The sequence below is a fragment of the Ixodes scapularis genome, unplaced genomic scaffold, assembly GCF_016920785.2.
Source record: "Ixodes scapularis isolate PalLabHiFi unplaced genomic scaffold, ASM1692078v2 PGA_scaffold0__279_contigs__length_252992795, whole genome shotgun sequence".
Taxonomy (NCBI): Eukaryota; Metazoa; Arthropoda; class Arachnida; order Ixodida; family Ixodidae; genus Ixodes; species Ixodes scapularis.
Genome location: NW_024609835.1, coordinates 25261709 through 25405887, shown reverse-complemented (window position 1 = coordinate 25405887; position 144179 = coordinate 25261709). Strand labels below are relative to the sequence as shown.

Genomic DNA, 144179 nt, shown 5'->3' with positions numbered 1-144179 from the left:
ATGTTCTTCACAGTGCATTGAGTCTTTTCAATACACTTTGCAGATTTGTATGAGACAGACACACACGTATCATGGTTTATTACTTTTTATTCAAAAAGGTCAAGAGGCGCGAAGTTGGCTCGTGATCTAAATTGATCCCATACATCGAAAGGCTTCCTCCAACCAATCGTCTCAATTGACACACATTGAATGCGCACCGACATAGATACATCGACTCACTTATATAGCAAGTGTCTTCGCACTGTGGGTGATGTTTCCGCAAGACATGAACGTCTGCCTCGTTAAGACATTGTTTCAGGTTGCGAGTCTGCTTTTTGTCTAAGTTTACGCCGATTTTCTCGGGATAGTACACTTTCATTCATACACGCATGGCCAAAACAGAGTCTGAACATCGATGAATTTCGATGTCTTCTGTCAAGCCTGTCTCGAGTTTCCAGTGGTCCCACGGATTCGGTTGAGACGTGGCAAGTCCGAAGGCAATAATGCAGATGACTGGAACGGAAAGCACGATGGCAGCTCTTTGAAGCCTGACGATCGGCTGACGACTAGCAATGGATCTATCCATTGGCCGTTGTTCGACTATCGTCCGATGATCGCTCATGTGTGGGTGATAAATTTGTTGATCGATGTTGAATTATCGATTATCGAAAACCAATATTTTTTTTATTTCAAATATCAGAAACAGATGTTTTTGATATCTTGTTTCTGATATTTGATTCAGATACCTGAATTGGATAGGATAGGATTGGCTAATTGGTCACACGCTCCTAAGTCAAACCTAGCAGCGCACGACCAGTTAGCCAATGTTATATCCGAATAGGATCGATGTCAGAAACTAGGTACCCGGAGATACCTGGATATCGCAACGTAGGGATATCCGAAACTTGCGTTCTCAATGGAAACACATGTTTTAGTATTGATTGGTTATTGGAGTGATCGTGTGCACTGGGGGCGGGGACCAGCTCTGATTGGTCACCGGCCAATGGCCTGTGGCCGGGGCCTTCCATGATTTCTTCTGGCAATACTTGCTGCTACAATAATTTCTAGATAGCCGCCCCTCCCCCCCCCTCCTCCTCCCAATCTTCCTCAATATTAAGTCCTTCACTGGCGCTGGCCATCGACGGAAAATTAACGCGGCGGACGCCGCCATCTTTAGCTCTCTTGGGCATAACCCCCATCAAATAACTCAATGATAGTTAGCGGCTCAGTGACAGTTAACGCCGCCGTGTAACTCCCGCCGATCACAATTGAGTGAACGGTCGTTGGCTTAATTACAGTTAAGAGCGCTAGTGCAACATGGGGTATTGGTTAGCAGCAATGGACATATGGTTCCTCCACTGTAGATAAAATATTTTTTTTCAGTCAGTACCACTACTAGCCCGGGGTGCAGCCTGCACATAAAATTGCGTATAGACTTCCAAAAGAAGCCAACTAAAATGGCCGACGAGGACAGCAACCTGCGTCGTGTTCCGGACAGGGCCCAGACAGGCCCCCCTCTAGTCCGAGGCAGCGCCGCCAGAGGTCGGATCGATGCCGGCGAGGCGCTGATCGGGCCGACGCGGTGTTGTGCGAGTCCGCGAGGAGGCCCCGGATGCCCTGGCACGTCGTCCGCGCTCACTTGGTGCTCCGCCGGGATACGCCGAACGCGAGGATACCACCATGCCGCCCCGCTCCGGAATACCCCTGCTCCTGCTCCGACTCGCCGGGATGGCCTCCTCGGCCTCGTCGCCAGGTGAGCGCCGAACCAAAAACAAAAACAACTCTCGCCCGAACCGCGCTGAATTAGAAATGAAAGTTTTCCCGGGCATTTACAGGTGTCCCATGTCTGTAACCGGGCTGCTCTACGCGATTTCGTGTGGTTGTCAAACTATAGGAGCACGAGTAGTGGTGTTGGCGTGATATTTTATTTCGCATTTTCCGCTTCACGAGCGGTAACTAGTAAGTGGACATTGTGAACCTGTCGGGGAACGTACGGTCTCACCTGGTCTGCTTCTTTGGGTTATTTAAATTTACGGTCCATTTCTTAGCCGGAACTGGAACAGAAGGCAAGTAACGCGTTGTGCTGAACATAAATGTAAATATTCAGGGCAAGCGACGCCGATGTCGTGTTTCTTTAACGGATATGGGCCACTTCCGTTCGCCAGGTAAGAGCGCGACCGCGTCCTGCTTTGGGAAGAAGAGACACTGTGCGTCGGTGTCTTCCGTATTGTAAAAGTTGAATGTTTTTTTTTTGTTTTTTTTTTATTGTGATTGACTGCATAAGGTACAATAATAAATTTAGGCTATAGCACGAAGGTTGTGTTAAGGATGGAGGATATAGCTCGGCAGAAAAAAGCGAAAGGAACGGGAAAGAATGCAACTAACACACACACTCACGCGCGCGCGCGCAAACACACATACATACGCACATACACGCACACGCACGCACGACACACAATCATACGTACACAGACAAAGACCCACATACGCACGCACGCACGCACGCACGCATACTCACAAACACACACACAAACACAGACACGCACACACATGAAATCTTTTTACACTGAATTTTTGTGCTCCTGTCTTTATGTGCTCGGGTTCTTTTTTTATGCCTTTCGATGTGACTCAATCTCATGCTACCTGCGGCGAGCTACCCTTACAGGGGCGCGTCCTATTGCGTTCAACTGTGTTATTCCGCGTTGAAGGTAATGGCCGTAATAAGTAAGGAAACTAATGGCATGCTTAGAAGTTGGTGTAGTCAACTAACTTTCTAAAATCTGACCTTTTGAATGTACATTTTTGTAAAATTTGTAGCCATAACGTAGATGGCTACAACTTTCCCTATGCACAAATTCACGTTGATTTAGTCTTCATATCAGAGCTGAGTGTTTTCGCAGGCCTATGCTTTGTTCTGGGTAGTGATCTAATACAAAACGGATTTGCCCCAGAATTTCTTTATTGTTGAAATCCGAACCGCCAATCAGCATTTAAATTACATATCGAGGTCATGGGATATTTCATAACGAGACCGTTACTTCATTAATTTGTATATTCAACTGTATTTTTTACTAGATGCATGCCGTAAACAAACAATTGTAAAGACGAGCTTGAAACGACTCTTTTAAAGTTCCTGCTCACAAACGAAAATAGAATCCAAGATAAAGTTTAGTTTGTCGAAGACTCGACTTTGAGGTTGAATGCCTGCCGACTTTTCGGATTTTTAAATACATGGACACAACTTTTAAGATACAACAGTAAATAGTAACAATAAAAAAGTTCCGGAAGCATTTGATTATGGACTTTTATGTAGTCAGTGTAACCGCAGCAGTAACACATATCAATTTATATTTTATTAGTTATACTCGGTTATGTTTTTCAGTTCGGTTGTGACTGACCGAGTTTTTTTAGATGTTGTACTCTGGCTTACTTATGATGGTAAAAAGAGTGCAGAGTTTTAAAAAACACACACACAAAAAAACCTTCCTTACAATTTTTGATTGAATAAGGACCAGAGCATAGATTTAAGGCAGTGCATTCCGCGGGGCTTAGCTGGCCGCGGTATAGTGATATATTAGTCTAGCAGTTCGAGTGCAAGTGGTTCGATGCTGTCAAATGGCGGGATCATCAGTCGGGACTACAAGGGAGAGGGGTGGACGAGCGTCGGAATGTTTTCAACAAAGCGCTCAAGTGGACCACCACACAAAGGCGTTTCGTTGAATCTTGGAGTATACTTTCGAATGCTGAAACAGAAGTCACCAACTTGTTCCTTTATTTTGATATCTACTCATCTTCTCACTTGTTGCTTTGAGGTTCGTTTTCTTGGCCTTCTTCGCTTCACGCCGCGATCTGGTTTGCTGCGGTGTGGTAATAATTGATGCTCGAGACCTGAAGGGTAATTGAAGGCCACATGGAATGACTAAAACAATTACACGGGGAGACACTGAGGAAGAGGAGGAAACGAGATTACGAGAGGACGTCAGAACGCTGGGCTCCAGTTCGAATGCTTAGTCGGTACACTTACAACTAGCAGCCTTTGTCTCCACTGCACTCGTCCAACACGTATGGACGAGTAAGGCCGCCATCCGGCGTTTGGCTCTCGTATTCGAACGCGTCTTACCTTCTACCCACTAAAGTTTACGAAGCTTACGGTCTAAGCTTACGGTCTACCCACTGAATCATTCGAACCAGGGGTCGGCGTTCCGACGTACCCGCACGTGCTCCTCTTCTCCTTTCCATCAGTGTCTCTAGGCATAGCCCACGAGAACTTAAGAAACGCCGGACATGGCTCGTTACGTTCGCAATCATTGTTTGTTCTTCGGCTTTCTCATTCTTTCTTGTCTCCGCTTATTGGCTCCGAAGCGGCAACAAGACGCCCCGCGTTTTTGTAAGCTCTCGGGCATCGTAATCATACTAGACACTACGCATAAACAGTCCTGGTTTTACCATTTTACATCTAATTTACGTAATCGTTTTTTGTTTAATTAATATATCGATTTATTGTGGCAGACCAGAACACTTCGTCCCACTTTCCTGTTTCAAATGCTCTGGTTCACTCGACAAAAAAAAAAAAAAAGAAAAATAATTACGTTCACGTCTTTGTTTTTGGTTTTTTGCCACTAGATACCCGATGAAGTGAAGAGTGCTGGATGTTTGAAGATACAAAGCCTCGTTTCGTTTTTATTATAATTTTTTTTTTTTTCATTTATCGCTTGTGTCACACATTAAGCGATTTTTAAGCTGTTGGCTGGGGAATGCGCAGAGCAAGTCGCCCGGCTTCGTGCGCAAGGGTTACGGTGACGTCAGGGCGACGTCAAGCTCCGATTGGCTTTGATTGGAAGGATTGTGGATATACCTCTACACTAGATGCCTTGAGACATACCCACTATTTTCTTTAGTCAGCCAATAAGAGCTCCGCTTTCTCACATCACCGCAAACCCTGTGCAAGACACCGACGAACTTAAGCTCCGCAAAACATAGAAACGAGGATTTTCAAAATTTCCAACGATTCTAGTGTGCCGACGTCTTACTCCTCTCGTGAAAGTAATTTCGATAGGAATACCTTATGGTGTTTTGTGTGTGTTTTGGCAATACAGTGGTTTCGACGGAGTAGGGCGGCTCCTCAATAAAAAGTTTATATTATTTGTTGGCTTTATGAGCGATGTACGCTCATTTACCTCTCACGGTGTCTTGGAACGGGTAGAAACGGCGACTATAGCTGCGAGATCGCAACTATATCTGCGCATACACAAACTAATTATCCCAGGGTCATGCCAAAATAATAACGTTATACGCAAAAAAAAAAAAATGTGCGCACATTTTTTTTAGACGAACATTTGTAGATTTTTGGCGCATTCCGCTCTCGTTAGACATTTCACTGGGCGTAAGGAGCTCAAAAACTGCAGAACTTCATATTTTTTTAGCTCCCCTTCTCAGTGGTTTGAAGAACAATAGCATCAGCAAAGTTAAAAAAAAATAATTGACTTTATGTGAGAAGGCAAAGATCACGCTTGCATTTGATGACGCAAAGTGATTTGACAATGTTATTGGTATTATGTTCCTTGTTGGACCTTTGTCTATCTTAGGTTTCGTCGGGAGATTACAGCCAGTATGTAAGCTTGGTGGTACACTCTAAAAAATGCCTTCGCGTCTACTTATCCGCCAAGCACCCAAAGAGCCAATCTCTGTGGTCTAGAAAGTCAGCTCAGCGAATGATGAGGCGGAACGTCTGTTTGCACCTAACAATGAAGTCTGCGCTGCGACATTACGCAATGCAAAGCGTCACGCTTGCATTGGGTAATGCCAGAGCGTTAAGACGTACGTCTGACGAGTTATGTTCCGCCTCATCATTCGCTGAGCTGATTAGATCTCAGAGATAGGCGCGCAGACATTTCTTAAAGTGTAATACGCGTTATCGGACAAGCCGTATATTTATTTCAGTAATGTCGCCTTTTCTGAGAAGCCTAGAAAAAAAAAAAAACCAAATGCGGACACGTAGAAATGAATCCAGGCTTCTCCTCACCACTTTGTTCCTTATGGTGGAAAAAAAAAAAAAAAAGAGAAAGCGAGAAAACAACCCGCTTTTTTCAAAATATGTACTGCCGCCTATCGGCACATCTGGGTTCGAGATTAAGTTACACCAAAACAGACCCGCCATCTCGTCGTTCACAAGCCTGCGAACACAACGGGTTCGCAAGATTTGCCGTACTCATTTGATCGCGGCATTTGGGTATACATTCGTAACATTTCCAGGATTTCTAGTAACATATCATCCGAATAAGCAAATATGGTTCGCGTTTAAGGCGGACCACCGAGTCGCCCGTCATGCCCCAAACCGTGCGAGCCCCTCCCAGGACCGCGGTATATACTTTCAAACAAACCCTCCGTTCCTCTGACACGAGTCGTGCCGCTCGCCTCACAAGAAGAACACTGTTACAATAGAAAGTGATAGCCGACACTCTGAAGACAAAACATATTTTATGTCATAAAATCAATGGCAAAAAGCATCGAAATGAAATAGTTAGGCTCACGAATCGTCGGCGTCATGATTGTTGTTGCTTTCAAGTTCGCTCTTTCCAAGCGATCAAAAGGGTTTTTCCCTTTTCATTTTTGTCATTATACTGGCCTGTATTACATCGCGTTAACTTTTGCGGAGGCTGATCACGGCTTAGCTTAAAACAAACTAAACGGTGCACGCAAAAAAAAAAAGAATAATTAAAAAAAATAATATATATATATATATATATATATATATATAGATATATATATATATTAACCATGTTGAATTAACCTGAGATTGGGGTAGAGAAAAAACATCAAAACGTAGGAGGGACACAAAATAGACAGGACGACGTCTCAAACTCAGCTAACTCGTTTATTTAGTCCACCTCCTTATATAGTCTCAACCTCAAGGTCATCTCCACCAACACCTTATATAGTCTCAACCTCAAGGTCATCTCTACCAACACCTTATATAGTCTCAACCTTGAGGTTGAGACTATATAAGGAGGTGGACTAAATAAACGAGTTAGCTGAGTTCGGGACGTCGTCCTGTCTATTTTCTGTCTATATATATATATACTTATATATATATATATATTGTTTACTAAAAGGACTAGGTAAACGAGGCTTGTGCACAATATACAAAATGGCGGGTCCGTTTTGGCAGCACGCAATCTCAAACCCAGGAGCGTCAAGGTCCTGGGTTTGAGATTGCGTTCCGGGAAAAGGTCTATTACTCATCGATATAGGAGTTTAACACCCTTTTATTAGTACGTTTTATTACGTATGTTGGGATTATGCTATGTTTTAAAGCTGAACTGAACCATTACCGTTTTTTTTTATTATGCTAAAAAAACACGTTCATTACATAAGTAAACTATCGGTGGGAAAAAAAGTAAATTATGATAATAGTGATATTTTAGATTGAAAATTCCTTGTCGACGCGTCGTATCTTTTTTTCTTCTTTCTACACATTTACACAGATCTATTACAGAGGAGAGACCGTGGGCGCGACGTATGGGACTGGATTTGGGCTGTACATTGTGCTGAATCTATTGTTTCCGTCTTCAATTCCTCCAGCCGCTGAAGCTAAGCCGCGCATTCTCGTGAGGTACACCCGACATTCGGTCCATAATAATTGGTCGCCATCGCCGAGTCGCGCTTCGGTTCGCGCCGTCTTAATTAAATCCGTTGGCTTAAAATTCGATCGCATGCCTGTTTATTTATTTATTTTTCATAGGCCGCGTTTGTTGTGCGAAGCTCCGAAATGTAATACACTGTGTTTAGCGAATCGCGGGTTGATTAATCTTTTCACGTCGTATAAAATCCAGAGCCACGGCTCAATAAGTCCCCTAAGTGCACTCTCACGTTCGCTCACGGGGTGGAGGAGTACGGTACATTCGGAAAATTATAAAATGTTGAGCGGAGGCAACCGTTTTGAGAAGCCGCCGTTCACAGATCATCTATGGCGTGGTGAAATTCCTTTGGTGTGAATATGAAGGGTGCGGCTGCAGGAGCCGGAACGACCGAAGTTTCTTTCAGGGCACCTCGTTCCCTATATATAACTAATACGGCTTCGTGCACTTATTTTTTATTTTTTTTTGGCGGTACGAAATGCTTATTTTACTTGGACCCACGCAACCTATCGAGGCATGACATCTGCAAATATATAAAACACTTTATGAGCTGCTTAGGAGGTTCTTACACTTCAAACTCCGAGTGTTTTTATGCCGGAAAACGTGTAAGATCGAGGCTGCGTGGCTACGCAAAATGTCTTAGAAGACTTACAGCCTGTAACACCGTTCCTCTCCCCCCCCCCCCCCCCCCCCTAGAAAACGAAATATCGCTTTAGTTGTGGTTTCCTTAAAGTTGATGCCTTCATTGTACATTAAAGTAGCTTTGAACTTCATCCTTTTAAAGTGTTTATGGCTCGAACGTGGCCTGTCTACCTCCCGAAGCCTAGAAAATCACAAATTTCTCATAGGCATACGCGTCTACCTATATACCTGTCTGTCTTCTCTCTTCATAAAAAAAAAAAAAAAAAAAAATAGTATTTACAAAGTTTTATTTTCTCTTTATTTTGCAACCGGGAGACCAAGACAACAAATCAAATCTTTTTCTTTCTCTCTACAAAATGAATAAACGGTAGGAATTTTGGTGTTCCATTTAAAGAAGCGAGATGCTTATGCGAAGAATTTGGGAATTTTAAGATTCCACGAAGTGGGTAGGTCATGTTCAAGTCTTAAACTGACCAAGTCAAGATCATCTCTAGTGTACCTATAACGCTAGAGTGAATATTGTATCATTTCTATATTTTCTAATATTCGCGTACATATTTCAGGCAACCTAATTTCAAAGTAACCGATCTCTCTCACTCGAACATAAAACCAGAATATTAAGCCAGAAGCACACCGGCTAAATACAGTTTGTTGCACTAATCTATTTAATTGTGCACGCATCGAACAATTGCATTTCGGGTTTTCCGTTTTTTTTATTAATGTTTGGTTAGATGGGTTCATGCTATTGTTAATGTACTCATGTCCGTCAAAGAGTATGTCTATTGGTTTCGGGTGGATTGTAAAAAACGTGCCGCCTCTGACAACTCAAGAAAGCCAGGGCGTGGCTCATTATGATCACGCTACTTTATTATTGATTATTCGTCTTTCTTATTTAGTAAAGCCGCGATCGGATCGGCTGCGGGATAAGCCAATAAGATAGCTATATGCCCGGGACCCACCACACCATGCGTCTCTTAAGTTGTCTGTGACTCTAGAATCAAGTTATTTCTCATGTGACACGGGTTGGGAGAAAGTGCATTTTTGATATAAAAATTAAACCACAAACTGCCTTTAAAAAAAGAAAACTCGGCTTAATAGACGCTTTCCGAAATTCAGACTGGTCACTTTGATAACTATCATCATCATCTGAAAAAATGGAATGCCTGCCGTACTAATTGCGGCATTCTGTTTACTGATGAAGGAGCAAGTTGAAGATAGTCCTAAGCTGAGGATTCGAGGCCTATACATTCGACACATTAGCATGTCGCGAAGCAGGAATTAAATGCAAGAGCTGCATAAGCGTTTATTTTCATAACTCGTGCCCAGTCAAACAGTTAGTAGCACAACATTGACTTCAAAGCCCCTTCATGTATTGAACTCTATCATGGCATCTATCTGCGTTGGCGCATCGTTTTGACTGGTTGCATCATTGTGACCATCGACACTGAAAGAGATGATCGAGAAAGAACTGTACAGTGAAGAACACATCCTAGTCTGCCGTTGACTTGCGAAAGTGACGGTGCCCGGTTGAACATACTGCAGGCTTCAGTGTGACTCTATATCCGCGCTGTTTCATCCAAGCGTGCAGGCTTCAGGTTCATTACCGCCATTATTGCGGCAAAAGATAAAACGGCATTTCAGCCAGCAGATGGCACTGAATTTCGGAAAAAATCTATAGCAGACTTCTTTTTTCTTCTCCTTGTCAAGGGTGAGGAACGCGGTACAGCTTATGAATACATTAATTACCATCCTTTATGAAAAAGCTGCATAAATAAACATTAGAGAGTTGTGCTTGTTCTATCGACCTGCAAACTTCAATAATAACAGCTGAGGCGAAACCGAGAGTTGAGAGTCATTGTTTTCTGGAAAACGACTCATTTATATCACTGAACCGGAAGCGTCTCTACCTCCTTTTTATGTGCAGGGAATATTATGATAATAGTCTCAGCATTTATTCTAGAAACGAAATGTTAAACGAGGCATTCCTGCGTAGCCGAGTTACCCGTAGACGGACGCCATTGAATTACTTCTTTTGCTCCCGGAAACGGCACGACAGTCTTCAAAACGATTTCGCAGTACTCATCCTCCACACTGGGTTCGCGAGCGCTGTTCGTTCGAAAAAATAAATACTATAGAGAGTGAAATTAACTGACGGTGCAACGAAACGTTTCGCGAATATGTCTGTAATTGGGCTGTTTGTCACACAAACATTTTCCTGGCAGGTTTCCGGAAGAAAATTCAAGAAAGGGAATATCACGCACTATTTCTGTCTGGAAAACAAACATAAACACATTTCCGTCCCACTAACGGATTGTTTAAATCCGTAGCCGTAATAAACTACCGCAAACTCTACTTTCCAAACTTCCAGACGTGCTTCATGTACCGGCGTCTCCATAGGGTGTGTGAGTTATGTTGAATAACTAGTTGTTTATATCTATTTTTGTGTCTTAAAACCAGAGTTGTGCGTAGTTGAACTACTCTACTCAAGTTACTGTAGTTTAACTACCTTTCTGAGTAGTTTAGCAACTTTCAATTACATTTTCATTTCGGTAATTAGTAGTTTACTTTAATTACTTGTTCTGAGTAACTTCCACTCAAATTACAAATTACTTTCCAATTGTAGTGGTTGTTTTGCCTATCAACAAACATTCCTGCACAAAAGAGATAAGATGTTGGAAGATCAGCTTCTATTTGCAAAGAGGGATACGGCGTCGGAAGGGGGGTGGGGGAGAAAATGGTTTGGAGAGTCCGAAACTCCCCAAAAATTTTCGCAAGCCCCCCCCCCCCCCCCCCCCCCCCCCTTGCAAAAACGCAGCTACGAGGCGCGGGGAGCGAAGAGACACGACGCAAGAGTGGCCGAGTAACTGCGGAATTAGCGCCGAAGACCGGCGTTTTTTTGTGTCCCGAAGCTCAAGAAGACTTGACCCATTTGAAGAAAGGGCTGGTCCTCGCTTCTCCCCAACGTAGAAACTCTCGACCACTACAAGAGGTGCACACACTGCATCTTCACTCAAAGGAGGCAACAAAATGAAGCACCTGCTGTGAAGCTCATCTGGGGCTTCCGTAGTTTGTGTTGCACTCGAAGAATCGCGTGCTAAAGGGCAACGCAAAGGTGACCTTTTTGCGTTGGCGTTCCTTCCAAAACCCAGAATATGCAGATTTCCGAAGATTCGAAGAGTGTCCGAGAAACCTTAGTAATAATTCTCCTAACATTCTTATATAAAAAATAATAAACAGCAGTGTTAGGAAGTACTCTAAGTACATGGTACTTAAGGTGCTACCGTTTAGAAAACGTGTACTTTACTTGAAGTACATTCTCTGAGCATGTACTTGTACCTTCCGAAGAAAGTTAAAATCCCGAATTCAATGTACATTTTTCGAATTTGAAAAAAAAAAAAATGGCGTATCGTCTAAACATATGTTTCGGCATTGTGATTTGCTGAGCTGCCTCAGTAAGTTGCGGTGATTGGCTCTTGAGTGTTGTCCGGGAAAGTAGACTCACGGACGTTTTTGTTTTTTTAGAGTGTAGTGTAAGAATGCAATGAAAACAGCATTTATGACATTAGTACATTGAATGAGCTGAAAAAGAAAACCTCAAGTACGTAAACGTTGATTTTTGTTAGTGCCTAATCGCGGTGTGTATGCATGTTGGGTGGAAGAAATTGAATCAGAAAAAATTGACGCCCTGCCCACACTCTAAAAAAAAGCCCGTGCATCCGCTTTCCCGCACAACACTCAGAGAGCCAATCAGCGCAACTTGCGGAGGCAGCTCAGCGAATGACGATGCTGAAACATATGTTTAGACCAAAAAACTCAGCCTGAGTTGTGACATTAAGCAATGCAAGCGTGACGTTTTTGCATTGCTTAATGTCACAACTCAGACCGCGTTTTCTGGTCTAAACATATGTTTCGGCATCGTCATTCGCTGAGCTGCCTCCGTAAGTTGCGCTGATTGGCTCTGTGAGTGTTGTGCGTGAACGTGGACGCACATACTTTTTTTTTTAGAGTGCAGATCTTCGTTCGTATTGTCCGTGTTTTTGGCGTATTATCCGCTGGTGAGCAACCAACTACCCAATTTGCTCAGACGACTTCTCGTAGCACTTTTGCCGTGCAGTATACTCCAGTCTTACGGCGAAAATTTTGACTTATTTGTCTTTTTGCTTTGGAGTAACCTGCGCCATTTCAAGGCTACCAAATTTTCCATAGCACCTTATATCTTCTTTTTCTACACCTACGCTTAAATTTTTTGTCCTTGATTGGAAATTGTGCTTTCCCCATTTGTCTTCGGCGTCGATATGTCGGCATCGATGGCGTCGATGTGTCGGCATCGATGGCGTCGATGTGTCGGCATAGAGTTATTATAATGTACAGTAGAGGTCCGACAGGAGCTATTGTCTATCCGACTTCCGGGACACTAGTTGAAGCAGACAGCAATCGGTCTACTTTTGCCGTGCTCCTGTGCATTCCCGTGGGAAAACGTGCGTGCGTTTTTTCTCTTCGCCGGCAGATAACATGAATAACTCTTTCTCTTATTTCAGTCGTACCGAATAGAATTTACCTTTAGTATCGTTGTAAAAGTGCAACTGATTTAGTTGCAGTGTTTTTTATCACCAGTGAACGATGTTAAACTACGCTATATTTCAGGCCCAACCCTCTGTTTCATAGCAGATATATAAAAACGAGCGATGATTCTAGGCGAAATAACAGTCGAAAGGAACGTAGCGTGTTCAAATTATGCATGCAACATTCCGGTGGCGCTCATATACTGCCTGTTTGTACGTCCTGTTAGTACATAAAAATGACCCAGTCGTGCATTTTTGCAAGCGATTAAAAGCACCCAAAACGTAAAGAATGAAGTGTCTAGGCTATGAAAGACATGGCGTTTTATTATTTCCTATGCCGAGCAGCCTTTATCGGGCGCAAAATCTCTCGCTTCACACTGTTCTCAAAGATTTCGAGAACGGGTGATGTTTTGAACGCAGGACAATCGCCTTCGCACATATTGATAAGCAGAAAGAATAAAGCGGTACTTAGTTATTGCAAATCGAACTATATTACGTGATCATCAATTCATTTTCATCGTCCGCATGCGCGATGAATTACTGATTCAGTGCTACTGCGCAGTTCTTGTCGTCTCTTTTGGTTTCCCCAGATATCGTTAGTTCGTTTGGCACATAAGACCCCCCTGCTGGAAAGCGCCAACGCCGTGTTCGCGCAAAGAGTGACCTACAGTGCTCATAAATACACGTACGATGCCGTTTTAGCACCGTTTTTAATGCCACCCATTTAAAATAAATACGCCGTAACTGACCGATTATTTTGTCTGCGTGACCGAGAAATGTTAACACCTACCTAGTACGTACGAGTCATTATTGATATTTTCTCTTATAATCGAGCGCGGGGAACAAATGCACTCGCTTTTCCCCCTCTAGCGTACATTAGAATAACTCTATGTGCGCCCGTACCTCTCTGATACGATGTGCAAATCCGTCTGCTCTTTGCGCAACTCTCTTGTTTGTTTACCCCCTAGAAGCGCCTACATGCGTTTGTTCTTCCCCCGGCATCAACAAGGGGCGGCGGACCCTTGGCAGCCTCGTCATCGCACGTTCATGCGCGTTTTTTTATGTTGCCGTTTAATTGACGTGCTCCCCTCGCGTTCCAATTCGCCGAAGACACAGTTTGGAACACTTGCTCGCCGTATATCGTGACACCGACAGCTTCATGAACAAAGGCCGTGACCATAGCCTCCTTTATACTCACAAAGCTCGGCAGTTCGACGACGGAGCCATAGAGGTCACAGTCGCAGATTTGAAGCACGAGGATCTGGTAGCACAGAGCATCAAAGAGCCATCTCTCGGGAAACCTGGACCTCAGCGCACCGCTTTTGCAGCAGCGAGGACCCGAAAAACACTTGATCGCTCGGGAGAAGTGTGTTTCGGCATCTCGCCGGAGCGGGGCGCCAGTCACGTGGCTCTCCTCTCATCCGTTGTCTGCCGCTCCACCTTTTCCATTTTGGCGGCCGCTTCTCGTTGCGATCTGCTAGGCTTTGTCAGTATATTGAAGGCTATAATGTGACCTATTGTGTTAACACTTCTTGATTTGGGATTTCTTCTTCGGCGTTCTTATCGTGCCGCAATCTGATTGTCTGCGAAGCGATAATTAGGTGCTCGGTAGTCGCGGCGCTCTGCGTTTCTCAAGCTTTCAGCAACACTATTCTTACTGCCTCTTTGTATTGCTATTAGAGAGTTTTATGATAGGGGACTCCGAACGGTTCGGTCCCTAGAACATGCGCAGACCTTCAGGGAATCCGAATTGCGACGCCCTAAAGTTTTAGTTTCAGACAGTTTTAGAATAGGGAAACCCAAAGTATTGTTTCCCCCCCCCCCCCCCCCGCCCCCCGCCCTTTTCTTTTCTACAAATCTTTGTTGTTATTACATGCGGTTTTAGCGGTCAACGAACCAAAGCCGAGCAAGCACGCGCTCAGGACGACCCGTGAGGGCATCTGAATGGCGGACTCTTCCCGACTCTGAACACTATAATCAGGTGGAATCGATAAAACCATAATACGCCCTTCTCTCAATCGCGCGGCGCGAAAACGAGGTCCGTGAGGTTAAACGTTATAATGGAGCCCCTTTTCGTTGCTTTACATCGCCATTCAATCTTCATTTTCGTCGTTCTCCAGTTCGGCTGAGGGTGTGAGCGATCAATAGGGCTTCGAAGTGCTTCTGAACTCCATTTTTATTGCTATCCAGGTTGTTTATGAAAATCACCCCCTAAGAATTTCAAATGGCAGCCGACTTTTCGCTAAGAGACAGCTCGTTGAGGGTGTTCTGAAGAATCAATATTTCTTAGCCAAAGATCGGTTTTGCTGGTGATGCTTCTAGAGCGTTTTATTTTCGTTAATCTCACAAGTTCTGCTCAGTTTCATGATACTCTGTCTTGCAAGTGGATATCATTCGTAGAAAGCAAGGAATCTCATTAGTTTTCGGTCCCGTTTCCTTGCCCGGTGCCGTTTCTAACCCGAGGGAAATTATGTTTTGAAACGTTCATAAACATTAAAATGTTCATATACAGTATATTTAAATGTTAATAACTGTTTTCCGATGACATTAAAGGTGCCCTGAGGGAATTTTTGAGATCGCCTAAATATGGCGAAAACTCACTCTGCTGGATCTATAAGCACCCTAGAAATTCCTAAATCATGACGATACCCGGCCGATTTCCCTCTTAAAAAAGCAATCAAAGATCGCAATCAAAGATCGCAAGCCAAGGATCCATCGCGCCGGCGACCGGTGGAACCGCGGAGTGACATCTCACATACGTGCAGCGTGTTGCCCATTAGGCCCGGGCAACGATTTAACTTAGCGAGCGCGCGATCCAACGCTTGAGAGCTGACGACCTATCACATCTTTCCAAAAGCAACAACAACTATAGTTTGTTGTTGTTGAGACGATTATTGGGGCAGTATTATGTCCCCGCTCCAAGAAAAATTTATATTTTTCGACTACTCTTGCTTCTATCATGTTGAAAAGCTTACACATTTTGTAATAACACCGTTTGCAATCTCAACGAAATGTCGCGTTTTTCATTGGTCACATGCCGTCCTGGCTGCTGGCAAAATGCTCTTTCCATCGCCGGAAATATTTTCGATTTTTGATTGCTTTTTAAATAGGGAAATCGGCCGCGCATCGTTATGATTTATGAATTTTCTAAGATTTTTAGAACCCGCATAGTCATATTTAGGAAATATCGTCATATTTAGGAAATTTCAGAAACCTCCTTAGGACACGTTTAAGATGTGATTGTAGACTGAGTGTGCGTAATGTATTTCTTGCAGTTTTCTCCCTTTGTACTTCTTTTTGGTACAAGTATGATGCACGTACCGCGTCACCGGCTGGTGTGTTTAGCGTACTAGACCGCCCATACATCAAAAGGAGTCCCGAAGTAGCAACAATTGACGTCACAGAAGCCGGAGTGTCCTGCTGTCAGATGTCGCGATCCTGGCTGTGGGTTGCAGAAATGCTGGTGAAAACGCGCGAGCAAACGCGAGTGTCTCTGTCGTTGCGGCGTCCCAACTTGTGGCTGCCGAAGCTTTCGTGTACTGCCACACTGGAGAGCAGCCTGCAGCAGAACAGGTGGCTGCCATTTCCACCACCTCTGCCGGAACACCGCCAGGGTCGCGACCGGCGAGAGGATGACACTTGTATGACGTCATCAGGCGGAAATCGACAAACCACTTCTTTGGGCGAAGTAAACACACCATTTGGAGACGCGTTCTAGGCACCGCAGTACAAGTGACCAGATGCTACGGCAATCTTAACTCTTTCCTACAGCGTCAAGTTTTTGTTTTGTTTTTGTTTTTATTAATTTTTTCTGTTTCGAAAGATAAAGAGATCTCGGATAAACACGCAGCCGAGCTTCCACGAGCTTGCCTGTACGTTTACTGTTTTGTCGTTCTCAGGAAAATGAACATTTATATGGACAAATTGTTGTGTTTGTTATCGTGTTAAATAGGCGAGTACTTAAAAGGTGGAATAGCGGGATAAATTATCAAATTTCTGACATTCAAGCTCTTCAGAACTGCGCTGTCCGTTTTTTTTTAAAACATTTATACTCAATGTATTCCCAGAGTACCGGAGCAGCTGATGTAAAAGAGAGCCTATCATTTCTTCAATATTGTACATCTCCTTTGAAGACTTTGTATAATACGTCTCAGTTTGAGGGTATTTTGAGAAAATACTTCCCCGCCGTAGTTAGATTGCCCATTTTTTCGTAATACCAACCCGCAAAAGTCAGCCTTGTTCCTTTTACGTACACCGCACGTTCAAAGTCCCCCTTTCTGGTCACATCCGTAAACTGGAGCAGCATGCTAAAAGACATCAGCGTACAGAACAGTTTTAATGCACGCTCAACGCAAAACTGAAACTCAAAACTTTCTCAGCAATAGATGATTCAGCCTAATCAAACTATATTCCAAATTACACATAAGTTTTTTTTGTTTTTTTTTCAGATGCGAATGCTTCGTGCTGCAAACTAGAAATGTATTTTCCAGCCCTTTCGTCATAATGATACATTCTTTTGACTGAATACAAAAATTCTTACAATGTACCTTCATATATACATAAGTTGCATAAAAATTATACAAAATTCGGTGGCGAATGATACAACAAAAAAGAGCCCTACATATCCCAGGAAGGAAGAATTTGAATGCTTCAGTTTGTTAAAGGAGGTGTGCAACAATTGTAACGTTCAAAGAATTGGCATCTTCTACTTTTGACATTGTTTATCTTGTCATAAAGGACAGAAAGCAAACCTTGTTCCTTCGAAATGTTGCGATTCCGCCGCGTAATCGTGAGGCAAAAATTATAAAATTCCCCGACCTACAGCCGCGAGCGGCGGCCATGAGAACCACTCGGCATGACGTCAATGCGGGTCTTGTAGAAAGATAGCAAGTTGTGCGCATACCTGCTCGATAAAAGTAACTTTTCTATAAATCTTGTCGTTCCAACATAAATATAAATGCGTAAAAAACCTGGTATCATCGACAAAACTTTTATTATACGGAGGTTCAGTGGCGCCAACTATACTTGGTTCACAAGACCGTGTGCCCTATCTGCTACCGCGAACAGCCGCCAGAAGCCGGAGGGGGATGGCTGGACCCGGGAGAGACTTTCTCCTTTCATGATATTGTTCGCGCTGCACCAGCACGGGGTCACGCGGTCGCGAGAGGATGAGTTCTCGCTGCTCATGGCCGAGGCACACGACGGACTGATCCGCGGACGGATTGATCACGTGACGACATGTCCGCGGTTCGTCCGTCTCCCAAGCGCATTCACACAAGGGACACGTCGAGCAGACGCCAGCGAGGACGGACCGAACCTGTTCGCCACCCCACAGTGCCGCGAAGCTCCAACATCGCACCGTGGCACCGTTGTCCTAGAGAGAAATCGACGTTTGCTACCTCGATAATGAATCGTACGCCGTTGTTACGTACAGATCGAGACAAAACACCGTGATAGGCTTCGCGCCAAGCGCCACAAGCTTTACTGACCCAAAGCATGAGAGTGACACAGGCATGGTCCTGCTCGCGAAGGGTTTCGCGTAGGAGCGACGAAGTTCTGGGCTCGCGGAGGGGCGTTCGAAGATGCCTTCACGCACTCCGCGCTCGTGCACAACACTCAAGTACACCACAGCCACTAGAGAGGTCTTGCTCGGTGAAATCTTGATTGGACGTGCAAGAATCATCGCGGCGTGCTAGACGAGTTTTGGAGGGAGCTTCTTGACGCGGACCCGGAGGAGTACCGGAACCTGCGTCGCGTCAGCCGGACAAAGTTTCTGGAGTTTCTCTCACACGTTGAGCCAAGAAACACGCCGCAAAATAAACTAGCGAACGCACAAAACACAACGATGCGCCAATTTTGTTTTTATCGCACAGAAAAAAGAAAAAAAAGAAAACAATGTACCGTTGCCAGACTAAACGCTTTTCAGGTCAGTCTCCCGCCAAAAATCCGGGAGTGAAAAAGGCGCTTGACTTTATCAGTCCGCGCGTCCGCGGACGAGGCGCGGATCGATCGGTGACGTACCGGTCACGTGGTACACGGTCCGCGGACGAAAATCGCGATTCGGTCCGCCGTGTGAACCGGCTATCACTGATGGCGTCAATGAGGATCGCGCGGGGTTCCGGCTTCACCGGAACCCCGCGCGACCCTCATTGACGGCACAGAGCACGTGACTCGGCAGATGGTGAAGGAGTTAAGCGGTGCGAAAAACCTCTATTTTTGTCCTTTTTTTAAAATAAAAACAAGGACACGCAGGCAAAAGCGTTTTTTTTTTGTTTTTTTACTTCAGAAAATTCGAGACACCAGCTCCCAAATTATTTAAGAAAGCACTGAAATTGCTGCAAGCTCCTTTAAAGGGTAAAAAACAATTTGACACCCTGTGGCAGTTAGGTATTGGTTGTAATGGAGCCAGAAGCATATTCATTGCATGACTAAAATAAATAAATAACGATTGATAGTTTTTTATACCCATCTCCTCCATCCTGGAATGCTTGGCTCAGCTCGGACCAGGCGGACCTCCAATGGGCCCTGGCGAAGCAAGCGCTCCTTTTCACATGACCGCAGTTTTTGGCTTTTAAAAAATTGTTCTCCTCCTCCTCCTCAGGACTGTGAACAGCCATACTAAAAATACCGGGAGGTGAGGGCACAGAAAAGAAGACAATCATAACAACGTTTCTCGCTTTTTATTTTTTCTTGGTGTTTGGTGTTTATCGGTATGATCGTTCATTAGCTTGCTTGCGCGTCTATTTTTATTTTAGTCGAAATGCCTGATGTGGCAGAAAAAAGGAAAATATAAAAAAAGGGGCGTATGAAACAGAAGCAATTGATTAAGAACGATCAAGCCGATCAATGCCTCGTAGCTCCCATGCCTCCTTATTTTTACATCAGTTAAGCCTTACTTTCTTACACTAACAGAAAAGAGTGCTTTCTTTTTCTGGGCACACACGCTAGGGACATTAAAAAAAAAATCTATCTCACCTTGGAGAAAACAAAAATATGTGTATCACCCGTTTTGGTTTTTGGTTTTTGTTTTTGCTTTCGCGGGTATGCCGCTGACATAAAACATTCAACACAGACTTCGCAACGCGAAACCGAGAGGAAGGAATTTGTATTTTCTCCGCAGCCTTCATATATAACATCATATTGGATGTCGTAAGGGGATTTCTGGTTGATGCTTGTTCAAATTCCATAGCGGGTGGAGAATGGTATTACGTTTTCTTTTTGATCTTTTTTCTTTTTACGCACTGAAGAAAATACTTGCGCTGACATGTCCGGACATGTGTCCAACGAGGTCTCGCACGTCGATAGGATCATGTTATACAATCAACCGACTGTCGCGCGAGGAATGACACAATATTCCTAGAATTTCTCGAACGTTGACGCAGTCTAAGAAATAAAGTTCAGACGTACCTGTCATTGACTCCAAAATAAAGTAACACGTCGGTAATAAGATGCGGAGTGTTATAAAAGCTGTATACTTGCAAGGTAAGACACACTGTTCGTGAAATATAGGGGCACGTATAGCGATACTGTGAAAGTCCAGAATTATTATTTTTTGTCAGACAAAAGCCAAAATATGGCTTTTGTCTGACATTTCAGGGCCCTGAAAGCCCAAATACACCAAGTTATAACAACTTTATACTCTTTGGGCAGATTCTGCGCATTTTCCCCTAAATTGCCAAACAAGTGCCAGAGTTTGGCTTCCCTAACTATACTTCGTTTCAGCTTCGGTCCGAGCGCGGCCGATGTTATGAGCCGAAGGGCCAATCAAACAGCGAAAGAGGCACAACGTCATGGCGTGCTCTCTGCAGTTGATAGGACCAGCCGGTATTCGCCGTCACTCTCTGCGCGCTCCTCCGCCGGCTAGTCCTATCAAGTGCAGAGAGCACGCCATGACGCTGTGCTTTTTGCGCTGTTTGATTGGCCCTTCGGCTCATAACATCGGCCGCGCTCGGACCGAAGCTGAAACGAAGTATAGTTGGTCGATTTTCGTCGGGCATTTTTGGGCATCTGTTCCTGAGCAAATGCCATAATTGTGGTTTACTTCTGACTGTTTTGTTGTCATCTTTTCATTTGTAGCTCATTCATTTCGGTAATTACCGTATTCATTCGAGTAATAGCCGCACTATTTATAAACAAGGCCTTTGCGCCTACTTTCCCACAGAACACATATACAGCCAATCAGTGCGTTGCGCATAAATAACATAGCGAATAGCCAGATCGAGAACACGATTCTCCACACAAATGCAACCCTCAAAGATGGCGTCTGGGCACGAAGACGTTATCTCTGTCCTGTAAGCAGCTGGAATCACGCAGTCGAACGCGGTGATTGGCAATCTGTGTGCTCTCTGGAAAAGCAAACCCTCAGACTTTCGTCATAAACAGTGTGGCAATTACTCGAGTAAATACTGTATGCAGTAAACCAGGGAAATACCAAACTTGCCATTACTGCGGCAAATTGGAGCCAAAGAAAAGTATTTTGTTCCAAACTAATGCATTGAAGATAAGCTTATTGGGCATACGATACGCCCTTATGATTGCGGAACTTGGGCCAAGCTCGGCGTTTTTTTTTTTTGTTTTTTTTGCAGTGAGGTGCTTATTGGCCTTGCATCGAGAGTCTCAAAGCCGAAAATTCCAAGGAACACAGCATGGTACTGATGTCTCGCTAAGAGAAGGAGCCGAATAGCTTCCCGAATTTTTGTCAAACAACTCTTTTGTTAGTTTCCCTTTGTTCATTCTTCGTTTAATTTTATGACAGCAATGTTTTTCGTCTTGTTCATGGTAGCATTACTTTCGGCTATAATTCCGTTTATTTCACGCGTTGTAACGGCCCTTAAACTGAACCGAAATTTCGAGTTCACTAAACAAGGCCGGGCGGATAGGCAGGAAGCTGCAAAACCAAAAAATAACACTCATACGGCGATGTATCGAACGGATCGCCGTATTTTTTGGAAAAGAAGTGCGCGATTGAACCCGGCCGACGAAGCCGACGACACAAGCACGTCACGATTCCCATTCTCTCTCCTCCTCGCTATGTCCCGTCAAGCAAGGGAACCGAGGCGAGGAGGAGAGAAGCGAGGCTGCTTCTCCTCATTCTCAAATTCTCCCGGAGGACAGTTACGTCAAAGAACTCGCTCGATCGCGCCCTTCTTTTCCGAAAGTACGGCCATCCGTTTGAGATATCGATGTACCAGTGATGTTTTGGAGTTCGTAGCGTCCCGTTCAACACTTCTGCAGCCTTACTTTGCGAAATCCAAATTTCGGTTGAGTATCCCTTTAAAGGGGTACTCCGCATTTTCTTTATAGTCCATGATTTGCGTAAAACCTTGCTACAAAAAAAAACAAACATCATTTAATTAGTAATCTAAATATTGGGCCGAAAGACATTCCTTAGGCGAATTCATTGAATTTGCAATTTTAGTCATCACCGTGTTTTTTTAAGGCGAAAGTCTCTAGTGGCAACAATAAACAAGTGACGTTAGCGTAAGTCGGGTGTTCACTCTTTGAGACGTAGACTTTGTTCCCAACTTATTCCAAGCATATTAATGGTCTTAAATGAATATTTTGGAAGCTCGCTCCAGCACCTGCGTGGTAGCATGAAGCCCATGTTCGGCATAGCCCATTGTTAGACTGCCCTATCGACCTGGAGGCCCGCCTTCCACTGACGCCACGGCACTGAAAAGCGCGGGAATATTTGAATATTGATTATAGCATCATTTCCACTTGCCTATTTCAGAATAACAGTTTCGAATTTCGCGATAATACAGTCAAACCCGTTTATAACAAACAGCAGGAAACGCTACCCTCAGTTCGATATAGCAAGTAGTTCGATATAGCAAAAAACATTTACAACAAACTTCCACGATGAGTTCGTTGTGAGGCGAGATCTTCTCTTTCTTTCTCATATCTTCACTTCCACCTTTAACCCCGCGCTAAAAAGTGGTTGTTTTTTTTGTTTCTTTTTTTCACCTGTGCAGATTGTATTTTTTTAGCTTTCTCCCCTTCTGGATCGTTTCTCTTAGCTCAATTTTGTTCGCAACTTGAGCTTTTGGAATTTTCTTTCTTTCCTACTTGTTTTTTTTTTTTTTTTTTTTGGGGGGGGGGGGGGGGCGGGGGTTGGAAGAACAGGCTGGAAGACGAATTTTTCTGGAACCCTTCCAGGGAGAAAATGTTTGATAGAGCCAATATTTTGTTCGTTATAAAACATACTTTTTACATGGATTTTTATTTAAATTTTCCGTGAGTTCGATATCGACAATAATTCGCTGTACGTGGGTTCGTTCTAAACGGTTTAACTGTATATAGCATACCTGAATGGTATGCTATGTTTCCGGTGATTTGGAAAATATGGTTGGCTGGAGTAGCTAAAAAAAATCGCAGGAGTACACCTTTATTGCCTTCCAGAAGCGGCTGTCTACTCCGGAACAACCGAAATACGCCGATCTCACTAGGCGTTCGGCTTCTACGTGACGCTACCATAACTTTAGTTCACAGCAGGCAGACGGCCGCGCTTGCGAGGGCACGTGCCGTTTCGTGCTCACACGCAGAGCTCCAGTGATGTTGCCGAGCGTGCAGAAAGACCCTCGATGCATTGCGGCTGCGGTGGTGTGATCAAACTGGATGGTGAGATTCATTTGCACAAGCAATATTGCGTCCCGCATATGTTTCTGTTAAAACTTCGAACGCCGCAACCTCGTGGTGGAATGGCGGCGCTAAAAAGATCTTTTTTCTCCTTCTCGTTAGTGTGGGTTTCGCTTTTCACAGGATCTTTGCCTTCCTTACTGGCGAAAAGTGAGGAGTGTTTCTCTTAATTATTACATAAGCGACTTTTTTGTGCCTTCCACGCAATGCTTATTCTTCTCTTCTTTTTTTTTTTTTTCATAAAAGGAATATATGAGTTACCTACTTTTGGATCTATATCGCTAGGACAGGATTTTTACTGTTGATATTCTAGTATATACGATTTTTTCTCTTCACGCTCTAACAAAAAAATTAAAAATTAACAAAAGAGCGGTGTTTACTCCGAAACTTCGAGCTGAAACAAGTGACCACGTGATGTGATGTCGGTGGTACGCTGTGAATATGTTCAGTATAGCCGTGTTCTGGGCTCGAAAATAACCGGAATACGTTACAGGCTCAAAATAATATTAATATTTGGTAATTCCCGTCACCGCAGCTGTTTCGCACGAGTCCCAACCCGAATGTCCGCCAAAGCAATCATAGTAGCCGAACCCAGGTCGAGCACTCACGCGGCACTTGCGTCTACTCCATGATATCATGCTTCGATGGTCGCCACCCTGGTGGGATTCCTGCGAACACGTCGACATCGTGATCCCCAAGGCTGCGTCAGCAACCTCTGCAATGTATAGAGTCTGAAGAAAAATGTCCGCGTCCATATTCTTCACATTGCATCGTGATTAGGAAGCTTCTGGGTCAGTGACATTGAGTGACTGTATTGACACACTTGAGCTACTGTTCTTGTGTGCAAGTGCTGAACACTGAAAATGGGCATCGTTTCATGGCCTCAAATGGGAGGTTCGCCAGGCGTTTGTTGCGATGCTATAGGTTCATAAACTGGGTGAATGTCCCTGGGTACCTTGATCTAAAACTATCGTAAGCCCTTGGTATAAGAGCATTCTTTTTTTCTTTTTCATGCGCTGTTTTTCACATGAGCTCGGAGGTCCTTCATTGAATACTGCACCACGATGCAGTTGCAGCACCGATCCGTTCAACTAACGACGTCAGGCGATGGTTAACGTACTTACTCTAGCGGTAATTTAGAGTTAGGAACGAAAGAGAAAAACTTTTTTCGGCTCGTAGCTTTTTTTTTTTTTTACTATGATAATTAAAATACGACCACCGATTGGTGCTCAAAGTTCATCGCACGGCTGTAAAACTCCAGGAACTTCCCATAGTGTAGGCGATTTGAACAAAGGAAAAAACAACATCCTCAGTATTCGCAGCTGTAGTGGTGGAAGCGGGGCCCTCTTAGTGAACTACCATGCAGTGTATTATTATTTTTTCTCTACCCAATTTATCTAGTCGTGCTCTGGCGAATAAACGGGGCTCAGGTGCAGGTTAACGCGAACCCTTTAACGATTTCTTGAAGACATATCTATTTGAGATTCCTGGAAAGAGAAGCCCGCTCCTACACACAGCGGTACCAAAAGTATTCCAGAAAAAAACAAAAAAAACACAGACGACGAGTTATATTGGAATAAAGGCCGGGTGCCGAATTGCTAGGAAAACTTGCGAAGTTTGCGACCAAAAAAAAAAAGAAGAAAAGAACGGCCCGAAAACGGGCACAAAAGGATGATATGAGGCGCAATAACTAAAATAAAATAAACTAATATGGGGGACAACAGCTTCTGCACTATGCTGTTGGCGAGCGTCATCCAAACTTCAATAACATCACAATCACTGGGATGGGTATGGACAAAACACTCGGAAATTGTTGGAACCCTGCGCATTCCACAAAAGTGGGTTAGCTGCGTCTGCCAAACATGCGGTGTCATGACGTGATTGCATTTTGTCTTTGTATTTTTTACAAACGTTTAGTTGTGAGATTAGCGCTTGTCCTCTCAGCCAGTTTTTGATTGTTCTTGTTGATTTACACGTTGTCCATTTTTATTTCAAATATATGAAAGCGAGAAAAAAAATGAAAGCGAGAGACAGAGAGGGAGATAGAGAGAAGGAGAAATCAAGTGACTAAGCTTCTTGCTCTTTAAAAAATACCTGACCGCCGTCTTTAGAGCATACGGTGGGCCAATCATGGTAATGTATGAACCACTTCCAGCGAATGACGAGGCTTAAAAAGATGACGTCACACAAAAACGCTATCTCAGCAGAAGCATTGGACAGGCGAAATGTCGCATGTGTCGTCCTTGAACAATTTGGGATTTATAGTTGAACATTTGGACATCCAAATAGACCGGATCCGCTTTGTCCATCGTAGTCTGCGGCGCGCAAAGCTCTCTTTGAAACTCCAGCCACACGGCAATGTTTCTATGGTCGTAGACATCTCTAAAAACTTCGGGTATGGCTCATTATGTTTATGCTTCAAGCTCCGTGATTCGTTCTTCGGCCTTCTTGCTGGTTAATGTCTCAATCTTATTTGCTAAGGTGCGATAATAAGTACCACGTCCAGCGCTTCTGTAACTGTGGCCGACTGTAACTCGTTCACTCTGAAATTTTTCTCAAAATATGCCGTACCACGATGTACTTCCAGCCAATGGGAAGAGCGCTAACTTTTTTCAGCGGTATTGTCGTGGAAGTAAAAAAGGAAGGTACACCATTCCCTCCCTGACACCGCCTGACCATTGAGTCGTAGTACCACTGGCCCCTCTCACTGTCTACTCTCACCAAGAAAAGGCCAGTAACTGATATTCCAAGTGCATCGCTAGACGGTGTGCACGCCTGAGCTTCCGAGAGTTTAGGCTTCCTGTTTAGGACAGTTATTTCATTTTTGACTGGGTACACTATTTGACGTAAACCACACTGGTTCAAAAGGGGGGAAATTGTCCAGTAATTCCAATCAGCTGTACACTGCGCTTACATGTCGGCTTATCTTAGTAAGACTCCAAGCAATAGGCCACAAACTGAGTACAGGTTCTTAAGAATAACCATGCATATGGACAGCACGCGGACAGAGCCTAACATTTGCTCAAGCTTTTAGGAAAAAACCCTTCAAACTAAGCATTTTGTTTGTTGAATATCTTTTGACAAAACAAAATCAGACACCCTCTGAATGTAGGGGCGCAGGCGAGTTGGTTTAGATTGAACATGACATAAACCCTGAGACCGCAGGCCAAAGAACGACACGAACACGACACGAGACGAACATGACACGACACGAACACGACACGACACGATCACGACACGAATCGAGACCCCTTAATGTTCGTGTCGTTTTTTTGCCTGCAGTCTCGCGGCTTATGTCGTGTTCAAGCACCCTGTTTGTATCTCGGCTTTTATCACGTAGACCGTTTTCTGGGCGCGAAGTAGGCGTGAAAGCTCTTATTACACGATTTCCTTTTTCCTCCAGTGAACTAGCTCCATTTGAAGCCCAAGTCGCGGTGTGTTCGGGTGTTCACGTGAGGCTTCTTAAAAAACCGAATGCAAATAAGACAAATAGTACATATATCTACGTGATCTGCGCTTATGCGAATACGAAATATTCCTACGCGTCGTTCCGTACTTTATATGCAAACGCAGGAAGAGGAGGAGAGACAAGAAAGGCTAAAGCGGTGAGGAAAGAAATAAACAAGACATTGGAAAGAAAGAAGAGAGAGAGAGAGAAAAGAAGTTTTATTTATGAATTTGCCGGATCGCATAGATGCAGAAGCCAAACTCACCGACGGCCATGTCGCCCGAGAGTCTGTTGTGTTGGCAGCATTTTCCACGGGCTGGTCCCGAGGGAGGGTCGACATCGTACACGTGTTCCATAGAATTTGCGACTTTATGATGCGTCGTGATGATGGCGGAAGCTTCGCGAAAAACGAAGTTTGCGTTAAAATAGAAAATTCTATAAAAAAAAAGTAGTGGCAGCTTTTTTTTTTTTTTTTTCTTGAAGATGAGAAACATAAAAGGTTATGCCGTCGTGTCTAGTTCCTTTTTTTACAGAAACTCGTTACGCCTTGTTTTCTTTTTTTTCTTTCTAGTGTAAGTGAAGCGTGATAAAAAAAAATTGTCTCGAGTATTTTTATTATCATGGATTAATTCCCTGATGTTTTGTCGAGGCAGTTAATTTTAAAGAAGGTTTCGGCTTGGCGGCGGGTGTCATGAAACAAATGAAAGTGTTTTGAGAACGGAGTTTTCCTTATTCATGGAATCGGTGTGAAGTCTCGAGAATGTATTATGACGTCAAATAGAAAGAAACGTTACACTTTAAACGTCATTGTAACAGTGCCACAATACGCGAGAAGAAATAACACACCTATATTAATTTAAAGAAGACAGTGGCTTGGAAAAAAATCGCCTCCTGAACGCTGAGGTAAATATGGGCAGTAACTTTGAGGCCTCTAGGATGTTCCTAATCATTGACAATATGACGTTATTTCAAATCAGAGTTAATATATGATGAAGTGGTATACTTATTTGAACCTCAAATGTACAATGATATAACCCCAATTGGTTAATCTCAAAACGTTGATATTTACATAAACCTGTTAGTGTTCATAAACATTAGCCACCTCTTACTCGCACAACTTACAACTGCCTAAAATTCCAATCTATCGAATCTTCCATTCTTGAGCTGGGCAGCAGGGGCACGCCCCAGGACTCGGTGTTGTCCCCCCTCCTCTTTAACGTGGCCAAGTGCGCGCTCCCCGGGCAGTTAGAACGCATCGAGGGGCTACAATTCAGCTTCTACGCAGATGACATTACCTTATGGGTCAACCAGGGTAGTGACTCGGAAATTGAACAAAGGGTCCAGGCGGCGACCGACACAATCGTGAAGTACGCGGCCGAGCGAGGATTGGCTTGTTCGCCACAAAAATCGGAACTATTCGTCTACAACCCTAAGCATCTCCGGTGTATGGCACCGTCGGATATTCTAATTCAGGTAGCGGGAGCAGAGGTCCCAAAAGTAGAACAGATACGAATTCTCGGCCTAGTTCTCCAGTCTCACGGCCACAACGGAGAGACTCTAAAGCGATTGGAGAGCCACGTGATGCAGACACTGAGCCTCATCAGGCGGGTTGCGAGCAAAGGGCGAGGATTAAAAGAAAAGAATTTAGTGAGGCTGGTACAAGCTTTCATATTCAGCAGAGTTAGCTACTCTACGCCTTATCTCGACTTAAAGTCGGCAGAAAAGATGAAAATTGACGGATTAATACGTAGATGCGTCAAGCGCGCGCTGGGCCTGCCCACGTGCACATCCACGGAGCGACTTTTGGCGCTCGGGATGCACAACACGTGGGTGGAACTGGCGGAAGCGGTGCGCACATTTCAGATTGAGAGATTGTGCGCCACAAAAACGGGCAGGACTATCCTGGCTAAAGTAGGAATCAATCCTCACAGGGGCCCAATCCTGAAGGCAGAAATTAAGGAGGGAATCAGAAACTGGCTAACCATCCCCCCTTTACCTAAGAATATGCATCCCGAGCATAATAAGATCAGAAGAGAGAAGAGAGCAGAGGCCATTAGTCTCCGGTATAGGGAGCTGCCCTCGGAGCAGGTAGCGTACGTGGACGCCGCTTGTGGCCACGACGGACGAGCGGTAGCCGCGGTAGTCGATGGCCGCGGAAATGCCGTTACGGCAGTCTCCTTAAGGACGCGCTCCGCTGCAGTGGCGGAGGAAGTTGCGGTAGCATTGGCTTGCGTCGGCACGAAAGCAAATTTCATCATAAGCGACAGTAAAACTGCCATCCAAAATTTTAGTGCAGGCAGAATCTCGCCTGCGGCGGCGAAGATTCTGGATCAGCGACAAATTGCGAGGCGACAAATCTGGACACCGGCACATGCCTTCGTCCCCGGCAACGAGGCGGCTCACGAGCTAGCTCGAGGTTTATACCGCCGGGCTGGTGAGGACCCCCTCTGGCAAGGGAGCGGTGAACGCATGGTAAAATATGGGGAAATTACTCAACATTACAGATTGGAACGTAGGCTGGTACCCCCACCAGACCCGTCATTAAATAATACGCAGGCAGTCGCGTGGCGACGACTCTAAACATACACGTACCCACACCCAATCCTGGTGAACCATATGTTCCCGGATATAAGATCAGACGAGTGTAAGCACTGCGGGTTGAGAGGGTCCCTCGACCATATATTCTGGGAATGCTCAAATTCTCCTGGGAGGGCGCTAAATATCGCTTCTAAAGAATCCTGGGAGACCCTGCTGCGCAGTTCGGACCCTGAGCTCCAGCTCCGCCTCGTCCGACTGGCTGAAGAGGCCGCCGGGACACAAGACCTCCTGGCCAGCATCTAAAGCGGTGCCTCCTGCCTCCCCGGTCTGGTGCCGAGGGTGGAGGGAGAATGCCAATTCTGTCGGACAATAAATGTTCTTTCCTCCTCCTGGCTTCCCTCCAGGAGGCCTCGAGAGCTTAATTTGGTCCTCACTTTTCAGAAGCGTGAACGTTAGGAAAACGTTAAACTTGGAGAAGTAAGTCGACGGTTTGTTCGCTAATGGGGTATCGAAATCCCTTTATTTTACTAGCGTCAGGCTCTAAAGTTTTTCAGATCTCTCCTCGCGCATGCGCATAAGCAACCAATCTGAGCAAGAGGTTCTCGTATTAAAATCCGAACCCTCTCCATGGTTTGAGTCCTTACGTCTTGGCTCTTTTGGAATCGCAGGAATCGCCGCCTTGCGGCGTTTCTACTTAAATACTTCGTACGGCGAGCAATGAATTCCGCGAAGGACAGACAAGGACAAGACTGCGAAGAAAGAACTGATATTCCCGTCTTCGTGGGATTTCGTCCTTATCTGTTTTCTTAGCGCTATTTATTGTTCATAATGCTGATCCAACTAGCACACTTTCACATTTTATTATTTCATATAACTAAAATATTTCTGAAAAAAAAATAAAAAAAACGTGATGGTATAAGAGGGTATACGAGTAAGATATATCCAGAGATAACGCGTTGGGAATAAAGGCGAAAAAAAAAGTTCCCTCTCAAGATTCAGACGGAAGTCCAAAGGGCGGAAGCGGCGCCAAGCGATCAAGGGGGCGTCGCGGAAAAACTGCATCTGACACCTCGTCAGCGTCTTAAGCGACCCTTAGCGACACCTTACGCCAGAGCTAACAGCGAAGCTCGCCTATCTTTTTTTTTTCGGGAACGTCGATCATTAGCGCTTGAATCACCTTTGCGCGCACTCAACACAAATGTGGCTCTCCCGCTCTTACGCACACGCCTGTACAAAAAATAAATATGTTCGGCCATAGAAATAAAGCTCCAGGAAAGTTCAGGCCGCCAGAGGAATCAAAAGGGGGGAAAATATGTAAAGAACATTTTATAATGTAAGGAACGCACGCTCGATAAAGCATCCCGTCAAGAGCAAAATAAATAGCCGTCGTCGACATATTACACGTTAACATAATGACAAAAATGTTGAACGATTATGCGTGCCTGAGATAACACTGCCGCTCTGACGTAAGAACCCTCACGCCATACTCCATAGATGATGAAAAGACATTTAGGGTATGATAATAAAAAAAAGGAGAAACAAATATGTATATTGCTTTCACGTTCATGCGGTTACTATTAATGTGACACCCTTAGTAGCTGTAATAAAGCTTTGCTCGTACCTTCTCTTTATCGCATCCTTAGGTCTAACACCATCTGTGCCATGCGTTCCACATCTGGGAATTGAATTTGGTTTCAATCAAGTACTATGTAAATCCGGCCTGATTATTCCAATGATTAGTTACCCCCTAAATCGAACAAAAAAATCCAACATCTTTTTTTTTTTATAAGCGGAACCGCAGAGCCGTTTCGGAATCACATTAACCGCACCCGGTAAATTGCCACGGCGATCGCATCGTTCCATAAAAAAAAAAAAAATTAAAAAAAAAATTAAACAGGAAGTATCCGACAGAGAATAAAAAAAGAAAAGCATAACGGGATGAGAATTCATTTTGGTATGGACTAGCTTCCAAATTGAAAAGGGATAAAAAAAAAAAAGAACACCATTTTTGCAGTTTGGATATATACTATAAGTCGCCGTTACGAACCTACTTCCGACATTGACAGACGCGGTCGCGTTTTCTTGATGTTTGTTAGTATGGAATCGAGCAGCGAGATGATGGACCCAATATTCGCCTCTAATAAACGGCCCCGCCTAGATGAGACGCGAAAGAAGTATCAGCGAAAACGCAGTAACGCAAAATACAAAAAACAAAAGAATACCGTAAGTTCCAGGTGTTAGGCGCACACGCTGGAATGAGATGCGCGAAGTTGATCGGCCGTGGCAAACGCGCCTCTCAGCGAGCGCTGTTGGACCTTCGCCTCTTCGCTGTATGTGCGTGCGTGTGTGTGTGCGTGCGTGTGTGCGTGCGCTTGTGTGTGCGTGTGTGTGTGTGCGTGCGTGTGCGTGTGTGTGTGTGCGTGTGTGCGTGCGGGGGTTGTGATTGGGCGTCCGATGCTCAGGAACCGCTGGCGTCGCCGGCAACACCTTGTCCGCCCATAAGGAGTTCCGGGGTATTACGACGAACGCCCGGATAATGATCTTGCACCGCTGAGTGGTTTTGGCGATGACGAGCTATACTAGGTGAAGGATTTCAATCTGTTTTTTTTTTTTCCAGGCTCCGCCGGCGTACCTTTCCGGTCACGCCGTCGGCCGGTGTAGTGTGCGCCGTGTTCGGGGAAAGTGCTCGTCGCAGCTCAGCTCGACGGATGAAATGAAGCGCGAGGGAAGAGAGCACCCCTCCCCCATCTCCAACCACCACGCTTCTTGTTTCCCATGTCTCCGCGGCAATCGCCGGAAGTGGCAGAATTGGGCGCGTGCACTTGGGGGAGCTGCGTTTTATTCCTTCGTGTATTTTTATGCGGTAGCGGTGTCTCGTATGTACTTGACTCTTGGAAGTGATCAAAGGAAATGGTGGGGCAGAGGAAGGGAAGGGGGAGAGACGTTAGACGATAAGAGTATTGGATTCATGATGGGAATAACTGTTGGTTAAGGAGAGCGAAAGGGCGTCCACGGTCTGTTCGAGCGTCAGGTGTTTAAGAGAGCTTCGCTCAGCGGTTTCTGAAAATAACCTGAATCGTGAAAATCTCGAATGAACCCCCGGTCCCTTTAGGACCTTCGTTCCCAATGGAGATTCGGAGTTAATACTGCTTCGCGGTGCGTATGTACACTTGGCGGTTGTTAAGAGTGTACGAGTTTGATGCATAGTAATACATGTTATATTAAAGAACGACAAAGAAACGTAAGAAAAACAAATCAACTTCAGCTTTTGTGCATAGAGTTTTTTTTTTTTTTTTTAAGAAGCCTCATTTATTGTATTCAACCAAAATGAATACCCAGCTAGCCTGGTGTCCCATTTGATTGAACGCGGTGCCTAAATTCGAATTCAGGCATTTGACGCGATTATAGTTTATCCAATTCCTCCATCTTCCCATGGTTCATCATCAAAAAGCCCCCATGGTGACGTGCACTGTGACCTCATACACCAACCTCCTGTCATTACGAAAGGGTTCGTCCTCTCCTAATTCTCCCTGCTTCTCAGTTCGTCCCGTCCCACGCAATAAAGTCCCTGCATACGAAGAGGTTGATTGCACGTATACCACAGCATTACATCATGCCGTTACAATTATAAAAGAAGAAAAAATATGTTTGTGCTGTTCGCTAGTTTTTTGAGCAATCAGTTTAGAAAGATCTCATTATACGAAAAAAAAAAAAGAAGAATGAAACAGCGCAATACTATCTTGTTGTTATGCTATCGCTTGCATGGTGTTACACACGACCAAGAAAAGATAAAACTTCGCAAATAAAATATGCTTACTCGTTCATGCCAGCACGTGCTGGCTGGCATGTTTTATCATAAATTTAATTATTGGACAAGGTTGAAATGATGTAGTCAGGTTATTAACTCCACTTATTTTGGGTTTTACGAGAAAAATGACAACTGGAAGTTGTTGGTTCAGACAAGATTTAGCTATATTTTTTGAACGGTTTAATCTACGAAGCATAACCCGGATGGTGCGATATATATCGATTTATGCATCAAGGCCTATTCGTAGTATCTGATGTACAAAACGTTTAAACGAAAACTTCTTTTTAAAGAACTCAGGGGTTCCCAGTCCACTTAGATTTTAATGGAATGGACTATCCCTTATAACAGCAATTTCTTGTTGGAAATGTAGCTGGCGTTTTTTTGTTTTTGCTCATTTTTTTTATTACTGCCTATTATTATGCGGTCCTTCTGTGACAGTTATGGAGTGGTCGGAAGGTAACGTAGTAAGGTTTCTCAGTCTGAAATTGATGCTGGTAGCTACTTCTCCTTGCTTAAAATTGTGCCTTAGGCCAATGAGGTTGGAATTTTATGGGTCAATGCAAGCACAGGGTGTTTGCATTGACTCATCTTTGGCGCTTATTTTTGCTGGAAATTTATCTGAGAATTCTTAATCAGTGGTGGATGCAAATTTGAAGCTGATGTCGCACATATGCGAGATAGTATAGACTATCGCACATCTGTGAGTAGAAAAGTTGACTTCTTTTTAATCTCGTATTTAAAGGGCTTTGTGTCTACAGACTCGTTGCCACTGTCAAACTATGAGCTCCTTTACTTTGTTTCAATGTTAAGTAGGTCATTACATGTAACCCTTCTTTTCTGGATGGCAAGGTCTAATTACGAGAATGTTTGTGTCTGGGGCTACAAGAAAGGTGTGCCTAAGCCGGTATAGAGCTACTAAAGCTGCCATCTAAAAACCGCGAAGAAGGGTGTAATAAGCTTTATCATCAGAAATGCTCTAAACGAATCGTACGGTCATAATTTGAATAAGCCGTATTTTTCAAATTTTACAACTAGCTGGATCAGGTTAACCAGCTGAAAATGTTGGGAGACGAAAATAATCCCTGGACAAGGGGATTATTTTCGTCTCCCGTTATTTTCGTTCTTGTCCAGCTCCCTTGCACCTTTCCATTTAATTGCTCGATAATTATGTTGGGAGCTTTGTAAGAAACCTCTTGTTTAGCTTAGGGAAGAATTGCGAAAAAGGAGCAGACATGTGGGTCTCGTCTTTTATACATGCAATCTCGCAATATTTAAGTTTTGGCGGCGCGTTACACTCCAAAAAACAGGGAGTCGTCTTGAAGCCTTTTTTCCCCATATGATGCATCCCAAAATTTCCATTCGACGTACAGCGCACTGGCATCGAACAGACGGCCCCACCTTTTACGAGGGGCTTGATAACCTTGCAGCATAACTCATAAACAGCTAAAGTACGTATCAAAACTACAAAGGAAGAAAAACACTAAGGTTTTGCAGCATGGCGAAGAAAACACCGATTACTCCTTTGTCGCCAGTAACATGCACATTAGAAAATTTAGGTAGTTACACCACTCCGGTATCAAGCCACTCGTGAAATGTTACCGTCTGCTCGACGTCAGAGCGCTGACGTTTTGGGGCGTCCTATATGGGACAAGAGGTGTACAAATATATGCTCTTTTTTTCTGAGAGTGTACGATGTAACAGTATTTCAAATTGAGTTTCGGATTAGTAGGCCTGACGCCTGAATTCGGATGTTGGGAGCGTTGTACAAGGAAGCACAAAAATCCTGCCGTATAAATATCGGGAATGTCTTGTATATAATATTTTCTTGGCAGGCGTTTTTTTTTTTTTGTACATCGGGCAGACTTTTGAGTGCGTAAAAAATAAACCCTTAGAACATACAAATGCAGTTTTATCGCAGCAATTCAAAGATTGTCTAGCTTTTAGCGGGATGTTATAGCTGCTATCACAAAGGGAACCGCGTTATGATTTTAAGCAGATAACTTGATTCGTTTAAGTGTATTGTAAAAGGGGTGATCAGTAGCCCTTCTGCTGAAAATCGTGCTTGTGCCCCTTCGGCATTATTGGAGAAACAAAGCGCGAACGTTTCTATTCCGAAGCAGCTGTATTGATCGCTTTTATTAACGTTTTTTTGTTTCTCGCACATGTAGGTAGGTAAAAATAAACGTTTTTTATGGCCAACACTAAACTTGGTTAAAGTGCAGTTCAGATTAGCTGTTGGTCCCTGGAATCTTCTAAACTCTTCTTTTTTTCCTCTTCGAATATTTCCACAGAAGTTCACTCTGACAGACGGCTTGATGTTTAGAGGGGCGATGCAATATCTTTTTACTTTCAGTAGATACTGCTTAGAATTATTCCTTGACATTTATAACCTATGAAACACGCGTTAACGTTTTTCTCGTCCCACAAAAAAAAAAATCACAAAAACAAAAAAACAAAAGAACAAATTGAGAATGATGTAGCAGCGTTTACGCCCTCAACTCGCAGCCAGAAAAAGGGGTCACGTGGTCTCGAGCCGATTATGTGCCACCAATCGCTAGACTTAAAGGGATGCGATCGTAGCACATTGAATCGAGATTTGACTATTTGATTGGTTGTTAATGGGTAGAAGAGGAAGAGGCAGAACGACAGAATGCGTGTGATCGGTCCCTGTTCGATTCGCTATGATCGCACCCATGTAAACCCAGCCCCAGCAAATACAGCCAATGTTTATCATAGCCACGCGCTGGGATTGGGAAAGCACAGGGCACGGTTATTCCTGTCATTGCAGTGATTGGGCATGAGACGCTAACCATAATGCATGTTGAAGCGTTGATTGTCACGAGCCCAGATTGAATGCTAGCTTGTGTCCACTGTAGGAGATGCATTTAAATATCGTCACCACGGGCATCGCAAAGCTTGATAACGCAATCCTGGGGACCGTATTGTTCACCACGCCAACAATGCAACCCCCCCCCCCCCCCCCCCCCCCCCCACTTCTTCATCAACTTTTGCAAACGGACAAAACGACGGCTTTTTTCCTTGAATTTACGCGGCGACCAAGACGCTTCTTGGCCAGTGGCGTTCCGTGAGAGTATACTTGGTTTCCACACGTGCCAATTAGCTTGAGTGAAGTGAAAAGCACTCTTACCTCATATTGTTTGACGGCCCCTTTAAGCAGCCTGGAGAATTTCTACCGTGTCTTGTTTTAGACTGTTTAAAGTTTACAACGACAGGTCTGTACTCATATGCGTTGAAAGAACCTAGGCAATGAGTGCATTTTACATGTGACTACACGAGTTTAATTTCAAGAAGATTATAGCCCAACCTTTGGTTTTAAGGCTTAGATATTTTCGTTCGCCCCCTGGACAAGACGAAAGAATATCAGATTTTTTTCTCCGGAATCGACCATTCTGGTTGTCTTGTCCGGTGGATTTGCGCCGCAAGACAGAGTAGACGAGTGCGCACGCGGTTGTCAGAACGCCGAGTTCTGGTTTGAATGATCAATGAGTAGATTTAATGCTAGCTGCTTCTCTCTCCAGTGTACTCGTCGACGGCATTTGAATGCGAGAGCCAAACGTTTGACAACTACGTACCGCGTTCTCACGCATTCGACGAGTGCAGTTTAGACAAAGGCAGCGGGCTTTAGGTGTACCCACTAATCATTCCAAACAGAGCTCGGCGTTCTAACCAGAGCCGTGTATAGAGAGAGTTTGGTCTATGGAAGGAGCAAGATGCACTGGGTCGCACGCCAGACGCAGACACAGGGCTTGGCATGCTCTCTTGGCCAATCAGAAGCCGAAAAGAATTCCCTACAGGTGGAAAAGAGAAACAGTTTTAATTTAATAAGAGTGTAAAGGTTCACAGTAGTAACTCTTCGTGGCAGAAAATATGATGCACGTGATGTTTCGATTATGATTATGCAAAAAGATAAGAAACGAACGTGCCGCTTGAACTCTGTTTTGCTCGGAGAGACTGTGACCGCTCGAACGGTAGATTTCCGGCCTTCGGCGCCTGCCGTACGGATTATGTCAATCGGTCCCCTAGTCGCGCTGTTCCACCATGATTTTGGAGGACCGGGATTGAAACCTCACGTGACCCATAATTTCCGTTACCGAAAGTTACTCCGACGCACCTATTAAGTTCTTTTCGCGCGACCACCGCCAGGGTATTATTTCTGGCTTTTGGTTGGTCACATTCGAATTTTTGAAGACGCCCTGGAACACGGCCAGCCCGATTTCGGCCAATGGCGCCTCCTCACTTGCCTACTATACTTCGCAATGAACGGCCCAAATCCCTCTCTATATACGGCTCTGGTTCCGACGTCCCCGCACTCTCTTGTCTCTTCCTCTTTCTCTTAGCTTCTCGGCGTTACTGATAGAATGAGAAGACCAGGACGCGTGTGTCGAGCGCCCTTCATCCTGCACGCACTCCATGCCTTCCGCCGTGCTTTGGCTGCCTGTACACACTCGGAGTGCGCGAGACCCCGAAACGTTCTCGAAGGTAGGAAGCTTGCGTCAGAGGCAGGAGATCTAAAGCTCCTTACTACCGTTCTCACCTAGTAAGTGACATTAGCTGTTCCAAATTCTTAGCAAGTACCGTCTATGTGACTTGTCTTTTCTAAAATTTGCTTTTAAAGATTTTTAGTCGAGCAATATTTTTGTTTTGTTGAGCGATTCAAGTGCACGGGACAGCGAGGAAAGCTCGACCTCGATCGACCTTTCTTTTTGCTCAATCACTGTTAACTTCGAAGCGCATCTTGTACATTTAATAGTCCGTTCACTTGTTCCAAGCAAACAAGCCGGAATTCATCTCTACCAACATCTTCTAGATACAAAAAAAAACTAAACACTAAACAAGGCGACCGTAGACCAATGATTGGGCACGACCACGGCATCAGCGTTCGGCTACTGGAATCTTGCCCAATCATTGGGAATACGGCGGCCTTCTTAGTGCCGCAGGACAATTGAGCACTTAGGCTTTCTTAGCCAGGAAGTGTCGCTTGTACATACTAAGGTAGCAAATTGGGCTAGCTTGTAGACGTTATGCATAATGAAAATAGCTAAAACGACGAAGACGATGTGAAGTAACAAACACGGCAGCTTTGCTTTTTTTTTGCGTTTATTTCTTCACTTCGTCGTTCGGGCTGCTTTTATAATGTATCACCTCTACATCGCCATACTCCGTCTCACTCGCGGAAGGAAAGCAAATCTGAAAGCCATGTGTTCGTTCCTATGCTTTTGCCTTTCCTGCACACAACGCTTGAGGCAGAGTATACTTACTGTTGTTTTAACGCGGTTGACTGCATCAGGCTCCTTCTACGTTATTTTCGGCAAAACTTGCTGTTGCTTTAGTGCGGCTGACTGCATCTGCAGTTAGCCGCACTAAAGCAACAGTAAGTTTTGCCGAAAATAACGTAGAAGGAGCCTACACACTGTTTGTATTCAAAGAGCGAATGATGTACAGGAATAAACGTGTTTTTGTTTACTGTAGTGCGCAACATTTTCTAATCTAAAACACATTACTGGAAAGTCTGACGAAAGCGGCTTGCATTTGTCTTGTCGGCACCAATTACTCAAGCTGCTTTCTTTTTGCAGAATAAACGCAATGTAACTTTATAAATGTCTATTAATATTTGCGTAATGAACATTTTAATTACTCCCTTTTAGGAGCGAAGTCAAACTCACACTTGGCCGCTAACAAAAGAAAAAAAAACGACATCCCTTATTTTTGTTGTATAGTGCTAGTTTTCTCCTCCAGGAGACATTACTGTGCGTCTCGTGCTTCAAAAGACAATAAATGCCCGGCAAATAAGCACTGAAATAGCACTTATTCACCAGAGCACGTACTCTCAGAGCTTTGTTTTCGACCGCATGTCACTTGTCTTAGACTCCGCAGACTCAGGAAAAAAAGAAAAAAAAGAAATGCTACTCAGAAAAAACACAATAAATTCGAAAACGTGCACTTTAGCAACGCCGGCAGCGGCAACTTTGTGCGAAACAGAGAAGCGAAATATCGACCGGACAAATATGCAGAAAACTTATCTGCATAATGACTCTTGTCACACCGTTCTTTTCCTAAAGAAAAGACGCAAAATTTAATGTGTGTGTTTTGTTTCATTTCTTTTTACGAAGAATATTTTGCTCTCGAGTGTCGTTATTGCGCTTCTTCCACGGGGAAATAATAATTATAACTGCGTGTATTCGCTGAATATATGTTCTGCCTGTTAAAGCTACTTTTACGAAGGCGTACGCTCGGTCGCACGTCGTTATTTACGTTCACGTTGACAGCAACTAAGGCTGCAGGGAATACATTGAATCTCTTCCAAGAACAACAAAATACTGGTTGCTTTTTATGAGGTGCAGCCACATTAAAAACTAACAACATTATGCGTTCTTCGGAAGAAAATCGCCCTTCCGCTTAACTTTTCGTTCTTTTCGTTCAGTCAAGCGGCTTTCATAAAACAGAAATATCAACATACTTAACTTACACGCATAAAACAATACAGGAGTTAAATAACGGGCATACCTGCAACTCTTTTAAATGATATTCGTTTTAAAGCTTCAAATGCTTTTTCATGTTACTGCGCAATCCCAACAACTTGTCCGTCCGTCCGGCCGGCCGGCCGTCCACGCATTTCCCGAGCGGGGAAATTGATATCACGAAACCTATACACAGTTCAGTTATATACAGTATATACAGTTCAGAGATATAGTTCATTACAGTATTACTGGATACATACCTACAAGAAAAAAGTTAACAAAAAAAACACCATCCATGAATCAAACGCGATATCATCCATGCTAAGCGAAAGATTTAAAAGGAAACGAAAGACTGAAAACAAAAGCATGCCCACGAGGTAGACATGCCCTTGCTGAATTGGTAAAAGTACTACGAAAATGAAACAAAAGGAGCAAAAGAAAAGTATTACAACGTGACTCTTCATGAATTGTTAAAGAACTCTCCAAATAAATTCTGGAATCATGTCAATCCTAAGAAAACGAACTCTCCTAGTCCAAACCCCGAAGAGAGCCAAAGGAAGGCAGATGAGTATAATAGTTACTTTCAGTCCGTTCTTACAGAAGATAATGGTACTATTCTCCAATCTCGAACCTACCGCTATTGCTCTGGAGCCTATATTGATAACTGAACCAGAACTTTTCAACCTCTTACTCAACCTAGATACAAATAAGGCAGCGGTCCTGATACTATTCCAAACGCCTTCTTAAAACGATACGCTGAATGGAAGAGCAAATACTTAACCTTTATCTTTAATAAGTCTCTTGGGACGTGTCAGCTACCCATTGAATGGAAAAAAAATGTAAATTCATACCTATTCACAAATCAGGCGACATCACCAACCCTTCGAACTTTAGATCGATTTCTCTCACGTGTACTTGTTCTAAAGCACATCACAACATTTCTTGATGCACACCAAATTCGTTCTCCTGAACAACATGGATTTAGAAGTGGTCCTTCAACAGTCACCCAACTGCTTGAAACTTTGCATGACGTGAGCCTTAGCAGTAACAACAGAACGCAAGTAGACATACTACTGCTCGATTTCTCAAAAGCATTTGATAGAGTTTCACACCCCAAGCTAATCATGAAGCTAAAACATGCTATTGGTGAAGGACCTATAGTCAGTAAGATTGAAAACTACTTATCAAATCGCTCCAAGTTTGTGCAATATAGACAAGAGGCTTCAGAAACTGTCAGAGTCACTTCCAGCGTTCCGCAAGGTTCCGTCCTTCCGCCAGTCCTCTTCCTACTTTATATAAATGATATTACAACTAACATTGATGCTAAAATGAGATCATTTGCAGATGGTTCTTTCATATACCGGGAAATCAACTCATCGGATAATCACCTTGTACCAAATAGTTCTCTTCAATTGATCAATAAATGGTGCGCTGATTGGCAGGTGTATCTCAACGTGAGCAAAACTGTTTGCACGTCTGTAACAAGAAAGAAATCTATTTCTGAATTTCACTACGGCTTTGATAATATCGTGATCTCACGGATAACTCAGTGTAAATATTTAGGCTTACTTAATACTTCAAATTTAAGATGGGACCTACACGTAAATCATGTAACGTCAGAAGCATTAAAAAACGTATGTACATAAAAAGAACACTCAAGCTAGCCGCTACACCCACTTAATTCTTAGCATACACTAGTTTTGTTATATCAACGCTGGAATATGCAAACATCGTTTGGTTTTCTTACACGAAAAACAATGTAGCTAAGCTTGAAAATATGCAGCGCTAAACAGTAAGATTTATTTTTAACAAATACAAGCGCACCGACTCACCAACTTTTCAAAAGGTCTGGTCTCCTTACACTAGCTAACAGAGCTAAGCGACTTAGGCTTAAGTTCTCGTACTCTGTTACACGATGCTTTCAATATTGACAAATCCAAGTACGTCTCTTTTTCAAATACTAGACAGACCAGGCACAAACATAATAAAACCTTGACCAAATACTGCTTTAAAAATGACTGCTTCCGCTACTCTTTTTTCCTTTAGCTACTAGGGAATGGGATCAACTAGATCCTTTCATTACTAAAAGCACCTCAATCACATTATTTCTATCTTGATTAGATGTTTTATTGCACAGTGATGTGTAATTAGGAATGACTTGATTTGCATATTTTTTATTCTTATTTTCACATGTGATTGAACAGTGGTTGTTTAATTTGGCTTTAAAAAATGTATGTTAACCATTGTGCATTATTCTTAAAGGTATTTCTACTTTTCTTTATGTCCCAGTGTTTATTGTACAAATTACTTGCATTTTAATGCTGTAGATGGTGATGAAATGTAAACGCGTGTGTATTTACTTTTGTCTGCTCCTTCCTGCGAAAATTCCCAAGGGATTGGCAGCATTTTCAAATAAAATAAAATAAATACAAATAAATAAATTCAGTTTCTCTGCTAAATTTAGAGGAAAAATTGATGTCACATAACCTGACGTCACGGGACACGCATACCAATTCAGTTTCCCAGCAAAATTTAGCGGAAAAATTGACGTCACGGGACCAATACACAAATTTAGTTTCCCCGCTAAATTTGGCTGGAAAATAACGTCACAGAACGTCACGGGACGTCACCTGATGTCACCTGCCGCCACGTAACTTATACATCTTGGGGAAATTGACGGCACGTTACATATATGTCAACTATATTTCCCCGCTAAATTTAGCGGAAAATTGACGTCACATTATCTTTACACCGATTCAGTAAACCGCTAAACGTAGCGGGAAATTTACGTTTCGTTACCTAGACACCTATTCAGTATCTCCGATAAATTTAGTAGGGGAAATTGACGTCACGTGGCCTATATAGCCATAAAGTTTTCCCGATAAATTTAGCAGGAAAATATACGTCACCTGTCACACTAGTTCCCTCACCATCGCCCTATATTACTGTTCATGCATTATGTGAGTTTGCAGGTAAAAGTCGCTGCCAATTATGTTTTACTTAGTTTCTGTGCTATGTTTCAGTATTCATTTTCTTTGTGATGTTTTACTGCCCAAAGGGAATGTGAAATGGCAATAAAGAGAGTTAATGCTTCTTTCAGGTGTCGCCTTGCATGGAGAATCTAAATATCACCATCATTTGCCCTCAAATTAACTAAAAAAAACGAAAAAAACAACAACAAAATATATGCGGTTGTTTGTCGCCACCAAACGTCATTGGTTGATGGAGCAGTGACGGCATAAATGAACCAGGCGCGATTCTCATTACATCTTTTGCAGAACGCCTCCTTTTAGCGTAAGCTCGTCGGATTCGCCAAGTTTCTTGCCTCTTCTATAGAAAGATGCTCGGAACAAACACTCTGCTGGACTAGCAATCATTTACTCAAGATAAACCTCTTTTTCTTCTACACACGTTAGTTCCGAGATATGAAACTAATGGGTGTGGACGAAGAAGGGGCTTATCTTCAGCAAATGCACCCTGGTTCAAAAAACAGTGCAACAAGACAAGGACAAAGTCAAGACGATGACAGACGACGGCGCTAGTCCAACAGTGCGTGTCCCTGTTTCCCCTCTCTCTCTCTTCACGTATGTTCCTACGTTCAGCTAGCATCTTCAGAAGCCTAAAAGGTGCTAGTCCCAACTAGATCAGCTACAAGCAGTCGCAGCAAGTATCGACGACGCACGACTTGGGCTCTGCGAGCCGAGGAGCACGCGCGAGGGTCCTTTCGTGATGTGATGTTTCACATCCTCCTTTTACTCCCCTCTCTGCTGCCGTGAAGGGGAGTGGTTTCAAGGCAACTTCAAAGGCGTCTTCTTAGGTAATAGGGCATAAAATAGCCGGCTTTTTGTGATACTCGTGATGCTTGAAGTCAGATTGAACATAATCAAGTGTTCTTAATCAAATTTCAAACCGCGTTAGCTTCCATTTAGGGCTCTCAGAATTTCAGTAGATTGGTCAAGTATAATATATATTGATGCTGCGAACATAGACTAGAAATGTCTGAGCCCGAATCTAGCATAATTTTATAGTATACAATGTTAAGGGCTGGGAGACGGACAGGCTGCAGACCGTGCTTGGACTATAACTGAAGAGCCCTGCATATCTGATGTCGACTTGCAGAGGCAGATAAAAATGAATCAGATTTCGCGGATTACGGATCGGATGCGAATGCCCGCGGGTCCGGGTCTACAATTTTGTTGAGGCGGGTCACAAACGTGTGCGACCGGAGAGCGCAGAGTGAATAGGTGAGGGATACGAAAACTTGCGCCAGCACGAGTTTCCGTACCTCACTCTTGTAGCGCAGTTCGCGCATGCCATCCCAGCATCAAATGTACCGGCGGAAAGTGACTTCTCATTTAGGGTCATCATTTAAGAGAAACGAACAAGTTTGAATCCGCCCATGCTGACGATATTAAGGCGAAAGCCTTATTTGTCACATCGTTCAGTCCTTGAGGGAAAACACGTTGGCGACACGAAAGGTACCAAAACCCACAGTTCGCCCCTGGACCACGAGATGGCGTTACTTGTGCCCGAATCGGTGGAGGCGGAGAAGCGGCGCCGACCCAGCGGTAGAGGAGGACACTCTCACTCTGGCAGCGGTGAAGAGCGGGCGTGCGACGTGCCATGAGATTAACAGCACCAAAGGTGCGTTAATCTCACGGCGCGCTGTCTTTGTCAGTCTTCAATGCATCGCGCTTGGGTTTTTGCCTTCAAATTGTTTTAAAGATTACACAAAAGACCCTGTGAATTTTTTTGTCTCTTCTGGGCAGCGACTTTAACAAATAAAACGTTGCGTGTGTGTTTTCTTTTTTTTTTTTTCTCGACAGTTTAAAGGTTTTCTCCAAGTATGGGGTGCAGTTGAGGGTTCGTGTTTAGGACTGAAACCGAAGGAGGTTTTGCCATTATTGAGTATTGTAACATTTTCTCAGTGGTGACTCGCGTCTTTCCACATGAATACGAATACTTTTCTGAGATGAGTATAATAGCCTTCCTTCTCCCACGTTTTTTATTGTTCGGCCTAAATAAAAGGATGTAATGTTATCTGCTGATTTTTATGCTTAGAAAATATGCGTCTGCTTCAAACAGAGCTTACAAAGCAAAACGGAAACAAATTTAAATTTCTTTCCTTTTGAGCGCATCTTCTGGGCAGAGTGTCACTGGCTCCGAAGACGTTGTCAAAACAGTGATCATCTTTCCAAGGATGAGAAATGTCTGTAGAAGTGTGATCGCTTATAATACAAACACGATTATAACAGAATACAATAAAATTACTTTGACCGTATTCATACACAAAGAGTTATCGGTACAAAATTAAACATACGGCTTATAAGATACCCTATTTTTAAACTTTTTTTTAACATTTATATTTGATTTAATGATGTAAAAGGAAGGCGCTGATCGCATTTTGAATTCGGTTCTGATTTTAGCGGTTCGGATGCGGACACGAAGTCCGCTGAAGCGTATCGAGTGCAGACACAAAGTCTGCGGATGCAAATCGCATGCCGATGATCAAACTGCACACTCTAAAAAAAGTCTGTGCGCCTACTTCCACGCACAACCCTCGGAGAGCCAATCAGCGCAACTTACGGAGGCAGCTCAGCGAATGATGATGCCGAAACATATGTTTAGACTAAAGAGTGCAGTCTGAGTTGTGACATTAAGCAACGCAAAACGTCACGCTTGCATTGCTTAATGTCACAACTCAGTCTGCGTTTTTTGGTCTAAGCATATGTTTCGGCATCGTCATACGCTGAGCTGCCTCCGTAAGTTGCGCTGTTTGGTTCTCCGAGGGTTGTGCGTGAAAGTAGACGCACAGACTTTTTTTAGAGTGTGTTATCCGCACAGGGCTCTAGCCCTATAAGTAGGAAGATGTTTAATGAGACATGATTAGATGATGGTGGCGTTGGTCAGTCCGGTTGTGTCTCCGCCGCGCGAGTCCGCGGGTCCCTCTTATATGTCCGCGGTGACGTGACGATATTGCGTCACCAGCGGGATCCTGGCGTGATTGGTGGTGGCTGCTGGCTTCGATAGCTTCGATGAAGATGAGGTCCAACAACCTCTGTCATTGGGCCGGAGGTTTATGTCGTCGCAGTTGCAGCTCCTCTCGATGTTTAAAGACGAGAAAGACGAAGACCCACTGACGTCGGCAACTTCGGCAGGTGTTCCAAAGCCTTGGGTCCAGGTCTTCGAGGCGGTCTCAGTCGAGCGATGGTGTTGCGGACCGTCCCTGTAAGATCGCCGCGATTCGAGCATGGCCTCGTCGGGGTAGAAACATAACAGCGGCTGATATGAAACTTACGAATGCGCAGAACAGATTATAGTTACTTAGTTCACAAATAACCGTAGTGAGAAAGTCAATTCCGTTGAACTTTCGAACATTGCGGAAATGCGAGGAACGCAAACAACGGAGAAACCGCACTGATTTTTGGTGTTGCCGTACGTTTCGAGATTTTGCCATGTTGAACTCAGCTCAGCTATATTTTCCTAAAACCACCGACGCGTTTTAGATTCAAACAACAAATGAAATGAAATGAAGAAAACGATGAATCTCTATTTCATCTCATGATTACATTACTTAGGCAGCATTGAACAAAAACCAAATTTACAAAAAAAAAAAAAAACTAAATAAAAATAACGATGACGGGTCAAGATAGTCTTCGCGGGGAGTAGCTGAACAATGGGCACTGAAAGAACTGGACTCTTACCCGAATATAATTACACTAACATCGGTTAAGAGGCACTCCAGCGTTCTCTAATACCAGACCTAAACGGCCTCCGTTACAAGTAATCAAAATATTTGTAATCGATTACCTTTTAGAGTAATTTTGTAACCCAATGATTGCATTTTTGGGGAAGTGATCGCAAGGGTGATCTCAGTACTTTTACAAGTATTATAACTACTTGTAACCGTTCCTATTATCCCCTCCCCTTTCCAATAACGTCCCTTGCCTGTACAAGTTTCGTACGAAGGGATCCTCGAAACAAGTCTTCGACAGGAGGAGGGTTTACCTGAATTGGTGGATCAAAAAGACAAGAAGCTCATAAATCTGTGACTTTGATCCAGTAATGGACAACACGAAAGAGTCGTTTCAAAACGGCGGAAAAGAATATGTCGCTTTGATTATTTAAAGTAATCGGAAAAGTAACGTTTCTTTTTTTTTAACTAAAGTCGAATTACTCTTGGTTTTCGAGTAATCAAGTACTATAATTGAATACGTTTGAATCAAGCGGAATTGTAATTGTAATCTATTATTTTTTTCGAGTAAAGTGTAGAACGCTGACTAATAAACAAAACTTCACCAAAATTGACAAAATTTTTTAACTCAAATCGTTCAAATCCTGAAAATTCGCTTAGAAGGGTCAAGTGATATCCGTCATTGTCTTCGGGGTTCCAGAAAAAAAAAAGAGAGTAAAATACGCAAGGTTCGTTTTTGCATACTAGATTACGCCGGCAATGTTTCTGATTGCTCGCTGAATATATTCCAGTGCGATCAAACAGACCCACGTAAGCGGAACTAAAAACAAATAAAAATAAAATGAATACTTTGCAATCACTAAAAATGTATAATTTCTAGAAGGTCTTCAAACACGATCGATGGTGGCTCTTCGAAGGAATGTAGAAATGTAATATCTTAGTGCGAGGTATCGTTGTATTTGTATTTTAGCTCAGGGAATAGAAAAGTAGGCTATGATATATTGCAGACGATGCATATATTTTTTTTTTTTATCTGCTGCCGGAAATTTGGTACGGATGTAAATGTCACTGTTTTGATGCAGACGTTTTTGATAGGCTTAACGTATGGTCTAGAAATAAAAATAAAAGTGTGGTATAATTCTTTGACCTGCATTAACATGAATGTGTGTGGGTCTATCTTTTTCTGGCATTTTTCTTTACATGTTTTATTAAGTTGGCAAATCAAAAGTTTGCAACATGTTTATTTTAATTGATGTTAGTTTGTTTTGCCTTTGCGCTTAGGCCTATCTTGAATCGTACGTTTCGATGACTATTTGAGCTTGTACGACGTTATATAGGGCGTCAGAAATAACCTGGCTCGATCTAAAATGGGCCGTAAAGATTGGCCCCTGAATGTAGCAATTTAAACCTTTCGTCTAAGCTGTATTTCACAGGTCGGTTTAACTTGTAAAATTACAAAGCGTCGCTAACTATCTGTAAAACATAGGGCCAAAAACTGCGAGGGTCAACGGCGGGCGTAGAAGCCGACGTCGGAGTAGAGAGGCGGGGAGCGTTTGGTTCACGTATTGATAGATGGCACTACCTCCTTATCGACACCAGAGCCGTTTATACTGAGAGAGTTTGACCTTCTTAAGGAGATTTTGTCAATCTGGCAACCACAGCAGCGTAAAATGACAAACGGGGGGCGACTACTACCTTCCGCCATTTTGGGGCTCTGACTCATAGGAACTCTATGTGATTTATCAGGAATGAACAAGACAAAGAAGTAACGCCATTTTCGTTTTATCACGAAATCCGCTGCCTCTAGCGGGCAACAACCCCCGTTTATTGGCTAAACACTCCCATTATAAACGGCCCTGATTGAGACTGCTCGCGACGACCGCGGTCTATTAAAATGAGCATATTATTTTTGTGATGTACCTTTGGTTTAAAGATAAACGCAAAAAAGTAAAACATGGAATAAAAAAAGCGCGGTTCCCTAAACACGGCGTTATTGCTGCCGACGGATCTCTTCTGCGCGCCGTCGGCTTTCTTTCGCTGGCCGGCTACACCTTCCGACGCTGCTCCCAGCGCCATCTAGGACGTAGTCCTTTTGGGCGACGTCCTAAAATGGCGTTGAGAACAATGTCGGAAGCCCCTATAAGGCGTCGAGAGCAGCGTCGGAAACAGCGTCGGGAGCAGCGTCTAGGACGACACCTGGGACGACGTCCTAGATGACGTCCTAAAGGACGACGTATTAGGACGTCGTCCTTGTCGTTAGCCTTAAGGTCGTCCTTGAGTTCTCCCTAGAGGTCGTCCTAGAGGTTGTCTTAGACGTCGCTCTCTAAAACGTCACCCTCGACGTCGTCTTTGAGGTTGTCCTAGAGGTCGTGCTTAAGATAACCCTAGAGGTCCTTGTAGAAGTTGTCCTCAATTTCGACATAGATGTCGTCCTTGTCGGTGGTCCTAGAGATCGTCCTTAAGATTGCAATAAAGGTCGTCCTAAACGTCCCTTTTAGTGTCGCCCTCTAGGATGCCCTTTTAGACGTCGTCCTTGAGGTTGTCCTAGACGAATGCTACCGCAATTCATAGACAACGAACAATAGCGGTTTCTGCAGCCATTTTTAAATATACAATATGCTAGATATTTGTACGTACACTGGGTGACACTGGTTGTCTCAATAGATATGGTATAACACAAAATAAACTTTTCATTAAAAAAAAAGATGTATGAGAGTAATTTTCATCGTACGATACTTTTTGTTTTTACTTACAAGCGATCTTGAAATATGCTTTAATTTCGGGTTCAACCCCACGAAATCGTACGATAACATTTTTGAACCGCTCGAATGTCAAAATGAATCTCGTTACCTGAATATTGACGTTAATTTGATTTCGAAGAAAACTTGTTTTATAAAGTAGGCGCACTATGTTTAAAAAAATACAATAAAAAACAACAACAACAACAGCAACATCAAGAAGTTTCGGAAGTTCACTGATTCAAAAAAAGTTTTATTATTTGTTTGTGCTGAGTGTGTGTAGAATTTTGCCAGTGCGTTTAAGCGTACACTGCTCGACACAGAAACAGCGTTGACTCATGTTTGCCTTCACCGCGGCTAGGTTGATGCTCAGGATGAACACATTCGACCACACTAGTAGCTCTGAGGACGGATTTACATTTGTGAAACGAAAAAATTCGCCGATCGCTGGTTTGTGCTAAACGTGTTTTGTCATGTGCTTCGTTATGAATTTTTTTTTAAGCTTTATTAAATTTTTAATAATAGTGAAGTCCCTTCCAAGTTTCCGAATATGAACGTATTACGCTTAAGCGGACCATTTTAACTTGCCTTATTTCTTAAGTAACTTTAATTATTATCCTGATACGCCCCGCGTACGCGTAGTTGATTTACTCAAGACATAAAATTCGTTCAATACAGACTCACAATGAGAATGAATAATTTAATAAAAAAGAAAACCATCGAACGCGTAAATGTATTTGCTGGTATGGGTAATCCTTCAGCGCGACATGTCTAATGTGCAGAGAGCGAGGCGAATAAAAACGTAATTATCTTGTAGTTGTTGTTCTTCTTTTTTTTTTCTTTTTCTTTTAGAAAAATCACTCTTCAAATAGTACGTGAAAGATGCAAGAACCAATACTTATCACAACAGAGTGAGTGATCACTTATGCAAAACACAATCTGGGGTCCCGCAGAACCCGACTTTAAGTGGCCTATTTGTACGAAAGGGGAATTTCCATCTACTCTGGTCTGCTGCCTACACTCCGTTCCACCACAGCTTGACATGCAACGAAAGCTATGCATTCCTCGTTAACCAATCAGACTCTCGGAGCGAGACACTTGATAACGTATACCCGGATTGCACTCCACCTGCACAACGTTCGCTTATGCAAGGTATTGGTATAACTCTGTTGGGCTTGGGGGGGGGGGGGGGGGGGGGGAGTGCGGCTTTTGCACGAGCTATTTGCCAAATTATGATGAAATAAACTATAGAAACACGCTCTCTGAAGCTCTTGCAAGCGTACAACCCCGTTTTGCATTCGAGTCACAAATGATTGGTCTTTTAATCTACGCCCCAGACTTATTGCGAAAGGGGTGATTAGAGCACGACACCGATTGTCTTCTCATTTGTTGAACTGGATCAAAAAAGAACAATGACTGGTTCGTCGAGTAGATTGCAGCGTGATCTTTTGAGAGGAAAGAAACGTGGTTGGGTTTTATGAAAAATCATTCAGACAGTCAGACTATGATCTAAAAAAATGATCAGTTTATGACACTGACAGCTTGAGAAACACATGGCGAGGCAAGTATCAGACAGATTGTTGTCATTCGATTGCAGCATAAGGTGATTAGAGCGCCGAGGCATGAAACAAAATAGTGTGAACATTATAAGCAAGACCTTCTGTTTCCGAAGCTACAGGGGTAACTATAGTCGAATCACTTCTCAGTGTCTGAAATGATGTTCAACTTCCAAAAACCAACATTTCGTGTGTGGCGTTCTTTTTTTTCTGCTTCTATAATTTTTTTTACATATCTGTAAATACACTTATTTGCAGCCACACGTTTGGTCCCCTTTTCAGTCTTGTGGCGGCTAGAAGTTTTTGAATTCTTTCTGCCGGAAAATAATCTATACGAATGATCCCATTTCAAACTTTCTCGGCGACATGTTTTTTGACTGCCCATATCAGGCAAAACCAGCCACGGCTCATCCGTCTTATAAATGAAGATAGACGTTTTATGTAACCTCTTACGCTCTGTCCTACCAGTGCTATTCTTAAAAAAAGAAAGAAACTAAGTTTTATAAAAAGACGAAGAGTAACTGCGATTTCGAGATTCTCGCGTTTCGAACGAAGGTCGTTTCTTTTTTCCTTCTCGTGTTTAATGCAGCAACGCGAGGAAGGCGCGTAGTCTTGTGTATTTACAAAATTCGCACTATGTGGAGTTTTATTTTCAGCTTGGCGAGGGATTTGGTTTTCGCCATTATTTTTTATGCGACATCAAAGAAATGTTTTTTTGTTGTAGGTTGTGCTTATTTTTTTCCCCTCTGCTGTATGTAAGCCTGCGTCGTATAAAGTTTACGCGAAAAGTTTCAAGAAATACGCACGCGGCAACGTTCATATCTTTTCTAATATGGAACGCCCAAGTGCGAACGTCAAACCCAGTATTTAACCGGGTTGGCCTACCGGTTTATGCTACAACATAAATAGTCCAAATGGCATAATATTGCATGTTCGCATCTGTTATGTTGTTTGAGATTGCAGATAGCAAGATCACAGGAGACAACTGGATACGTTAGGGAAACACTCACTGTAGAATAAACGAGAAAAATAGAGCGGCGGATCAGAATTATTTGTAGCGCTCCGTATGACTCTCATACTGTCGACTTGTTTACGTGCTTTTGCAATTATTATTGCAAATAATTTATATATTTACAGGTTAATCGTTAATTTAAAAAAAGAAAAAAGGAATTGTCACTTTCTAGCTGAACTTTCAACACTGACCGTAAACTTTCAGGCGTATGCGACTTGTCACATTGAGTGTTGGAATACGATCCCTCACAGAAAAAATTATAGTAAACAAACGCTCAAACACATCCTAGGGCATTCACTCAACAGCCTCACAAGTACTGATTTGTACCTTATCTAAATAACTTTTAAATTTGTTCTGTCAATGCTAAAAATGTGACCATGAATGTCTGTTGAGCCACTGTATTCTATTTCTTAATTTACTTTCCCTGTTTTAATAATTTCCTCGTTGTTCTTCCTGCCGTCTGCTTTGCCATTGTAGGGGTTCGGGGACCCGTCAAGATGTTCCTTATCAGCTTTTTTGCTCCGGTCTGCCCTCCATCATTGATGAGGAATAAAAACAAATATGTTATACTATATCATAGAACGTGCGACTATCTACCCGTGTCAGTTGAATACACGATGATTGGTCTCCAGTTCTTAATATTCGTATCGGAGGAGCTCATGGGCTGGAAGATCAGAATTCCGGTTGAAAAGTGTTGGTAGCAGGCTGGGGTGTGGATGACGGCAACTTGAGAGAGGTGTCACGGATGTCAAACGTCGGGTAGTCGATCAGCTTGAGAGCGATAAACCGTCGGAGCCTGGTAGAGGTGTAGCTTTTGTTGCTGGTCGCCTCCCGCGCAGTGGAGTCTACCTTGGACAAGCCTGCGCCAAGATCTCTTGGAAGGTAGCAATGCTGAGCCTCTCAAGGCCCTGGCACCCCGAGAGAGGTCACAACTCTAGCTCCGGCTCTCGTCACTGCCTGTACAAAATGCATTGATTTGCCTCCCCCGCTCATTAGCACTTATCCCATTAAACTTTTCTTTTTTAATTTTTTCTATTTTTTTTTTTTTGGGGGGGGGGGGGGGTGACTATGACAGTGTTCTTGCAATTGGTACAGCCATAGCCTGCTCTATACTCACAAAGCCTGGCAGTTCAATGACGGGCCCATAGAGTGCCCGGTCGCAGATTTGCAGCGCGAGGATCTGGTAGCAAAGAGCATTTCTCGGGAAGTCTGGTATTCAGCGCACAGCTTTGGCAGCGGCGGGTACCCGAAACATCGTTTTCGAACCTGACGAGGAAAGAAGTGGCAGCCCTAGGAACGCGAGAAGCACGAGCGGACATTCCATCGCTCGGGGCAAGTGTGTTTCGGCTTCTCGCCGCAGCGGGGCGCCCGTTACATGGCTCTTGTCTCCCGCTCTACCTTTTCACTTTTGGCGGCTGCGTCTCGTGGCGATCTGCCAGGCTTTGTCAGTATAGAGGAGGCTAGGATACAGCTGACACGTGAAGTAAGACTGCCGTGTGTACTTAAATAATACCTAATGTGATAGCTTGTGATGATGCAGTTGCAGTTATAATGAGTTTAGATATACAGAACCTTTTATTTATATTACAGTTCATTAAATAAGAACAATGAAACGAACAATTAGTCTTTTCGCAAAACATGGAAAAAGATTGGTGTGCATATATTTAGGAATATTTTTTTTTTTAATGGCTGACACGATAATTAGTCAAGTCGTTCAAAATGAAGTCGTCTGATTCAGTTCAAGTCTAAACGTCGTTATTTACGTAACAACCCTTTGAGTGTGCACGTGCGTGCCTGCGTATGTGGGTGGGAGCTAGAAAGCTTTGCTGAGTGACTTACTGGTTAAATGAGCGATGAGTTATTTAATAAATTTATGATTCGTGAAATATGTGTTGATATGTATCTTGAGAACAAGCGTTCGTAAAAAAAAAGAATTAGAAAATTTATTTTAAAGCTTTTGTAATTTTTTAATGCACATTTACAAACTCATGGGACTGTGTTGCCCCACTAAACCCCGAGCAGCAATTATTACTTTTTTATAGTCAGCATAAAAATGAGAGCAGTCCACTCCTCTGTACACTTGCGGCCTCGCAATCATAATTTCGAAAATACCCGCCCCCCCCCCCCCCCCCCCCCTCTTTTCTCCCATCTCTGTACTTGAGAATACATAACCATTGATGCACAATACAAATCAACCTTCGGATTACCTGCTTCTTTTTTTAAACGAAGATAAATGACTCGTGTTTTGACTGGTGCAGAATATGTGTTTTTCGACTGGCGCAGACTGTTTCGATTGGTGCTTAGTGTATTACTTTCAGCTCGGCTTTTTGAAGTAATTCACCATATTTGATTGTAAAGTAGGGTACCGCCTCATAGAATACCTCCCATTCAATGAGGATTGAAACAGGGTGGAGATAAGTTGCTTCGTTGCAGTGCGGGGTAGTGACAGCATAGACATTCAAAGGGATGTAACCTGGGCTCTTCATCAACTACTTAGAATAAGCATTGCCTGCACCGGTGTCCTTTTTTCAGGGGATACATTCCTTGAACCTCGTGGAGTTATACATTTCATAATATACTGGCGATAAGAGAGCAACCAAATTGTAACCTATAATAGCTGAGGAAAGCATCTACTGATTTAGTGTTTTTCCAGCGTCGAATGCAAAAGGCGGTGGAAAAGTCAGCGGGGCCATCATTATTAGAAAGTTTTCGCAGATCGTTTACGCCGTCCCGCAACGCTGTCCACAGCCCGCTACGATACCTAGAACTCTACAGTGAAGGTCATCATGACGTCGTCACACATGCGCAGTAGTGGCTTCTTCGTTGCGGAGGGGTTAGGGGGGGGGGGGTGTATGTCCCCCCCCCTAACCCCTATTGTCTCGTTACTCCTTTATAAGGCTTTTTTTTGGGGGGGGGTGTATGTGCATGTGACCACTCAGTACAGTATATGTGATGACCGCATGATGTTGTCGTTGTCTGTATACCTGTTTATCATGGCAAAAAATATCTGAAATTTACAAAGCACGCTGATCGTCAACGGACTTTACGAACGGTGCTGGCTTCAGTTTGTCCCAGTTTCTTCTTTTTTGTTCGAACTACGACGATCTGATTTACCAGGTATAAAACATTTTAATGTGTTAGGCACTTCTCATGGTATATGTAAACCAAGCGGGACATTCATATCTTTAGTACGCTAAAAGTAGAGCTATACTTTGTCTCACGTTAGTATGGACTATTGTTAGCCGCGCGTGCTAAAAGCGTGAGATAGTTGCTTCCAATGAAGCCTCGGAGGCTGCACGAGCGCTCGTGCCGCGAGTGCTCCAGTCAAGGCAGTCAAGGCTAGCTGCTCGCGCTAGCACAGCATTCGCGGTTAGTCCATGCTAAGGTGAGACGAAGTATATTCAAGAAAAATTCGTGTATTTTCCAGAAACGCTGCAAAAATGCCACGAAGTTTTCTTGAGAAGATGAATACAAACAATGCTTTCACGAAAGGAAGAAAAGTGAGCTGCGCTGCAGTGTGCCAAGAGGTAACCAAGGAGCCGATTTTTTTTTTTTTATTGACATATTTGCAACTTGATTTTGACGACTGCTGCTCTACACTCTCACCACGATGCTCTAGCGTCAATCCCCCATTATTAACACTTTCAGTGGCAAAAAAGTGCACGCCATTTTTCTCACTGAAGCTGTGCCATTATAAAGGTGCGATACCCTTCGCGCCCCTCATTGGCTAAGCTAAGAAAAAGAGCAGAAATGATTGACGAACACACGTCTTAATGTGTACCACTAAGAATTGTACTTCTCGTATCCCATTCATCTTCGAATATCCGAGAGCAACATGAGTCCTTATAATAGGCCTCACCTTAACAATGGCCTTGCAAAACAGAAAGTAAGAAAGAGCGCAGCATACAACACCAACCCGCAAATCAATCAACAACGTGTGTTGCAGAAAAATGCAAAAAACAACGATGAACGCAGGAACGCCTTAGGCGACGAATAGCGGAATTGAAGAATCTTTTTTCCGAAGGGCGGTACGGCGTCCTCCTGCTTGCAGTCGGACTGGGGTGCTCTAACAAGAAGGAAACATCGAAAAGCCGGCATCGATAGTTGACGCCAAATGCACACATCTCCTGGTCGGTGGCAACACGCAAACACAGACTCCCAAAAGAGGCAACAAATAGACGCGGGAATGGCGCGAAGGCGCGTCTCGTGTTTCTGCGGTGGCCGCTGAATAGAACAGGGCGTCACTCTTTGTCCGCGATCGTCGGGCAGCTTTGGGTCCACGGGCCATTACCCCTGAGGACTGACGGCGGGTGGGGAGGTCTTTACAGACGGAGGGCCTACCCTCCTCTTCGCCAATCCTCTGACAAATGGAGCTCGGATTGCGTCGTCTTACCAGACGTCCATCCATCGCACGCGGCCAGCGTGCTCACGCCCGCGAGGCTCGGAAAAAAGAACGACCCACGACCGGTAATGATCTTCAAAGTCATGGCTCCCAATTAGACGCGGCAACGGGAGGGAACGGCTCAATAAATTTTTCCCGGGCGGAGAGGAAAAGGAGAGCACAAGTGGGATAGGGTTGTCAAAACACGTGCGGTTAGGGAATGGAGGCCCCTTAGGAGGCGGGCGCCATAGCTTCTCTTGCTTCAGCAATAAGTTTTTTTTTTTTTTGTTCCAGCGCGAAGAAAAAAAAGAAACAGGAGTCAACGTTTTGTCGAATAATCTTGTTATGTGCCCGATTCAACCATTAGGTCGTTTGAAGTTATTCGTCTGTTTTCCTTTTCCCGCCTTTTTGATTTTCTCTTCCTCGTGCTCATTCCATTAGCCTTCTCCTCTGGTCATTATATCCTTCTTCTCTGGTTATATTATCCTTCTCCTTATTCATACATATTTTATTTATAATTTCACTCGTCGCTTCTCTTGCGCCTGGAGTTAAGGGTTGATTCCCATGCCATAGCTGAGAGCGTTGCGTGGAGCACTCGCAGGTTACCCTGATCTGCACCACGATGCACTCGTAACAGCAAATACTAGCCTTTATTTAGTCAGCTGAACCAGCGATAGGACCGATCTGCTTTATGCTACAATTGAAACGCACTCTCCCAGTCAAAACGGGAGTCAGCTTTTTGTGCCACTGAGACTGAATGCTTATTGGGGCGCGATGACGCATGAATCCTCTTGATCTCTTCTTCGTCAAGGCAGTCGACCATTTTTCTTGAAGCAAGTTCCATGTATAGTTACTGAGAAGTTTTACAACTGCAGGAAGGAGCATCAGTTGTCCCGCCTCAGGCCCGAGCTTCCCAGCTTCAACATGGCTTCAGCGTCCCGTGCACCTCGAGCGCGCGGGCGCAGCCGAAGCACGGCGGAAGGCATTGAGCGCGTGCTAGACGCCGAGCGTCCTAAGGACGCGCTCTGGCCGTTCTCATTCTGTCAGGGACTATAGCAGCTTTTGTATCGCGAGACGAGCACGGCCGTCTGTGATCCGGCGTTGCAACGGGCCTTCTTGTCGCAGACGCGAGACAAAGGGAACTCTGAGAGCCACCGAGGTGGTAAAGATGGGAGCAGAACGCGGCAGATCTTGAGTGCTGACATCGACGGACCCGAGAGAAAAAAAAAAAAGAAGAAAAACCGCACACGCGAAAGGTTAGGTGCGTTTGTTTGGCTGCGAGAAGTTGAAGTTCTTCGAGTGTTAGTTAATTTTTACACAGGGTATTCGCACCACTTCCGGCCGCCATGTCAGGGGGCCAGGAATACTTCCGGTTTTCGAACGTTTACCTTGTGTTTTAATGGGTGCGCGGCGACTCTAGTTCTCTAGCTAGAATCGGCATGAGAGCTACTCGCTATAAATGCCCCAGTGTCGTGGTTTTATGCTGCCGATGTGCAACGGCAAGAAAGAAAAAAATGTCAGAAATGTAGTTTCTCGAGACGAGGGACGCCGCCGACGTCGACGAGCTGCGGATGGACGTTGAGCTCCTGTGATCGCTGGACGGCGGGGACGGTGCTCGCCTATACTTTGATGTGCTACCAACATATGGCGCAACTTGGGATACGGGATAATGCGGCGAAGCAGCAACTTCACCGACGGTCTCCGTACAACGAACCGGGCCATAACGGCTCGTAGAAATGCAAGGTGACACGGAGCTCTGGGAAAGAAACCTTTAATACCAAAAGCAAGCAAGTCAAAGCAATACAAACCTGCACATGACAGAAACTCACGTTGCATGAGAAGAAACATAATAAAAATTACGCCGAAATCGCTACAGGCGCTACGCTTATTCTCGACGAAATACGTTAGCCTTTAGTGCAGGTGTTACGACTCGGCGAGGGATGGTACTTCCAACTTGGCAACGGTCCGTATATCCTTGCGTTTGTAGAGCCAGTCCGTTCTCCCGTGTCTCGGCGGTTTCGGATGCAGCCACCACAGCTTCTCTCGATCGCCGTCTACGCTCCGCAAACTGTTGTCTTTGAAGAGCCAATCTATCCTCCCGGGTGCCAGCGGTTTCGATCAAAAGGTGTCTTCGTTGCGCCTCGGTTTTACGTTGTCGTGTACGTGCCAGTGCCAGTGCGTTCTCTCGTCCTAAGAACTTTTCAGAGGTCTCAACAGGTCTCGTCTCTCTTGGTCGTGCTCGGTTGCAAGCTTTGCAAGAGTGTGAACGGGTCTTAACTTTTTGTGGCTTGCGCAGCTGCTCATGTCGTCCGAGGCACCCGAAGGGGTCTTCTATATTCATCAATGCGGTCCTCAAGCCGCTCCCGTTTTTGGTTCCGCGCCCTTCGCGTTGTATCTACTCATTCAAGAAGCATCTTTTGAACAGGAAGAAGTTGGTCGTCTTCCACATCTGAAGCGCTGCTGTCATAATCGCATATCGCCGTTTCAACTCAGCCTCCATTTACCTACACACGCCAGCGCGCACCGAGCCCTGATGTTGAAAGTGCGACCGCTCTATGCGTCTGATAACACTGACATCCCTCTCGGCTCCCTGCCGTTCGTGTGGATGCATGAGTCGGGGAGAGAGTCCAACTATAGTTCCGCCGATCCCTGAGGTCACGCTCATCCTTCCTTGAAAAAACGTCCCCGGTGTGAACACCTTCTAAAGTACTTGAATAAGCGTTTCACCAGATCACCTTCATAGATGGAGCCCCCATGCAAAATCAACCACAAAAACAAGAAAACAAGAAATCTGACAAATATTAATGCATCGCCTTATTTCCACAGCAAGCTCATCATAAATAATCCGAGGCATTTAATTCCTGCAACCTCATCATAAATAAAACGATGCATTGAATTTGTTTTGTTTTTTTTAATTATAAGAAAACTTGTGCTCAGGTTTACCCTCCGGCTTTTCATAATGCGGTGTTTTCGTTAAAAAAGGGCCACTTAAAAAAGAAGGACGTTAAACCTTCTGGGTATTCTTTAAAAAAAAAAAAATAAGGTATAGTTTTCATCGTGATCATCTAAGTGAACATGATTGAACGGAGTCAGTCTGCTTATTCGAGAGCAGTGCGAATTCCCGCAAGCTTCGTCTGGAACGCGCTGTCAGGCGATACAGACGCAGTTTTCTTTTTGTCATAGTAAATCAGCGAAGCCTTAGGATAACCTAGTGTCACTGAAAACTGTATCAGAGTACCGCATTCCCATCCTATGATGCTTTGCCATCACGCAGTCGAGTATTCCTCCATTTTCTCCGGCATCATTGGATGGTAGCAGCCACGTGAGAAGTGTGCCTTCAATAACATCGTCACTGCTTCAAATCGCCTCCACGAGCCACCATATTGTGGCTTGCCAGTTTCTGCTGCAATGCTCCGGGTCGCTTCGTTTCTACTTAGAGCCGTGACGCATGTATTTTCAGGGACTCGCATCCTAACGTTCCGTATTTCGCGGCTCATAGAAGCCCGCTTGCTGTGCCTTCAGGTGCAGAGGCATATCAGAGAACGGCAAAAGGTCCTTCCGCTTCCCGTCAAGCAAGAACGCTACTGCGAAGGGGAGGTGTGCTTTGCTTTCCATTATAAAACGAAAGAATTGCAAGCCCCGTGCATGAAGGAAGCTTTGTGAGGGGAGTGTATTTCACCCGTCTTCTCCGCGTGTCGCTCGTCGCCTCGTAGCCGATCAGGCTCCTTCGACTGAGCTTGTTTTGGCACGAACCATGCTTAGAAGGACAGCTGCTTCTAAATAAGAATTCGATTAGATTCTACCCAAATTGCTACCCTTCGTATAAAGCGTAAAAATGAAAGGAGTAGCTTTCTATGCGAAATCTTAAGCACGATTGTCAGGGCTACTCATAACCCAATTTAAGCACACAATCTTGTGTGAACGCGCACTCAGACCGTTGTCGTGAGTTTTTTCTTTTTTAGAGCTTTTAGGCGCCCACTTTCGGGTTGAGAGGCGTCGGCGTAACCAGGCTAAATTTAACGGGAATATTGACGTCACGTTCCCTTAACACCAATTCAGTTGCACTTTCTCCGCTAGATTTAGCGGACAAATTCAGTTTCTCCGCTAAATTTACCGGGAAAATAGACGCCACGTGACCTCAACACCAATTAAATTCCCCGCTAAATTTAACGGGAAATTAAATTGGTGTTGAGGTCACGTGACGCCAATTTTCCCGCTAAATCGAGCAGACAAACTGAATTTATTCATTGGTGACATGACTCCAAGTCATATGACGTCATTTTCCCCGCTAAATGTAGTGGGAAAACTGAACTGGGGGAGAAGAGGGTAGGGAGGAGGAGGAGGGGCATACCCTTTTCCATTCCTCCTCCTCCTCCAGAACTGCGCTCTAATTTCGCATTACAGTGATTTGTAAACTGTTTTTCTGCCTTCTAGAACTAAAATCATGAATGAACCACTGAGAGCACGGTCTTAGATAGGCATGTCCCTTGATGCTCCGAGGGCAAAAGATGCATCTTGCTCCTCACCCTAGAATGAAATGAACTAGAGGGAATTAGAGAAGGGGTACTGAGATCAGGCGCCGACGCGCCCCATGCATTGCTGCGAAGCCGCGAGCGTGGAAGGGTCCCGGATGTACGCGGCAGCGCTGCGCTGGCAGGGGCTGGACACAGCACGTTGCCGTGGTTTCACCACGTGATACATGCGTCGTATCTCATGGGTCCTATTTTGTGTATGGGTGTGTGGTTTCTGGGCAGCACCCAGAAATATCACAACTTCAAAACTGATCTCGGCGGTGCCTAGCAAAGGACAGGTGTCGCGAGTCGCCATCCGTGCAAGTTCGTGGAAACAGCAACAACAACAAATGGTCTGGCTTGGGGTATTTGGTGCTAATGTCGCCATCTCGCTAAACCAATTTAATATAAATCTAGCCAAAAATGCCCTGTCAAATTTATTTACACAAATACGCAAATACCATAATATTTAGTCTACCCTTTATGGTCTCAATATTAAAACATGAGGCACCTCTAGTACCTACTACCATTATTTTGTCATTTTTATCTACGATATAATTTCATTTTTGAAATTGCATCAAAATGCGCTCACATTAACAATAGCTGTATTTATGAATTTTATGAAAATTCTCCAGCGATTTCAGGGAAAATTCAAGGGTCGTGTGCCCTTCATTACAGTTTCATAATGAACCTCAAAAAGAATCAATAGCCTGGAGTATTCGTGAAACTCAGATTTCTGTAGCGAAATTTGTCCATTCAGTGACAGGCGGGTGAATCCGCCTTAACCATTGGCAGAGAACGCGTCGACGGCTAACTGCCTTGTCAATCATCATTATGAATTTATGGCTGGACTTTGCTACAAGCTTCATCTGGCCAGCAAACAAGCTATCACAAAAGCTTGAGACTGTGTTTTTTTTTTTTTTTTTATCATTTTGCCGTCCAGCCCTTAACATCTTGTGTGCAGTTGTAAATGAATCGACAAAATGCCGCTGCGTGTATACGACAGTTTCTGAATACTCAAAAATGTTGAAGAAATGCCAGTGGTTTCATGTGATGGCAGAAATAGGCGGCTAAGCTCTAAGCGATAAACTTCGTAACTGCAACGGAAACAGGCAAGAGACTATTCCCGTCAAATGAATTATTGGTCTGTCCGGAATTTAGACAGGGAGGGGTGACTCAGCGCAAAATGAAAAATTTGACCAGTGCGGTATGTTTTCTAGCAAAGAGGAAAATAATGATTACACGAGTGCAGCTAGACTGCAATGTAAATGACGTCGTATATCATCTCAGGTGCGCTATGCGTGCAATTACCGTACAGTGCACTACGCAAGGCTCTAAAATGGCGGCACGGATATGGAAGAACTTGAGCACCACGTCTTGGAGCTGCGAGTTTCGGTACTCTCCAAACATATTCAGTGACTCTAGGATAACCTTTGCTCGCCGTGTGAGCCTAGCAGGACGACTGAAAATAGAACAATCCTACGGACACCGGCAGCTTCGCGATGAAACCGGGGACACGCGAGATAAGAAAAATCCCAAACAATATTGATTGCGGTGCACATTATGGATGGCTAGTTTCCGCCAAGGTACAGCTAGCGTCGGTGGTTGAAACGAGTAATTAACCCATAGTTCACGTCTCCCTGTTTTTTTTAATTAATGATGAGAAACCTGGCTACATGGAAACATCTCATCCTATACGCGTCCCACCCCCCCTTTTTTCCCCCTTTATTGTACAATAAAAAAACAAAAAGATGAAAAAGACATATTTGGCTGCCGCTACTGCTGCGCAGTGTCTTTATTTCGTTTTTTTTTTTTTTTTGGAGATAGCTTGCCTTGTTTTCCAGCCACAACTTTTATAGTTTGTCTATCAGCATGCTTCTGGCTACTTTTTATTTACTTGGCGAGCGACTGGAAATTGATTACCACCGGTGGAAGCTCGCTCCCGGCAGGGACGAAAATGATGGCTTTTGATTTGTCTTTATTAAAACCCCTAATGGCTCCAATTTCGAGCGGGGCTTTTGGGAATTATCCAAGTTCATTTCGGGGTGCCCACATTGCGTTCTTTCTTTTGTCGCTTCAGTTAGTTCTCTTTCGCATAATGAGCCTTTTTTTATGCACGCGATCATAACAGTAATTTTACACCTGAAGCTTTAGCTCTGTGTGGGGTTCACAGTGTCATTTAAAAGTTGTTAATCGACGCTTTAACTTCGAACTTATTTGAAACATTAATAACCTCCCCCCTCCCCCCCCCCCCCCCAAAAAAAAGAAGTTTTTTTATTGCTTTCTTTGTTATTGGAAGAACTGCCGATTACCCGCGTGTTTTCATGTTTTCTTTTTTTGCAAAGTAAGATTAATTATTTTGTCAATTGGATTCGCACTCCTTAGGCCCCTTCTCCACATTTGTGCCGTGCAATGAAAGGCAATAATAAATGCGTGACTACAAAATGCGCGAGCGAGCTTTTTTATTTATTTATTTTTTTTGTTTTGCTTTCGATTGATGGTCAATTGTGCGACCGAGAAATTTCTATTTGTGAGCACTTTCTTTCCATGAATGGAAAGCGACAAGCACTACCATGTGCCCGACGTAACGTCCGACGGCATATGTGTGTAATACGCAGATGGTCAAAGCCGTCCAGTTGCAGACCATTTAAGGCACCACGACGTTGTGCCTTGAAAGGCTGCATACGGCATATCGTTTCCGCCACGTTGTAGACCACACATGCTTAATCTCATTCTTAGAGCAGAACAACTGAGACAGCATCACTAAGGTATAAAATATGCCGCCATAACGGCTGCTGATAATTAGACGTCACTGTTTAAGACTGTAGCATTATACCAATGCTGTCTGTAACGCAGCTTCAGCCAAGACGCATTCCGCAAAATACCGCTCAGTTTGAAAGAATTTCACGAGTCTAGGCTATCGCAATACAACTGGGCAAAGCGCATGAGATAAAGCGCCATCAGCGTCCGAAAGCAGCAGAAGCCGATCTCCTTAGACGCCACAGAATCTCCCGAGGAGCCACAGAAAATGAGACAGTTCACACTGTCATAAGTTCACGAGTGTATGCTGCACAGTGATGCACTCGCTACAGGAACGATTTAGATTCATGGAATCCGTTCAGCGAAATAAGAAGGCAATGGTAACGCGCTTCAACTGAAATACAGTTTTGTTGGCAGAAGGAGTCGACGCCACCTGTGCCCCTGAGACGGCATGACAACTGGGCCGCTATCGCTCGTTATATTCACTGCCAACGCCGATTAAGAAAGAACCAACGATTGGTGGTTCTTTAATCAGCTGAGCCGATGAGCAAATCGCGGTTCAGAATATATATGCTGGAGGGATCTAATCGGCACAAAATGTATAGCTGGAGGGATTTAATCAGTAGTACTTTCTCAGTCAACAGGGACGCAGTATAGTATACGGGCTCCCAATCTAACCAAGATGTGCACGGCAGAAAGTGTGCACGTACTCCGTTTGGACATTCGTGTCTTTTCAAAACTTTCGAACCACAGTTTACTATAAGCTTCTAATACATCATATGATGGAGAGTCTGTAACAATGGTGTATCAAGGATATATTTTTTTTGGGGGGTGGTGTGGGCAAGGGTAATTAGGGTGGCTGGAATACGCATGACTTGGGGTGCGCGGGGGTCAGGATGCATGCGTATCACATAGGTTCGACTGGGACACTATCTGAAGCATGTTTCTTCGAGAAAAGAGTCAAAGTACAGGCTAGCTGGTGGAAGTCAACCATTTCGTCGTTTACCCTGAGACTGGGGGGTTTTCCGAAGAGCAGAAGTAGCAGAAAAAACAGACAGGTCTCAAACTCAGCTATACGTTTATTTCAACAACTTCCTGTCTGTTTTTTCTGCTACTTCTGCTCTTCGGAAAACCCCCCAGTCTCAGGGTAAACGACGAAATGCATGTTTCTTCGTTTGCATGAGGGCCATGTTACGTTATTCATACAAAAACTGTCCATAAAACTGTCTGCAGTTCCAAGCATACAAATGTGTGAAGCCAACATGCACCGAATGTGCTTGAGCCCTGTCTGCAGATAATTAATACCCGTGCCACACGGGCAACTCGAATGCCATTTACAACGAATGACATTTGAACAATCGACCAATCACTGCGCGACACTCCGAGCGTGGGGCTTTCCACGCGCAACAGATCGCGAGCCGATTCGTTGATCACACGAATGCCATTTACAACGAATGACATTTGAACAATCGACCAATCACTGCGCGACACTCCGAGCGTGGGGCTTTCCACGCGCAACAGATCGCGAGCCGATTCGTTGATCACACGAATGTCATTCGTTGTAAATGCGTTCGAGTTGCCCATGTGGCACGGGTATTAGTCATCGGGTGTGCAGCGAACAACGTTTATTCTGTAGCGTGAGCTACACTGGCCGAGGTTGAGCAGTTTCGCGTGGCTCCCAAAAAGCCGTGCTCCGCAAGCGCGAGGAGCAGTGACGTCACCCGGGGCACAGCTGGCGCGCCAGAGCCGCCACCGCCACGCGCTCTGCCGCCGCCGCGCACGCCTCGCCGGTCCGCGCATTCCAGAGGAGTGACGTCATAGCCGCGGTAGTCGCTCTGGCGCCGCCGCGTGCCCAGCTGTGCGCCTCCGTTGCGCAGTAGCCAAGTCTGACGCTGCACCGGAGCCGCTTGATAGCGCCTCTCATTTTGTGCGCATAAGCTCACGCTATGTATATCCTGGCATAGCCGAGCTAAGCCACCGCAATTTTTTTTTATGATGTACGAAAAATTGTGACTGCGGTTTCAGTCAACAAAGTACACCGAAACATCCACATAGAGCGGCAGAGCGGCGATTTCCTCCCCCATTTTGAGGTCAGATGCATGAACGCGGCCAGGAGAGGGATGCGTACTTAACTGACTCGGGCAACAAGCTGGGAGCGCGTGGTACGTTCTTTATTCCTCGATTAAACGTGCTCGTAACCAAACCACCTCTGTCACCCACCGCCTTTTCGATCGCCAAAAGTTGTGATCTTCATCTCTGACGTTAGCACGGAGTAACCAACCGGAGATTTAAGTTGGCGGAAGGATGCGTTTTGCAAGCACATCCGACCAGATCGAATTAGACCTGTGGTGTTCACTTGTCTTTGTGCCGGCTATTCAAATTATGTGTAGAATTCTCTCTCCTTCTATATATATATATATATATATATATATATATATATATATATGGTGTCCACAGTGAATTTCTACGCTCTACAACGAAATGGAAAAATCTGTGCTTGCAAATAGAAAGCTCGATATTTCCCGAATGTGCATTTAGATGTTATTTTACATGGTGAGATTTCAAAACATCGCCAACTTCTTCCGAAACCTTGGACCAACACAATTAACCAAGGTCGGCGAACGGCGCACGTGTTCGCAGACGGCAGAGTTAACGACGGCCCTACACGTGTGGCGCCTTCTCCCGATTGGTACAGCGTGCAAATGACGCACTCTGGCGTCTCCTCGCTCCGCCTATCGGTAGATGACGCCGCACGTTAGATTCATTGATAACTTTGTCGTTTTATACCCTAGTTACACCGGCGCTTTCAACTGCCATTGAGATAACGTCAGTTGACTCAATCGCGATCGGACGGAGTTACACAGCGGCGCCAACTGTCATCGAGCCGGACAGTTGAGTTCAACTAAGCTCCCCTCCCTCAGTTCAACTGAACGAACTTCCCCAACGGAGGTAAAATGGCGCCTGTACGGCCGGACCGCTGCCGCCGACCATCGTTTGCAAGACACTTACTATTTCGGAATGCAGGGAAGGCGTCTAGAAAGAATCTTAGCAGCAAACATTCCGGGAAGGAATAGGTTTAGGCGTCCGAGCTGCCGCTAAAACGATCCCGGCTAGCCGGCAAGCCACCAAACGAGCCAAGATGGTGGAGGAACCAGCTGTATAAATGGAGAAATAGTAATGGAGGCATTCATCCTAGCGAGCTTGAACAACCTAGCCTAAAATATGCGCAACCTAGCCCTGAATCTGCTTCGGTACTCGTGTAAACGCCGCTAAAAAACAAAAAGATATTGAATATATTGTACGATATACTTATAGTAAATAATAGGTGTGCCTCCGAGTTAATTACTTTAACAATTACACTGATCACGTGGTACAAGAACTAATTTCGTTTTAACTTCAACTAACTTCTAGAGAGCCGTGTAGCACCAATTTAGTTCAGTTCAGTTCAATCACAGTTGGGGCTGATAGCTGCCTTAGGCTCAACGACACTTTGAAGCGCCCGTGTAACTAGAGTATTAGAACACGCCGCCGTTAACACTGGCAAGTTTGTTTATGTAACTCCTCATAGAAAAGGAGTTACGCGTTTAAATTTCCCCGCGTTAAATGTCCCTTCCCCCCCCCCCCCCCCCCACCTTGTTTATGCAAATGCGGTGAAAGCTTATTTATGTGCAGGCTGCTATTTTTCAGGTTTGGTTTAGAGCGCAGAAATTCATAATAGACACGATATATATGGTGTTACGAATACCGAGACTCACTATAAAATCGGTTGAAAAAATCGGCTTCTAGACGTAGCAATAACTTTTTTATTAAAGGTGTATTTTGGTGTTGGAATATAACTTGTGAGGTTTCAAGGCCTGCCTCTCTTTCTGCGAAAAATAAGGCTAACACCCTTTTCATGTCCACCTACGGAGGTCGAAGCGAGCGACCGTCTTAGGCGATGGGTTGTGCTTGTGGCGCAATCGCTTGATAAACTTGCAAAGCAGACTACGCACTCGGTCGAAAGAATAGCACGACGTTGTCTGCCGACTGTGCCTGTCGTTAGATGGCGCAGCAAAACCGGAAGAACCCTCGGGTAATTCGGTCGTCTGTGTCTGTCGCTAAGCGTGGGAGGGGCATTGGTCTCATTTTTTACACAAAAAAAAAAGACATTACGCCTAGAAATTTCACAATATAAAATCCATACCTGAAACACATTTCGAGGAACTGTAACATCGCTAGGTGCAGCCATCCATTTTTCTGGCCGGTTTGAGTTCTAGCACCGGTATTGATACCACTCTATGTATGGCTCTCGTCGCAGGCGCTCATTCGCCCCCAGAGAACTTGAACAATGCGTGTGTCGATCACTTGGCCGATAGCCCCGAGAAGTCTCTTCTACCGTCATAGCTTGTGGATGTACGCAGTGCCGCCTAATTTGCGTCTCCATTGGCGTGAGCGAGTCTTGCCGTATTTCCCAACGAGCCCGGTGCTAATACATGGCGACGCCAAACGAACACATCTAATAAAATAATTATAGAAAAAGAAACTTGGATTAATAATGTAAGAGCAAACAAACAAAACAAAAATATTGTGTACAAAACAAAACAAAACTTAACACACAAGAGGCCATTTCTTTTAGTGTGTACAGTCCTTGTCCTCATTTTTTTGTCTCCCGCTTTGTCACGTACTCTTGTCTAGTTCCAGCGTGTTAGCCACTTTGTGGGGGGTGCTGAGAATCCACAATTAATGACGTAAATGCGCTTGCTTTGTCTTCTAGCTTGGATCGATTGGGCGCCCAGAGCCTCGACAAAAAAGCTTTCTACAGCCACGAGACAGTGTTCCGAGTCGTGCCGAAGTGAATTGAAAGCAGCGTTTACACAGGCGGAGCGAATGGAGCCTGCGAGCGAAAGCGCGCAAATCGAACACGGCGGATCCGATGAACAGCCAGTCGGAGAGCAACCACACTATAATCTAATACACTCCTCGAAAAAGAGAGTTTTAACTATTAGATCCAGTAATTAGCCGGGGTCGATTGTCATAATTTATATAATTTCGATTTTATGAGGTATACTGCGCTGCAAAGTTTCGCTCAACACGTAAACAACACATAAACCTTAAGGTTTTATGTGTTTACGCATTCAGTGTAACATTTGAAGCGCAGTATGCGTCACAATGTCAAACCAAGTACCCCAAATCCAAGCATTAAAAATTTTTAGCCCGGTTTTCGAGAGGTTTCATTAATTTTTGCTTCGAATTGAGCGAACGGTAGATAATTCACTCACTACGCCCTCAAATTTTCCGAGTGTGTCCTGCACCAAAATAGGCTCGAACAAGAAATTTATCGGGTTCATCACCTTAATTATATTATCCAATAAAAGAATGATTGGTATCATGCTCCAATGGTAATGCATAGTAAGGCTGTTTCGATGTCGGCAGTGATAAACGCCTCTCTTATCGGTGTGCCTGCATGACCACCCGGGGTACATCACCATTCGCACTTTTCATTGGCTAAGCAGATTAAAGAAGCATTGGTGCTTCGAGCGCATCACGAGGCACGTGAGGGCAGGATCATCTAACGGTGTACTCTAATAGGTCGTACTCTTAGCAATCTAATGATGTTTCAGTAATGGGCCCATTCTTTCGTCATACTGTTTCCGGGGGAAAGAAGTACATTCTTAGAAGGAATATTTTTATTTTGGTTTTGTACCAAAACAACGGGTTGTTCCGTGCACATACATACGTGGCTCTCTTGAGCTCTTGAATGAGAATCAAGCAGACGCACTTGATAAAGCCGGAAAGAAGCTCCCAAGAATATAGCGACGCGGAGGCAGAGGGCGGGCGAATAATGTTTATTAGCAGGGGCGCAGAACCTCTTCCAAAAGATTGGGGGAGGGGGAGGGGGGGGGAAGGGGCAGACAGGATGGGCCGTGTAAGAGATTGCAATGGTGGAATGCATCAGTGATATTAAGGCGCCCATTGCGATCTCGTTGGGCCACACTCTAGAAAATGAGGGGGTCAAAGCTATATTTCTTCTTTCTTGGTAACGCAAAAAATAAAAACATTGAGATCGTTTGCGTCCGTTTTAAGAACTAAGATGAGGCGTTGTCGTTTTTATTTTTTTTTTATTGTGCAGTTATGTTATAAAGAGGAACTTAATCTTTGACCGAATGAGTACCTTCAAACTACTGTTCGTTCATAAAGATGTGGTGTGTATCTTTGATGCACGCTTATGTGTGATACCTCCGTACGGATAAATGTGCGAATTGTTTTTCCGAACGCAGAAAATATCGAGTGGCCAAGAAGCAACCGAAAAAAACACACACGTACATCAACAGTGCAGCTCTGTTAAATTTCTTGACAGTCTTTTGTTTTAATAAATAACTTTCTTTAGCTTTTTTTTTTAAGAAAAATGTTACATGGTGTAGAGGCAAATTTAAGCATTCGAGTTGTCTCTAACTATACTATAATGTATTGTACATAATATTAAATGTAGTACAAGTATTGCACTCAAAGTATGATGGGCTAAAATATTGCGCAGCCCTATTATGTTATACACAATTGCAAGTATGTCGGTTACTGCCACACGTTAAGTATAGGCATGATCAGCTTGCGGACGCACAATCTTTTTTCACGAGCAGAAATATGGCAAGCGCAAGAACAACTTGCCTATTTATATAATCGGGATGCTTTTGGCGAAGAAGCGTTCGCACAATCCGCTTCACTCTCAAGAAAAAAGGGTGTCAAAAGGTGTATCATTACACCCTTTGTCCCATATAATACACCCCGAAATTTCAATTCGACGTACAGTGCCCTATAGTCGAACAGGCGATAGGATATAAGTTATTCAGTAGCTAAAGCACGTATCCAATACTAAATGAAGAAAACAGCGAGCTTTTACAGTAGAGCCAAGAAAACCCCGATTAGTTTCCTTGTTGTCTGTAAAACATACATTAGCTATTTTAATAAGTTGTACCACACGGCTATCAAGCCCCTCGTAAAATTTCGGGCCGTCTGTTCGACTGTAGGGCATGTATGTCGAATTGAAGTTTGGGGGTGTATTATATGGGACAAAGGGTGTAAGAATGCACCTTTTGACACCCTTTTTTCTTGAGAGTGTTTTCTGGTAACTTTCATAACAATTACATTGGTGACAAATGCCGAACAACCGTCTCGTTGAATGTCCCATTACACCAGTACGCGCCTCAAAATCTCTTACCTCGTTTTCGTGATCACTCGAGATTCTTCTTACCAATTTAATGCCCCGACCAAGCCTAAATTCTAATGCGGGAATGAAAATAGCAAAGACCTAGTACGTTAGGTTGCCTATTACATTTCAATTTATTATTCCCAAACGACTGACGCTACTCTGCGACAGACATCAAGGAAAAACAAATCAATATAACTCTCTCTTCTTGAATTTAATTAGATGCCAGAAGTCGGCTACGGTTCTCATAGATGACGAGAAAGTCTGAATGATCTGCTGTTCAACGGCTGTCAGCTTCGTCCGGGGTGAGAGGGAGGCTCGGGAGACAAATGCATGAGTAAGAAATATATTAATGTCAGAAAGTAAATAATAATAAAAAAAAGCAACGTTATAAAAGCAAAAGAAAAGACACCATTCCACCTTTCAAGCACGTTTGGTAGGCAGTATAGTCACCCCTGGGGTCGTAGTTCGGGTCGCTGGTGCCCTTGAATGTTCGCCCCTTGATCGTTGGTAAAGTAGTGCGTGCCGCGATGTCGGGACGGGGTTGGTTATCTCGGGTCCTGGTGCCTTGATCCCGGGATGGAGCCGGTTGCGCTCATGGTCACCGTGCTGAAGCCGGGACGAAGCCGGCTACGTTGATGTTCAGCTTCCCTGCCGCCTCGACAGAGCCAGATACGTTCATATTCAGCGCGTGAAGCCGGGACGAAGCCGGCTACGCGGACCAGACTGACGCCGGGACGGAGCCGGGTAGCGCACCGTTCGAGCAGCCGACCGTCGCGGCTCTTTGTTCAGCTTCGAATGCTTCTCGCACCCGCGATACCGTTTTTTTTTTCTTCACGTCTCTTTCTTCCTTTTCTTTTCCCCAAATCATGACAACGGCACAGCCACCAGGTGACTTTCTCGAGACACATCATATATGTGTCTTACCTGTCAGTCCGCCATTGGAAAAGAAGGATGAAAAAAAAAAAAAAATAAGAAAGAAACGGGAGACGAGAGTCAACGAGCAGGTATTTTCTTTTTCCGCCGAGTTGTATTTCCCCAAACAAGTATTGAAACTGAAAAAAAAAAAAGCTGCAGTATTCTTTAGAACTTTCGTTTCATTCTTTTTTTCACTCCCTCGTGTTTAGTTGTAGATGTATAACCAGGTGAACGACGACGAGCAGCCGAAATGTATGAAGAAAAAAAAGTGAACAAACATGTCAAAATGGCGTGCACAGCTGACGTCGCGGAATTCGGTTATATATGTACGCTCTACGGTTGGTCACGCACACCATAGCTACGACACATGCGCGCAGAAAAACAACCGAAACTTGGACAAAAATTTGAACTTGGTGGCTCCGCAGCCCTTAATAATAACAAAGAAACAAAATGAAACCTGCGCTTTGGTGGTACGAGAATGTGAATATGCTTTTATGTATACCGTATTTGTGGTTTGCCTACAGCAAACATTTTTTTTTAACTTGGCAAATTGTTTTTGGTGTTGTTTTGTGTAGTGATGGGACGAATCACCAGAGATTCGGATTCGGACAGATTCGGAAATTTCCGAACTTCCCGCGACGAATATTCGGCAGATTCGGAGATTCGTCAGGTTCATCGCTGGTTACGGCGGCGTGAACATTTTCGTAAACCTCGCGAACGTGATCAGCTGTGTTTTTTTTTTTTTTAGGTACTGTTACTGCATATAACCAGATTTCTCTTATTTATTTCAACGTATGGTATGTACTATACTCTTACTCTAAACCCTGGCAGGCGCCCAATTCCAGCCGAGCTGATCGGTGTGGTTGGCGTAGGCCTAACCAATGCAAAGTTTCGCGGTGATCGCTAAAGTAAAATGTAGCAAAATGCTGTGTGTTATACATAATGTGGCGCAACGCGCAATAAATATATTTATGCAAGGAAATGATTCGTCTCCTCTAGAGCTGCGTAAGACGCGAGAGCGATGAAAAGTGTTGCTCATCCCAACTTCGATCGCGTACCGACACCGACGAAGAAAAACGTCGCACTGTCGTTTCTCCGTTCTCGGCAGCAAGTTTTGTATACGTGAACTTTATTTGATGAAAAAGAAACAACACAGGGGTGTCCACCGCAACTTTATTGTTCAGAAACAAACACCAACTAATTCAGATACCGTATCATTAAACAGAAAGGTACAAATGCAGTACAGGAGAATAGTACAGCGCAAGGAGTTTTAGATTGTTTCCCGTGTTCCGATAACAATACCGGAGTGGACAGACGTTGAAGATAATCGAATCGAACATACTTACTTGTGTGGGGTGTGCTACTATGACCGTAATTATGGGCACGAAATGTGCTTGAACCCGGTCGTGGTTTGAACCACGCACGTACGGCATCGATCTCTTCCGGGGGGGACTGCTGCGAACCTCGGACGAGCACGGTGGACGTCTTCGGTCTCCGGGAACCCCGGAGTACGAGAACGTGATCTTCGCGTAAACGTCACCTCGCGCTCCGTCGACCCGCCGCTGCACCGGCTGCACGTCCGCCGAATCCCGCCGGGCTGGGGCGACCACGCCAAGCCTGACGAAATCCACGAGGAACTTATCGCGCTTGCGTTTCGCCGCAAAGGCAGCCGCGGTGGCCACTGCCATGACCCCGCCGACCCCGCCGGCAACGCCGGAGGTTCCTGGTGCCCAACAAACTCTCGTCAAACCGCCTGTCCCACAACTGACCCTTGAACTGACTGTCACTGAAGTTCGAACTGGCCGAACCGCCGGGACCGGAGCCACCGGAGCGATGAAAACATGCGCTTGTATTGCTTGTATTTCCACGTGCACCAAGCATGCCTATTTTGGTCGTAATCCGGAACCGAAACCAATTTTCCCGCGATGTCTGGCTACCGTTCTCGACAAACATCCGAAACAAAGCGGAACATTTTATTTATTACTATGATATTATATTACAACAATATTTTGTGCACTTTGTGGAATTTAGTGAATTTAATATCACGAAAAGTTGAAACACTCATCAACGTGATCTGGACACCATGGCAACGCTCCGAATTTTTCCGAACTTTTCCGAATCTCTCAAGATTCGGCTACTTTTCCGAATCTTTCCGAATCTTCAGATTCGGCTCCGAATCTCGATTCGGATAAAGATTCGTCCCATCACTAGTTTTGTGTGTGTGTGTGGGGGGGGGGGGGGGGGGGGGCAGTGGGGAAGGGGGTTATATTTTTAACCTTGCAGTTTGTGTTTGAGTTATTTCGGACACATGGGTGGGCCCGTGTACACACCCGATCAGGTTTCATGCCACATAATCACGCCCCTGGCAGTCGCTTTCGTGTGTATATATTGCTTTTATTAATAAAGCATGTAAAGAGAGTTCCCGAGAAAAGAGGACCATGCATATTTTTAGGCCCGGGTAAATAAACTATGCATCGCGCAGAAAGACCATACTCCGTGAGAATGTGGCGCTAAACGTTGAGTTAGAACGCGAAAGCTATAGAACATGACGTTACCTGGATCAAAATATAATTGAGAGAAACAAAACTTCTCTATGAGCTGACGTCCATTCAAGCCGAATATCATCAAAATAAAAAATCACGTTGTGAGCATCTTTAGCATCTATTTCAATTAACAAAGATTATTAGCCAGAAAGAAAACAATTTTCTCTTTTGTGCTGACCAGTGAAGTGATTTCCACTGATATAAATACTACTAGCGTCCACGACGTCGAGTTCTGTTTTGACGATATTAGGCTTAGGTTGAACGTCGACTTCGGCTCACAGAAACATTTTATTTCTCTCAATTACCTTTTTATCCAAGTAACGTCATGTTCTTAAACCTTCGTGTTCTATCCCAACCGCTAGTGTCAAATTCTCACAGAGTTCGAGCTTCCTGCGATGCGTAGGCTATTTACCCGGGCCGAAAAACACGGCTCTCATTTCTCGGCAACTCCTTTTACAGTAGCAAGGAGCAGCAAAATGCGCATCCATGGTTAGTCACCCATGGGAAAAGCATATTCGTAACTTGCCGGAACGGGGAGTCGAAGGGGGCTAAGGTTAACGAGGAGATGCTGGGAATGTAGCTTATACGTACGTAGTTTGTGTACTTTCCAATTTTAACCGCAAAAAAAAAAAAACACTGATAAGCGCATGTCTGTGTCAAAAATACAAAATCGGATGAGAAACAGAAACAGACTACTTCGATAAATACGTCACCGCGCGGGGTGCATTCTGGGAACCTGCGGGCGAGGATCGGGGCGCGTATGGATTTCGCTTCCCACTGATTCCCACAATGCATGACGTTGCATTACGCCGCGATGAGGCGTTTCGAGTTTGGAAATGAGTAAGGAAATTTCCGGGCATTTTCGCTCCAGCTACGACTGTTTTTATCGAAACCCTCTCCTTTAAAGCCGGAGTCACACTGCTTACACATCTAACAAAATACAGTCTGCAAACAGATTCGAACGCGAGAAACCGCGAGATCCGTGCTTCGAATGCCGCATGGCAATGAGTTGCAAAAGAAACTTGGAACGCGGCATTGGAACCACGGATATTGCTGTGACTCGTGTTTGCAGATTTTCTGTCGTATGATGTATCAGCAGGCTAACCCGGGCTTTAGACTTCAACTCCTAATTTTTTTTAAATTTTGTTTTCACTTGGTAGTCGGCATTCTTAGCGTTCGTCCGAAACAAATAACCGAAACGTCAGCCGACTTTCCAGGCCGGAAAATCTGCGGACTATCCATACGCTCTTTGCCCCGTCCCGTTTGCAATACCCGTGGAAAGAGATGCTGATAATGTTACGCCTATTTTCGCACTTCGTGTCAGGGGTTACCTATACCACACTTGGGCGGTGTCCGCAAGCTCACATAATAAATGACCCACTCTTTCGTTTGCTCGCTGTGGTTATGGGCAGATTGTGCCACAAGTTACAACCATTGGTAACACGGTCGTCTTCGAACACGTCCACCGTTCACCCTGACAAGTTCACTGGCCTCAGTTTTCAGGAGAAAACTGCTTCATCTTGAGATTTAAACAGGCCAAATGCATCACCCAACCGCACGTTCAGTGAAAGTTTGTGCTTTCTCTTCGCAGATACCGATTTTTCCGGCTTGTTTTACAACTCCAGGATCCATTATAAACACTCTATGCTATTTGTAAACTAAACTACAATCATTTTTTTGTGGCTCATAAAAACGCGAGACTAGAATACATGTAGCGCATTCCCTTGTGGCAAGAAAGCTCTCATAAGAATCTTGTGTCTCTCATTCGTGTATGCGTGCCAGTGTTCACGCCAAGTCTTCTAGAATTCGACGTCTGCGCACATCGAAGTTAAGGCAGCTCACCCACCGTATGGTGAGATCGATCGCTGCACATAACAGCGCCCCAAAACACGTCTAATAGCCGACGCTCGCTGTGTATTGTAACAGTCGTTCGCTGTCTCGTGTCGTCTCATGGGCTTCGATGGCGATATACCAGTGGCCAGGTTTTGTGGAGACAGCTATTCCAGTTGTCAAATACCGTGAGACGTAGCCTTCTATTTTTATTTATCGTTCTCCCGGGAGATTGTCATTTTCTTTCTGTGTGTGTGTGTGTAAAACTTCCTTACCTCTTCATTTCGGGCGTGGTTTTCTTGTACATTTCTGCCGTTTCTTTTTTTTTTTTTTTCACCTTTCACTTTTTTTTTTTACCTTGTCGTCGCGGGCGTTTAGACTCTGCTTCTGCGTATACATACCACCACGGTCTACCGGTGAAATGGGACCAGATTCCAACTGTTACTCTTATTTTAAAAATCTGTGCGTGTGTTCATGCTTGCATCTATCTGTGTGTGTCTTCACCCGTGCGTGTGTGTACGCGTCTGTGTGCGTGGGTGCGTTTGTACGTCTGTGTGTGCTTGTGTCTGCTTGTGCGTGTGTGAGCGTGTCTGTGTCTGCGTGTGCGTGGTTGTGCGAGTTCGTTGAAGGGAAGGGGATGTCTCGATACTTCCACATTACAATCTACTTTTCTTTTTTCTTTCTTGATGACGGAAGAAGAAATGGGAATTGATTTTCAATGATAGGACAAAAACCGCAAAAAATATATTTTCTCATTTCTACTTCTACGGGTCTTTATAAATGTCTGCTCTTTTCACGCAGTTTCGGTTCGTCCAAGTTCCGTTTCTTTTATTTGTGATATTTTTTCCTCCGAGTCTTCAGGAGGAGGCAGGCCCGAGGCTGCCATTCATTTACCTGTTTCCGGGCCTTTATCGCGGGGAAGAAAATTATGGCCAATATTAAGGTCGGCACGGCGGGAGGGAATATGGGGGCTGACCTCCGACACCCTAGCTGTCCCTAACCTCGGCTCTTTTTGCTCGAACGATAATGACCGCTTCGAAGCGGAGTCGCATTCCATCAAAGGGAGAAGAGGACGAAGGAGAAAATAAAGGAATGAAAGTGTTTCAAGCGGAGCATGACCTGGACGACATTTTAAGAATGTAATGATAGTTTAGATTCCACCACGTGTGCGTGTGTGTGTGTGCTGGGGGAGCAAAAAGCTAAATGCTTGGCTGACGGGGTGAGCCTTCTTAACGTGATCACTTTAAATGGCAAACTTCGTGAAGCGGTTTTGCATTTCGAAATGCATATCTATGTACCTTTTTTTATTTTTTTTTTTTGGGGGTGGGGGGGGCTTATGTCTTGCTATGTGGCAATTGTTGGTAGGTAAGGAAAGATGAGGCGTAGTTGGAATCATTGAAGAACTTAGACTGCGCTGAAATTTACAAATATTGGGAGCGCAATGCATGAACTTCTCTCGCGCAGTGAGCGTTAAGCCGATGATTAGACCCCGGCGCGTATAACAGTTTGATCATCCGCATCCGAACCGCATCCACAAACTTTGTATCCGCATCCGAATATGATAGTTGGGAACCGGATCCGACTCACAATCCGCGAAAACATGTTACCTCAATAAATCAAGCGTGAGTTAAAAAAAAAGAAGAGAAGTAGTGTCTGAATGGTATGCTCTAAGAAATGCCTGGCGAGTCTACTTGCCCGCAAAACACTCGAAGAGCCAATCTCTGTGATCATAAAAATCAGCTCAGCGAGGGATGAGGTGGAACACCTCTTTAGACCTCCAAGTTAAGTTTGCGCTGTGGCATTACGCAATGCAAGCTTGACGCTCTGCATTGCGTAATGCAAAAACACACTTTTGTTTTTTACGTCTAAACAGATGTTCCGCCTCATCATTCGCTGAGCTGATTACGTAGGTCGCAGATATTGGCTCTTTGATCGTTTTGCTTGTGAAGCGCAAAAAATTCTTAGAGTGTATTTTATACGCGCTTTGCTTATCTTTGCACAATAACTCTTCGAGTCAGAATATAGTGAAAGTCACTGTATCAAATTTTTATTATAACCGATCACCCTTCCAGAAACACTTTGAGTGGCTGGAAAGATTGTCGCAGTTATTAGATTGTCCCGGGAGTCTGTGACATTCTGCCCAGAAGATGCGCTTAAATGGAAGAATATTTCCATCTATTTCTTTTCTGTTTGTTTTATAAGACACGCTTCAGGCAGACGGGTATTTTCTAAACATAACAATTAATAAAGGACACACTAATAACATTGTATCACTTTACTTATGTAAAAAAAAAAGAGGGGGAGGAAAGGTGGTTATTCACTGAAGCGAGGTACTGTCATCTGTGCGGCAAGACGCGAGTACATCACTGGTAATATATGAAAATATTCAATAGTTTCAGCACCTCAAATCGGTTTCCAATTTAAACACGACTCGGATCTGCGCGCTGCAAACCGCATACCTATCAACTAAAAGAGACTGTAAAAAAGAAAAAAAAAACGAAAAAACGGACAGACATTTTGTTTACTCGTCGCTTTTTCTACTTTCTTGCGGCTTGTACGTTTTTCGTTCTCTTTGCCAAAGAACGTTTTCAGTTTTTCCTCTGTCAAACAAGACCACACTTTGCACACGATTTATGCCCCTTTATTCTTTAAAATTTTCTACGGACATAGGCTTTGGAGAGATAGAATGCTGTAAACACATCTTCGGCGAGAATCAGGACTTTCTTGGCGTAAAGAAAATTTTAGTTACCTTCATTCGCTCCTTTTCTTTCAGAGTAATTCGCTGTCGCGAAGCACTGGGCAACGCACTTCATAACATCACTACTTCATTCACTCTACGGTTTGAGGTCGCACACGTCTGTGGACCGGCTCAGCAAAAAGGTAGATCCGGACCCGCTGATAATCGCGTCCGATCCGCATTTACAGCCCCTATCACCAAATCGGATGAATTGTTTTCCCTATCCGCCAGGATAGGGAAAGGGTCTACCGATGATAAAAGAAATGGCGTGGAAGATATAGCAAGTACGTCGATGTCGATGTGGCGACATATTGGTCAATATGCCTCGTCGGCGAAGCATGCAGTATGCATTCCGTGAAGGAAAAATCTTCTCGAATCACAAATATTCAGGTAGGTTTCTGTGTGCATAAATTATATTGATCTTTCTTTTCAATTGCATTTAAAATTGTAAACAGTATAAATATTTTAAAAGGACAATGCACTCGTTAAAAAGGACCGGGAATCATGTGATAAGTTATGTAAGTTTCCTCCGGCTAGTGATTGAGTGACAAGCCTCTGTATCAACGAACCGCTGGAGTATGCGGCTCCAACAATCAGCACCGCCGCACCTTAGCTTCTTCTCGCTCTTGTTCTAACAGGGGGGCTGTCTGGCATCCTACCGCTCAAATACTTGCGACTCAAATTATGAAGTCACGGTTGCCTCGCAAAAGCGACGCGGATTACGCTCACAAGCCCGAAGAAATTAAATCCCGCTCGATGTTCAGAGAAACGTGCGCGCGTTCGAGCGCCAGACGTCAGTTTAAAGCGCGACAAAATAATATGCCAGGAAAAAAAAAGGAAGCGAAGCAAACAATATTTGGCCTTGCTGTGAAAATTATTCAAGGAGGTCACATTTCTGGGGCACTGGCGTTTCCGGCGCCCATACCTGATTTCTCGGTTTAAATCTATCAGGCGACCTGTTCGCGACAGTTCAATGAGGCGTCTCGCTCTTCTCTGTACCCTGGTTCCTCTCTTCCATGTTTCTTTCTTTCTTTCTTCTTTTTATCAGCTTACTTACCATGCAAATGAATGCAAATTTTCGGTACGAATTCCTTCCCCAAAAGTGCTTTCCTTAAACATTTTTGTCTTAACCTCCCACTTCTTGTCGGCATAATCTGCGTACTTTTTTTTATTCTCTTTGTCAGTCATCAATTCCGTTAGCAAGGACAAGAAATGAAACTGTAATCCACTTGGGTGTGTTGCATTTATTACGGCTTTCTTTAGCAAAAAATCAAAATGAATGAATAAAAATGAATAAAGTAAAAACAAAAGAAAACACAATCCTCGGAGATTTTTTCTTTCAGTTTTATTATAATCATTTGCCATTCCGTAGTAGCAGGTGCGGTCGCTGGGCAGAAAAAAAAAAAAAAAAAGGGAGGGGGAAGGAACCGAGGGACGAAAAACTGGGAAATTCAATTTGCAATTGTATTTATTTTTCGGTGATTTTTTTTTTCTTGGCTGGCGGAACGCTTGATTCAAGACGGTGCGATCGCAAGCAGAGACTGCGCGCACAAAACACACATCGGCTGCACCGCAAAAAAAAAAAAAAAAGCAACGTAAAAAAGGCACAAAAAAACCTATGCACACATGCTCGCAGACACAGAAACTCAGCCGAAATTCCGTAAGCGAGGAGGCGGAAGCATTCCTTGTTTTTCTGCCCCCAGACCTTCTAGCCTGCGTAATCCTCCTCCTCTTTCGTTCCACCTTGACGCAGCCCGACGATGCAAGCGATGGGAATGAAGGCTTTCATTCTTCTCGAAACTAATCTCCCTGTCGGTGTTTCTTAGATCTGTTTCATAATACGTCCGGGGCCTTCCCCGCTGCATTAAGACCATTTTCAATGGAACGCTAACTCGCGTTCTCTTTTGCTCCCCAAAATTACGTATATTATTTTCCCCTCTGGTTGGTCTGGCAATATTGCAGCCAGGCCGGCACAAAATAACGACATAAACGTATAAGTATCGCAGGAAGCTATGTCGAGTTTACGAGATTTATATTTCCCATATAAGTTACAGATACACGGGACAGTGTCTTTTCAGAAAAAAAAAAAAGATTGTCTATTTTCAAATGTTTGTATTTGACATGATTGTACAGTGAGCGACGCAATTAATGCGAACACGACATGGTTGTTTTTTCGCATGTTATGCAGACACAACATTGACGTGAACAACGAAAGATAGCTTTTCTCTGCACCACTAGTTTTTATAACGGCATTTCTAATGTAAGATAAAATCAGGAAAATCCGGCGATCCTTCCTTGGTGCTACGCTATGCGCGTTTATTTTCTGCTTAACTAACCTCTAAATAGCTCGTTTTTTTACTTCTTTCGTTTCCTTTTAAATTATTTAATTTCGTATTGTTTTTACGAAACTTAGCGATTAACGCATTTTTGTTGTTTTCGGATCGAATAATAATGAAGTGACGGTGTTTTGTGCCTTTGTTTCTTCCAAGCAACGCGTGAGCAATGTGAACCTTGCGTCACATCGGTGCATCAGCTGTGGTAGCATCACGTCGGATTTGCTGAGTGCTTGAAATAAAATGATTCACTAACTCAGAACCCATGCTTGCTGTACTTATCAAGAACATAATAATAATAATAATAATAATAATAATAATAATAATAATAATAATAATAATAATAAAAATAATAATAATAATATTTTATTATCTCCTTTTCAACACCGTAGATAGACCGGCCCGCAAAAGCATGGGTATGCTTGACTGCGGGACCTGGCGTCCAACAGGTTGCTTACATAGTTATAACAAAGCATGCATTTTTTGCATGCAACTAAACAAAACCAAACAAAGAGAATTATACCCGACAAGAGAACAAGCAAAAAACGTGGTCCATTTCAGTCACCTATCGTCTGACAGCACATTTCTCTCAGGTCTTGTTTTAGTCTTTTTAGGAAATCAAGGTTATGAAGCTCTTCTGGCAACTTATTAAAATAAAAAGGAACATAGTATGACCTTGCATTCTTTCCATATTTAGTATAAATCCTCGGAAGAATGAACGTTTCTGTTCGCCTCCAAATTCGTTTTTTTTTTTTGCTATAGGCATTTTAAAATCACTACTGAAGTAATGTTTTACCAAAATTACATAACAGTGCAACCTCTCAGTAGTTAACACTCCCGCGGCATTCATTTTCTCATCTTTCTCTACTTCTTCGCACATTATCCCATTGGCGATATTACAAGCAATTTTATAAAGTATATTATCGATTTTTGATTTTTATAGTTGGAACACATTCCGTATAACGAGATTCCATAACGTAGGATAGACTCACCCAGTGCGTTATATACCCTCCACAGAGAAACGTTCGCCACACTACGCAACTTGTACAAATACGCTAAGTCGGTTCTCATTTCTTTGATGATATATTCCACGTGATCATTCCATAAAAGGTGTACATCCAGATGAATCCCTAAATATTTGGTTGTTAGAACATATTCTAAAGGTACGCAGCTACAGATTTTGAAACTATCTGAATGAAGGAACAGTGGAGTTGACAAGTTAACTTGTTTTTACGGACTATGAAAGCACATCAACTTAGTTTTACTAGAATTAACAAAAACATGATTGTCAGAAAACCATGTCATTAATAATTCGATATCTTTCTGTAAAATTGAAAGTGCGCTTGTTTCATCGCTATGTTCTAGTACCAGGGCTGTATCATCTGCATATTGACACACTCGAGATGCAAGAGGCAGTGCTCCAATTCGATTTACGTAAATATTAAACACTAAAGGTTCTATTGTTGATCCCTGTGGTACTCCCAATTTAATTCGGATTACATTACTTCTACAGTCTCGTATTTTAACCGGTTGATATCTATCTGTAATGTAATCCTGCAAAAATATATAAAAAGGCCCCCTAAAACCCATCTTTCTTAGCTTTAATAAAAGTTTTTTTTATGATCGATTGTTTCAAAAGCTTTTGTCAAATCGAGAAAAAGGGCTAACGCAAAATGATTTTTGTGTAGACTGTAGCCGACATAATCTGTAAAATCTTGCAGCGAAAGTTCAGTGCTTTTATTTTTACGAGATCCGTACTGGGATGAGCCTATTAAAATATACTTTTCACAATATGAAGTCATTACCTTGAATACCCATTTTTCTATAATCTGTGCAATAACTGGTAATATAAAAATTTCTGTTATTTGAAACGTCCTTTCTATCGCCGTTTTTTGTATAATGGTCTAACTATAGCGGTTTTTAACTCTACCGGGACTTGCCCCGTTAAAGAACTGTCGTTTATTATTTTTAATAAAACTTCTTTTAGCTTAAAAAAATATGTTGAATTCCCCTTAAGCGTATTTTTTCAATCCCCGTAGGTTTTGCCAGTGACATATTTTTTATTACATCTTCAAGGTCTATTTCTGTAATCTGTGGTAAGTATGCAGAATTCAAACTACTGTCGTAATCCTCTGGTCCTCCCCCTTGATATCTTATCCCTTTTCTAAGATCAGTGACCCTTTGAGCAAAAGAATCGTTAACCTAAAAAGTTCTGGGAGGTAACTAATCCAAAAACGTCTAGACCTGTACAACTAATGAGCGATGATCGGTTGCCATCATCGGATGAAGAAAGCGCCAACTGTCTTAACGACTATTTCACCTCAGTCTTCACCACAGATGACCACAGTAGCATGCCTCATCTTAACAACGCATATCACACTCCCATGGCTGCCATTGAAATAACGTATGCAGGTATCATAAGCTCTATAGAAAGGTTACAGTTGTCGTCGAGTTCTGGGGACGACAAAATTTATTCCAAATGACTGAAAAACACTAAATTACACTCAGCTCGTTTTTTGTTAATAATCTTCCAACAATCTTTGTCTTCCGGCGAGCTTCCTACAGATTGGAAAATTGGCAGAGTGGTCCCCATACACAAATCGGGGGATCGAACTTCACCATCAAATTATCGTCCTATATCTCTAACCAGTGTCCCCTGCAAGCTACTTGAGCACATAATATATTCAAATGTCATGAAGCATTTCGAAAATAACCTCATCCTCTTTCCAAACCAACACGGGTTCAGACAATCATATTCTTGCGAAACGCAACTTGTACAACTTGTTCATGAAATACACAGTAACATCGATAATAACATACAGACAGACGCCATATTCATTGATTTTTCTAAAGCATTCGATAAGGTATCCCACAGTTTACTTATGCTCAGATAAACCAACTTCACATTCATCCACTCGTAACATCATGGATAGGACAATTTTTAACCAATCGTACTCAGCATACTGTGATTAATAACCAGTCGTCAGCTTATTCTCCTGTATCATCCGGAGTTCCCCAGGGCAGTGTTCTCGGACCTCTTTTTTTTTTTAACATTTGTAAATGACCTACCAGATCGCATAACATCCTGTATTCGACTTTTTGCTGATGACTGCGTAATTTACCGATCTGTATCTAACCTGAACGATAACATAAGCCTACAAGCTGACCTTAACCTAATAGCCGACTGGTGTAAACAGTGGAAAATGGCAATTAACTTTTCTAAAACAAATCTCGTTTCCTTCACGCGTGCTCATAGTCCTCTCTCTTTCACTTACACCATGTGCAGCCATGTAATTACTAAGTGTCCATCTTACAAATATCTGGGTGTTCACTTATCTGACGATCTCTCATGGAACACGCATATAACACACGTCCTGTCTAATGCTAACCGCTCTCTTGGCTATCTTCGAAGAAATCTGAAACTAGCACCATCATCAGTTAAACAACTAGCCTACACTACACTCGTAAGATCGCAACTTGAATACGCGTCATCCATCTGGTCCCCTTGGCAACATTCATTGATAACAAAGATAGAGGCACTTCAAAATCGCGCAATCAGATTCATTTTTTCAGATTACTCACGAGACACCAGCATCACTTCTTTACGAATGGAAGCTAACCTTGATCTCCTCTCAACCAGAAGGAAATTATCACGCCTGTCTCTTTTTCACAAGATTTACTATCATAACCATGACATCAGAACTTCACTATTATCCCCAGCCACTCGCATATTTCCACGCATTGATAACGTCTGTAAAGTTCGTCCAATTTTCGCCTCGTCAGTTTCGTTTCTTAACTCCACCTTGCCATTCACGATAACGGACTGGAATAGCCTGCCTAACAGTATCGTGACCCAGACAGATTATAATACATTCATATCCCAACTGACCATCCATCTGCATTTGCACTAATAGCAAAGTCAACTCGTGTTTATAGAAATGTTTTATTTGGGTATTTTTCTGTTTCATCAGCTGTTTTGCCTAAAAATGTTTTAAGTGTTTTTTTTCCTGTTTTTGCTGCCTTATATAACAATGTTCTCCAGCATGTAACCCACTTTTTTTGTTTGTTCCTTTTTATGTTTCTTCAGCAGTTACTCCCACCTTGTGTAATGCCAGCAATGGCCTTCAAGGTTTAATAAATGATGATGATGATGATGAAATAAATTACACAATGAGGCAATGTCGTTATCTCCAAAAGCCTTTGCAATTGTTTCATCAATTGTTCGCTTCCTTTTGGAGCCGGCGATTTAGTTGATCAAGACCCACGATTTCTTTAGGTTTCCCTGGCACTTCTGAAATCTATTAGTGTAATAAAACTTTTTTCCTAGTCTTATTTTCGCGGTTACGTTATTACGTAACTTTCGAAATTCTGCTCTTATTTGAGTATTGTCGGGATTCGCCTTACATATATTCCATAACCTATCTTTTTCATGACATAACGACATGATTTCATCATTTATCCATACATTATCTTTTTTTTTTTTTTTTTTTTCTCGTTTCACTGTTTTCCAACTCTGCTCCGAAATGGACCTCATCTTGTCACTGAACCTTTGATATGTAGTAATATGGTCGTATTCCAAGTGACCCCCATTATAAGCTCTTATCATTTTGTCTATTCTGCTATTGTCTCGAATGCGTTTATAGACCGTCTGTTCGCGTCCCCTAGAATTTACTCCCAATAGTGAAAGCTACAAAATAGTGGTCAGCAACTTTTTGCTTAATCACCCCTGAAATTAACTTGAGATCGCTGCCTCTAACAATGATGTGATCAATACAGGAACGCGTTAGGCGCGATCCTAAACATTCTTCCGTAGTGTAATTATTAATTACAAGTTCTAACCCGTAGCCTGCAAGTAGATTCACGTAGTCAGACACACCGAACCAGGCTGCACTCATAATATCTATGTTCAAGTCACCAGCAATAACTATATATGTGGTAATTAAAATTATTGAGTAGCTCGTCGAATTGATCGAGAAAAGAATGTACATTCGCACCAGGCGGCCTACATATCGCACAGGCAACAAAGGATACCTGCTGATTCGACGCACACACCACCAAACCTTCCGCGGGTATCCAAGATAACTTTAGCTGCTCAGTCATCCAGTTGTTCTTTATAAAAAACTAATACGCCACCCCCCTGTGTTCCCTCACTCTCTGCACACGGAAAACGAGTGATATCTGACCAGATTAAAACGACTAACCATCGTTGTACCTATACTAATTTCTGTCAAAATGAGTATATCAAAACGCGTCAATCTGTTGCTTAAGTAGGCATCGAATCGGTCCCAATGTTTATGTAGACTTCTTACATTTGTGTGTAATAAGTTAAGATCCACTCTACCACATTCCACATCTACCATCACACTCTGGGCGTTGATATCCCAGTCTTGAAACGTCGGGAACGATTTAGCCACAATTAACGTAGTTTAGACACGTCTCGTTCCTTTTCCACGTGGATCGCAGCCGCCTTTTCTTTTTCCCGGACTAGAATTTGTTTGTTAGTAATCCACACAAATTTGTAGCCCTTCTCTTTTGCGCACGACTTCGTTTTACATAGTAGTTGTCGAAGTAACTTTGTTAAATTTTCATTAATAAATATCCGTTCCTTTGCCAGAGACCTTCTCTTGGAGATCCAGAGGTCTCTTACCGCTCCTTCTTTGAAGCGAACAATGATGGGCGGGATTTTCCCTTCCTTCGGACTTAGTCTGTGTACCGCTCCTATACTGTCGTGGGACGGAGCTGGTAACTGCAGTTTAGCAGAAGTTGTTGGATAGTTTCCATTAGGTTCTCATTATGGTTTTTGGGGACCCCGTGAACTTCGACGTTTTTCCTCCTTGAGTACCGCTCTACCGCATCAACTGCGGTCTTCAGCTCCTGAATCTCTAAGTCTTCCTTATACATCGTCCTTTCCAGCTCATTGGTCTTGCTTTTTAGCTCCATTAGCTCTTTTTCTTGGACATTCACCTTTTTCAGAAGTTCATGGTACTCTTTTCCCATCACTTCTAAGGAGTGCTCTATGCCTTCCACGGTTTTTTCTTGACTGGTAAGCTTCACAATTACCGCATAATGTTTGTCAGATTGCTCATTGATGGACTTATCGATTTTATTAATACGGGTTAAATTTTTATTAATTTTTATCGATTTTATTGTTACGGGTTTTATTAATACGGTTATACGGGATACATTGAGATCAAGATAGCAGTTACTAGCTAGATCAATTAAATAAACTTCAGTTCCTGTGGAAAGTTTTGCCCTCGTTACGTCACGTCTCACGTCACGAGGGCAAAACGTTCCTATCAAATTTGAAGGAAACGTTTTCCGCTAAATTTAGCGTAAAAATTTTCCCGCTAATTTTAGCGGGAACATTTTACACCCCCCCTCCCCCCTTCTCCCTGATGTCTGAAGTGACCCTCCAGTCGGTACCTTCCCCTCCTCCTCCTCAAGAGCTGCACTCTAATGCGGCATTGCAGAAAACTGCAAACGTCTTTCGTTTTTTTTAATAAACAGTATAATGTGTTCTGCATAATATATATATATATGACAGTACGCATCATCCCCGCAAGGGGACAATCTTGAATTGACACATTTCAAAACTTGTCTCAAAGTTCTGTCCCCTTTTTGCTCTCCTGTGATTTTTATTTCATTCCTATAACCTAATAGGGGCGCTGAACCGAGTCCGAACATACATAGGTAACAATTTAAGTAAAATTATAACAACAAACCCCGAACTTTTACCTCAGACCGTTATTCAACCGATTCGACGAATCGCCCTTCAACAGGTTACCCCCTCCGGCAAGTTGCTGTTCGATGAATTGCACTATTACGAATTGGCCTATCCGACGAGTTGTCCGTCGATGAGTTGGACGTTGACGAGTTAGTTTTCGACAAGCTGGTCAGAGCCCCTTTCCGTCACATTGAGGCAAGGATACAGCACACAGCTCACAGCCCGCAATTTACAGCGTAGGCAAAACTACCAATCAACAATACTTCGTGTGCAAAATGGCGGAGCAGTAAAATGTATTCGTGTTCGAACATAAAAGCTAAATCCATGTCTAAAAAAGGTGGCAACGAAGAGGCCTCTCAGGCGAAGTACCTTTCGACGAGTTGGCTTATTACGAATTGGCCCATTCGAAAAATAGCCCTTCCACGAAATGTCCTTCGACAGGTTGGCTTTCGACGAGATAGCCCTAGAGACCCCCCCCCCCCCCCCCCCCCCCACACACACACACACACAGATGCACGCGCCCTATTTTAACGCCGCGCTCTATGAGCTCCAATGCTACACCTGACCACTTGTTTCCCCCAGGAGCTCCGTTATTTGTTGATTTGTTACAGGGTTAATGGACTAACTTCTTCCTAGAATCCCTGAACGCAACACTGGACGCGTTGCATCATTGCGCCTCTTCAGTCATGGAGAGGAGTGGCGTGGTTTCGGTTTCGATTGCCCCATTGACGAAGGAGTGAATCTAAACACTGCATGAAGATAAAGTCAGCGTTCACTGGCATTGCACCCATTCCTCATCGTGAAAGCCGCCTCTGAAACACGGACTTCCAGCAGTCGTAAGGACCTGCCTAAACTTAGCGAGGAGTGGGAGTACGGCCGGCCGCTTCCCATTCCTTTCTGGCGCGCGGATACCACCCCACGGTGCAGCATGACAATCCCGGCTCCGGCCTCACGGATCATATTAGATGCCTAGGGCATTGAGGAGACAATGAAACAGGATGATCGGTCCAGTATAATTCTTCTCCCACTGTCTATCGTAGTTCTGCGTATACCCGCGCACAATCTCTCGCATATCGGAAACGAAACAAACAAACAAAATAAAATAAAAACGTGCACAAGCATTCTATTTGTATTGGTAAGCAACAAAACAGCATTGTAAATTTATGGAAAGTCACCTCTTCCAAAATGCAAGCACTTTATTTGGTCGTGACGGGATGTCGAGAGGTCAGATAGGAAACTCGAAACCGAAGCTGTTGCCAGTGGGATCTCAAGATGCTTTGCGCGGCACTACGCCGCTAGGATCGCTTCGATTTAGCAAGAGGCAAGAGGTATTTTGCGTTCCAATCCTAGTCAGGACCAATTTTGCTTTTTAAAACTGGCCTCTTTGTCAAAAAGTAATGACAAGCTGTTCTTGTTCCCGTTCTTCGCTTTAACGCAGGTGACGATAGCATGAGCAAAAGCCAAACATGCCGGCTTCACCGTGCCAACCATTTATTTCTTGGGTGAGTCTAAGCAGATCATCTTTAAAAGTAAAAAGAGCACACATTACATGATGAAAGAAATAATTATAGACTGTAAACTTTTTTTTTTTAAGGACGCCGCCATCTTGAAAGTTTTGGTGCTGACGACGCCGTCTAGCGGCTTAACACCTGAAATACCGGCTCTTTGCGGCGGCACGGGTATCTGGGTCGGCAATGGTAAGGGTATGGGGGAAGTCGGCTAGAATTGGCTATGGTTGCCTGCAATACCTTGGTTGGAACTTGTCCTGTTGAGTAGAGCCGACTAATTACATGATAGCCTTGTTTCCTTAAGAGGACGAGGACGAAGAAGGTGAGGTGTTTTGATTGAGTTTCTACAACGAAGGAATACGAGCAGTTTAATGCAGTGTACGCAGGTAAGCTCTCGGCATTTGATAGCTGCATCTTGAGTGGCGGCCCGTAGACGTTTTCATACCCTTCACAGGCCATAAAGTAACAGCATACCTCTCAGTGATTACCTAATCGGAGCATCGACAACGGTTTGGAATCGGTCCGCTTGCCTTAGGCTAAGTAGTAAATTATACCCACGCCACACGGGCAACTCGAATGGCATTTACAACGAATGACATTTGTGTGATCGGCGAATCAGCTCGCAATCTGTCGCGCGTGTAATGCGCTACGCCCGGAGTGTCGCGCGCTGATTGGCCGTCCGCTCAAATGTCATTCGTTGTAAATGGCATTCGAGTTGCCCGTGTGGCACGGGTATAATACCCGTGCCACAGAGGCGACTCAAATGAGCATTAACATGACGACGAGTCTGATACAATATTTTATCAATTAACGCTCACTATTGACTGACTTCAGAAATAAGGGTCCTTGGATAACCGATGGAACTCAATACCCTGGCAGCCACACTCGCGCTACAACTTCCTGTGCTCATCGCACGCTTACCGCGATGGTTCTTATTCTTATTAAAACTTTTTAAGCACACGACGATGACGAGGTAATATACAGAAAACCATAGATTTACTGAAATTGTCTAGCGCGGTAAAAAGAAACACTCTAAACTAACTCACGCACGACGTCTGTCTATAAGCCTTTTCGCACCATACCCTTTGAGGTTGCGTACCCTCTGTAAAAGTGCACTGGGTCGAGGGTGCATCACTTGCGCGCTGGTATATGAAATTATGGGGAAAAGGTCTATAGACGCTTCAAAACGGAGAAAAAATACCTTTAGGTCGCTTTCATGTATTAACATGCGAAAGTACATTCCCAAAGCCTGTAGAGGCCGGTATGAAATGTTTGTTCTGCCTTGTAGGGGATCGGTGGCCGAGTGTGTTGGCGCGCGGTAGCTAGGAGCACGTAGAACGAAAGCTAGCTGTGCAGAGCTAGTGATCCTGCGTTTAATCCCCATCCCTGCCCGTTTCGATCTGGAGGCGCATCGTGCAAGCGTGAGGTTGTGTATCACTACTGCGGGATGCATGTTAAGGACCCAAGGTTTAACGGTCGTACTGCACTGACTTCATTTCTCTTCTGCAGTGCAAGCCAGTGTCGCTAAACGCCTCAAAGACCTACCTTGCGCTGTCTAAAAACGAACGTCAAGTTTAGATTTCGTATTCACTGTAGCATAATAATACAACAACAAGAATGTTTTGCTCATTTACTGTTGGTGTCTTCAGTACACTTTCGCTGAATGAAGAGAACGGGAATCCAATGAACTTATTTAATATGTCCGCGCAGAGTTTTGGTACTGCAAAGTATAATTTGTTTGTTTTTTATAAGATATGTGAAGTTGAAATTTTGTTTTACGATATAGTTCTTTTTAATCACCTATTCACTGATGACAGTCCTATGAATTCATCGGTGTTTTTTGCTTTAGGAGAATGTCCAAGTGTTTTCACTATTACTTGAAACTAAAAGGTGACACATTTTCTATGAAGTCTCGGAATCAGGTAAATTACTTAGATAGTAAATACGCGAGTAGAGAACTGCATTTGTTATTGAATCTTTTTAGTGGCGTGTACTTATATCTGCTATTTCATGGTAACTACTATAGTGCATGTGAAAGTTGCTGCCAATAGATTTTGTCTCGTTTCCTTTAAACTGCCGCTCTCATACAGCCCCGCAAAAAGCAGCAGGGGAAACGAGCGAAAGGCGTGTGCACTCTGAACCTTTAAGGCAGGTTCACACATACAGGAGAGCGCTAAGTTAGCACTACGTCAGCGCTCCAAGGAGCGCTCATGTGGCGCTTCCTAGCGCGTGATGTAGCGCTCTGTTAGCGCTTCAGAAGCGCTTTGTTAGCGCTCTGTTAGCGCTACAGAAGCACTCTGTTAGCGCCACGGAAGCGCTTTGTTAGCGCTCTCACGCTCCTTGTGCCGTGCTTGCTGCTGCGGAACAGCGCGTGCACGGCGATCCCTTCGTTGTTTTTCTTTTGGCATTGAAAGAAGAGGAAGTAAAACAGCCGCTCTCCAAGCAAAGGGTCCGGGAGGCGATCCAGAGTCATAGACTCTGAGCGACCAGTTGGTTGCTAACGACCTCCTCACTTTCTATTCGATATGCGTGACCCTAGTTTGAAAGACACGCAGTTAAAAATAGTCGCCTTCGAAAGAGCTCTGCGTCTCGGTCCCTCAGCCTGGGAACAAGGTTGGCCGGGTACCCGTCGGTATCTCGATGGCGAGAGATTTCGCGCACCCAGAAGGCTCTTCTGGGCGTTAAGCTGTCCACACCGTATGCACTAATCACGTATCTAAGAGCATTTGTCGCATTTCTATTTCAGCATCCCACATGTCCGCCATGGTGCTGCTGACGCACACCCAACCACAGGAACCGGTACCGCACTGCACGCGCTAATCCGCAGCACTGCGGTACAAGAAGCGCTACTGAAGCGCTAACAAAAAGCTACTGGAGCGCTAACAAAGCGCTACTGGAGCGCTAACAAGGCGCTAAAGAAGCGCTAATCGCGCGCTATGTTAGAGCGAAGTCACGCGCTAGGAAGCGCCACATTAGCGCTCCTTGGAGCGCTCACGTAGTGCTAACTTAGCGCTCCGCTGTATGTGTGAACAGGCCTTTACTCTTCCACTTCCAGTCTGTATTCGGAAAAGCATCCTACCGGCTTGCGGCGGCAGTATGGCCACAGCCCCGTGATGCACGTTAAAAGCTCCCAGGTCAGCGGTCGTATGCAGCGCCGTCTAAATTACACGTCGTCAGCTTTACACTAGCGTCGCAATTTCTCAAGAGCAGGCCGGCCTCTCGCTGTATAAACATTCCCAACGTCCCAAATTGTTTCCTTTTTCTTTTGTTGCTATTACCCCCTCTTTTTACGCATTGAGCGTTTTTCATGATGGCGTGAGGGCGCCATTTTTTTCTTCGCTCTCCCCAATCGCAACCAGACGCACAAAAGAAAGAGAGAGAGAAAAAAAAGAAGCGGCGACCAAAGTAGGACGACTCGTCCAACGCTGTTCTTGCATCGCGTAATGAACCACCGGGACCATGAAGTCCTAACAGTTTGGGCGCCAGAATTAGACCCCAGGTTTCTGTACATTGGTTACGTGCCCTACATGTAAATGTACGCGTTCGCGTGCGCTTTGTCGCCGTCTCTTTACACTGCAGTTGGGCGTGCTCGCGCTGCCTTGCAGCATAGAAATTAGAAGCGGCCCCGTTGTTTGGAAACTCACGTCCGCTCGTTAGCAATTGCCCGGCACGGGCGCTTAACAACGGTTACGCTCTTTTTTTTTTTTTACGTGCACAAGGCGGAATTATTAAGAAACGGGGCGTGGCCAGACGATTGCTCAGCGGGATCCAAATAATTAGTTAGAGATGGAAACAGACTGCCTTCGGCGTGTAACTGAATACACTAAGCAAACGTACCCAGTGAAGAGAAACTGGCATTCAAAAGAACGAAGCGGCAGACCACCCTGCCTAGGAAGCCCATAATTTGGCGCCATTCATCGCTGTACTCAATTTCCCTTTAAGATGGGCCGCTGCGAACAGTTAGAGCCATCCAGCCGATCCAGAGAGAACATTTCGCGCGACTATTCGCTCCCCGTGCTTCCCTGCGCCCCTCTCGAAGGTCATCTGATATGCCCGTGAGATTGAATCGATTGGTTCGTACGTACACACACACACACACACACACACACATCTATATATCTATCTATCTATACATATATATATCTATATCTATATATATATATATAAAGGCAATTCGCGTTTATGGCGGCAGCAGTGTTGTTAGATGCAGAAGATGACGAACAGCTATGGTGCCTGGAGCGCGTCTCCGACTGGCGTGTTTAGCGTCCTATCCCGCCCATACATCAAAAGTGGCCCCAAAGTGACAACAAGTGGCTTCACAGAAGCCGGAGTGTCATGCTGTTGCATGTCGCGATCCTGGCGGTTGCTCGTAGAAATGCCGGCGAAAACTACAGGCGAATGCGAGTGTCGCTGTCGTGACGACGTTCCAGGCGCCCCAACTTCCGGCTGCTTTTGCTTCCGTGGACTGCCGCATTGGAGAGCGACCTGCAGCAGAACAGGCGTCTGCCACATACATCACAACTATTGGGACGCCGCCAGGTTCGCGACAGGCGACAGCATGACACTTCTATGACGTCATCAGGCGGAAATCGAGGGACCACTTTTTTGGACCCGGTAAAAACACCAGTCGGAGACGCGTTCCAGGCACCGCAGAACAGCTTCCTGCTAGATGCTTGTTGAGTGGGTGGATGAAAGAGGAAGAACGTGGAATCCAAAACTTCTTGAATGAGGAGCAAGTTCAGGACGGCATTGATGAATATTGAGAACTCCTTTGCGTAGCTCGGACGACATGCGCAACAACGCAAGCCACAAGAAGTTAGGCGATCCAGATGCGACCGCCGGTACCCCGCTCGGAAATATTTGTAGAGTTGCCGGGCACGCAACTAAAATACCGCCAACCGATATCACCGGCCAGTTTTGTTACGCCGCCGCTGCCGCAATGCATCGCGGGAACTTTAGTATTTTAGCACGTGGGACAAGCTCGCTGAAGCACTGCGCGTGCCGAGCATGACATGGCACGAGGCGTCTCGAGAACTGCCGCCTGCCTCCTCTCAACTAAAGTTATGGCGGCGTCACGCATGCGCGGGACACTTGGTGAGATCGGGCTATTGCGAAGAGATACTACGTACGCCGTGATGATAATGCAATTATTGCAAAGGTGCAAGAGAGCTAGACATGAATGACAAAATATTCCCTGGAGAAAGAGAACAAGGGGGACAAAGGACAAACACAAATCTCCAAACACAGCTAGGTGACTGGTTCGCGACCGAAAAAATCCGCCTGGTTCTGGTATTGAACCAGGAATCTTTCTTTCTCCAGCGCAGTGCTCTCCCGACTGAGCTAACCAGGATTTAGACGTGAGTGAGTGTATCAAACGAGTTTTTATCAGCTGCCACCAGTCTAACACAAACAAAGGTGAACTGCCTGCGTTTTAAGGTTGTGACGATAATGCCATTGATGCAAATGTGCAAACAAGCTCGACAAGACTAACGAAATTAATCCCTGGAGAAGAAGAACGGGCGGGACAAAGGACAAACAAAAATCTGCAAACACAGCTAGGTGACTGGTGCACGACCGAAAAAATCCTCCTGGTCCGCGTATCGAACCCGGGACCTCTCCATTTCCAGTGTAGTGCTCTGCCAACTGAGCTAACCAGGAGTTAGACGTCATTGCAGCAAACAAGTTTTTATCAGCTGTCTAACGCAAACAAGGGTGAACTGCCTGCGTTTTAAGGTTGTGATGATAATTCCATTAATGCAAAGGTGCAAGCGAGCTGGACAAGAATAACAAAAATATACCATGGAGAAAGGGAACAGGGGGGCAAAGGACAAACACAAATCTCCAAATACAGCTAGGTGACTGGTGCGTGACCGAAAAAATCCGCCTGGTGCTGGTATCGAACCAGGGACCTCTTTATTTCCAGTGCAGTGCTCTCCCAACTGAACTGATCAGGAGTTTGACGTCTGTATACAGACGTCAAACTCCTGGTCAGCTCAGTTGGGAGAGCACTGCACTGGAAACCCGTTTGCTCTATAGAGCAAACGGGTTTTATCAGCTACCACCAGTCTAACACCAAGAAGGGTGAACGGCTTGCAGTTTAAGGTTATGATGATAATACAATTAAGTGGAAAAGTGCAAGCAAGCTGGACAAGAATGCGAAAAATATTTCGTGGAGAAGGGAAAGAAGGGGGCAAATTACAAACGCAAATCTCCAAACACAGCTAGGTGACTGATGCGCGACCGAAAAGTTCGCCATTCTTGTCCAGCTCGCTTGCACCTTTAAGATTAATTGTATTATCATCATAACCTTCAAAATGCAAGCCGTTTACCCTTGTTGGTATTAGACTGGTGGCGGCTGATAAAACCCGTTTACTCTAATGACGTCTAACTCCTGGTTCGCTCATTTGGTAGAGCACTCCACGGAAAATGGAGAGGTCCCTGGTTCGATACCAGGACCAGGCGGATTTTTTCGGTCGCGCACCAATAACCTAGTTGTATTTGAAGATTTGTGTTTGTCCTGTGTCCCCCTTGTTCTCCTTCTCCATGGATTATTTTTGTTATACCATGCCAAGGCGGAGACGGTTTGTGCAGCCCGAGCAAAAGCCCCCGTATTGACCTCTGACGTCTACGTGAACGCGGCTCCGTGGAAAAGCCTGACGATGTTACCACGTGTTAAGGCAGCCTAGGCAATGACCAGTCCAGTCGGGGTTCCATGTCAGACTATTTATATCCAAGTTCAAAACATGTACGCCACTCAGCTCGTGCCGTGTGTTAGGGTTGTCGTCGTTAGACTACCTAAGAGAAACAAAATAAAGCGAATCCGAACATAAACTTTTTTCCTCCCTCGGTTTTTTTTTAGTTAGGGGAGTAAGCTAAAGAAATAAGCATATAACATTTTCCGCTCCTTTATTTTTTTTAAGGGTTAAAAAATGAAAAATGCCAATGACAAAGAAAAAGAAATAAAGGAAAACAAAACACACACACACACGCACAACACAGAACAAGTCACCGCTTTGCGCAGTTACTTCCGATCACCAAAATCTACTGTTCTGCTCAAAACAAAGAGTTTGAACTTTTTTTCTCCTAAATTAAGTTACTACCTCTCAAGCAAAATGACGAAATAAAAAGCAGTTCAGTTTTTGTCGGGCTGCGTAGATCCCATAGCGCTCTGGTGGCCGTCGATCACGCCCGGACCGCCTCAGAGAAATAGGCGTAGGGTGAGCGGTCGAAACCCCTTTTCTTGGTGGTGAGTCTAAGGCTGGACTCCCCACCAACGTTAGCGATCCAGTTTGTGGCTGCCCATTCCACCGAAGCTGTTGTGGCTGCCAGTTATGGTGCCTGTGGCTGATTCTAGCATGGGAAACAGCAACTCTCGAGGAGCGACTGCTCTTAGAAGGGGTCGATGTGTTTTGTCTCTGGCTCTGTTGGTTGGTCTTCGGGGCTGCTGCAAATTTTGAGGCGTTCCATACTCGACCGTCTTCCAATCGAAACGTCCACCGACCTACGCGCTTTATGATGGGCTGTGGTGGTCCAAACGTCGGCTCTCCTTTGGAGACTTTTCCTGGTCGCTTCACTCGAACCCAGTCTCCAATAGAAAATCACGGGGTCTTTGCTGCTCGACGCTGGTCTGTGTATTTGTTGGTGTATTCCTGGCTCTGCTGTACTCGTTGACACAGCCGTTGAGCTCCTCGAAAGGGTTCTGCAGGAACCGCGCCGACGACAGCCCGAGGATGTTGAGCCGGGTCCGTGGCTTGCGTCCGCGCAGCAGGAGTGGTGGCATGGGGCTTGCAGCGGAATATCATCAAGTAGGCGACGAGTGAAGAGCGGATGTTAGTTCGTTCAATGGCGGCACACTGAAGGAAACCCTTCAGTGTACGGTTGAAGCGTTCGACCTACCCGTTGGACTGGGGGTAGTAAGCAGAGACCAGGTGGTGCTTTATACCGCGAACTTGAAGAAACATCTCGAATTCGGCCGACACAAACTGTGGCCCATTGTCACTTACGATTCTGTCTGGCTACCCTTCTCTGGCGAAGTTTGCTCGCAGAAAATCCGTCATCCTTCCCGTGGTGACATTTGGACGGAACTGGACTCCTGGCCACTTCAAAAAGTAGTCAACGAGTGTAATGACGAAGCGACAAGCTGGCTCCGCCCGCTCAAAGGGTCCCACAATGTCAATGGCCACCTTAGACCAAGGTCGTTCTGGCAAGGGCACTGGCTTCAGGGGAGTCGGCGACGTCTTGGCAGTCTTGTCAGAGCTACTGCAGACTTTGCAGGCGGAGAGCGCAGCACGTACTGCTGTATTCATTCGGGGCCACCAGTAGAGCTCTCGAAGGCGTGCCTGTGTCTTCACGATGCCAGTGTGCCCTTCATGTGCTCGTGAGATTACCACGTGACGCATAGTTGTAGGGGATGACGAACTGGTCACAACGGAGCAGGAGCCAGTCGTTTGACTGAGAGAGCCTCTTCAGGTCGTAAAAAATGGTCTCGTCCGAAGATAAACTGTACCATGGGGCCAATCTGAGCGGATGACCATTGGGGTCATCCGCCGTCTCATGTTGCAGCCGTTGTTTTGTGATGCACTCGTCGTCCAGAGCGACGAAGGAGATGATCTCGTCGTCGAAGTCCATCCCCCCTCATCGTTCGGCATGGGCAGGCGCTTCAGGGCATCAGCTACCCCATTCCCCGCTCCTAAATGGTATTCCACCGTGAAGTTGTACTTCAGCAGACGATGGGACCAACGTGTGATCCGTAGCGGGCGACGTCCTGCTCCCCCAGTGAAAAGTAGTGACACAAGCGCTTGGTGATCCGTGCGATGAGTGAAATTACGGCCCCACAAGTAGACATACCATTTTTCGCATGTACACAGGCATGCTAGCGCTTCTTTCCCTCCAACCGAGTACCGTCGCTTCGCCGGCGTCAACGTTCTAGAGGTGAATGCGACCGTGAAGATACCGTCCTGATGGCGCTGCTGCAAGACAGCCCAGATTCCGTAAGCCGATACGTCTGTAGCTACGACGGTAGGTAAAGCTAGGCCGAGCATCTTCAGCCTCTTGCCAGATGGCAGCAAAGATTTTACTCGGTTGAAGCTTCGGTCCGCCTCGTTGTCCCAGATGAATGGTGTGTTCTTCCGCAGGAACCTTCGAAGGGGCTCGACTTCAGATGCCAAGCCAGGCACAAAGCGGGAGTAATATTCCACCATCCCCAGAAAGGAGCGGAGTTGGGTGATATCCGCGGGGATAGGGCAGCGTTGAGAGCATCCACTTTCTGTTGAAGCGGTGCAATTCCTCGAGCGCTGATGTTATGGCCCAAAAACGACAATTCCGACACACCAAAGACGCACTTGTTATTGAGCTTAAGTCCTGCCTTCGAGATTCGCTGCAGAACCTCCAGCAGACGGTGTGTGCGCTCCTCCTTGGTTCTTCCAACAACAACAATGTCTACAAGGTAGACCAAAACACCTTCACAGCCGTGGAGCACCTTTGATATTATTTGCTGGAAGGCTGCTGGCGCTGATGCCGGAGCAGAGCACACCCTGTTAAATCGGAAGAGGCCCTCGTGCGTGATGAACGCCGTGAGGTCTCTGCTCTCTGGAGGAAGAGGCAGTTTGTTGTAGGCGGCAGCAAACTCAAGCTTCTAAAAATGTCTTCCGCCGTGTAAGGCATTCAGTAGTTCCTCTGTATGCGGAAGAGGAAAACTATCGATTACGACAGCCTTGTTGGCTCCTCGCAGGTCCACGCAAATTCGAATGGAGCCATCCTTCTTCTGCACCACAACAATTAGAGAAACCCACTTGGATAAGTTTATCCGCTCGATGATTCCAGCTGATTCCAGACGTCGAATTTCATCCTAAACGGAGTGTCTCGCCGCTAGAGGGATACGCCTCATTCGATGTCTAACAGGAATCACAGAAGGTCAGATGTTTATCTTGTGGACGACTTTCTGGACACGTCCAAGACCCGGGTTGGAAAGGTGCTCGAAGTGGCCCAAGGAAGATGGTAGCGTTGTTTTTGGTGGCGCAGGCACCGCGGACAGACGGTGCTGACGGCAGTTGGTTTTGTACTCTTCTTGACCACTCTCGCTTTAATGCACTCAATGGCTCGTCCAGTGAGACCGGTGTTGACGATTCACCTGTCTCACTCGGTCGTTTGACGGAGCCCTCCGCGTCAGTATAAAAACATGACCGGGTAGCACCACTCATCTGAATGTCAAGGTTTATGACAGCGTTCATGCCAAGCGGCGAGGCACCACGATCATCGATGTAGACCAGGATTGATGCAGCACGGTCCCTGAACATCACCGACGCCTCGAAAGTTTCCAGAATGTTGATCGGCTGCCGGGAGAAGTTCAGAAGCTTCACAGGTGGTTGCACGACTTCCGCTGCCTTTGCGAAGTGTTGGATGTCGACACTGTCGACAATGGAGACGGCTGATCCTGTATCAAGAAGGAACTGCCCGGTTTCCTCGAACACATTGATGCTCAAGTACAGCTTGGTCTGCGACGGCCGAGTGACGTGCGACACCTTCCACGGCTCGTCGTCATCGTCATAGTAGTCATTGACGATCTCGTCGCAATGGTTATGTGACCGGCGCTGGAGGGATCGGCGCACGCTTCTGCAAACACGAGGAAAGTGTCCACGACGGCCGCAATTGTCACAGGGCCGTCCTCTGGCTGGGCAGACGTTGTAACCCCTGTAACGTTCCACGTCGTAGCCGCAGTTGGTACAGACCCTGCCGTGTCCGTAGTTGCGCCGTGGAGAGGGTATTGAACGCGGAGATGGCTTCCGCTGCGGCGATTCAAACGGCACCGATCGCCGATACGTCGATCCTCCTGGCTCCCGGCTGCCATCCTAAAGCTTGGTTCAGACAGTTGCGTTTGACTGCGTTTGTCTGCGTTGCGGCTTCGAGAAACCAAGACACCCCTGCCTGAAGCGTGGAATCCAATTCCTTGAATTGGATTCCACGCTTCATACGAAGCACATACTTGCCGGTGACTCGTTTTCGATTCTCGACGCGACGCAGTCAAACGCAAGTGTCTGAACCGGCCTTTAGAACCAGGGTCGCCGCTTCGGGCACAGGTCACGCAGTTGTTTTCAGTGAACGAGCGTGGGGCGCGCGTGTTCCTTGGCCTGGGTGACGAACGCCGCGTCGGAGCTCGTGCGGGTGAGTGACGGCGCGAGTGCCACAGCTCGTGCGTGCATGACGCCATCGATGAGCACGGATGTTGCCGTGCCGTTTCTTGACTAGACATGGATGGGCGCCATGTTTTTTCATCACGTTCTATCACGTGGCAGGTGAAATCGTTCCTTGGCATCGTCGGCGACGCAGTCGTTGGAGCCGACGCCCATTCGCGAACTTCACGACGCGATCGCTCCACATTTAGAACGGCCTCTAAGGCGACACTGAAGGGCAGCGCAGCGTCGAGAACCAAGCGTTCTTGGATCTCTGCGGAAGCAGCACCCACCACTGTCGGCGGATGACGGCCTCGGTGTCGGCGCCGAAGTTCGCCGACACGGCTAACGCTCGGAGGGCTGAGAGAAAGCTGCGCAGAGATTCTCCTTCTTGTTGTTTCCTCATGTGGAAGCGGAGTTGTTGCAGGGTCTCGTTGACTGGCTGCGAAAATTCAGCCTCAAGGACCCTGAGGGTCTCTCTATACACGCCGCGAGACGCTTGTCGGACTTGCTGACCGTCCCTAGCCGGTGACGTTGCTGGCATCGGTCCAACGGGAGCTGGTAGAGAGTCATAGATACGCTGGCCTTCGACTCCAGGACAGTTGAGCAGCTTTGTTTGACGCCGTTCGGCGGAAAATTCATGAGCACCCGTGGCCAAGATGAATTACTGGAACATCCGCAGCCATGCTTTCCAAGGAATCGGTGACGTCTTTGCCTTGTCCAGAAAGTGCGGTGGCGGCCTATCAGCATCAGCCATGCTTACAGTTAAGATGGCGCCTCAGCGATCCAGGGCCCCTATGTTGCACGCTTTGGACTCCCAAGGCGACTATGGAGAAGGAAGTAACATCAACAATGCAGCAAATGCAGATTGGATGTTGATTGATGAGAAATCAGTCAACATCCAATTTGCATTTGCTGCGTTGTTGACGTCACTTCCTTCTCCGTAGTCGCCGTGGGGGTCCAAAACGTGCAACATAGGGCCCCAGGAAGCCGTTCGAATGTACGGCCAATGAAGACAGTAGCTGCGGTTCCTCGCAAATCCCAGACTTGCCGGAGGCAATAGGTTAGACCGGACGATGCATATGTGGTTGTAGAACGTCATGATGCCCTAATTCAGCACCCTCGTCGCCAAAAAGTATGTTAAGGCAGCCTAGGCAATGACCACTCGAGTCGGGGTTCCATGTCAGACTATTTATATCCAAGTTCGAGACATGTACGTAACTCAGCTCGTGCCGTATTTTAACGTTGTCGTCGTTAGATTAGCTAAAAGAAGAGAAACAAAGTAAAGCGAAGCAGAACATAACACCACGTGAGGCGCATCCAGGAGAGCAGAGGGGGTGGAGGGGATTCTTTCCCTTGCAAATACCCCTTTAAGGGTTGCTACGAGGCTTGTACTGCATCTCCTAAACAGCAGTGCGTGGTAGCCAGTCTGAGGGTACAAATTGGAAAGGGCATCACTACCCCGGTAGTTTACACTCAGCGTAGCCATCAGCAATCATGAACACCTCATTTAAAGGAGCGGTGCAACGATATTCAGTTGGAATGTTTTTCAATTTGCACGAGCTTACTGGCACTATTGGGACTCAAGGATACTCGCACGGAACGCCACTGGCCAAGAAACTCCTTTGTTGCGGTGTGATTTCAAGGACAAAAGCGATCATTTTCATTCAATCTCTCCTTTGCAAAATTTGATGACGTAACGTGGGGATCGCAGTACGCCCCAAATGACGATATTTAAATGCGGGTCATAGATTGAAAACGAGCATTGCGTGGGCACTCGATTCGGGCTCGTGATAATTACTAGCTCTAGAAGCATTCGGGTAGTGGCCCGTGTCCAAGCGCTGCGACGACAATAGCCGAGCCATAACAATGTCTGGAACTCAGCGCGTGTCCTGTGCTTTGCGAACCCCATCGCGTGGCTGCGATCAACATTGGCGGTATATAATCGGCTCCAGATCACGTGGCCACTTGTGCTGGCTGCGAGTTGAGGGAGTGAACGCTGCTCGTTTTTATTTAATTTCTTTATGAGACTTCTATTGCGTGGGGTGGAAAGCGAACGCGTGTTTCATAGGTCATTCACGTCAGGGATCCGTTCTAAGTGGTATATGTGCAAAGTACAAAAATTTTTACATCGCCCCTTTAAGGCTGTGCCGGCTACGATGGAAATAAGATGCTGTTTCAAACTCAGTCCCCAAGATTACCTGGTGGCCGACGTCAATAGGTTTATCTTTTAGTGTGGATAAATCGCCCAATGAAGCAAGATACAATCTCTACAGTTAACCTTTCTCCCGAAGACGCGAGTCCTAAACATTCTTACATGCGTCTTCTTTGGTTTTATCACTCACGTCTTTGTGTTTCGCTAGCATAATATTTTCTTTATTTGTTTCCCCTCACGCCTTTCGGTGTTTGTCGTCTGGTCCGTTTGATTATTATTGGACAGGGTAATCCGATACTCCGTTTTCTGACAAGATAGAGCGTACTCGTTACAATCGGAAGGATTCGTATGGAAAAAAACACAACTTTAATGCTTTGTTTAATAAAGCTAAATGATCAAAATACGTAATTTCTGCCTACCACAAAAGAAAAAAGGGATCTTTTAACTTTCGCTCGTTATTGAACAATTCGGCCGAGTGTGCACTGCTAATGAAATTGCGTACCTCCCCATAAAAGTAAGGAAAAGAGAAGAAGAAAAAAAAGGACGGGTAAAAGACGACTTGCACGCATGCGGGCTCTGCGCACTCGAATAATTGGTTGGGAAGCGCGGGGCTGGCAGGGGGGACTGGGCCTCGCGGACTATTGAATTTCGCGCAAGAACGCACCGCTGCGTGCCGGTGGGTCGGCAGACCGACGGGGTGGCGTGCTCTGGCAGCGAAGGCCCCCACGATTTCGGAGCTTCGTGGCGGCAACCCGTTTCAATATGACGAATGTTTAGCGTTGCCTCCTGGCAACGCTAGACCTTGTACGCTGCCCATTCGTCGCACTAAACACACGGTGTTCGTTACGGATATGATGACCGAAGTACCCGAGGACACGCACCAAGCATCTTTGAGGCATGTTTGCTTCATGCGCATGTTAAACATGTCTGCAGACAGTGTATGTATGATCAAGGCAGCGATCGCACTGCTAATACGCCGTAACAATTGGCCGCATGTTCGGTCATTCTGCCGAGCGTGTTTGAATGCATTAGATTTGTAGGGTGAGGGATGCTATAGGGCGGGGTTTTGTAGGGGAGCAGAGTGCGTCACACCATTGTCGCTTTGTGATGCTGTGCGCGCTTCCCTTTCGCACCCCTCGCATACAAAGCCTTTGCACTGAATTTCTTCGGCCGCCGAGAGAGGGAAAAAGGGCTTTCCTGCCATTTACAGTGCTCCCGGTTCTTTGCGCTCTTTCCACACCATTATTGTAGAACCGCGGGACTAGGGCGGGAGCGACGGACAAACAACAAGGTTTCAAACACAGCTTAATTTTACTTGACAAACGATTCTGCATAAAAAAAAGAAATAGAAGTGAAAGAGAGGGGAAAAAAAAGGGAGAAGGGAGGATACGGAAAACTCTTTCTACTATAAACCGAGAGGCAGTAACCACCGTTCGGAAACAAAACAACAAAGAAACGTTTCCACAAAAGAACCGAGAACCAGTGGCCTCCACTGAACAGCACTTTTTCCAAACTCTTTTTTTTATGCATATGTTTACAAAGGCAGTGACTAACTGGAAAAACAAAATAAACCAGAAAATATGGTTCAGATATTGAGCTGGAAGCAGTCAAACAAGCACAGTGTTTTGCTGACAGCTGAACCCCTCCTGCCATCTCAAACACAGCTGAGCCACTCCTGCCATTTTAGCGCGATAGCGTTTCCGTTTTGATAGTGTAATTAATTGATGCTGTTCTCCTTGCTCTTTTAGATTTTTTTTTTTGCTTAATGTCAAAAGCCTGAAAACTAAATATAAAAAGGTGAATTGTAGTATGTCGCCATCTGCCAATTGTAAGGCTGCAGAGGCCTTGTCAAGACGAACCTCTGACTTTTTCCCCTGCAGCCTACATCACTTTCTGATGAAAAATGAAGGACTGATTGATTGATTGATTTAGCTCGTGTAGCAGAAAGTCCGGCGTCGGTTCCAGCGTCGGAGGGCGAGAAAATCTTGATTGGTCGATAGGGTCACAGCCACAAAACCTCGCGGTGAAATTTGAAACAACCCACAACAATGACGTGTAACTTGATGTATCGTGCAGACTAAGAGTGATTGAAACATGACATGTAATGTGAATTAAAGGTAGCCGCAAGTCTGGAATAATTTAACATTATAAAGTACTTTATTTGCCTTAAAGTGAAAATTCGCAGAATGTTAGGCGGTGGCGGGATTCCAACCCACGACCCTTCGGTTGCGAGCCAGACAGGCAATCGACAAGGTCACGAAGACACTTTGTTTTTCATTATTGAAGGTCACGAAGACACACTCGCACAGCTTCGGAGCGAGTGGAGGTTTAGATGTTTAGCTCTCGCGTTCCACTCTTAAAAGGGCGATGCAACAATTTTTGTACTTTGCGCAAATACCGCTTAAAATGGATCCCTGACGTTAATGACCTATGACACACGCGTTCGTTTTTCACTCCACGCAATAGAAATCCCCCAAAAAATTTAAGAAAGACGAGCACCGTTCACCCCCTCAACTCGCAACCAGAACAAGTGGCCACGTGATCTGGAGCCGATAATATGCCTCCAATGTTGATCATAGCCACGCGCTGGGGTAGGCGAAGCACAGGACACGCGCTGAGTTCCAGACATTGTTATGGCTCGGCTATTGTCGTCGTTGCAGCGATTGGACATGGACCACTACCGGAATGCATGTCGAGGCATCGATAGCGACGAGCCCAGATCGAATACGTACGCAGTCCTCGCGTCCACTGTGTGAGCAACATTTGAATATCGCCACCGCAGAGCTCGATGACGCATTGCCGGGGATCGTACTGTTGCCATTGTCCCCGCAGCTCCGTCATCAAATTTCTCGAAGGAGCAAAAGGCGGCTTTAGAAGGAGAGACGGAAAGAAAAGCTCCGCTTTCATCCTTTGAATTACCCCGCGACGAAGACGCTTCTTGGTCAGTGGTGTTGCGTTCGAGTATTCTTGGGTTCCACCAGTGCCACGAAGCTGGTGTAAAGTAAGAAATATTCCTACCCAATGTCGTTGCACAGCCCCTTTAAAGGCGAAGTTGAAGCGTCCTCCTGTAGTATCCATTCCAGGCACGCAAAAGGCTGGCATTGTTCGCAATCTAGTGAGTAGTGCTCTGTAAAAGTCATGTTCTCACTTTATTGGATCTTCCCTTCGATGCCTGTTTGACCATTTGGGAGCGGCTGGGTACCCCCAGGCTTGCGTTTTCAAGTTGTTGTTCCTTGTTTCCGGTAAAAAAAAAAGCCAGAGTTTTCTTAAACCCACTAAACATGTGGTTATTCTGTTTTTTCACATGGTTGCTAACAACCTTAGATCCATTGGCAACAGGTATAGTGTTAGTACAGTGCTCAGCAATGATTTCATACCGAGTCGAATGACTCCAGTCGCTTCCGCCAGAGATGGCTGCAATAGAAAACAGAGAAAAAGAAGTTAGTTGCGTGCCAGGTCTCAAATACAGGGTTCCGTTCGATTTCGAAATATGCTGCATAGGACAGACTAAGCACTGTCTCAACAATCGTCTCGCCGAACACAAAAGTTGCATCAAAAACAAAGATCCCTACTCAGAAGTATGGAAACATGTAATTGAGTATAATAGTCATCTGCCTTTGTGCAACCCAATCTGAATATTCCTAACAAAAAAGATGATCGAAAACGTTTAGTGAAGGAATCTATGACTAGTGTGAACTATGGGAATTCGGTAAATAAGCCCACACAATTTAATATAACAATTGATCTATCATGTTTTATGGGACACTCTAAGCGTTTCAAACCCTTTAGTCCATCGAACCCCTTAAAGCCCCGTCAGCCTTTCAGAACCCTTCAGTCCTTGAGACCCGTCAGTCTTTCAGAACCCCCCCCCCCCCCCCCCCGCCCCCAGCCCATCAACACTATACACGCCCAAAATGACTGAGAACCAAAGACCAAAAATTCAGTTTAAAATGTTACTGGAAAGTTATTTCAAATATTGAGTTTTAAATGCATGTTGCAATTCACAAAGACGATAAGATCAACGTGTACTCGAACACAGGAGCAAGCAGCTGTAGACAAAAGTGATCAGACCAAATTGGAACACCCGAGTTCTTTGTTACAAAAGTATCGTTTGAGGTACTCACCATGCCGCTGGATCAATTCCCGAGATGTACGGTAGTTCAACTAATAAAACCGAGCAGATGCACCACATGCACACATAAACACTGTCAGTAGAACATTTAGCGAAAGCCACGAACGCGCAACCAACGACTGCCGCCGTTAAGACATCCTGAGCACAGTCAAAGTCTGGTCTCTGGTGCCGTCGTGGTGGCGTCTATGGTGTCTTTTTCGCTCACTGTATACTTCTGAAGCCGAAAGGATGAACAGGCGGAAGAAACAGGGCGCTGAGAGACCTTCCTTTTGATCCGCACACCCACCTGCTTTAGAAGATAGGTCCCACACATAGGATGGGAAGGCGAGACTGAGGGTCCGCTCGTTGTTGCGTATTTAGTTTGCGCTCGTTGACGGAGAAAGAACAGGGCGACCAGCTTCTGACGAAAACTGTATTTTGACTGACTAAAACAGGTTATTTTCAAAAAAATGTTAAAAATTTTCCTTCCCCCTTTCACCACGCACCCTCCTTTCCTCGTGAGCAAGGACTTGGAGTCCTTGGGCGCCCTTAGTCCAGCCCGTGAAAGTTATGGCGAATTCGCGTGGTTCTTTCAGCGCTCTTCGCAGAGCGCTCGAAATCGACAGGTGGAAAGAGAGTGCTGTTGCCTGATGGGCTGGTTCATTCCGAGGGCGCCTCTTCCTCTCAGAGCGCTCCATCACTCCGACTCTAGCCTTCGGAGTGCGAAGCGGCGCAGGCGTCGCGTGGTACTTCGACGGGGATCATGTGGTTTTGTTGACGCGATGGCCGGCAGTGGTCGGTGGTAGTGTGCGGGGTCCGGCATGATGTCGATTGATAACTGGCTCTACAAAGTGCTTGTGCATTTGACGGTGCGAGGATTACAGCTGACGGGACGACATTCGTTTGTGACCACCACAGGAAACGTCGACAAGTGAAGTATTACCAGTGCTTTCACGAGATCGTTCATCTCACGGCGGTAAATCTGCTAAGCCTAACCGACGAAGAAACAGCTTGCAGAGCTCGCCGCTGTTTTACCGCGTTTTGTGGTCGCTTCAAGAAATATTCCGATTCGGTAAAAGTGCGTTCCAAGGTTTGTGTTGTAAAATAAAAGGAGAGCCGAATATAATATACTGTGATTTGTGTCACATGGCTAGATGTGCTATATCCTGCTTGCACGATATTTCGCCGTGAGAAAAAAACGCGGTTTATTAACCATTTTATATTTGCCTGCTCTGCCGTACGCTTGACCGCGTTATCGCAGCGCGTTCACTGCCGAACACGCGATGAGTTGACAACTCTTTCCAAGCATTGTCTTCCGTTCCTTTCAGCAAAATTAAATTTGCATACTGCTGTTTTTTTGTTTTTTTTTTTACATGCCGATGCGTAAAACATTTGATGTCACTACCGTTATTTCATCAAGTGGCGAACCTAAATTTTGCACAATCGTCCAACGTACGCTGTATTTCTTTTTTGCATTACCATTATTAAGACGTTTTACTTCCGTGACTGGTCTGAGAATGTCCGAGCGCTCTGAACCCACCAGTTGTGATCGGTCGAAAAGGATGCCGAGTAGCTCTGGCGCCGAGGAGGGTTCGCTTTGCTGAATCAAGGTCAGAGGAGAGAGGCTACCACCCGAATTCACCATCACAGACACAGCGATGGGACCGCGTTAAGCAAGGCCACGACAGGATAGGGACGAGGCAACGTCTCCTCAATTTCTAACACTAGTTCCGGCAGCCCTATACAAAAGGCCCCAGCAATTTCTCCCTCGCATGTATCCTGGAGGATTACGTGATCTCTCCACAGATCTGTTAAACGAATTTGATGGGTGCTGTGGTTTCAAGGAAATCATTGAGACAGACCCCACAGGCTTCTTGACAATATATGGCGGGTCTACTACACACTTTGGGAATTCCTAAAGGGTGCGTCAGGCCTCTTAGAAAACTTCGACGAATATCATATCTCAGATATTTTGCAAGGGTAAGTAAAAACATTTAATAAATCCTGGTTGACGATTTTTCACCAGGCACTCTCACATTAAACAAACACTTTAGAACATTCCTTGAAATTTGACTCCTCGGTGTTTGGTCAAACGTCTGCCTACGTCCTAGCAGGTATTGTTTTTTTTTTCTGGGTGAAAACATTTTGTTTCAAGTTCAGTTCAGTTTTTGGATTCATGGTCTTCTAGTTTACTCGTTCTTATCTAGTTCGGGTGTGAGCAAAACATTTTGCGTGTTTGAGTGCTTCCAGATCAAAATCTGAGACATGTTTCCGGCTTTTAGAGCTGGTCACTGCCCTTCTGAACATTTGTGTGAAAAAGTTTCTTAAAAGTGGCGATCAGTGGAGGTCCTTCAGTGTTCTTTTGTGGAAAGTTTTTTTTTTTGTTGCTTTGTTTCTGAACGGTAGCCACTGCCTCTGTCTTTATTGTGAAAATAATGTTTCGTATTCTTCCTTCCCCCTTATAGTTTCTGTTTTTCCCTTCTATTTTTGCGAAGCTTGAAGCCTATATTAGCAGAATCGGTTGTCCAATAAAATTCAGCTCTTTTTGAGACTTTGTGTTTGTCCGTACCTTCACTTAGTACCGAGGTTTTAGTAACTAAAGTTCAACCATCACCAGCTCGTTCGCACCCTAACCTCCTGTTCATTAATTCTACGCCACCTGTTTCTGCTTCTCTCTTTCTTGCCCCCCTTTGTGCACTTCTCCTTTCTGAGCACATTTTCACTCCACCTGCTTCTGCTGCACTCGTTTCTGAGTGCTGGGTTCGTAGCTGAGTCAGCAGCGCACTCGCCACTTTCACGCCAACGACCGGGGTTCGAGTCCTAGGAATGGTTGCCGTTTTTTATAGCGATGGCATTTATGTTCTCATCCCACCACTGGGAATGACATCCGTTTTTTATGTTGTAGTTGTAGTTGTTGTCGTTGTTGATGTTGTGGTTGGCGATCTTGAACGTCCGTCGAAGATGTTGCCAAATCCTCGAAAAAGATCGCCCGCCACCCGAGGGATTCGAACCAGGGTGCGCTGCGTTCGAGGCGGAGGCGTCAGCACTGATCTACATTACACCGTTAATAACCCGCACTAAACTTAGGGTTGTTGTAATACCCAGCGCCTTCTGCACGCGCGTTTAGGGGGACAAAAATATAGCCTATAACAAAAAGTCAGTCGTAGCACTGTGAATGCCAAGAGCTTGTGCTGGGAGACTCGCTTTCGCGCGCTTCACAAGAAAAACAACAAGAAAAGCTTTCGGAACAAAATGGAACGAAACAAAAGCATTTGGAACAAAACAGATGATGTTGTTTTCTTTGTTCCTAACGCTTTAGTTCACGCACCCCACGGTGCGTGAAGTCAACGCCGATACCCAATGACTTCGCCGTGACGTGTCGCAGCTACATCGCCGTGACTGCACAGTGTAAATCAACGCAACTGGCTGCTCAATTTTTTTTTTTTTTTTTCAAGATTGTTTGCGGTTGCAGATTGACCGACCTACGCCTTTCGCGCTCACTCCTGAAGTTGATTCGCCTTGCAATAAAGCTACATACTTAAAAAGAGAGTCTGCGGAAAACTTTCGAGGCTTGTATTTTCTGTATTGTACAGAGCGCGAGTGAGTGAAAGCGATGTTTATTATATCTTTTTTTTTGAAAAATCGACTGTTGCTTGTGCACTTAGTGTGCACATGTCACTGTCGATAGGAAAGGGGATTGGGTGAAAAAGAAAGGATAGAAAGAGAGAAGATTAGATTTGGGGGGGGGGGGGGGGGGGGGGAGCCAGGTGCAGGGGGATGTCCTGGCCGTCGCAGGCATGTCGAGTCATAGGACGACCCAAGCCTCAAAACGCAAAGCCTGTCGAAGTTTGATGTGGAGCCGTCTTAGGGCGAATAGCTAAATATCTTAATATCTCAAAATCATATTTTTTTTTATTATCCGAAACGATTGAAAACGATGCCGGGACATTACCCTCAAAATTTAAAATTTGGGAATTCAGTATTTGTGAAGTAAAAAAACAATTTCCAAATGCCGAATTCGAAGTTCCCGCGCGATCGGCGCCGGTGCCTTGACGTCAAAAATTGCGGAGACCTGAGAGTCGACTTTCTTTCACCACTCCCTGCTGTTGCCATGGCGACCCAAAGCGAGGAGGAAAGGAGTGAGCGGCGGCGTTGCGGTGGACCGGTTTTGAGCGGTGTCGCCTGTTTTCCGTTGGAGGATACAAATCCAGGAGACGGCACCACAACGAACTCCCGATTTTTGGTATTTCAAAAAGAAGGGCCGTAGTGCGTTCGCAATTGCGTTAAAAAACATGTTTTAGGATTGCCGTAATTAAATGTTATAGAGATGTCGCCTACAAAGCTTCTAAATTTCCTGATTTTTGACGTCACCGATCAAAAGAAGCGAGGAGGCGAGAGGCGGGAAAATCAAACGCCGAAAATAAAAAGGCGCGCGAGCGCGCGGGAAAATTTTTTTTCGCGATGCGTTTTTTTTTGCGTGTCTATGACTGCAACTTGCATCGTTTTAGACAATAAAAATAAATACGACCTTTGGGGTGTCAGTGCCCCTTTAAAGCTGCGTTGGCTGGTAACTGTGCTTCAAGGCTAATATCGGCACGAACGTTCGGTTGAGGGAATGACGTTTCTTGTCTTGGCTGAACAAGCTGTGTCTGAAATGCAGATTTCGTAATCATGAGCTGGAACGTTAGATTGGGTAGTCGTGCCTTGTTCTGGTGTGTTGAACTGTAGGTGGTCTCCTAAAGAATTTCTAGGAGTTCCGTGTCCTTCATGTAAGTTATTAGTTTTTTTAGTACCATGTCTGTCACAGCTCGCGTTGCCCGCGGACGCACAAGGTCCTCCAGGCTATCACTGGAGAGTCCGAGGCGGGAATAGGCGTTATGGAGGGCAGTACGCTCGTCATTGTAGTCGGTGCAGTGTAGGAGGAGGTGCTAGGCGTCAGCAGTTTCCTGGCAGGTTTGGCGATTGGGGTTGAGATCAGGCCTGAAGCGACCTATCCACGCTGGTGTGAAAGCGCTTCCGGTCCGCAGACGGTGGAGCACCGCAGCAGTTTGACGATCCAACCCTCGTGGGAGACGGGCTGAGAACGCGCCGTCCGCCACTCTCGGGTCCGGGTTCTGTCGTGTGATGGTTCGTCTCACCAGAAGCTTGGCATCTGAGAAACGGGGAACTGTAGAGAGCGGACATCCGGGGTCTTTGTGAGCCTGCGCTGCCAGGGAATCGGCGACTTCGTTTCCCCTGATACCACAATGACTGGGGATCCACTGGAAGATAATCTCGTGGCCTTTCTCCCGGAGCTCGGCTGCATCTTGTGCGACTGACCGCGCCAGGGGCGTAGCCCTTTCTAGCTCCGATAGTAGCCCGAGAGCCGATCTTGAGTCGCTCAGGACTACCCAGCTGAGCCTCCGTGCGCAGCCTGTCCGAATTCCCCAGAGGGCAAGTCGTATGGCCGCCAGCTCTGCGGTAGTAGAGGATGCCTGATGGGACAGGCGCTCGTGTATATCTACGGCTGCAGCCTCAAAGAAGGCCGCTGCTGTTGCTGTGCCTCCAGATGGGTCTACCGACCCGTCGGTAAAAACGCGAGTCCGCCCATCGTACTCCGCATCCAATTGACTTTCCGTCAGCTGCCGAGCGGTTACCACTGCTACCCTCTTCTTGGTCCGCAGCCCTGGTATGCTGATACTAACCCTCAAAGGGTGAGGATCTGTGTGTAGTGCTGGAAGTGGCGCTAGCGGTCCTGGTGTACCCGCGATGTCGCCTAAAGTGCAGAGCTGCGCTCCCAGTTCCGAATCCGTACGTTCGGCGATGCTTATCAAGAGCGTGATGGTAGAGTCGCAGTTGCTCATTCGGATGAGATGTCCGAGCGCTCGTTCTTGCAGAAGGTTTTCAACGGTATTCATACCTGCTTCGGTAAGAGTGTGTCGTGACGATGCCGAACGGAGAACTCCGATGCAAATTCGTAGAGCTACGCGTTGCGCTCTCTCTAGGTTCTCGATCTGATTGCCGCTCAGTCGAATGAGCGGTAAGGCGTAGAGTGGGCGAGCCAGAATGAGACCCTTGTATAGCTGTAGTAGCATTTGTTGCGATGTGCCCCAGGTAGTTCCACCAAGCGCGCGGAGGATATTTGTGTGCGTTCGCATCCTCTGGAGCACCACCTGCGTTGCTGGGCCCCAGGATAGCCTCCAGTCCAAGGTGAGTCCTAGGTACGTGACTGTCTTCTCCACTCTCACCGGGACATCTCCGATGAACAGGGTCGGTTGGAACTGTGAGGGTCTCCTTGGTGCGTAGCATAGAGCAACAGTCTTTTCTGCCGATGTTGTCAGACCCAGTTGATGCAAGTGGTACAGAGTGTTTGTAAGTGCTCTCTGGAGGGCGCGTGCCATCCGTTGCCTACGGTAGCCTGGGGCCGTGGACCAGAGCGCCACGTCGTCCGCATAGACAGCCATGCTTATCGGGAGTGCTGGTTCCTCGCCTACTCCTGCTGCGGCTGGGAGTGATGCAATCGCCAGTGCAAACAGGAGCGGACTGACTACGCTCCCTTGGGGAACGCCATGGTCGACTCGTCGGGGCTTGCTCAGTGCTCCGCCGACCTTTACGCACATGGTGCGTTCAGTGAGGAATGCGCAAATGTAGTTAAGAGGTCGTCCACATACCCCGAAACGACGCAGGGCTGAGATGATGATTCGGTGCGAGAGGGCGTCGAAGGCTTTGCGGACGTCTAGGAATACGGCCATCGCCGACCAACCTTGTGCTTTGGCCTCCTCCAGCGAGCAGGTGATGTCACCAATTGCGTCCGCAGTGCTCCTGTGGTGGCGGAACCCCGAGAAGCAGTCTGGCAGAGCCCCGGCCGCCTCAAGGTGGTAGACTAGGCGACGTAGCACTATTCGTTCCATCACTTTGCCAAGGCATGATGTCAATGAGATGGGCCTATAGGAGCTTAGTTGGTCTTGGGGTTTCCCGGGTTTCAGTAGTGGTACCGTGGTTGCTTCTCTCCACGCTTCTGGTATTTTAGAGGTCCTCCACACATGATTGATTAGAGTCAGCATTGCTGGGACAGCCGACTCGTTAACGTTTCTCAATGCTTGGTTGGTGATTCCGTCTGGGCCTGGGGCCGCACGGTGTCTCGGGAGAGCATCAAGAACGTGCTGCAGTTCGTGCAGGGTGAAGTCTTCGTCTGGCTGCTGCATGGGGGTCGCTGTTGGGTGACGGAACTTGCTCCAACCCTGGGGGGGGGCGGGCTGGCAGCCGGCAGTGGTGGAACCTCAGTAAATGCATCCGCGAGTATAGTTCGGCCATCTCTGTTGGTTGAAGGTTCATTGCCACGGCCATTCCAAGGACAGGGTTTTGGGGGATTCGGCGACCTGCTAGTCTTCTCGCCATCCGCCAGGCCCGGCTTCCTCCGGCTGGTTTGTCTAAGGTTTTGCATTTGAGGCGCCATTGTCGGCGTGCTAGTTTTTTGCCGTGCCTCCTGAACTTGGCATCCAGTCGCCGGTATGCCAGTACACTGTTAGAAAAACTTCTGTCAAAATATGGGACACATACATGCTAACCTTGTTGCCACAACATGTACTGTATTACCGGTCTACAGAACATGTTCCATACTTCTTTAGTACGGGACATGTTGTTGCTATATGGGCAGCCACAACAAGTTCCATACACCATCATCACGGAACAAGTACTGTATGCTACAGGAAATGTACCATCGTGGCACACAGCAGCACATGTTCTGTTGCAAGCCATGCCAGAACATGTACCATTTTTACGAAGTACATTACATGTTCCAATGCGTCCAAAACAACACAGGTTACATTTGCTGTACGTACGGAAAAAGTTCAGTCTTGTTTGTGATAGTACTCGCCCCATTTTATGTTACTGCCGCTATTCATGAGTACATCCGGGCTTTGTATGTCACATGCCAAGCTCCTCCTTGAAAAAGTTGATATGCGACGTGCAAAACAGGGATGTCCTGGCAGTTTGCAGGCGCAACTTGATGCACGTCTTTGCAACATAAAATTACCTGCAATGCGCAAATGTTCCCCAAACTTGTATGTATGGAAAATCTGAACTGTCGTATTTAATGCGAGCACTATCCTGAAAACAGAACAATGAATCTGTGACATATATACTCAATAGAACAGCCAGGAATGCCATGAGAAAGTGTTCATATGCTACGTCAAGTTTAGAGAGCATTGTACATGTAGTGACGGGGATAAAGGCAGATAAACATTTGTAAAAAAATCGTTATCAAACTAAGTTCACGCTTGGTCCTTTTGGTTCCAACCCATAGCAACGGACCCATTGCGAAGAAGACTGAACAGTTTGCTGCTTCAAAAATATTTACATTTATTTTTCTTTTAAATGACTAGAGCAGATACACAATAAAAAAAACACAGTTCATGCCGCAAATATTTTGGGGGGCAGCTCAGCCATAAAAAAAATATCAAAGTGAGCAGTCTCCTAAAAAAATGTGACCAAAAATAATGCTAACATGCTACATCTCGAAAAGAACCATCTTGGCCTATACAACAAATTGTAATATTAACAATAGAAAAGAAAGATTAATCTAAACAAGCACCGACGTTTCTTTCCACTTCTTTTGGAACTTCGAGAACTCTTGGAGGGCTCCCTGCGCCTTCAGATGCACCAGAGCAACTTTTCTTGACGACTGCCGGGACCCCTCCTGCGGGTTTATTGCCACAAGTCGCCTGAAAAAAAAGATAACATAAATAATGGGTGGGATTTCTTAGAGGAGGATGTATAACAGAAGCTAAGGAGTTCCTGGCTCCTTCTTTAACTTCTCTATCGGTTAGTAATCCAATCTGGACAAATTCTAAACCTCGTTTATAGTATACTTTCAAGCCGAGACACGCCCTTAATTTGGACAGTCCGTGCAGACACCATGAGCCTCCAAGTCTGATCCTTGCATCAAGACGAATTGTGATTGTACACAAAAAAAAAAAAAGAAAAACGATTCAGCTTACTGGCATCAGTTCTCAGTAATAACTGGACACATTTCGGATCTTGTGTCAGCACACAACGCTAAAACATTCTACAACCCGAGACGGAGGCTACAAAGAAGGACGAACACATCCGTCTCAGTTGAAACGTATGTCTTCGAAGACTCCATCTCGGTTTGTAGAATGTCATATTAACCAGCTCGCCTGTCTAGTAAAGTTTTACCCAACGATACTTCGGTTAAAAAAAGGAATTCACAGTACCAGTAAATGCAATATTACAAAAAAAACTTGCCTGGAGTGCTTAAGCAGAATATTCTGGTTATTATTAGAGGGAGGTTATCATTTGAGCCCGTTCTCGTTTCGCCCTTCTCACTTGGCCCTTCTCAAAACAACCATTCTCAAAAAGATCTTCTCTCTTGGACCTGGCGCATTTGGTCCTTTCCCGTTTCGTCCTTCGCATTTCAACCCTCCTCATTTGAGTCCGTTCTCGTTTCGCCCTTTTCATCTGGCCCTTTTCAAAACAGCCATTCTCAAAAATATCTCGCTTTGACCCGTCGCACTTGACTCGTTCTATACGAAAATCGTTTTTTTTTTTTTTGGGGGGGGGGGGTTATATTAATAAGTACATTGATATATTTTGTGCGTGCGTGTGTGTGTGTGCCACGCTACAGGCATACTCTCTCTGCCAAGGATTTTAGCAGTGCGTCGAGATCGTCGTGAAAAGCTACTAGCTGACAATAAAACAGACCAACTATTTATCGCAGCCAGATCATATTCCGAAAAGTCACGTTTTTTGGGGTCTCTCGACCTGGGACAATGCCACCACTTCTATATTGCAGTGTTTCTCAAATGGGGGTCGCGAAGGCATCTATAGGGGCCCGCGAAGCCATGTCTTATCAGTCAAGCACGACAATATTAGTTGTCTTTCATCACGTCGTTAAGAAACGTTCCAATTTTTGGGTGAGTACTCTCGTGCGTTTGTCAATGAGATAAGTCTACTTCACACTAGCAATTAGTTATATTCAGTTATTAAATCATTTTCATGATAGCCTATACCTTTCTATTCCCCTCACCCCGAGCGGGGTCCTCCATCATCTCCGCCTTTCTACAAGGGGTCCGCGAAACATCAATGGTTGAGAACCACTGCTAATATGTATGCTATTTCTGTTCAAACAAAGTTTCCAAAATAAATGTTCATCGCTTTTTTTTTTTCGTTTGCTTAGAGGAAGGGAAGGACGCGTCATCGTACGATTCTCAGTGCGCGCCTCTACACATAACATATACCTAATGGTATGTTGGGGGCCCAAGCAAGGTAAGGCTCATTAACAAAGCCGCGAAGGCATAACAACGTTAGAAGCATGCCGAAGTAATGCCATTCGGTCGTAGGGCGAACGGGCAAAATGAGAATGGGTCCAGTTGCGAAAAACACGATTCGGATTTTATGAGAATGTTCAAACGAGAAGGACCAAATGAGAATAGGACGAAATGTGCAAGGTTCAAATGCGAATGGGACGTTTTGAGATACACCCATTATTAGAATGCTGAATATTCATGTCTTTTGGTTCATATTACTTATTCTAACTGATAAGCATAGCCCGGTCACAGGTATATCCGTGTGCCCCTGCAGCACAAGGGCTCATGTATTTGAAGCCGATCGATACTAAGGCGGATTAAAATATACGTTGCATGCTCCGTAGGATGCACAAGTTCTAGTATTGGTTCTATATGACAATGTATCTGAATACCAGATTCATCCTGATTCTTTCATTATATTGCAACATAATAATATGACTTACACAGAAACGGTCCTCCCAAGCAGGTCACGCAGTTACTGCAGCACATCCAATTAATATGAGCAACGAATATTTTCAAGCGAATTGTGAATAAGGGTGTCTAGAAAGCAGCACGTTAACATCAGGCCTTTGCCTTTCTTAGTTCGAAGTTTCAACAAAAACATGGTACAACATGTTTCAGGTTGCTGTTGAACGTGCCAAACAAACACAAATGCTAACGCTAATATGCTGCTCTACAAAACATATTTCTTTCCGAATTGATGCCGAAAGTTAGACACTTTGTTTAATGTAATTGACAATGCCTCAGCGAAAGTGTGACCAAGCTGAATGAAACCCTTAATATCTACATGGGAATACTGCAATACGTTTGAGGAATTGTTATGCGCCTGCTACACCAAGCGTTTTTTTTTTTTTTTTTTTTTTACAGATTTGTTTAAAAAAAAAACATGAAAGCTACACTTATCCGATTTGTGCGAGTGAGTTATACGCCCAGGGGGCATTTGGGGGTGGTTAATCTTCGCAATAAGTCGGATAATTAATTAAAATTCGTTAATTAACTTTTTAATCACTGAAAATAGTCATATGGTTCCAATTAGAAATTTGCTGAGCGTCGTCCAAAACCCCTAAATCAGTCATTTTTAGAAAGACTTTGAGCGCGTGAAAAGAGCAACAGTGCGCTGAAGCTACTAGTGGAGCAGGTACAAGGCTGGGACTAAATAAGAGACAGAAAAATCGCACAGGCGCCTTACCGCGACAGCTAGCTTTGTATGTGCTCCACGAGTTGTAACTTAAATGCACTACTACGCTTCTCACGCGCTGAAAGTCTTTCTAAAAATGACTGATTTAGTGGTTTTCGATAACGCTCAGCAAGTTTCTAATTGAAACCATATGTTTATTTTCACTAATTAAAAAGTTATTTAACAAATTTTAATTAATTAGCCGACTAATCGCAAAGATTAGACACCCACATAATGTCCCCATTGGCGTATAACTCAGTTGCAGAAACCGAATAAGTGTAGCTTTCATGGCTTTCTTTAAACAAATCTGTAAGAATAAAAAAAAACGCCCTGTATATGTACAGTACTCACCCAAGGAACACGCTACTGTATTACCTCTGGAGATTACATCAATCCATGACGTAGCGCACAAAATTGTTGCATTAAGCAACATGTTATAGTTGTCGTTTGGCCACCGACAAGTTAGCACTTTTATGAGGTAATGAACAGTTGGTGTGTTCCTATAAGTTTCGGAAACATTGCACATTGCCAAATGAAAACAGAATTTGAACTTTTTTGACTTGTACCATATTATATAATGTAAACGAAATATGTTTCAAGGGCTCAATATTTCCCGATTGAGGTCAAAGTTGAAGTTTTGGAATAATTTGCGGGTTCTAATTTTCACGATGCGGTGGGATCTCAATATAGTTTCTAATGTGTTTACATTTTACCAGAATTGTTCGTGGGACCTTTTTTTTTCAAATTGTAGGCGATTTGCGAAAATTAGGTTCTTGCGAAAAATAAGTCGATTACAGTCTTCGAAATTTCTAATTTTGAGCCAAATTGGCTTTGCCGGAAATACGTTGAAGAGCACACCATCATTCAAAAGTATGCCAAACTGCTTAGGATGTTGGCAAGGACACGATAACAGATTAGCTACATAATTTATTGCTAACGGCCTATTATGTTATTAATGCTGTCAAAAAGTATTTAGCAGTTATTGCTGCTTCCCAGACAAAAAAATCGCCTATTTATTTCTTCATGAAATGCAATATCCACTAGACAATTCTAACACCTGAAGGAATTAGAACTGTCCATACGATACATATTTCCAAAGCAAATTCACAGCGCACATTTTCATAACTGAAAGGCACATCTATAGTTACCTCTAAACGAACTTCAACGCTGCTAGCAGCTCAGCAGGGTACTTTAGGTATGTGGCGTACATCAGCTTCATGGCAGAGAGGAAGCTGACTCCTTCGAAGCACCTGGTGCCATCCAGTGGCAGTCGAAGATGCTTCTGCCTGAAAAAAAGTCGATTTTTTTAGTCATAAAGGAACGCTGAACCGAACGTTTATGATTTTAACTGTGTTTGAGAGCATTAATACCTAGGACTTCGGGAGTTATATTGTTTTCAAAATGGCACACCTTTTCAGTTTTTATCTGGGGAGGAGATTCTCAGTTTCTTCCGGTTAACATATATACCCATGAATTTTATCGCTTTATTCCGGTGATATATATAGTATTTTCCTTTAAATCACAAGGAGAAATCGCACTCCGTTGAGGTGAATGAACTTGATAAGCGATAAAAACAAGTCAAATCCCATCCTCAAAAAAAAAAAGTGAACTTGACATTTAAAACCCAATTACAATTCCCGAGCATGCTCCTGAATGTGTGAGGCTGCATGCATAATGCGCGACTCTGGTCGCATATTCACGAGCAAGCTCGTGAATTGCGAGGTTGGTTAGGTCATGATGGGACGAAAATATTTGTTTGAGGGGCTCTGCAGTATTTTTATTGGCAGAGCGAAGCTCCGCCACTATGGCCAGGATTCGGGTCGTCCAATCAAAGAACATCAACGCGCGTCGTGCGTACAGCCACTTCTGGTTGAGCTGCACGACGTCGTGCATGTAGCATTACTCTACATAAAAAGGGTGTCCTCAGGCCATAAGCGGGAGTTCACTCTGAGCATGCGCAGCGTTCAGAGAGCTCCGATGTGGCGTCCAGTGAATACCACCTATTACAATAAAGGTTTCAACTCGACCGGGGTAATTTCGAAGTAAATTCGTTTATCAGAAGCTCAAGTTATTTAGGAAATATCAGTCCTGAAAAAATGGCATTAATTTAGTACGCAAAACGCCCGGAGCATCCGCGGCACGCACACGAGTATTACAACGACGATGATTGATCACTGGCTCAGCGCGGATAAGTTTACTGGGCGGCTCAAAATATCGCACGATAATGCGTTACTATTCCTAAGATGCAAAAGCCTGCACTATTTCTCTGCATCAAGCAGGTGCCACCCTTATTTCACCGCATATTTAGCAAGCTGCCAAGATCGCTCACACGGTCGAGTAGCAGAGGAACGCAGTGCTCCATTATGCTTTCAGACGTATTAAAAAAAAGAAAGTTAAAAACAAGCTCCGATTTTCAAACGCTCTATTGAGAATATATTACAATTTCGACCTTATGAAAATACTTCGTTCCTTAAAACATAACTGACCAATGTTCACGCCTTCTAATCCAATCTTCCCTCATCCTCCAATTGCCCCATCCCCCTCCCCGATCAAGCGCTAAACTTTGAACCATGTGAGGTTGAACTTGGCGACGAAAGAAGTTTAATTCGACACGCTGAAGCACGCATGTTGACAGCGGCTTGGCATAATAATGCGGGAGTACTGCGAAAACTGTGCCCTCCTATTGCCCAACTACTAAGTAGGAATAATGAATGCTTGGAGTTGGGCTAGTTGGTTTGACATTGATGGTATGCTGCGCTGCGTAGTTACGCGGAAAAAAACTGGAGAAATGAAGTTAATGCAGAAGGACAGACAAAAACATGCATGAATTGGCGCAGACTAACAACTGTTTAATTTCTTCCTCTTTTTTCTCCCCCGGCCCGTATTTCCAAACTTGCGGCTAAGAAAACGAATGGTTGATGTCTTGAATTTGTTGGCTTCTGAACTTGATGGTGTTTGCTGTAGCTGCCTCTTTGATATACGAACTGGATGGTGTGTTTTTTGTAGCGTTTACCTGGGGCCTGATGTTTGCTCCGACAAGTTTGGTATCTTATTGAGTAGATCTATTTCTTCTTGTCGCAAAGCTAGTGATGGCTCACTGACGCACGCTCCGTGTCTACCCGAGGCCATGTGAAAAGCCTCGATTATTTCACGCTTTGTTCTGTCCTTTGATCTGGCCAAGATGGAAGTAGTGTCAAGGAGAGCTTTGCAGTTGCATTTTGAACAATGCGCTGCAAGGTTGCCAGGTGCTTGCAGTTGTCCGCATGCGTGGTTATGCTCCCTTAGTCTCTCGTTAAGGCATCTTCCAGTCTGCCCGACGTAGGATCTTCCACACGACAGTGGTATTTTGTATACCACACCTTCGACACATTCAACAAATTTGCTCCTGTGTTTCACTTGACACAGTGCCTTGCTGTTAGTCTCGTCCACTTCATTGTTGACCTTCCTGCATAATCCTTTGAGCCTGAAAGGGGCAGATAGTGACACTCTGACTTCGTACCTTGCGGCAATGCTTTTTATCCTGTGTGAAAAATTGTGTATATATGGCAGTACCACCTGTACATGGCAAAAGGAAATAGAGAACTACAGGGGTTTTTCCAGAAAAATGGAGTCAGCAAGTGCTTTAGATATGTAGACGATATTTTGGTGTGTTTTCCAATACACAAACTAACAGACAAGGTATGTTCAAAGATCACGGAGAAGTTTCGAGAAGCGCACAGAGGACTGGATTTTACTTTTGAGTTACCTGAGAAAAGCAGCCTTCAGTTCTTGGACATCCACATGACTTTTGATTACAGACACACATGCTGGATGTACAAAACTAGAGGAAAAAAACGAATTCTGCCGTATGACTCTGGACACACAAAGTTAGTAAAGAGGAGTGTTGCCTCAGGATGCATGTGGCGAGCAATTCAAAAATCGTGTCACCACAAAGTCTCAGAAAGTTTACAGAGGCAGACAAGCAGACTACACGCAAGCGGTTATCCTGAACCCATACTGGTAGCTGTCGCAGAAAAATGTATTTCCACACTCACAGGAAAGTGCAAAACCAGGGAGAAGATCTTGGACAAAAGACCAATGGTGGTACTGCCATATATACACAATTTTTCACACAGGATAAAAAACATCGCAACAAGGTACGAAGTCAGAGTGTCACTATCTGCCCCTTTCAGGCTCAAAGGATTATGCAGGAAGGTCAACAATGAAGTGGACGAGACTAACAGCAAGGCACTGTGTCAAGTGAAACACAGGAGCAAATTTGTTGAATGTGTCGAAGGTGTGGTATACAAAATACCACTGTCGTGTGGAAGATCCTACGTCGGGCAGACTGGAAGATGCCTTAACGAGAGACTAAGGGAGCACAACCACGCATGCGGACAACTGCAAGCACCTGGCAACCTTGCAGCGCATTGTTCAAAATGCAACTGCAAAGCTCTCCTTGACACTACTTCCATCTTGGCCAGATCAAAGGACAGAACAAAGCGTGAAATAATCGAGGCTTTTCACATAGCCTCGGGTAGACACGGAGCGTGCGTCAGTGAGCCATCACTAGCTTTGCGACAAGAAGAAATAGATCTACTCAATAAGATACCAAACTTGTCGGAGCAAACATCAGGCCCCAGGTAAATGCTACAAAAAACACACCATCCAGTTCGTATATCAAAGAGGCAGCTACGGCAAACACCATCAAGTTCAGAAGCCAACAAATTCAAGACATCAACCATTCGTTTTCTTAGCCGCAATTTTGGAAATACGGGTCGGGGGAGAAAGAAGAGAAAGAAATTAAACAGTTGTTAGTCTGCGCCAATTCATGCATGTTTTTGTCTGTCCTTCTGCATTAACTTCATTTCTCCAGTTTTTTTCCGCGTAACTACGCAGCGCAGCATACCATCAATACTAAGTAGGGTCGGGCAGTATGCCGCCCCGAATAAGGAACTATAAAAGGCCTAGCTTTATGCAGCTGGGAAGACGAGACGCTACACGCTGGGCATCCCGAACTTGGAATATACGACACCCTTAGAGATAGTAAAATAACACTGCGTTAGGAACAACTTAACGTATACGTACCTTGGAAAACAAAGCCGTCTACGCACCGCTGAACGCCTCTGACGACGCGATAACAACGTCGAACTCGCCTTCCGAACGGGCAGCAGCACTCCGCAGCTCACGGGCCCACGCCGGCCGGCAGCGGCTTGCGCATGCGCGGGTGAGAGATGTCTTCCTGCGCGCGGCGTAACACGGCTCACGGGCACTGTACTTCCGCGGTCTGATAGAGTTCCATAAAAATTGCTGGATATCCGGCACTTTTGGGCGCGTTCAATTCGCTTATACCAGTTGAACCGACTATAAACTGCAGTCTTGTAAGGCTTTTTTTATTTATACGGATAAGCTCATACTTATTGCCTAAATAGCACATTTCAATGCATATGGTACAATTCCCGTTTTTGAAAGCAAGCAGCACATTGTATGCATTTCCAGAAAACGGGACATGTTCTATTCGATTTTTCCCCGTAGATTGATGGAATTTTCTAACAGTGTACATCTGCCGGATCTTCAGTGGCCCATGACCGTCGCTGGGCGCGACGTCTTTTTGCCCGCAGTTCTAGCCATTTGAGGTCGAGGTTGGGACGTGTTGCTGGCACTCTGACTTCGTGGGTGACCTTTTGGAGGACGCGGGAGAGCGTTTCCGGGGTGAAGGATCGTCCTTCTTCCAGCGCTTCTTCGAGCAGGGTACGGAAGCGATCCCAGTCGACGACGCGGCAAGTCTTCAGAGGAGCTTTTGGCGGCCTTCCGATGACAATGGGTAGATGGTCACTTCCCCAGCTGTCTGCCTGAGGAGTTGCATTGAGACGTAGGGCCCAAGTCGTGAAAGTCAGATCAATTACGCTTCCCGTCACTCCAGGCCGTACAAATGTCGGGTTCCCACTTGTATTATTTCTGAGGTCGAGCCTATCTAGCATTGCCTGTTGCTCTCGACCTCGCCGAGAGTCCTTTCTGTCCCCCCAGGAGTGTGAATGGGCATTGAAGTCGCCGGCAATTATAACCTCTCCTTTGGCCCGTGCGCGAATGTCCGCAAGTACATGGACGTCCCAAGGTACATTAGGGGCAACGTATGCCGAGACGATGGTCAGGTAACGGTCTCCAAATTCCAATTTTACTGCCACAAAATCTGCTCCTTCACTGCAAAGTTCGCTGAGGTCTATCTCTATCTGTCGTAGGTTTCGTCGAACTAGGAGGGCTGCTCGCGGTGTCACGCCCGCCTCCAGAGGCCTGCTGCAGTAAACTACGTGACCCGCAATGCGTATGCTGCCGGCTGGCATTCTGGGTTCCTGGAGGGCCACAGCATCGTAGGCGTAGTGTAAAAGGTGGTCGCGTAGCTCTGGGAGTCTCGTTCTCAAGCCGTTACAGTTCCACTGGAGGGCGGAACAGGTGAGAGGCTGGGGGCGGGCTGTAGGTCTTCTACTAGTGTCCCCAATCGTGGATGTCTGTGGATTGGTACTTAAAGCTTTCTTTTAGAAGGATTGATACCCGAGATTGGTCTTTGGGTCGGGCTTCATTGTTGTAGTAGAAAAAATAAGAAAATATCTGTACCTCTAGAGGAAAAATGTTAGATTTTTGTATCACTGCAGTCCGTCTTGCCTGTAAGAGCTCAGGGAAACAAGTTTGAAGGTTATTTATATTCCTCTCAGGTATGAATGAATGTTTTTGGTGACGAACGCGCGTAAGTTGCTTTCTGCACTGGTTCCCTCCCGGTTTCACAGTGATCTCACAAGTGGAAGTATCATTTGAAGAAATGTAAGTATGCAACGTGACCATTCCGAATTCACTGTTGCTAGCAGCGTGCAAGCCATGTTAATTGCTGCCTTAAGAAGAGGAATCCAACCCTGGCTTGGTGGTGTTGTTCTTGGTGGTGGTGGAGGGGACCTCTCCGAAGAACGTTGGTGGTTGGCACCTTTAGACACTGTGGCCTCAGAAGTGGTTTCTTGTGGTCTTTCGTCTGAATTCTGCCCATTGTTGGTAATGCCTGCCCTTGGCTTGCCTTTTCCCTATCCCTTTGAAATAGAAGCGTATGTGTCTTGGTTCTGTCCCTGCTTCCCGGTTTCCCCGGCCGCAGACATCTGGGGAAGTGGAGGAAACTCATCGCTGCCCTTTGTTGGGCTCGGAGCGTTCGGCTGTTGTAAGGCGACTTTGGCGGTGCGAAAGTCGACCGCGTGATGTCTAGCATAGTTGCGAGTTTTCCTTTCTTTCCTCCATTTTGGGCAAGATGGAGATTTGGCAGAATGAACTTCGCCACAGTTTACACACTTCTCTTTTGCGGTGCAGGATTATGTATCTGGATGAGTGCCACTGCAACGGTTGCAGACAGGAGCGTTTTTGCAGGATGCCTCCCGATGCCCGTAGCGACAGCATTTGCGGCACCGTATAGGGCGCTCTCTGAACAGGGTCACGGGATGAGGCACAAGGCCAAGGTAGACAAAATTTGGTAGTGCTGTACCGCAGAAGGAGATCTTCATTGCTGAGCTCTGCCCAAGTCGACGAAGTCTTGCTACCCTATATTCCGGCGATCCTAAATGCTTCCAGACATCTGCTTCGGACAGATCGGTGTCCACTTCTGTGATTACGCCTACAGCGTAATGCCAAGGAAGTGGTTCGTAAGCTCTTACTGGAATCCCACATAGCTTTTTGCAGTCTAGAAGAGCACGCGTCGTCTGTCCATTCCTTGTATCGACTGCTATGAGGTTCAGCCGTCTGTTGTACCTTATTTCTATGATGCACTCTGGGCAGAGTAAGTTTAGAGCATCGGATACTTTTAGACTGCTCAATGACGTAATAAGAGTGTCTTCGGCAGCTGGTACAAAGATAACCGTAAGACCCTCTGTCATTAGGGTGCTTGTGCGGATTGTGCCCGTGCTGTTGCTTGAATTCGAGCTAGGTTTTTTCCGCTTTTTTGATGTCTTAGCTGGGGTCCAGCCTTCGTCATCGATGTCGGACATCTCCATGTCATTAGGGGGAATTATCACCCGCCGCTGGGATGTGGTAGCACCCTGATCCTCTAGAGTGGGACCCACAGTAGGATTTCCAGTCAGGCAGTTGTTATCAGCTTCTGATGCGGATATTGAGTCACGCATATGGAGGAAGGCAGACTGTACCTTTCGGTGGTGGCCTTGTGATTCGAATGCAGTGAAGATGACTTGAGGGACATGGCGAGGTCGATTCACTTGCACTGGGAAAGACCCAGTGCGGGGATACCCGCCAGTTGATGACCGGATAAGCGTTCTTCAATGTTGATTCGATTCTGTCTATTAAGGCAGCTGATAACAATAAAGATTCGGTTTCAACCGAACGAGGCTAGAAAAGTCTCAGAGCGCGACACTGTCAGGGCGAACAAGCGATCGCCGGTTTTTCCGGTTTTTCTTTTTGAAACCAAAGAATGTCATCTAAGTTATTATCGCTACGGAAAAAGCTCATTTTGTTATATAATCTAAGCGATAAAATGTCGTGCTCGCTAATACTATTTAGAAGTAAAATGCGGAAATGCGCCGATGTCGTTTTCGGGCGAACAGTGTGGCGATGTGTTCATGGTGGTCGCGTCAGATTGGTCACAGAGAAACTCTCTGCGGACATGTTCTATAGAACATGTCCGCAGAGAGTGAAACAAACATGTGTGCAACAATGCTTGAGGCGTGTCCGCATTTCTGTCATCACGCCTGCAGCGAAGACCGTGTCCTTTATACGAGAAGCAGTGCGGCTGGGGGGCGTCTCGTGCATCTCATTATCGGTCCGCAGCCAATCAGATTGCGGCATGAGCAGATAAGAATGTCGAAGTACCAATCAGGAAGCTAGAGGCGGGAACATAAGGCTCTCGGGAGGTTGAGCAATGCACGTTACTCGCACCTTCCGTCGCGTAATTTTGGATCGGGGTTTAAAAGCAAAAAAAAGCAGTCTAATAACGGAAAAATCTGTCTTCTGTCTTCGAGTCTGTCAGTGCCCCTGCGCTTCTTGGCACCCGTTAAAATGAACTACCATCTAGTCCATTCGTCAACGCTAATAAAAAGCTCAATAGCAAATAAATAAAAAAAGCGCCTTTTTGGTTTTACAGTGCCTATGCGGTTTGAGCGAACGAATATGGTTAGGTGCGTCAGAATTTCTCTTGCCCTCGTGAAAGCAGAATGTTCTCGATGTTCACGCATTTATTCGCCGTGGGGGGCGGGAGTCGACGCCGTGAGGAAGTCACGTTAATTTGCGCCCACTAGTGCGTATTTTTCGTTCTTTAACTACGCGTATTGCAATCTGAGGGGGCATTAATTGTTTCTTCGACGAATTAATAAATGCGTTCATGAAAATATGGGCACGTTTCAAGCAAAATACTTAACGGAAGTTATTTCCCCCTGGGATTGTCCACATTCTGTCTAGACATTTGTCTATATTCAAAGTATAAAAATCTGAAGTTAAATTATTGTTATTTTTTTATTGTGCGCACGCAGGGGTTTGCCGAAAGGGGGCGCCACTGACTTTGCTTACAAAGAACAGCGAGTGCGTTTTTCTTCGACAAACATCAAACAATTCTCGCAGCGATGTGGAATATTAAATAAACAACCTTGTGCGACAAAAAAAAATAAAACAAGACGAAGAGACGTTGACGTTGTTTATACAACGAGAGGTCCGCCTTCTCTTAAGATTCGGGGACATGGGTTCAACCCTGTAAAAAAGTAAGTTTGCCAGAGAAGTTTGGCTGCTACTTCGGAGACTTCAACGAGGATCGCGTGTTTGTTTTTACTCGACCGGAAGCCGGAACGACCCCAGTCACCAACTGCAGTTGGTGAGATAGGGGACACAAAATACTTTGCCAAGGAAGAAACGTCGGGTACTGTTGAGCATTGCTATAGGGTCAGTAAAAACCTGATTTGTTTCGTTTTTAACGAAAACTCCCTATCTCGACAAAGCGCTTTGTATTTGAAATCTTTAAAACTTATCCCGTTTTTTTCTATTTTCTGAAGTGAACTGGTGAAGTGAACCAAACGGGATCCTAACATCAAAAGGTGGTACATCCAGTACACAGTCACAGAACCTCAGCCCTAATTATTAGACTGTGGCGGTTTTGTCTTTTTCTGAAACATGCAGAATTTTCACACTTTTCATTTATTTAGGTTTCAACACAAAAACCGGAGGTTAGATTTGCATGCTTTAACACGAACCACATCAGCCCCGTTTCAGTGTATCTTTATTTGTACTTTTAAAAGAAAGCAAAGAAAACTACAGAGCTTACTTGATTACCGAAACTCCAAAAATGCCTGCCTTATAATAAACGACGAAGCCAAAAAAAAAATATATATTTTTTTTATTTGAAACGAAGTTTGCGATGTGAGAATGTGGGACGGGCATGCTCAGTGTCACACGAAATACTTGATTTTCTAAAATACGCTTTTTTCTTCCGATTTTGTATTTTCGCTAGTCGCAGTGTTTGGCTCTCGGTGGGCCCTGCAAGAGTGTAAATGCTTCGACACTAGTTCAGAGCGAAACTATCTTTCCTAGTATGCAGTACAAATATTTATCCACTAAGCTTACATCTGTTACCTCTTCCTCTCAATATTTTTTTTATTTTACTTTATCTCTAAGGTTGGTCTCCTCATCTCAACGTTTTCTCGACCATTTCTTTTTCCAGCCGCCATATTCTTACGTAGCTTAAAGTTCCGACTTACATAATAATGACGAACGCCTTTTAGCGGCTCAACCAGTATTGTACTTAAATGATAACGCAGTATCAAGAAAATAAAATATGGAACTCGAGCCTTCTCCCTTTGGTTCCACTGCGGCTTTGCGCGGCCATAGGTGGGATTTATTCTACGGCCATTAAAGCGCGATCTCGATTGGTCTCCTCAACTTGCTAATAAGTTTACAAAAGGAACCTTCAATGGTCGGTGTTCTGGCTGCTCATCGGTGCAGTATGAATGAAGGCATTTTTTGAGAATGCACTATTTCAAAGTTCCTAAAACTGAGGTTTGCAACATTGTGATAGTTATTGACAGCTTAAGAAACGAAGGATGTTGCCTTTTGTGATCACGTTTGTCTTTTTTTGCTTCGTGATCCGTTTTTTAATGTTCCTATTAGCAGATGATGAAATCTGGTTAGCTGCAGAGCGATAAAAAGGGAGGAGACGAGAGCACGGGCTGGCATCAGAACACCGAGCTTTGGCTGGAAAGATTGGTCGGTGGGAGAAAGGCTAGCTGCCTTTGTGTCTACTCACTATCCGAACGCGTTCGAACGCCAAACGCCGACGTCTGGCGTTCGCATTCGGACGATTTTGAACGCGTTTGAACAGCGACTAGAGACAATGGCAGCTAGCTTTAACGTCTAATTCCAACCAAAGCTCGGTGTTCTGACGTCCCTGCGAACTCTCATCGCCTCCTCTCTCTCAGTTTCGCCCCATATACGAGGTTGACTGCCTAGAATTGGTCCATTGGAGTCGAGCATAAAAAAGTGAAAGCCGTTTACAAATCCCTGTAACGCCGAATTGGAGCGCAGCTCTTGAAGAGGAGGAGTGAAGGGTACTGAGGGGAGGGTAGACCCCCCTCCTTCTCCTCCTCCTCCCCTCATTCTTTAATATGCTCCGGGGGGGGGGGGGTCACGTGACCTCGGGGGGGGGGGGGGGGGCGTCACGTGACTTCAGGGAGGGGGGTCACGTGACCTCGGGGAGGCGTGACCTGGGGGTCACGTGACGTTGGGTGTCACATGGGGGTCACCTCAAGGTCACGTGACCCCCAAGGTGACTCCCACGTGACCTCAGGGGGTCACGTGACCTTGGGGGTCACGTGACCTGGAGGGGTCACGTGACCTTGGGGGGTCACGTGACCTCAGAGGGGTCACGTGACCTGGGGGGTCACGTGGGGGTCACCTTGGGGTCACGTGACCTTGGGGAGGAGACCACGTGACCTCGGGGGTCACGTGACTTGGGGGTTACGTGACCTTGGGGGTTATGTGACCTTCAAAGGGTCACGTGGGGTCATCTTGGGGTCACGGGACCTTGAGATGACCTTGGGAGGGGTCACGTGACCTTGGGGGTCACGTGATCCCAAGATGACCCCACGTGAACCCCAAAGTCACGTGACCTTGGGGTCACGTGACCTTCAGGGGGTCACGTGGGGTCACGTGACCTTAAGATGACCTTGGGAGGGGTCACGTGACCTTGGGGGTCACGTGACCTTGGGATGACCTTGGTTAAGCCGACGCCGACGCCGACGCCGCTCAAGCCGGGAACGGGCCTCTAAGAGCTGCGCTCTAAAAAGATTTCAGCGAAAACACTTGAAACTGATGTTCCCGGAATGACCTCGTATTGATCTTTGGTAAAACGTGATCACTCGTTTTACTCAACTGTCAGAAAAAGCGGAAATGTGTTCGATAAGGGGCCTGTGATTCCGACAATTATTGTAACCTAACATTGACTGTCATCACTTGATATGGATGTTGACAAGTGACTGTTATCACTTTATATTGATTCCTCAGATCACAGTAAACGACTAAAGTATGGGGACTTAAAAGTATTACCTTTCACACGCATGTCATAATACCTGCATTTGGTGTAGCCGGAATCGTTCCACGTTACGAGTGTCTCATTTTACACAGAATGTTCGAATGTCGGAACAAACATGACTGAACTTCCGGGGGGAGTATGTTCCTTCCGGTTGGCTAATGTTTTTGCTTGTTTTTGAGCACCCGCAGTGAGTAGCGCGTACTTAAAGGGGGCGATGGAACGATTGTAGTTTGCGCAAATCCCACTTAGAACGGATCCCTGACGTTAATGACCCGTGAAATACCCGTTCGTTTTTCACCACACGCGATCGAAGTCGCAGAGAAAAATAAAGAAAAACGAGCAGAGTTCACCCCCTCAACTCGCAGCCAGAACAAGCGGCCACGTGATCTGGAACCTATTATAGGCCGCTAATGTTGATCACAGCCATGCGCTGGGGTTGACAAGGCACAATACACGCGCTGAGTTCCAGACATTGTTATGGTTCGGCTGTTGTAGTCATTGCAGCGATTGGACACAGGACACTACCCAAATTCTTCTTGAGCTATAGATTATCACGAGCCCAAATTGAGTGCCCACGCAATGCTCGGGTCCAATCTATGAGCCGCATTCAAATATCGTCACTGGGCGGTAGTGCCAACGCCCAGCTACGTCATCAGGTTTTGCGAAGGAGAGATTGAATGAAAACAATGAGTTTTGTCCTTGAAATTACAGCGCAACAAAGGAGTTTCTTGGTCAGTGGCATTGCGTGCGAGTATCCTTGAGTCCCACTAGTGCCAGTAACCTCGTGTAAAGTGAAAAACATTCCAATTGAATATCGTTGCATCGCCCCTTTAAAAGGTCTCACCCTAAAGAAAAATCTTATTTTTTTAGAATTTTTCCGGTCAAGGAAACGCATATGATCAAATAGGATTTTATAAAAACATATAAGAAGAATACAAGGCTATATAAGAAGTTATAAGAACCCGATAAGAATGATGAGTGGACGAGTGTTTTACGTTAATAATGTATACGAAGAAAGCAATATCTCAACAGAGGATACAGATAGACATGTGCAAGTTTGTAGATGCCGGTCTCTGTCCCCTGTTTGTGCTTTGCTTTCTTCGCATTGACTGATAACAAGTTTCTTATAAGCTCTGTTATAATCTTATATTGTTATTATTTGTTCTTGTAAGCTTCTTATACGCTCTTATATAATATTATCTGTGCATTTGTATTTATTGGACTAAACAAGTTCTTACAAATATAAGATTTTTCATTAGGACATCGCAGAGGACGAACTGTGGTACCTATTGAAATTTACTTCATTTACGTCATTATCTCCACTAGTTTGTTGTTATGAGCCGCCTGGCGAGCGCAAAAGGCGAATATTTGAAAGATTTATTTAACACCGTCAAATGCGTAGTGCACAAGAACCTATAGGTTTCAACGTGGAACATGTAGTAACAAATGGCGGATTGTTACCGAGTGGAAACACCCTATACAGAATTGGCATGCCTTCCTGCTCCCATGCGTGAAAAGAAATAGCACGGGTTCTTCAGAAACAGCAAATATGCCGAGCGTGTCGTAGACGCATCTTCAAAACTGTACCTACGAAAGCCACCTGGTCCATTTACATGTGAACCAGTAACGTTGGTGTGAACGACTTAAAACCTACGAGTCCTTAACGCTTTCAACTGCTTTGTGAGCGACAGGGCAACGGCGGCACAGGTACCTCCCCTAGACGTCGAAGATACGCGCCGGGCTTCCCCACAGGGGTCGCCGAGCCTGACTTGGTTTTAGCAGACAATCCTGCGAATGTTCTTATTACGTTTCTTTCAAAACCACGCGAGTCTCTGTAATGTACAATTTGTAGTGTTATGACTTGCTTGCTTCAATATTCAAAGTTTTTTTGTTTTTTTTTTAGAGCACCGTGTCAGCTTGCAATTATACGTGCCGTAATATCCCGGTTGGCACCGGTCGTTATACGGAGATGGTCGGTCGAGGAGCCTCTGGCGCCGCATCCTCTTGTGATGATGATGAGTATAATGATGGTGATGATGATGATGATGATTTTGCGGTTATTCCCTTTGAATAGGGTGGCCCGATGATGTTTGGGACTTAACCAGTCTGGTTGGTTTATCCTCGCTGCTAAACAAGCAGCCACCAGTTTTCTAAACTTCTTTTGGTGGTCTCCACCACATTACCCCAGCCTCCATTGGCCATAGGCTTAGCGAAGGCGCATTTGCTGCCGTTGGTCCCGCCGGCAGAATCTACCACTAAGCGCAAAGTACACTCAAAGAAGAGCACCCCAGCCAGTGTGCAATCCCGTGTGGCCAGTTACTAATCCGCTGGTTGGACAGGTTGCAGGCCGGCGCAGTTCAGTACCCCGTGTTCAATTGTGTCGTCCGCCCCACCACAAACTCGACACGCTGAAGATTCGATTGCCTGGGCGAAGCATCGGTTTGTCGTTTCTCGCCTCGCGTTGGTCGCACTGCGCCATATGTTAGAAGCACACTTAAATAGGAGAGCACCGTCCGCTGAGCCGCGATCACCAAAGCTCGGCGGCGTCGGTGGCGTCACTCGTCTCAAGAAAACCGAAAGAACTTCACTTGTGACACTTTCTTTGTGTTGGTGCGCATCGGCAACTTAAAAGCTAGAGGCTGGGGCATTGCTACAGCGTGGCTCGCTAGTGAATTAAGAGTAGTCGCGCACCCACCCAAACATAAGGTAAATTTGAAAGAACCGGAAGTATCTCACTCCTCCTGTCACGCCGACCGGAAGTGTCGCGAACATCTTGTATAGCGTAAGACTGCCCTCCTATGTCAGTACTGGCTAAGATACGGAATAAGATACATAGGCGAGAGCAGAATTACCATATCTCTCAAGTCATTGTGTATTGTAGACAGAAGCACGTTGCACGAAATATATGTGATGACGTAGCATGCTTGAAAAACGTAATATTTCTCAACAAAGCGACGTCAACGCTACAGATTCGCTCCATCTATGTTGCCCCATTTCCGTTCCCCTCCAAAACATATGCGACCCTTTCTGTCTGGGTGAAAGGAGAGCTAAGTCATTCCATGCATCTTTCTCTGAAGAGGTCTATAACGATCTCGGGTTTTCAAATAAAACTCTAAAATAAAACAGAATACACACACGAGTGGGTTCTGACACAACCTCATATTTATCCCAGGAATTCCAATATATGAGATCACGATGTCAAATTATATCCAGAATATCCGAGGCACTTTGTATGAGTCTCAGTCCGGAAGAGTGCGCCCGTATTGAAGCAACATCAAAGTCTACTTTCAAACTTCAGAGAATCGACATTTTGGGGCGAATCGCCGACATTCGTTCAAGACAACGGGCCAGTATTGCTCATAAAAGTCCAAAATTGTTTTTTTGTGTGTTTTAATGCGTTTGTGAGTAGATATTGATTTTGTTTGCACTAAGTGCAAATCAAAATTCAAGACTCAAAATTTTAGCAAACCTTATACACCAGAAACGTAGAAGTCTACCAATTGCCTATTTCTAAGGGGGGTCGGAGGAAGATCTTTTGAGTGGCCGCGGAGTGGGATAAAGCGCGTCAGCAACGACCAAGAGATCGTTTGGAATGCACTGCACTGTATGGAGACCAGATTCTCTGCAATTCCTTCTCCATTCATCTTCACTTCCTCATTCCTCGCTCGTACATATAATCGAGTACCTCCTTCCGCTTTCGTGTGCAGCACGCAAGACGCTAATCAATTGCGATGCGTGAATCGATCCAGGAAAAGAAAACTGAAAAGTCAAATCGAATAGCAGCACGTCATACAGAGCCTTTACAATGCATGTGAAAGCAGTAGAATTCCGGCTCTCTTTTGCAGCTTTATAGTTATAGGTATACGAATAACACTGTGCTCCCCGATAAGAATCTCTTACCCAGATGTTTGTAGCTAAAATACAAACAGAAAAAGCCCGATTTCGAAACAATGAATGCTTCTACAGTGACTGAGGGAATGAGAACGACACGGCGTCTCTCTCGGTTGCCCGATTTTTAGCACGCACTTATTGCCTTCCGGCATGTTTTCCTCCCTGCCGTTCTTATCCTGTTAGTGACAATTGGCGATTTACATCAGGTGTTTTTGGGCCTAATTTCATGGCTTCGTCTTCAGACCGCCAGGTGCTGTGAACATCTGATTCCCTCGAAAAGGCTGGCGAGCAATCCTGCCGCCACAGCTTTATAGCCACTAGGTGCCGTCAATTTTGCTGGAGTCTCTGACATTCTATCCGAAAAAAGGGCTTCTGATCGGTGCCGTTTGCATGCGGTGTTCGTGCGTATGACGCAAGCTTTTCTCATTTTCCGAAGTCACCTACACGCGCGTGCTGGGCTGTGAAGATCGTTTGCTAGGCTCTGGATTTGTAAACAGTGAAACGGCATTTAGTGTGAATACCATATTCCGCGCTTTCAGGAATTCCTGTATTCAGACTACCTAGCCATTCACTGAAACACCGTTCTCATGAATTTTGATTTAATTATTTTAGCCCGTCAGAAAAACGATCAACAATTTTCGTAACAATCTCAGTGGCAAAGAAAGGCGTTCACCCCTGTTGCCACTGAGAATTCATTGAAGCCCGTTTATCGATCGCTTTCTACATTGGCGTAACTGCTTAATGCAAGCCCGATGTTGGGTGTACCGAGTGTATTGCGGGGCGCTGTAGAAAATTGAAAGCATGGCGCCTTTCTGGTGCCTCGTGTGTGAAAGCAAGTGCAGCGTGCGCGTGAACGTAGCTTTGGCGAGCTTACAATTGCACGTGCTTGCCTGCACGAGCGGAAGGTAGCAAACGTTTATTCAAGGTGAGAAGCTCGCTCAGGGCGCTTCTGTTTTCCTTATTATGGGCAGAGAGAACTTGCTACCCACGCGGTTATGTCTTAATTTTTATAGTGCATTAAAATTTGACATTACATGTGCTTGCACCAGCAGACAAAGTTTAAGTACCCTCTTTCTGGGTTGTGACAAAATTCCACCAGGCAGCGAAACCCAAACTTCTCGCCGTGAATACTCTCAGGAACGTGCAACGCTCCTATGTCACGGGTCTTTCGATACCCTGATCTCACTAAGCGTTCCCCGCATGCGTGATGCCTCGATAAGTGTAATTCATAGGAGGCATGCGCCACTTCACGATGGTGCTGCCTCGTGCTCTGCTCGCGCAGACCCCATGAGTGGTTGTGTCGCGAGCGAAAAGTCTAGTTCCCACGATGAATGGTGGCAGCGGTGGCGTAATAAAACCGGCCGAAATCGTTCTTTACGCCATTCCAATATCTACAAGTCCTCAGCTCAGCGCGCGCAAGGTCGTCGCTTCGGAAAGCGGGCAAATCACGCGCCATACGCACAAACACTGAAAATGGAACCGGCCAGCAGCCCCTTCTTGGAATGTTCTATTAACGGCGAGATGTTTCGGCGGTGCCCTCGTTTGGTTACCTTTTGTGACGTCCCTTGTGAACCACAAGTTCGATGGTGTTTGTAATGAGCATGGTGAAAGCCTGAAATCATAGCACTCAAAAAGCAACACTGCCAACACCGTCAAAATTGAAGTTCTCACATTCCTCTTACTTGCGTCGATGAGACACCCTTTGCTGACGTCATAGTCAGCATTCGGCCAATTGTGGTGGGCCGACCACAGTGACGCTTTCGATCGCTCACGTCGCCAATAGACGATTGCGAAGAAGGAAACTAGACGCCGCCATGTCTGTGCTCTCGCGGGACAGCCCGTGCGATTTCAAGCTTGCCAAAGCTATGATCACGCAAGCACGCTGTACGTGCTTGCACGCGTGTCGCACCAGTCGGGACACCATGCTTTCAATTGTCTATACTCCGTTCAACCTTAAGTTGAGAATGCAGCCAATGCCATAAGCACGAGAGCTCGAGGTCGCTGCTTTGAAGTGTTCTTCCGTAGACCGAGCACTCCCGGTAGAAATGCACGTTCCAAGTCAGAAGTGTGGGCTAGCTCGCGCTTGTAGCTTATGCCGTAGTCTCAGCTTAAAGGGTTACTGAACAAAACGATTTACCGCCGAATTCAGAAACCTCACTCAAACTACACTCAAACTGAAGGGCCCCTCCACTTCCTCGGGGAAGGCGCGAGGGCCGGCGCTGGCCAATCGCGAGGACGGATCCGCCGTCGCGATTGGCCAGCGCCGGCCCTCGCGCCTTCCTCGAGGAAGTGGAGGGGCCCTTCAGTTTGAGTGTAGTTTGAGTGAGGTTTCTGAATTCGGCGGTTAGTGTCCATAATAAGTAGTGCACGTTCTTTCTACGAGCCAGCAGCCACCGCTGTGCGCGAGCACACGCAACTAAATTGACGTCATAGCCCCGCATTCGTGCTTAAAGGTCGACGACCAGACTCGAGATTCTGCAAGGCGGAAGATCCTTCTCACCAAGGGGGAGGAGAAAACAGGCAACGATAGACAGGGTAGTAGGAGGGAAAGGAGGAACCGGGGGAAAAGTTGAACGTACGAATTGGTCGTCGGTCTTTAAGCTGATAGTGAAATATATTAACTTCGGGTCAAAGAAGAATACGAACCGGATTTTCATCTCCACAAATGCAAGCTACATGCTTGTGACCAATTAATCGCTTACCTTTTACACCAGACCCCATTGTGTAGATGAAAAGCTTCTCTTCGTTCAACTTTTCCCCGGAGCCCACACATTTCACTGTCATAACAAAGGGGTCATGAAACGATTTTCCTACTTCTTCCTTCTTATTTTTAATCCTCAACTCAAATGCCAATTGTGAAATCACGTGGTCGTGACATTCCTTCGGCACCGGTGCGATGACTCCTAGCTTCCACCGTGCTTTTTATACACCCCATAGAACTTGTCATTCCCCAGTGACAATAAGTTCCGTCAGGGTGCTCATTGGCCACGAACGCGAATCCAAATATTCGTCGACGGATTGATTGTTGACGAGCGCATACGTCCGAGTGACGAAGTTCTTGTGTCCAATGCGTGAGCTGGGTTCTTCTGACGTCAGTTTGGCGCCGGTGACGCGTTTTTGGAACCGCGGATGTATGATAGTGAAAAGGCGGAGAGCTTTCGAAGGCAAGAAGGTACAAAATAGTCCGCTATATTTTCAAATGTTCGTACCGAAAAGCTGGCTTTTGACTTGCTAGCCTCTTTCTTTTGGCCAACTAAACGATATGCGATTAGTAAAGTCCCAATTTAAAATCATTCATCCCAACCCAAAATTCGTTTCATGGCCCCTTTAAGCGTGAATGGATGGATGATCATGCCGTCAATTTCCTTGCGTGTGCTCGCGTACACAGGCGGCCGCTGGTTCGTGGAAACATCATGCTCCGATTATTATAGACACTGTAATGTTGGGTTCAGCATCCTTTAAGGGTGAACAAGGTATATACCTTTTCAGTGTTTACAAAATCACAGTCCAGCGTGCGATTTTCACAGCCCAGCACGTGCATGATCGTTGCTTCGAAAAGCGAGCAGAGCACGCGCCATACGCATGAACGCTCAAAATGGCTCCGCCCACAGGCTCTTTTTCGTAGACGCCTATAAACGTTTCCAAAAAAAAAGGGGGGGGGGGGGGCTCCTGGCCGGTTTATATTTCAATGTTCGTGCTTAAGGCGCGTGATTCGCTCGCTTTCAGAAGGACAAACATACGTGTGCTGGGCTGAGGAGATCGCACGCTGGGCTGAAGACCCGTAAATATTGGAATTGGGAAAGTGGCGAATGAATTTCGACCCTGCTCGCGCCACTCCACATGCGCTACACCGCCAATACTTCAAGGGTGTTGGGTACGAAGGCCTTTGAAAGACCCGCCAGAGACTGCCATAAGGGTGCTAGCCCTATTGCCTGCTATACAGACACAAAGATATACAAACATACAGACAACCAAACTTTGCAAGGTGTTTGACTGATCGGTCTCGGTTGGTTGCCATGGCAATCGCCATTTCAGCGCATTCAAATCTTTGAAACTTCGAACGGGTCGATCTAAACCAGTCGCGCCGAGATTGCTATAATGCATATTCGTACTGAAAGCGTTTCTCGCCAATATAAGCGTCTTTGGCACTCTATATTCAATCAACTTATTAGTCATGCATATCTCGACCTATATGTTAGATTGGTATCGCTGTTCTTGCGTATATAAAGACATTAAAATTATTTTTTGATGTTCCCAAGCACCGATGCCGCATGTGGTAGCTGTGCGAAGATGTGAGCTTGTTTCGCCGGTGTGTGGATAGACAAATATTGGAGTAAAAGAAACGTCTGTATAAAGCTACCCGTCAGAAGAAACTGCTCATTGCACGAACCTAAATGGCGACCATGATGCGGGGAGCTTGGCGCTACTTTCCCCGAATCCAGTGACATTATGTGCACCTCGAGCAACACGTTCGAGATAACAAGGCCACTGTACCGGATTTTGCACGTCACCAACCGGAGGCCAGCTCGGGGCAGAGGTTGTACACGAGCGCCACGTCATCGCTCTGCCCGGGACATGGGGTCAGCCTGTGAAACACGAGTCTCAGCCTAACGCAGTCGCTCGTGGCCAATCTATGTCCTTCGGTGGCCTCCAGTCGTCTAGAAACGTACGTGAACAAAAGAAATGCCTCGGAATGTGTTGGACACAATTTGGTTTAGTTAAACTTGGTCTTTGACAAATTAGCTAATGTCCGAACTTGATGCGTTTGTCTAAACTTCTGCCTCGTCACTGTAGAGCTGCTGAGATGATTGTGGTGGTGGGCTTTTTTTAAAGAGAGGGAGGGTATTGGTGTGGCTCTAAGTGCGGATTAACTCCGCCCATGGTTTGCTGGCGACGCAATCTGATACCGGAATGGTCTAAAAAATACAAGACCAAGTTTAAGAGCAGAACTAAAGCTACTTAGTTTTAATTCCGGAAACCGATATTCGATTTATAATTTGATCCTCCTATTACTGAAAACCTTAATGCTCTGGCAGTGACTCTTATCGACGTGTGCGACCAAACCGTCGCTGATGTCGAAGTTTGGGATTGGCCAAACCATAACCTCCTGTATCATGATAATGCCCGCCCAATCGCCGGTTCACGGCGAGGCAAATCCAGCCAATCAAGGCAAGGCAAATCCCGTTTGTGACGTTACGAAAGGAAACCGTAAGAGGGCGCCGACGCAACATTTCGGCACTTATAGTCCCTGAGAGCTTAAGAACAGCAGGGAATAACTAAGTTCGTTTACACTTCTTGCTTTATGATTGGTTTTTGGGCTTTCTTATCACCTAATTCGCTCAATCTCACTGGATACTTAGCGATATTAAAATGTTCGCCACTCACCGCGCCCTGCGTTTATTAGGCTTTTATTTACTATAAAAATAAAACTGTGGAAATAAAAAGATCGACATTCGATCAAAAAGCAGAACGAACAAAAAGTGACAGACACACATCCCGTGTTTAGAAAATTCAACACATTTTACGACATGGTAAGTGTCTATTTGCTCGCTACTCTAAATGTTTTCGTTTTTGTTAACTATTTGTTGGTTTTAATGCTCGATATAACGTGAGTGAAAACTTATTTGCGGCTTTTACATGCCCAGGATTAATGCTCGGTTAAGCGTCGTGATACCAAGTGTAGTTATAGACGGCTTTCACGTGATGTCACCGTACCATGCGGGTGGCCATTTCTCCTCGTCCTTTCCGAAATATATACGATTCGTCGGTAGCAAACGGGTGCTTCGAAAGGTACAGCATCAGCAGAAAGGCCACCAGAAAGTCAGCTGGTGTGACATCAAAGCAAGCTGTGTATAGTCTATACAACAAAAACAAGTAATAAAAGACAGGGAAGCAACCAAAAAAAATTAGCCACAAAAAGAACAGGCAGATAAGGAAGACAGCAACAAACGTGCCTGCGCGAAAACACGCCTCGGTACGCCCGAACCATTTTTTTTTTCCGGCTGAAACTATGAGAGGAATTTAATAAGGGGTTCCGTTTGCGACTCCTGCGAGCATGATTTTTTATTATTATTTATTAATTTTTTCTTACGTATAGGTGGGCGACCAGATATGGATAGAACCCGCCGCCGTCACTATAGGATACTGCGCTCTTCCGTTTTCTTTAACGTTGTTTACGAATTTGGGATCAGCAATCTCGTTCCGAACTCAACGGAAAAAGTTTATGCTGGAGCAATATGACTTTTGTGTTTTTTTTCGTTCGTTTGTTTTAAAGCGATATCTGTTTGCGGAAAACTCCCCGAGAAATTTCATGAACGTCCTCGCGAAAACTGACCCGTAGCATCATCTATGACAAAGATGCCAAGCGGTGTCTTTTCTACGATGTACGACGAGAGCGACTGCGCGGTTTCAACCCTTTTTTCTTTCTCTTCGGCATCATGTGCGCTCGCCAATTATAGCTTAACAAGCATATTGTTATTCGCAAGCACCTTCAAATTTCTCGTGCTATCGTGCGACAAGAACCTCTGTCGTCCGACCGGACCACTAAAGCGGCATATGCTAGGCAAATATACTAAAATCCCTGACACTAATAAAAAAGTAGGGTTTTCCGAGTTTCGAGCAGCGTATTTTTGGTCCACCGCCAACGGAATTGCAAACGTAATACACTAAAATGCAAAAGAAAAAACAATATCACAAAGTGGAAACGTAAACACGATAAGCACGACCTTGAGTTTATTTAGTGGTCAGTGACGAAGAGTACAACTACAATGGGGAGTGTTCTTACTTCGCCCGGATTCTTACTTGAAACTATGCAGCTGCGCGTATGGGAAACAGATCGCGTCATTAGCATAACTTTTATGTAAGATATCCGTTACATCGTATACCCCAACAGAAAAATTCCAGTCTGTATTGAGAAATAAATATTTGAGAGATGGCGCGCTTCCTATGTTTCACTCTGACTACAAAACTTGCACTTCAGTATTGGGAAGCAGTTCACTTCCAATCTGGAAATAGAAAAACACGGGGAAAAAATGGCGACAGAGTCTCCACGTTGCTAAATTATGCGTTTCGGGCGGCAAGCTGGTTGCGTCCCGACTCTTGTTTACAGCCCCGTGTCATCGACCGCGCTCCCCATTGGGGAAGACGGGAAAACCAAGCTCCGGCTGAGGAGGAAGCCCCATATGCGGTAACAAAGGCACCCCTTCCCCTTCGAGCCTTCGATCTTATTTCGCAGTCACGGTCCGCGTCTCGGTCGCGCTCTCGGGAGGCGCGTCGCGGGCGAACCCTTCGACGCGGTGCATCCCTAAACCCGGAAAATTCCTTTCGACAGGGAAGCAACTCCCCAGACCGAAGCCTTTCTTTCATTGTTCTTACATTTTACATATTTTGCTTCATTTTGGTTTGGGCTGCATGGATTGCAATAGCATCAATACCCATGGAAAGCAACAATTCCTCAGGGAGTCGACGTCGTCGCAGCAAACAGCGCGAAACAAACACGGTGAAGCAACCAGCGTCACCGCACGACGGCACAAAAACAACGCGACAAACAGTCGAGTCAAAGAGAGAACAATAACGACGCCAACGCGACGACTTAAAAAGCGGCGTGGATGGGGTAGCGGCGTCAACCGAGGCGGCAGGCAAAAAGGGGAGACCGGGGGATCGGGGAAGGCTTGGCTGCTGCCAAGGGGCTTTACACGTCGAACGTGAAAGCCGCAGCAGCGAAAGGAAAGAAAGCTCGCTCCCGAACCCCCTATTTTCTAAGTGGGTATAAACAAAACGGTTGTGACGACGTCGTTTGCTCAACTGGAGAACGTCTCGCCGCTCTGCCCTTGGGGGAAAGAACTCTGAGCGGGCCACTAACTTCCCTGCTTCGAAGAACAACAGTACCCCCGGTCCCCTCCAATGTTGCAGTATAGGGAGCGACCCCCAGGGATAAAGAAAGTGCACGCTTCTTGTCGTTTTGCTTTTCCCCTTTTTCTTTGTTTTTGCAGTCTGAAATCTGGTTCCTGGCGGATCGTCCGCGAGCACGGCTTGAAGGAGTCTCGCGATGGTACTCTGCGCTGCGCTTATTACGACGTAAAGTTTGCTGAGAGCTCGAGGGCGTCTATGCAGAGAGCTCTTCCCGAGGGAACCTAGAAGGCGAGACAGAGAGACAGAGAGCCGCTCTTGATGTTTTTGAAAATCAGCGTCGTTTTGTGTACACATGAAGTGTGACGCAAAAGTCAATATTGGTCTCGTTGAGCGCAGCGGGTGCATCGTGTGTCAGGTTGACATCGGCTGAAGTCACCACCCTGGGGCTTGGGCGTGGTGTTAGGTTACAGTCACTTTGAAAGTGTTTTATATTTTCTTAAATTGGATGCTCAATCGCGCTCGCTTTTTTTCGCCAACTTGAGGAGTGAGAAACGAAATGTTCAAATCTGGTGATAAGACCAGAGAAAGCAAGATTCACAGTACATTCGCAACTCCAACGCCCTATGGATGGTGGATGGCGGCTAAGACGAATTTATTTGGCTACAAATACGAAGCGGTGAGGGCAGGAGTATATCACAAGGGATGGAGATGTTGACGTGCGTTAAGAAAATGAGAACCTTGATTTTTACAGGGTTGCGAAGAGGAACCAATAGCTCCTATTTTATCGCATTCTCTTTTTGCGTTCAAACTGAAGGATACACGAACACGCCAACCAGAACCATGCCGTAACAGAAACACCGAGGACGTCTTCACCGCCGTCCCCCTACGTTTTGTTCTTCGCTCGTCCGCGAGAGGGCGAACGGCGTGCTAGAGTTACGAATAGTCCTTCAATTCTCGGTACTTGTGAGTGTTTCGATAAGGTTGCCTTATCATTGTAGGCTGCACTGCAGATTACTAAATCGTTTATAAATTGGCCATCGATAGGAGAGATATTCGAACTAAAGATTTATTTTGTTTACTGGAATACCATACAATTCATACTGTACCCACCAGATGATAAAAAAAAACGATGGCTCACCTTTTTATGAAAAAAAAAAAAAAATCAGGGTGATCGTCTTTGCGTTCCGGGTGTTTTATTCCTTGTCGCACATATAATAATCCCTTAAAAAAACAAAAAAAAAAACTGAAACAACCCTGGAAATAATTGCGGAAGTCGTTTGTCCGATTCTGTGAGTGCCAGATGCGATTTGTACGCAGTGTGATGTAACCGACTCAGATTGATTCCAACACTGCACATTGCGGCTTCAAAGGTTTCCTTTAGCGTCAGATCAACCACCCGGAAGACTCTGCGTGTATAAGACACTGCGATGTGCGTAAAACGCCTGTATTTTTGTTAACCTATTCAGCCAATGACAACGCACGAGCGGTATGATGATCCAATGGTATACTGCAAACTGAGCGGCAAAAAAAGCACTTCTTTTTTACGAAAAAACGGCACTACCATTAGAGCACACTAGCGATCACCCTTCTGATTAGATAAACCGGATAAAGGGAGATTAATGATCGGTTTTTCAAGTGGACGGTGGTGCAGTATTCATTCGCGAATTCCTGAGAGGCTCGCAAGGACGCGATACCGGCCACGTCAACTTGACTCAGAAAACAAACTTTGTTATCCAAATAAAAAAAAAAAAAGTTTCCATTTATATAAAAAAAAAAAAAAAAAAAACGCTTCCCTGAAGACGGCCTAAGGTCTTCATCAAAGGATCCGTTCTTT

The 144179-nt window shown here is 45.2% G+C and overlaps 2 pseudogenes; one reads left to right on the top strand and one right to left on the bottom strand.

Annotated features, from left to right (window-relative positions):
• The first annotated feature begins 27863 nt into the window (after positions 1 to 27863).
• On the top strand, positions 27864 to 29748 carry LOC120840350 (annotated as a pseudogene).
• A 1324-nt stretch (positions 29749 to 31072) lies between these two features.
• Positions 31073 to 101081, bottom strand: LOC115327105 (annotated as a pseudogene).
• Positions 101082 to 144179: the final 43098 nt, after the last annotated feature.